Source organism: Lissotriton helveticus, chromosome 1_1 (genome assembly GCF_964261635.1).
Source record: "Lissotriton helveticus chromosome 1_1, aLisHel1.1, whole genome shotgun sequence".
In the NCBI taxonomy this organism is placed as follows: Eukaryota; Metazoa; Chordata; class Amphibia; order Caudata; family Salamandridae; genus Lissotriton; species Lissotriton helveticus.
In genome coordinates, this window is record NC_136057.1 from 1,829,127,598 (window position 1) to 1,829,271,776 (window position 144,179).

General features: G+C 44.9%; 1 long non-coding RNA gene across 1 annotated transcript; it reads left to right on the forward strand.

Annotated features, from left to right (window-relative positions):
* The first annotated feature begins 24,789 nt into the window (after nt 1-24,789).
* Nucleotides 24,790-95,409, forward strand: LOC144774927 (uncharacterized). Its single transcript, XR_013600538.1, has 3 exons — nt 24,790-24,972; nt 57,483-57,608; nt 93,189-95,409. It is a non-coding gene; the product is annotated as an uncharacterized LOC144774927 (long non-coding RNA).
* The last annotated feature ends 48,770 nt before the right edge of the window (nt 95,410-144,179 follow it).

Sequence of the window (144,179 nt, forward strand, 5' to 3'; positions counted from 1 at the left end):
CTGCGTACTCCAAAGATAGTAAGAGAGCACGAAGCTCCGCCAATTGTGCGGTGCAATCGCCCAGGGGCAACGTGTGCACCTCCCTGAAAATGAACTCATCATTCAACATAGCACCGACCACAATGGCGCATGCGGAAACGTAGGCATGTTTAGAGCCATGCGCAACCTGCGCCGACCCATCAGTGTAAATGATGCAATGGAAGTCCTCCAAAGGTCGCATAGCCAGAGGAGCAGGATGAACGAATTCATACTGCAAGTACTCTTGCGACCGTAAGGAGGCGTCAAAAATAAACATGACATCCGTGGATGACAATGACGCAGCCCACTGAATCCACCGAGGGTGCAAAGCTTTTGAATTCGGTACACTGGCTTTCGTGACTGCCTCCAAGTGAGGACAGGGTGTTACCACTAGCATGCGTTTCCCCTGAGATAGTGCTCGTTCTTTTAGAATTGCCATCTGTACAGCAGTTAAAACCTTTTCCACTGTGGGAAACCGCATCTCAGCCGAAGTGTACAAGTGTGACTTGTAAGCAATAGGTACTGTGTCACCTTCATTAAAAGTGAGGTATGTGAAACCCACCGTCCCAGGAATTATTCTTATTACCAGGTTGGTGTGGTTATCACGAGTCAGTAAATATTTAGAAGCGAGCAGATCAGCCTGCAAGGATTGCAAAATGGCTGAATGCTCAGGCAGCCAGCATGATTTTGAGAAAGTTGGTTGTATCAAAGCATACAAAGGCTTGATACGCTGGGCATATTCCGGAATGTAAGTTCTGCCGAAATTCAAAAAACCCAGCAAAGACTGTAATTTTTTCAGTGTTGTAGGAGCGCGCAATTGTGCGCATTTCTCCAAGAAGTGAGGAGCCAAACCTCTACCTTCATTGTTCAGCTCATAGCCGAGGAACAACACCGTGTGTTCTGCAATGTGCGATTTTGCAAAATTAAATTTGTAACCCATATCAGCAAAGGTACAAATTTTGGAATTCACTCGACACAGATGCATCCAAATCTCGTCGTCTGTGAGATAAATATCATCCACATAAGAACATGCATCTGGATCGATTCCCTCCAACAGAGTGACTATTCTGGAGGTGAAGACTCCAGGACTATTTTTGTAGCCCATTGGGAGTCGCCGGAAACGTTTTTGCACCCCAGCGGACGTAAAACTTGTCCACTGGGAGCTAAAGTCATCCAGTCTGTGGGCATAAAAACCATTGGAAATGTCAAGCGTTGTCTTGAAACGCTTACGCACTAGACTATCCACTAGGGCAGAGCCGTGAGTATTCTGTACTGCACAGTTACGGCAATGCGAGTTCAAATGCCGGTAATCCAATACCAAACGATATGATCCGTCAGGTTTGGTCACAGTAAAAAGGGGATTATTCATCGGTGACACACACGTTTCAATAACTCCCTGATATTCCAATTGTTCAAGGATTTCTGCGACGGCTGCTTTAGCTTCACGCCGTATGGGATATTGAGGCTGCGGCTGTGGCTCCGACCGCAAAGGAATTTCGTGGCATGGTGACAATTTATCCCATCCACATTGGTTGCGGTACAGAGCCGGCGCAAGAGCCCGAGCCCACTCTTCTGCAAAATGCTGCGCATGCTCAGTCGAGACTGTGTGCGCGAAACTGGGCAGGATTACCTCCTCCCCTCGCGGCGCTGCGAGCACAAAAGGCGGGGGCCAGTCAGCCTCCGAAAGCAAAATATCATATGTAGACGAAAGGTTCTCCCAAAACACCCCTCTGACAGTACGTTGTATGTCACCTTCAATTAACAGGACAATTTCAAAAAGTCTTTCAGGGGGAGCTAATCTCGTATCCGCTGTTTCTATCACAACGAACACATCAGTCGCTGTCACCCTCAGTAGTGGACGGAGCGCCTCTCTGACTATGGTAATCTCCGCCGCGCTGTCCAGCAAGGTCAGAGCCCACGTCAGATTCCGAAGCCGCGTTCTCACTATCTGTGGCATATCTATGCGCTGTTAAGGCTGCGACTTTCTTCTTCGCAAACTGCGGACGCTTAGGCGTAGAATCCTCCTGCTTCACTGCGCCGTCCGTCTGGCGGGACTGACCACGTCCTTGTTGGCCACCACGTCCACGTCCACCCCCTCCTCCTCCACCGGTCTTCGGGGCCGATGTCTCCTGAAAGGAACGAGGAGAGCGTTGATCAGAACCCTGAAATCGATCAGGTGATTTAATCATCGCGCGATCGCGCAAATCATAAACTTTGTCTGTCGGCGCAGGAGCTTGTACTGCAGGAAAAGAATCCTGAGTCTGTGTATTCTTCTTCCCCTGTGTTTGTTTCTTAGGCCAATTTTGCTTCTTGGACTTGGGCTGGACATCTGTCACTGCAGATTGTCCCTGAGGTTGTTTTTTCTCCTTTACTGGAAAATATTTCAGACCCCTACTTGTGCGGCCAATTGTCTTATAAGCGGCCACCACAATCTTTGCTAACTGGCGGGGTTTGTCGGCATCGGGCAGAGCAGCCAAAGCATTCGACACCTGAAAGTTAACTGCATCTCCTTTAACATTGGAGAGAATGAGATCACTTACAATCTCAAAAGAACCACACAGGCGCATACCCAATTCAACCGCTGCCTCTGGACCGTGATCATTCTGAACACGTCTAATGATTTCAGGCAGGGCAGTCATAGACGGGGTGCCGAAGCACCTCGTATAAACTGCCGCAAATGTTTTTCCCCAGCTTTCACAGTCAACAAGTTCAGGAGTGATATCCTTCGGTAGAGTAATCGTTAACATTCTATGTTTATCAGCAGGAGTAGAATTCGGAAAAACCGCCTCCAGTTGATCAAACTTCTCTGCTAGCCAAAATGGGAAGTCATCGTTGTCAACAGGACGCGCACCAAAAACCGAATTAACCATCACTGGATTGAGACGCATTCCGCCTCGATCCAAGGGAACGGCCGCACCCCCCTGGGGACCACCAGGCAGGTGGCGACCGATGTATTGCACTAAAGCACGAATCACGGATATGGAAACAACATGTAGCCTGCGAATTTCTGCAAGGGTACAAGCCCCGTGATTCGGGTGCGGGGTAAAGCCACCCAACGCAGGCCAATTTGTACCTGGAATTGAGAGTGGACCTAACCTCGCTGCGGACAAAGAGTGGGGGAGGGCGCCATCAAACCAAACTCGATGCTGCCAATGATCAATAAGTATTTCCAATGCCCTGTACGGCGTATACTCAGCCGGGACATCCGAGGCGGTGTAGGAGTGGAACAAACCAGAATTAGCGTCCACAGCCGGAAACGTAACCCAAGAGTAAAACAACTCGTAAGGAAACGCCGGATCTGCACATACCACGAAAATCACAGCCATCCCATCTACTGGGACCTGGTACGTCTGAAGATGGTTGCGTACCGCTACGCGACTATGCTGCGCAATAGCCACCGCCGCCATGACAGTACTGGAAACAAGAAAACACAAAGAATACTTTGTAGCACAACTGGGTAGTAATTCAAAGAAACCGTTTAAGAATGAATCAAGCTTGAATAAAGACCTATTTCAAAAAATAGGTAGGTTTCACCGACACCCCGTTTTTTCCGGAAACGGATGTGAAGGGGTTAAGGCATGAACGATAAACTACTCGAGTGTCATGAAATAAGACCACCGAAACCGTTGGGCGCCATGTTGCAGGGTTTCTGTACTCACACAGAACTGTGCACAGAGGAGTGGAACCTCGGCAAATTAGGGTGTCCCAAAACTTACCTTAGCAACCAACTCACCCCTTACCGAGCTAGCTACAGTGTCTCATTGGACATATCAAACTTCCAATGTTTAGACAAACCAGAACATGAACTTACAGTACCTCAGGGTACGTGGGACTCATGAACACTCTTTCGTTATATTATCATTACAAACCAGAACATGGAGTAAAGAAGACACATGTGCATTTGAAATGTTTATTTACTAATGCCGTCTTCTCAGGCGCAGTATCTTAGATAATACAAGTATACTTATTATCAGTAGCAAAATTATCAGCATAGTTACTAAGACATAAAAAGCGAATGGTGACAGCATGTTAACATGCTGTAATGAATAAGAATTAACAACACTTATATCTCACCCTCCCTAACACCTATATTATATTATTAGCTAAGAAGGTCTCTTTGGGTTGTTTTAGGGCGGGCCCATACCTTAGTGTCCTAGCATGAAAGGAATCACATCAGCATACACCAGCTCTCTCTGCATGTGCACCGCATCAAGTGTGTTAACAATTCTCGTGCAAAGCAATATCAATCCCGCCTCAAGCCCAAGTTGGCAAAGGCTGCACTTGTGTTATGACTATGAAGGCGTGGAGATCAGACCTCATAACAATTCCATATCGTGTTGCTCCTGAAACTTCAGCACTCACCGTGCAGACATGGTTTATTAAACAAAACTGATATCAGAGCAATAACATATTATTCTCACATACACCACGGCAAACAACTAGGTTGAAAGCTAAGTCAACAATTAAGGGTCGTGTGCAGAAGTTGCAAGAAAGGAAAAATGGCGTTTAAATCTCAAATGTACCTATGCTAACTTAACACGATATAAGGATATATAGGAGCTATATAACACCACAAAGCAATCTATGACCAGGCCCTGACCTACATTAAAGAGCATTTCCAAAACTATGTGCCAGGCCGTAAACTCCAGCCCGCCGAGAGCTACCTGCTGGCAGTTCCCCGGTTCAATACAAAATCCTGGGGAGGCAGAGCCCTCTCTGTTCTGCTCCCGCAACTCTGGAATAAACTACCCGATGACCTCCGTAAGGAATGCGCTCTCCTCCCCTTCAGGAAACGCCTCAAAACGCTCCTTTTCATGGAAGCATTAGATTCCATCTAATCATCTGTCACAAATGCTCCTGGGGACTGAAGTGGGTTTTGGGCATTAGCCCTCTCTCTCAAAGCGCTAAGAGACCTGATAGTGATTATGCACTATAGAAACAGCAGTTAACATTAACAGTAACATTAACATCTATTTTAATGCATTATAATATTTTTATTTCACAACAAATCACATGAGTCTTGCTTCAGGCACAGTATACATTCTAACAGGCAATTGTACAGTTGGATAGAAAGTTACCTACAACTGAAAACCCTAAGGGGGGGACAAAACGAATGCGATGAAGCTAATGAGTAGGGGGAAAGAGGGAGAGAGTCTGCAAAGAGGAGGCTACGTTGGGAGAATAGTTTGTGAAAGCCTCAGAGTTTGTCTCTTGCGCTAGAGAAGGTTTGGAGGGGTTGTGAAGATTTTAAAGGTAACCGGAATTCCTTGGTAAGATTGTACCAAAGTTTCAAGCATTTCACAACTGTATTTTATTGTAATCGCTACACCATAACCACTATAGTACACTACTGGAATTGTTATCAGGGACACCTCAATGATTTACTGCACAGTATTTGTTTGGCAATTGTAGTTTTTGACATATTGTTGTACTGGAATGTTAAAATACAAATGTCAATAAAGAGATTTAAACAAAAAAAGATTGTACCAAAGTTTCCCTTGCTACTGTCTATGTTGGAATGACCAGTTTGAGATTAGTGTTGGAGCATCACATGGTAGATGCGGTAGATGCTTAATAGCACGTGAAGAGGTCCGATAGTTATCTAAATACTTTTGGATTTATATTCTTTCAGATAAGACAGAGGACTGAGTGCTGGGTTTGTTTTCTATGGGTAAACAAGATAGTTGTGATCTGAAAATATAAATATGATTGAGTTTCTTCAGACTGAAGATGACTGTGTTAAAAAGATTCAGGTATTCTGCTCTGTAATACTACCGTCTAAATAAGGAGACCAACTGGGATTTTAGTTTTTAGTGTCAGATGCTTTAAAGATGGCTGATTTTAGATAGAGCATACTGGTGATAGTATACTGAATTCATTTGGCTTGAATTTGAGTGTTGAAAGAGAGTTGAGGGTCAAAAAGGACACCTACTTTATAAAAATACATAAATGTCAAGGATGAATTGTCTATAACTCAGCAAGGAGTTATCCTATGAGGGTCAAGAATTCTGATACCAGAGAGTCTGTGACAGAAAATAATTGAAGTGGCCCATCAAGGACATCATGGAATCATTGCCACAAAACGAGCTCTCCAAGACCGAGTCTGGTTTCCTTATCTTGATGACAAGATTGAAAAGGAATTTAAGGGCTGGTCATCTATGCAACTGCCTTTCTACAAAAAAAACTCTCCACACCATGAGCATGTCAGAACTCCCAAAGCATGGATGGGAGAGAATATCCTTTGACTTTTTCGGTCTACTCAACAATGGACATCACCTGCTGATAATTATGGACGAGTATTCATATTTTCCATTAATTGAATATCTTTCATCTACCACTCACAAACGAGTCATTGAAAGACTAGATGGCATCTTTGTGACATGGAGCACTCTAGCCATAGTAAAGTCTGACCATGGTCCGCCTTTCAATAGTCGAGAATTTAAAGCTTTCTTGGAGGATTTGAATATAAAGTATCAGAAGAGGACACCTTTGCGGCCGCAGGCAACAGACTTGTTGAGTGTTTATTGAGTACATTAAATAAAGTAGTGCAGTGTGCTACTCTCGAGAAGCTCGATTTAAAAACTGTGGGGCATATTATCAAGGGGCTTTATCTCCGCTTTTTTGGCTTTAAAAGCCAAGAAAGCGGAGATAAAATTATCTCCCTATTACCAAGCTGTCGCTAACACCAGTTAGCGACAGCTAATAGGAGATAGTGACCATCTTGGGCCCCGCTTTGCATGTCAGTGATATTTATCACTAATGACATGCAAAGTGGGCGTGCCAAGATGTTAGCGACTGAAAACAGTCGCTAACATCGCTATCTCCTATTACCAACTTTTGGAGATATTCGCGCTAAGTGCGAATATCTCCAAAAGCTAACACTTGCCCAGGAGCAGTTCTTAGCCATGTTATCCAATGGGAGGTGGATAACATGGCTAAGAGCATTTGCTCGATAATGCATGAATATCGCTGACTTTTCAGCGATATTCATGCATTGCGGCCGTTTTTTATCGCATTTGCGATAAACCTTGCTAATAGCAAGGTTTATCTGCGATAAAAATCGCCGATGTGCGGCGATAATTTTTGTCTCTAAATAAGTTAGAGACAAAAATTATCTCTATTGGTTGGTAATATGCCCCTGTGTTTAATACCACACTTGACCACAGGTGAAAGTCCTGAGACATTGATATTCGGGAGATCAATGAACACCAAGTTACCTCAATTGACCAATCAGAGACAGAGAGATGAGAAAGTAACTCATGAGACAAATTTGGTGAACAGAAAAAAGGCTGTGAAAGATGCTACAGTTAGCATGAGCAGGAAAACATGGTGATAGTGGTTAAAGTTACGCTAACGCAAATATATATTTTTCATGCACGCATGCATGCATTTTTCTGTCCTTCAATCCAGCCATCAACCCATCCCATCCATTCTCCGTCAATACAAGAGCCATCCATTCTTCCATCCACTGACCAAGGTCATCCATCCATCTTTCCTCCATCAATCCACCCAATTAACTGTCCACCCGTCCATCCATTCTTCCATCCACTGACCCAGCCCTTCATCTATCCTCAGTCGATCCACACATCTGTCTGTCCATTTCTCCATCCACTAGTACATCCACCATCAAGCCATGCAGTTATCTGTCCATATGTCTGTCCATTCGTTCTTCCATCCACTGCCCTAGCCCATTCACCCATCCTCTATCAATCCCACCACCAATCGTTCTGTCCCTCTATCTCTATTTCTTCCTCCACTGACCCAACCCAACCATCCACCATCAATCCACCAACCTATCTGTCTGTCATTCTTCCGCCTCTATCCCAGCCTATTTATCCCTTCGCCATCAGTTCCTCCGTCCGACCCTGTTTGTGCATGGGGCACATTTTTGTTTTCAGATACATTTGAAGAAGGGCAGGAGAGTTCCTAGCGAACAATTTAAGGCCTCTGGGAAGAGCTCTTACAAGCCTCGGCCTGTGCAAGATCCAGGCTGCATGCTGCACAATGATTTAGGAGGCCTCTCCTCACAAACACGTTACTTCCTTTTGCTGCAGGGAGAGAGGTGTGGAAAATATTCAGGAACTGGCTGGCCTTTCACTCTAGAACTAGAGCAGGGGAGATTTATCAGAGATCCGACAGGATGCCACAAATCAAGCTAAAGACAATGCCCGCTCATTGGTACCGCCTGCACCTCTTTCCTTCCTTCCTTTCGGCAATTCTCTGCAGACTTTTTGTCCCTTCATTCTCGCTTTCCTCTTGCCCGGCCCTTTCTTCTCGTTAGCTCTTTCTTTCTGTCTTAGTCTGTCGGTGTCCAAGGGCGTAGGAGACGCTAATTTCTGTGGGAGGTGTTTCAACATCCTTGGGAACAGCCAAGCCAGTGGGTCTTTCTTGGCTCTGAGAACCAAAGCACTAGCCGAGCCTTCGAAAGATTTAAACTAGGCATCAAGGGCCCGATGTAGGTAAATCTTTTTTACCACTTCTTAAATACCGATTCATACCGAATCGGTATTTAAGAAGTGGTAAAAAAGAGCAGGGCAGATGTAGGTAATTTTATTTTAATAATTACTGAATCGGAAGGAATCGGTATTTACCGATTCGGTAAATACCGAATCGGTAATGCCCATTGATTCCTATGGGCATTGAAGCCCATAGGAATCAATGGGCATTACCGAATCGGTATTTACCAAATCGGTAAATACCGAATTTTGCAAGGGTGCAGGGGGTGTCACTTTGACACCCTCTGGCAACCCAATTACAGGCATGTGTGCCATGTGGCACACATACATGCCCTAAGGGCATGTCTGAGTGTCACATGGCACAGGTGTGCATGCACAGATGTGCATGCACACCTGGATTCGGTATTTTACCACCCAATTGGATTGGGTGGTAAAATACCGACTCCTAAAGGCCTGTGGCACTGTTTGCAGTGCCACCTACATGTGAGATTTACCGAATCGGTAAATTTACCGATTCGGTATTTTACAGAATCGGTAAATTTACCGATTCGGTAAATTTACCAATTCTGTAAAAAAGCTCCCCTACATCTCAATGACCCATTTACCGGTCGGTAACGGCCGAATTCGGCCATTACCGACCGGTAATGGCCACCTACATCGGGGCCCAAATGTCTTGAAAATCATATGATAAAGACTTTAAAATGAACACTTTTCACTGGCTCTATTAACTTCATATTATATCACTGAATGAATGAACATTTCTTGAAAGTAATATTTTTTTTCAACACAAAGCTTTTAAGAACATCACATGCCCTAACGACGTTGCAGTAAGTTACAGAAGCCAGGTTAGCCTATATTGTTATTAAACATGTTGTAAGATTAGTATATATTAATAATATAATAGGTTTTTGTAGATCGTAGACCCTAAAATGAATTACTTTGATTTTGTCTCAAACTGAAATGTTAAGGAAGATGATCCATAATGAAATAAAGCGATAGGCTGTGAATCACACAATTTGGACAAATGGGGTAACTGAGTTTTGAGTCAAAACTGCCTATTGTGCAGGTCAGAGATGGTAGGGTTAGATCCTCTCTTCTGGTTAATACCAAAGGTCAGTGCTTTGTGTTCATCAATTTAATTATTGTTATGCAGCTGGTGTTACAATATGGAGACGATTTAATTCTTCTGTACTTAAAACATAATTTCTATATATGTGCTTTCCAAGTTAGTTTTCTACATTGGGCTCAGGTCGATATTTAAAAGAGTGTTATTGTGGATTGAATTATATTTTGTCATTTCAGCAATCCCTACTTGAGCTTTGTTGAGGATTCTGATTTGAAAGTTTGCAGACACGTTTATAAGATTCAAACCAATGGATTTGGCTGTTGTATTACTCCTCGTTAACAAAGCCTGTAGAACAATGTCAGAAGCATTAGCTGATCTCATTAGTATTCCAACAATGTTGTTATTTAAATATAATCAGTGATGTCATCAATTATGTCAGTTAACATGTCCTGAGTGGGTGACCAGAATTAACATTTCCAGTCGGTATCCTTGCACCTAAATCTGGCTATTACAAGTTATTCAGTCCGCAATGTGATATAACATGCCAACCCATAGACCACATGCAAATCCTTATTCTTGATTGGATAACGGGCCCTGTCCTGATCCCATTTCTCAACTCTTATGACCAGGTGGGAAATAGGAATGGGGAGGTAGCTGCCAGCCAGTGAGTGCTGGGGACATCCAGAGAAAGGAGAGGCTGTTACCTCCAGAGGGGGGCATTCCAGTGTTACCACCATGGAGCAGCAGAAGTCGGGTGGACTAGGGCTGTGCACTGCCTCTATCCCAACTTACACACCATTTTACCCTGTGTATTTCCACTCCCAACAAAATCAGGCCTGTTGTTTTCTCAGCAAACACAAATAGATGATTGATGGAGAGCTGAAACTTTTCAGGCACTCACCCCCAGCCACAGATCTGGTTTGAATCCATCATCGTTCTTTAGCTCACTTCACTACCCCAGTTCAGACCCAGCCATATCCAAATCAGTCTTGACCCTGCTCCTCACAGGAACAGTCCAGCCCGAACTGCCAAGCCAGGTCTTCCCTGGACCAGAAACAAACATCCTGGGACTGGTTTCGGGGTAACACCCTGTTAGAAATGGGATTTTTGGCAGGCTAGGGCATGTGCTGAAACTAGGCAAAAACCGCAACTGTAGTCAGGGTAAAGGGAGTTGCACTCCTAAAATAACCCCTGCTCAACCCCTTGCTCTACAAAAGGACACCACAGCCATTTAGAAAAATAGCCACTATTTCTATATGCAAGACCAAAAACAATAAGAATCCATAATACAATACGATAGAACAGGGAACCTGGCCCGCAACAGCAGTGTTTTCTTCCCGTTCTACGCCTCCCTGCACCTAGTTGGATCCCTCTATCCATACTCTAAATGCCCACTAAACTGACCCATGGGGGACCCTTCTCCTCACCTGTGGACCCCATCTGTGCAGCACCTAAACTAACTAGGCTCACAGATGTGTCCCAACAGGCAGACAGTATCCACATGGCCAACACAATAGTGTGGCCCAGTCCACCTCTGGGGAGTGACTCCTTTCCCCTCCCAGGGGCAACTATGTTCCTCCGGACAGCCAGCCACAGTGGCCCCGGACAACTGTCAGTGATGAGCGCCACGCCTCATGCCTTTCAGACCACTCCAACCATTGCGGCATCAGAGAGTGGAGGACGGTAGCCCCAGGTGCCTGGCAGCCTTTCTCTACTCTCCCCTCTGTCAAATCAGGTAAGGCATCCTGACACTGGCCCACAGGCTCTGGGGTGCTATCCTGCAACTAGTACACCAGCCCAGGGTCGGTAGCCTAAGGCTTAACAAGGGACTGGGGAGGGATTACCCACATCGAGTCCTCCTCCATGGGGCTCTGTACCCTCCCACCTGGAGCGGTTCCCCCTTCCAGAATTGTCAGGGCACCTGTGGCTGGTGTCCTACACAATTCACCAACCAGTTCAGGGGTGCTATCCTGCAACTGGTACACCAGCCCAGGGTCTGTACCCTGAGGCTGAACAATGGACTGGGGAGGGCTCTCCCATACCTGGTCCTCCTCCATGGGCCTCTGTACCCTCCCACCTGGAGCGGCACACTCAGAAGAGAAACTGGTAGGGGCACTGTTAGTAGTCGTCCCTTCCACCAGGTTGGAGGGGAAACCCGGAACCTGGTCCTCCAACCTAGGGTCTGTACCCTCAGGCTGACTGGAGGTCTCGGGTGAGGCTCTCCTCCCCTTACCTCTCTTTCCGGGGTTCTGAAATCTCCTCCCAGGAGAAGCAGCCCCAGAACCAAAAACTGCCAGGACGCTGGAACCGGACCTCCTACACACTTCTTCTACCAGTATAGGGCCTTGGTCCTGGAACTGATCCACCACCCTAGGATATAAACCCTTGGGTTGAACCGGGGTCGGAGGCGAGGCCTCCCTCCCTCTGCACCCCCTTCCAGAGATCTGCACCTTCCCACCTGGGTTGGTACCCCTAGAAGATAAACCGATCAGGACACTGCTTATAGTCGCCCTTCCCTTCTATCATGGGGGAACCCCTCCCCCTGCACCTCTCCTCTAGAGTCAGTAGAGTGTCCCTCCCACTACCATGAAAATGATCCCCTGTGCCAGTTTCCCAACCCACCTCAGCGACACTGCGCACCACTGGAGTAACCTCATAATCATGAACCCCCTGGTGTATGTCAGACCCGTCCTTGAAGCAGGGCCCCAAATCTGTGTGTGTGTGTGTGTGTGTACCTCATCCTCCGCGCTGGACCTCACACTTTTGCTGCCACCATCTGGGCTGGGCCTAGCCTTACTGGCTTCCCAGTTCAGCTCTCTCATTTTAATGTCATGTTCTAACATCATCTTCCTTTCCTCCATGGCTATTCTTTTGTCTTCCCTCTCCCTTTCTATCCTGAGTTTCTCCAATTCGAACTTCCCTGCTTCCCACCTGTCCTTCAGCTCCTCTGGGGACAAACTGCTGCTGCCTGATTTAGAGGGTGCCCCCCTCCCAAAAGCACATCCACCCTTGGAATTGGCTCTTCTGCCTCCATGCCAAGATCCCCAGACAGCTCACTTGCATGTCTGGCTGCTACCCGGGCCCTAAGCACCTTTTGTAGCTCCTCTTTTCTGGTGAGGCCCCTGATTTGTATTTTCAGGTTTTTGCAGATGGCCTTCAATTCCTTCACATTGTAGGTTTCTAACCTTTCCTCCTCAGAGGGCACTTCCAAGGATACAACAGGTGATGCAATTGATTCAGGCATGATGAAGTAGCAAGTTCAAACTGGCAAGATGAAAAAAAATAGGCCAAAAAGAAAAAACTGTATGTGGCACGTAATGGTCTGCGATATGGTAGTAGTACACTCCAATCACTGTAAGTAAAGTGCAAATGCATGTCCTATCCTCACCGCTGACAACCAATGTTAGAAATTGGATTTTTGGCAGGCTAGGGCATGTGCCAAAGTCAGGCAGAAACCACCACTCTAGTCAGGGTAAAGGAGTTACACTCCTAAAATACCCCTTCTCACCCCCTTGGTAGCTTGGCACGAGCAGTCAGGCTTATCTTAGAGGCAGTGTGTAAAGCATTTGCACATTACCCACAGTAATACAGTGTAAGCACTACAAAAGGACACCACACCAGTTTAGAAAACTATTTTTATATACAAGACCAAAAACAATAAGAATCCATAATACAGTACTTAAAAATAAACAGTTATGAAAATACGCTTTAAAAACAGTTCCTTGATGTATATACAAGACCAAAAACGATAATAATCCACAATACAGTACTTAAAAATCTACAGTTATGAAAATACGCTTTAAAAACAGTTCCTTGATGTTGATAGATCTGTCCGGGGCTATCACAGCGTCATAAGCAAACAAATCCAAACAGTTCAGGCTGGCCGCGGTGTCGCGTACCAGCTACGGTGGCGGGAAGACCCCTGCTCACCCCCTTGGTAGCTTGGCATGAGCAGTCAGACTTATCTTAGAGGCAGTGTGTAAAGCATTTGCTCATAACCCACAGTGATACAGTGTAAGCACTACAAAAGGACACCATACCCGTTTAGAAAAATAGCCACTATTTCTATATACAACACCAAAAACAATAAGAATCCATAATACATTACTTATAAATCTACAGTTATGAAAAGACGCTTTAAAAACAGTTCCTTGATGTCGATGGCTCCGTCCGGGGCTATCCCAGCATCATTAGCAAACAAATCCAAACAGTTCAGCCTGGTTGTGGCGTCGCAGACCAGCTACGGTGTTGGGAAGACCCGCAAACAGTACCTGTTAGAGATGCAGGGCGCCGAGGCCCTTGAAGTCACTTGCGTTGCAGGTCGAGCGCCTTTCTGTTGGGACCAAGAGCGCTGGCATTGGCAGGCGTCAGGTACTGCGGTGCGAAGTGCAGCGGTGCGGTGGGCGGTGCCCTCAGGTTGCGGTTCAAGCAGCGGCTTGGTGGCGCCATCAGATGGCGTCATCGGTGAGACCAGGGTCGCAGTGCGAGGGGAAGGCGGGGCTCGTCACGGTGCTGGCAGGTCACGGTGCAAGCAGCGGCGTTGTTGTTGCTGAAGAGCTGTCGTCGGCTGACGAACGGGAGTCAATGGTGCCAGCGTATGTAGGCCATGGCTGCGGTGCCGGATGAGGGCGGTGCATCGTGTAAATTTATGAGCTGTGCCCTCGAACCATGGTGCAAGCAGCGTGTCAATTTTGGCAAGGAGCGGCGGCGTCGGGGAGGCCAAGGCGTCATCGTGAAGCGAGGTGGTGCGGAGTGTGGTGCCCACAGGTTGCGGTGCGAGCAACGGCGCAGTGGTGGTGTCAGCAGGCATCCGTTGACCAGGGTCGCGTGCATTGCAGCTGTGCTTTCTGCGGTGTCCAGGCTTTGGCGTGAAGCGAGGCGAGGCGGAGTGCGGTGCCCACAGGTCACGGTGTGAGCAACGACTCGGTAGCGGTGTTAGCCGACATCGTCGGTGAGACTAGGGTCACGGTGCGGCATTGCGGCAGTACCCTCTGCGGTGCCCTCAGGACACAGAGTCGGCAGCTGTGTCGTAGACGTCGTCGAGTTGCTTTTCTTCTGTCGCAGCACAAACCCACAGTCCCCAGTGCTGAGGAAGAAGAGCTTGAAGTCTTTGCTGTTCCTGAGACTTCTTGAACAGGGGGCAAGCTCTACTTTAAGCCATTGGAGAAACTCACAAAAAGTAGATTGCAGAAAGTTCAGTTCAGTCCAGTCATTTCACTGCCCAAGCCCGAAGCAGCCACTGTAGGCTAACACAGCAAAGCACACAGCAAAGTGGTAGTCCCTCCTCACAGCTTCTCCAGTTCTTCTTCTTGGCAGTCTTCTTGATCCAAAAGAGTACTAAAGTTCAGGGGTCTGGGCCCCAGTATTTGTATCCAAAAATCCTTTGATCCTCTAGGTAGAGGGTGTCTGTGCCCAGACAGAACCAGTTCTGCTTTCTCTGGTGTGACTTCCAGGCAGGGGGTGGAGACGGCATTGTCAGAGGCAGAACAGGCCCTTTGAGGTGCAAGGAAATCTCCTCCCTCTTCCCCCATCACAACCCAGGCCTATTCAGCCCTTTCCTGAGCTACCTAAACTATCAGGAGCTACCCTTGCTTCCCAGCCATCTGTTGTCCAAAACCCAGACAGGCAATCCACATTCCAGCAGAGGCACACGGGATGACTGAGCAAGAAAATACCTACTTCCTAAAAGTGGTATTTTCAAACACAGAATGTAAAAATCACCTTTACTAAAAGATGCATTGTTAGATTCTGAGTTCAGGCATACAACATTTTCTTTTCCCACCTAGTTCCCAGGGCCAGTAGTGTTTATAAGATGTTATAAACAAATTTCCTATAATGTCCTATGGGGAACAGGTAGCCTTTCAATGGGGAAAAACAAAATGGGCTGTAATTCACTATCAGGACATGCCACACACACCAGGGCATGTCCTACCTTTCACATACCCTGCCCGTATGGGGTACTTTGGGCCTACCTTAGGGATGCCTGACATGTAATAAAAGGGAAGGTTAGAGACTGGCTAGTGTGTGCAGTGGCCAAGTCGACATGGCAGTTAAAAACTGCTTGCAGACTCTGCAATGGCATGTATGAGTTACCTTTTTAGGGCTACTCACGTGAGCAGCACAATCAGTGCTGCAGGCCTACTAGTAGCATTCGATTTACAGGCCCTGGCACACTCAGTGCACTTTACTAGGGATTAACAAGAAAATCAAAAATCATTTACACAGAGAGCATTTGCGGGTATAGAGAAGGAAGCAAAACTGCTCCCGAGTTGCTCCCCTCTTGCCCAAGTTTCCTGGAAGAAACAAACATCACTTGAGTCAATGAATGTGCCCCAGACTGGACAAGCCAATTTGCTATGAAGCCCTGCAATGTTCCAAGATATGATTTTTATAGGTAGTTTCCCGGCCATAGCCTTGGTAGATAACATAGTGGGGTCCACCTCACCGTTTATCAAGAGCACCAGATTGTTCGTACCGTCCCCCCTTTCTGAAGATGTAGGGGTCAGCCCGCTCAGTTCCACCTGTGATTCCCCCTGAGCAGTGTTCAGCCCATTCCTGTCTCCCCTGGTGGGCTGAGGGTTTTGTTGGCTTACTAGGGCGACTCGTCTTTCCAGACTTGTTCCCGAACTAAGTCAGTCCACCTGGTCCAGAGAGCTGAACCTGTTGGCATGGAAGTAGTTAGGGTACATGGGTGTAGGAAAGTGATTGGACCTATGCCCACCGGTGAAGCTCCTAGCGCCCACCCTGGTCCACCCCTCTTCCCCCCAACTTGAAACTGGGTTGCTCGGTGGTGGATAGAAGAAGGACAGTGGTCGGGCCTGAATTGTGGTATCGCCCACCCAGTTACAAATGTATGAGACTATACCTGGATGCCTAAAATTAACCAGGACACAGTCCCCCTGTATGTGTTTGTTTAATGGGTCCACCCATGGAACCCTTCTGACCATAACAATTTCAGTAGCCTGTTGTGGTGGGGCCGGTCTGTGAATATTCAGCCAGCTGGCCACCTTGTTTTTTAGGGATGAGAATGATTCGGGGATAGTGCCGCTAAGCTCAGGAACACCAGTTAGTACAACTACCAGGGGGGGCGCTTTCGGTGGCAGGTTAACTGCCTTACTCCACCTAACACGGCCACAGTCTGCTTTGGGGCGCTCAGCCTCCGCGTGACCCAGACCTGTAGAGCTAGGAAAGTTAGCGCTAGACGCGCCCGAGGGCGCCTGAGTAGTCACAGGATTTGCTGCTGGGGGCACGTTTAAGTTGGAAGGAGACACAGGGGCTGGAACTAGCCCTCTCCCACCTCCATCCTGGCCCTGCTCTACAGTTGGGACTTGTGTAAGATGGTTCATTATCTCCCCAGTGGCCAGTTCGATAGTTAGGAGTCTGCTCTCGATAGAATTTAATCTGTCCACTAGGGGGTTAAGCAAAGATTTCAAGGTGGAGCACAACGCAGGGATCAATTTATCAGTCCCTGCCTGCGCCTTATCCCTAAATATGAATGCAGAGGGAGCTGGGATGGGACCAGATCCTGGGGGAATACATTAGTGTCAGCAGTGGTTAAGGGGTGGACTTCCCTACTTCCAGGTGGAGTCAATGTGACGTTTAGTTCGGAACCCTTGACAAGTTTCGCCTTTTTCCCACCCCTCACCTGGGAGCCGCGTTTCCTCTTGGGGACGGCCCCTTCCCTCACTCCCCTTAACTGACTACATGTGGATGTCAGCCCGCCCTCTGAAATCCCCGTGTTGGTAATAGCTACAGATGGTGGTACAATTATCACTTCAGGGGAGATTGGTAAAGGTGCCCAGGCGGCTCCTGGGCTATTTCCAAGATCATGTAAGAAGCCGAAATGGTTTTATCAATACTGTCCAATAGGGGTGTGGGAGAAGCCCCCCCCTTTCAGGCATTTTAGCACTAGCTATTAGACCTAGAGAAGATCTCCTGAGACTGTCAATACCTTGTGACAGGCGGCTCTCAACTACAGCAATCTCTTTGGAAAGGACCGAGTTCGCTCTAGCCAAAAATCTATCCAATGTACATGCAATCAAAGTACTTGAGGCAGTGGTCTTGCTCCTTGTTTCTCGACCCGCCATGATTTATGGACACACCAATCCTCGTTTGCGAATCGATGGTAAATACCTTGTTCAAATCGTGGAAGTCAGGGCCAAGAGAGATGGCCCGGTCCGGTCCTGGACGGTCTCTAGCGGGCTACAACGGGCCCGCCCTTGGCCTGGGCTTAGCCCGGCTAGTCCCGCGCTGCGTAAATGGGGTGTGTTTAAAAAAAACAAAAACACACAAGTGGGCGGAGATAGCACGGGAAGAGGCACCAGCTGTAGGTCTTTCAGGAATGCTGGTCCTCGCAGTCCCGGCCTCCCGCAGTAGAGGTCCCACTGGTAGGGCTCCCAGAATCGCCACAGGTCCAACAAGTTCAGTGGGCGAAGAGTTAGCAGTCACCAAAGGAAAGGAGCGATTACGGCGATTTGCAGAAACTGCTACGAGCGGCACTTTAGAACTGATTAGCCTTGGTAAAGTGCCCAGAGTCCTAAAACCAACACAAACAGGTCAGGAAAAAATAGATGGAAGAAGCAAAAAGTTTGGGGATAACCCTGCAAAACGGGCCATTTCCAACACACCCCTTATCAGCCAGGCTAGCTGAAATCCAGTGGCAAAGTGAGAAAGGGACCCAAGTTTGGGCATACCCTGCCAACGTAGGGCAAACAAAGCAAACACAACTAGATGATAAACAGAGTTCTGAAACTTTTCTGACAGTCACACCCAGTCACAATCTGGGTTGATTCCATCATCGTTCTTTAGCTCATTTCATCACACGAGTTCAGACCCAGCCTTATGCAAATCAGTCTTGACCCTGTTCATCATGGGTACTGTCCAGCTAGAACTGCCAATCCATGTGTTCCCTGGACAAGTAACAAGCATCTGGGACCGGTTTCGGGGTAACACCCCTCATCAGCCAGACATAGGTCCCTTACTCACTTTGCCACTGGCTTCAATCTAGCCTGGCTGATGAGCGATGTTACCATGAAACCGGTCCCAGGATACTTTTTTCAAGTGAGGGAACACCAGGCCAGCTATGATTGACTCGCTGTGTATACTGGTGTCACACATGTGTCTAAGATTGCCAGATATGCAGCACATTTAACGGGATAAACACTAATGTAAATAATATGTGAGGTCATAAGCAGTACATGGTGGGGGCACACGTTATATAGTTGGTTCACTAAACTATAAGTGGTATATTTCAGTGTTTTTTAACACTATCTTGCATCTCATTACAACAGCCAACTAGAACATCCCTTTACCCATTGATTTTTTCAAGGAATATATATTTGTGTGTGTTTGTAGTGTCGCTTTGATTTAAGGTGTGATAACTGTATTTATTGAACTCCTCACAATAAAATGAATGTATTACCTGAACACAAAGCACTAACCTTTGGTGTTAAACCAAAGAAAGTATGATGTAACCTACAATCTCGGAACTACACAATATGCAATGCTGGGCTCAAATCCCACTTCCCCACTTGAGCAATGGTCCATCGCTTTACTTCACTATGTATCATGTTCCTAACCATCAGGTTTGAGAGCACATTGAAATAATTCAATACAGGATCTGTACTCTACAAAAACCTCACTTACATTGCAAAATATTATTGTTCCACATCAACAGTAATATAACCTATATAAATAGGGAACTTGACAAACAGACACATTTTCAGTAACTGGTCGCAAAGCCATCAGGGCATGGGGTATTCTTGAATGTTTCAAGGTTGAAAAAAATACTGTCAATGAATATGACTCAATTCAGTAATATAATCACATGTACTTCAAACACTGAGAAATGTAGAAAAATATATATTTCATGTTAATATGGAAGCCTTTATGATATTTTTAGTGACTGATTTACATCTTTTGATGGCTTTGCTCATGCGTTGGCTCTTAGAGCCAAGCCAGACCCCTGACTCAGCTCTTCCCAAGGGTGTCCATGTCCTCCCCAGTAATGTAGTGTCTTAAGCCTGAGCACTTCACAATCTGGAGTGGGGAAATGATGTCCATTGCCCCTCTTCCAATCGAAAATTTGGCACCTATACACCCATATTTGCATCCCTTTCAACAACTTGCTCCCTCTCCTTAACTCTCTCCAACCCTATTTCCATTCTTTCCAATTTTCCCCATTGTTTCGAGTTACTCTCACTGTACTGCTCTTGCTTGAAAATTATTTTGTATGTCATTGGTGTAAGCCGGCTTCCTCATCTCCACACTTGTGCTTTCTTGCCCAGACTAATGACCCTTCCTCTTTCTTGACATTCGAGCCTACTCCATGCACCCCACCTTTAATTATCCATTAGTCTTTTCCTAACAAACGTTCACATTTCTCCTTCTTATTTGTTTCTCCGTATGGCTTCAACACTCATTGGTCCCTTTTTGCTGAATATGTATTATTTTGCAACACTTTTCGGAGGCCCAGGCAAAATCACACTTTACCATTTGGACGCCCGCACTCTTCCTCTCTTCGCTTAATTTTGTTTTCCGTTTCTCTCATTCCTTGCACATAAGCGACCCCTTCATCTGTCTGCTCTGTTTCTTCTTTATGCTCCTTTACCTCCTTCTAACAACCCAGGACGTTGCTATCGCGGTGCCGAAAGCGTCTAGATTTTTAGATAAACATGGCACCCATGGTCTTTATATATTCTGTGTCAGCAATTACATTGTTTAAGGTAGGTCCAGGAAGGCCAGACTTAACTCAGATTTTCAGATTATCAACAAAACAAATATCCATACAATGAATCTAAATGGAATTTATTTACATAATGAGGGCCTCATTTACTATATTTTGACGCACAGCACCGCAGCAAGCCTTCCTGCTGTACTGCTGTGCGTCACTATAAAAGGACAGGAATGCACTGTATCTACAAGATACAGTGCATTCCTGTCCTTTTCACCTGCATCGGCGCACAAACAGCAGCCATGCTCCAACGCAGACACCCTTGTGTCATGGTGCAAAGGTGCCTGAGTTGCAGGGATAATTGTTGTTGTGCAGAAGGGGACACCTTCCTGAACAAAAACAATCATTAAAGGTGTTTCTCCTCGTTGCGCCACTCCTATGCCTCCCCTAGGGAGGCTTAGGACTCTTACACATTCCCAAGTTTATGAAACTTTGTAAATCTGTGAATGTGTCAGGTTCCATGGATGTTTCATGGGAAATACCCCTTTCATGCAGAGTAATGCGTAAAAGGGGCCCATATTTACAAGGTCATGAAAAGTCACGCAGGGTGACTTTAAGGGCCTTGTAAATATGGGCCAGTGCATTGCACCATTGGAGCGTAAAAAAAAGTGACGCACCAGCGGCGCAAGGGGCCTCGTAAATGAGGCCCAAAGTGTTTATCCCATTGAATGTGCTGTGCATCTGACAATCTTGGACACATGTACGACACCAGTATGCACAGAGAGTCGATCACAGCTGGCCTGGTGTTCCCGCACCTAAACTAACTGGGTGAAAAAACAAAAGGCCTGATTTTACCTGGAGTGGAAATGCACAGGGTAAAATGGTGTGTAAGTTTGGATAGGGGCAGTGCACAGCCCTGCTCCACCCGACATCTCCTGCTCCATGGTGGTAAAACTTAAATGCCCCCTCCGGAGGTAACAACCTCTCCTTTCTCTGGATGTCCCAGCGCTCACTGACCATTTCTGAGCCTGGTCACAACAGTTGAGAAATGGGAGCAGGAAAGGACCCGTTATCCATTCTAGAAGAGGGATTTGCATGTGGTCTGTGGGTTGGCATTTTATATCCCATTGAGGACTTAATACCTTGTAAATAGCCAGATTTAGGTGCAAGGATACCGATTGGAAATGTTAATTCCGACAATCCACTATCCTAAAAACTACACCTGGTCGATTTATAAGTGTGCAATTACTGGGGCAGATTTGCTAAAATCTTGAGCAGTGCATTAAGCAGAAAACCTGTGCTGTGTTGCGCGAGAAAAGAGCAGGAGAGCGCCATATTTACAGTTAGATGGCACTCTCCTCCCCTCGCCCTAGCGCCAGCACCGAAATTAGCTGCTGTGCACCCCGTACACACCTTTCCACCATAGTGCAAGGGTGTCTGCGTGATCCGGCATAGGTTTTATACTAGAAGGATAGCCTTCCAATACAAAATACTATACTCAGACTAACTTTAACCCCTTCAGCGCTCATGACAAAGCCAGCTCGTCATGGGCGTTACCTGCGCTACGAGCATGACGAGCTGGCTTTGTCACGTAACGCGGGTTTTTCAAATTTTCAGCGCGCAGCGGGAAAACCGCTAGCGCGCATGCGGTTAAAATGTTTCCCACTTTGTATATGTGCTGTACAATGCGCACACATATGTCGAAAAAGGAAGGAGAAATTAAAGCATTTTTTCTTCAGAGCACCTACTTGAAATGGGTGCTATTTTCTGATGCCAAACCCTGTCTACTTTTTTAAGCAAATAGGGCTTAGTGTCAGAAAGCTTTAGTGGTTACATGGGAACACCCATGCACCACCCATGGTATGCCCACTTGGCGCTAAGTAACACAAAGCAGCAGTAACGCAAAGCAGCGCACAATGCATTGCGCTACGTTCAATCGATTGTCCAGTGCTAAACAAGTTTAGCTCTGGAAAGTAAATAGGTAAAAAAGATTTTGCTTCGGCACGGTGTAAAATATTAGTAAATAGCCCCCACTGTGTGAAGTTATGACTATACAGCCTACTGAGTCCAGCCACCCATTCTGATATTACTTAGGTGAGAAAAGAGTCCTGAGTAGTAGATAACAGAGACAGGTAAGTCACATGATCAGCCAAAATTTGTACAAGCAAAGGCACTAGAACACAGTCCTGCTTATCTCCAGTAGCCATCTTTACCTTAAATGCCAGTTCAGTCTGTGTGCTATACTTACCAGTACCCTGGATTGGATGTATAAAATATAATTAAAGACTAGATGACCTTTAGGAGTTCGTGGGGACTTTTTCCCATGATTATTTGTTTTTTTTCTGGGTTTCTTCACTGCAGTGTCCGGGTACTAGAAGTCCAATGAAATAAGGTAACATTTAATCCTAGGCCCTTATGAGTTTCACGGAGAACGTTTTGTGCTATTTATCGCCCCTGAAAAAAACTGGTACCCTGTGAATTGGAATTTATCATGTATGATAAATAGAATTAATCACACTTTTTCAACAACAATAGGAAATAAGATTTGGATTTTGGTGCAGAAAGCACTAAAATCCCCATGTCCCAGTATTTACTGGGACTTTTTTAGATGTTAAATTTCAGCAAGTTTGACCTCTGATATTACAGACTTTATTGCACCACGTAATTAGTAGATTGCAGTAAACGTTGCCTCAATTGTGAGTTCTATCCCTACCCAAATCAATGTGCATGGATTGTAGTAACCAGCTACTCATAATGGAGGACGAAGAGAGCTACTTACCTCTTCAGCCATGTCAATGAATGGTGCAGAACCTGTAAGGCAGAAGTGCTCCCAGAGAACGCGATGCCCTTCCTTGTTGGTACCCAGAAGTATTCATTTCAGATCAGGAGAACAGGAGGGCTTCCTGAACAGCCCTGGCACGGTATACTGGATACCTTTACAAATGGGACTGGGGGGGGGGGGAAGGGAGGGGAGGGGAGGGGAAGGGAAGGGAAGTGAAGGGAAAGAAAGGAAGGAAGGAAGGAAGGAAGGAAAGAAAGAAAGAAAGAAACATCAGAGGGGGCACTGACAATCGAAGGAAGGGTATGGTACAGTTCGGGATAATGTTCAAAAGGTACTTTCAGCTACATTTGATTTGATAGGCCGCTGAAAATAAGTCATTACAGTCCCATGAAAAGGAAGAATAGGGAAAATCCGTCACCCTCCATGCCCTGCGCCTTCACAACCATAACAATATAATGACTCTCTACCGTGGCTCCTTCCTCTCCCTCAAAAGCCATTGGCACATTGCCTTACAGTGGCCTTGTCCCTCTCAGCTCACTTGCCCTCGTTGTTCACTTCCCATTGCCTAATTTCTGGCGTTAAAGGTTTTTCCTGGCACCACGCAAAGTGATATATTGAAACTTGAGTGCTCCTTATCCATTAGCAATAGAGACATTTTGATGCAATTTGATATAATCTGGCAGCTGTTATGGCCATTTGGCGTTATGCTATAAACCAGCAGCTTGCAATGGTCCAATGCATCACCAGATTTGTTTCCTGCATGCCTGCCCGACTACACGCCCCTCTCCTCATTCACCCTTGCTCATCATTATGATTTCCTGACTCTCGATTATCCCTCTGGCTATTTTTCAAAGTTGAGTGACCAGACCACCCTCCTTGCCTCTAGCTCAGCCATCACTTTTTGCTGTTAGTCCCACATTTTTTTGTCATTCTAACCTCCCAGGACCTCTGTGACACACCAACTTGCTTGTCATTGGCGCAGGACATAAGCCACGACTTGACGTCACAATCGCTTCTTCTGGTCATCCTGATGTATGCCCCAGCAGAGTAGCAGACACGTCACAATGCCCCCCATGGCAACGGGCTCCATGACAACAGTCACAAGCACTCTATCTACTTGACGTGTGGCACAGAGCTCGGGAGTCCAGACCAACCTCAACCGTGCGCGAGGCAGCAGGAACCAGGGCGGTGACCTCACATTGCCTCATGGGAGTCATACCGGAAACACACCAATGTACATGGGAGGGAAGGGAACAAGGAAGGCAGCCCCATTGTCAGGATAAAATCAGCCGAAAGTCGACGGCCAAGATCCAACGAAAAGCCCCCAGCTCCCCCCTCCGCCCTGGACTGCACTAAATATGCCAGGGGCCTCGAAACTAACAGATAAAGGCATAACTCAGACAGAAGCCTAACCTAGCACAATATGGAACAACCCCAAGATAGGAAAACGCACTGAGAAATCACTAAATCATGGAGCAGAGAAGTGGACAGGCCCTCAGGCAGGTAGCAACCATATTGATAACGTCTGGTGGTCTGTGCAGGCTTTAATTGTAATGTAGGTCCAGAAGGCAGCATAGGGCATGGAAAGAATAGAAAAGTAAGAGTTCACTGGCCAAACTGAAGATTCATTTAGACGTGCTTCACCCAGAATAATAAAGGCAGTAGGAACACCCAAGCAGGCTCTCCAGGGGGGTTCTGACACACCTTACACATTTTGTTTTGTTTTTTAGGAATCCCTCCTAAAGTCAACTCTGAAGTGAATAGGGGCTGATGGAGAAAACGACCATAAAGTACAGAGAGACTAATCAAAATCATATTGAAAACTCGATTTAATGTGGCATACCCAGTATGAAATACCTTTCTCACGAAACAATATCTTTTTAAATTCACCCGCCTCAACAGAGTGACTCACAAAAGCAGCAACTACCTTCCGAGCAATGGAAATCACAGAGGCTGAAGGCTGAAGGTAATCGTGTAGGTAAGTTTATGAAACATTTCAATCACTCAGATCTTTCATGTATCAAAAGTTTACATAGTATTAACAGCAGGAAAATTTGGGCCAGAAAACGTAGAAAAGTAGAAAACAGTACAACCATGCTAGCATTATCAACGTTAACCATGGCAGTTCGAGGCAATTTCAATCACTACAGCAGTGAAAATAATGGCAAGTTCCACAGGCATGTATCAATTCACCCTTCATACTGCCCTACTCACAGCATGGCTCTCTGTCCCCTCCCTCTTCCTGCCTAGGTCATTGGGCTAGTGCTGAAATTATCAAATTGAAATGGAAGCCGACTAGTAGGGGAGAGCAGCGATGCGTCCTTCTTAAAGGAACAATGGCCATATTTATGTGAGGGCTGGTCACCCTAGCTGCTCCTGGGTGGTCGCCAAAGCCTCTTCGTGCAATTGCATGGACTGGAAAGCAGGGCCTTCCAGTAGGTTGCTGCTCCACTGCTTCCGTGTAGTCGTCAGAGAATACTGGTGCCTTTAATGCATTATATCTAATTTTACCACCTTAGCACAGACTAAAATTCTATTCTCTACCCACCAAGCAGGCACCAGGATAGCTTCAGACACAATACCTGAAAATGGCAAGTAGGGAGTACACAATGCAATATATTTGGACATAATATCGAGTTATTAATATCATGATACATTAATATTGTGATGCTGAAACATCGTGGGCATAAATATCGAGTTTTCAGTAAGTTATATCGTTTGCAATAATATCACTTTTTAAATTATTTGTATGGATTTTATTTCATAATTTATTTGTACATGTTATATATTGTTTGTATAATTGTTGGTGATAATCTAAAATTATAGTTTTACATTTTAAGTTATTTATAATCTTTAATTTAATTGTTAATAGTAATTTATACTGTCATAGCAGGCTGTGACGTTTGCAGGGGTACATGGTGGGAAGGTAAGTATAAATAATGAATTATGTGTTGATTGATATTAATTATTTAATTGATAATTAATTGTGTAAATTGTGTGATTATTATATTTTCTACGTGATATTTTCCGATTGGGTTGTTTTGTTTGTAGTGGTATAGGGTGGGAAGTTAAGTTATAATTGATTAATTAATTATGCATTATTAATTTGTTTTTTTAATAATTATACAAAGTGTGTAAATATTTTATTTTTTAAGTGATATATTATGGGCCAGTTGTTTTGTTTGTAGGAGTATAGGGTGAGAAGTTAATTAAGTAATCATTTATTAATAATTCATTGTTTTATTATTAATTAGTTAATTGATGATTAATTAGGTAAATGGTGTTAATATCATTTTGTTCTGTTATATTTTAAGTGTGGTTGTTGGGTTTGCAGGGGTATAGGGTTGAAAGTTAATTAAGTAATAATCAATGACCAGTTAATTATTAATTCTTAATTAAATATTTAAATCATCAATAATTATGTACATTGTTTAAAAATGATATTTTGTGTTGTGTTTGTAGGGAAATAAGATTGGAAGTTATTGAATTATAATTAATTACCAACTAATCATGTATTAATAATGAGTTTATATACTACCTAATATTTTATTAGTGTTTTTTGTTTATTTTAATTATATTTAATTGTATGTTGCTATGTTTGTGGGAGTATAATGTTGTATTTTACTTAAATGATCAAATAATATTTTTTTTTAATTATGATTACTTTTTGTAATAATTATTTAAATTATTTAATTGTTTTACATATATATATATATATATATATATATATATATATATATATATATATATATTCACTGAAAAAACCATAGGTTATAGACCATATATAGTTAGGAATTAGCATTTACAAAACCTTGAAAATTCACTGAAAAAACCATAGGTTATAGACCATATATCGTTAGGAATTAGCATTTAAAAAACCTTATTTTACTCACACAAAACCATTGAAATTCCATATATAGTTAGTTGCACTAACTATATATCGCGCACCCGCAATCCACTGCTGATGATGTCACATATTACATCATTCATGACATGGTCAGTGACATCACTGATGACATCACTGATGACATCTCAAATGACATCACTGATGACATCACTGATGACATCTCCTTTGACATCAATGACCACATCACTGATGATATCATTCATGTGACAATACAATGCATCTCCTCACATTTTAATATAACCTCTGTTTCACCCAGTGTTAAATACAGAATATAATTTTTGAAACCATTGACACACCAATACTAGTTACTACATACGCACTCACTGATTCCTACGTCTACACACACCTTTACTCATTCACCCATACAATCATTCATACATACAATCACTCATCTTTACAACACTATCATATGCACTCATACACCTATACAGACACTCACAGTCTGCCACTCATCCATGGAGTTACTAACACACCTAGTCAGTCCTGTAAAGAATCAATGACACTTCCATTTTCTTGTCTATACAGTTAAACATGAAGCACCTTACATTTTCAAACATATACTAACACATACTTACCTTGTTATACAATCATTGATACAAGTACACATTGATCTGCACAGAGTCACACACCTCCCAGCCAGCCACACACACACTCAGTCTCCCATACAAATACTTGGACAATCAATCAGTAACCCATATAGTTAATCATATAGCTACTGATCAACACATGCAGCAGTTTACAGAACAACAGACATAATGATGCACAAATTAAGACACTTTAGTCACTAACCCATGCACTCAGTGAGACAAATTTAATCACTCACTCATACATTCAGTCATGCACCTTCTAAATCCTTTGTCCAGACACTTATTCTTCCACTCATTCTTCAATATGTAAGACACATTTTAACTTTACAGAAACATACAGTCACTGGATGTTGTCATCAGTGATGTCATTTGAGATGTCATCAGTGATGTCATCAGTGATGTCACTGACCATGTCATGAATGATGTAATATGTGACATCATCAGCAGTGGATTGCGGGTGCGCGATATATAGTTAGTGCAACTAACTATATATGGAATTTCAATGGTTTTGTGTGAGTAAAATAAGGTTTTTTAAATGCTAATTCCTAACGATATATGGTCTATAACCTATGTTTTTTTCAGTGAATTTTCAAGGTTTTGTAAATGCTAATTCCTAACTATATATGGTCTATAACCTATGGTTTTTTCAGTGAATTTTCAAGGTTTTGTAAATGCTAATTCCTAACTATATATGGTCTATAACCTATGGTTTTTTCAGTGAATTTCAATGGTTTTTTAATAGCAAATATCATAAGCTGTCGAATGTCAAGTACGTGGTAAGTAAAAACATTTTCGTGTTTATGCACACTGATCTGCTTTGAATGCTGCCCCCACCCCGCATTTCTATTAGGAGTACTCTCTCTTTGCAGATAGTGAAGGGTAGTTAACGCAGGCCTTTGCCCCCGTTGTAATCCGTCGTGCCTGCTTCTCTCTCCATTTGATTGATTGTTCTCTTTGGTTCATTCTCTATTTACAAACAAGCACAGAGTCGCAATACTCTGTTTAGTCTTTGCAGATAGCGAAAAATCGTGTAAAAAAACAAAAGGAATCGAGCAAAATCAGTAGGCCACTAATGGGATCTCTTTTTGACCTCGCTAAAATAGAAACATTAGGAACAACCTGTTGAAAATAGCAATGTGTATGTACATAAGCGGCGTTCATTTGTGTTCACAGTACCCCTTGTTGATTGTTTGAATCGAGCATTGAATTGTTCGAAGTTGGTTCTCTTAAGGATCTTCTCTGCCAGCAAACGAGGAAGAATAGGAATATTCTCTCTCCCTTTGCAGATAGTGAAGGGTAGGTAACGCAAGCCTTTAACACGTCGTACCTATTTCATTCCTCATTGATTGATTGATTGTCCGAACATTGACTGTTTGGGAATTAGTTCTTTTTGGAGGTATTCCCTGTTTGCAAATAAACGTAGGAAAATCTTTGCAAGTAGTGAAAGGGTACGTAATGCGGACCTTTCTCCCCCGTTGTAATCTGTCATGCCTATCTAGAGAAGTGTGGCTCACTGGTTAGAGCGGCAGACCCTGAAGCAGAGGTCGGCCCGGGACCAGGGTTCAATTCCCGTCACGGCAGGGTCTTGGGTCAATGTCCGCAGACTCGATAATTCTCGCCTAGGTGCCTAAACTAACCGTGGGTCCCACTCTGCAACTCTGGGCAATAGCTTGCTTAATCTCCACAACGGCCCCATCAGCGCCGGGGATGCCTGGCTTCACCTTGGGGGTGCCCAGGAGGGACCATCTCACAAGGAAAGCCAGGACGGGTTCCCCAGCGGTATACAGCGCCAGGACACTCCGAGATGGAGTAACAGTGCGCTTTACAAGTATACATTTACATTACATTTACATTTACTCCCCACTGATTGATGCACCTGTTTCACCCGGACCATTTACTAGAGATAGGTCATCTGGCCCAACCAGAGAGCACCCCTAGTGAAAAGGACATATGCAATAATAACGAAGTGATCACTGTATCCTGTTAACAGAAACTTTAGCATGAAACAACCTGGAAAGAAAAGAATAGGAAAACGAAAATCAGTAGGCCACTGATGAACTTTTTATTAAATAACAAACAAAGAAACGATAACAATACGTAATGATAAAACCTATTATTGTCCTAGAAACAAGAAACGTTAGAAGTAAGCCCGTAATAAGAAACCTGAAAACATCGCCCCTCACTGCCCCAAAACGTTGTCCCACCGCCTGCCATGGCCAAATAACGGCAAACTGGGAAAGATAGAAGTCAGCAGACATCTGCCCCATTCTAGAAACTTCCAAAGGGCAACAGGTTTTCGGCTACGCCCAGCCGGAAGCAACACATATAAGGTTGGTCCTGCTGCCACGCCTCGGCCAGGAGATCATCACGTAGGGTGTAGCCGGAGGAGAGGCCAAGGCCAGCGGGACCCGGCCAGGGGGATTGACAACACTGGAGAGTTTCAGGGGGGGGAATGTCCGTGTCCTCGACCCTCCCCTCTCTCTCCCAGTCCGGCCGCGGTGGCCCTTGAGAGTTGCAGGCTGTCCCTCCACAATCTCTCCTGGTCCGGCCACCAACGGCCGGGTGCTGGGGCCGACGGGATCCGGCTGCAGCCGATGAGCCAAGGAACCCGTTCATGGGGCCAGAGCAAAGGGCGTCCGGCCGCCATCCACCGGAGGTCCGGCCCAAAGACGGACGGGACATTTCTTCTTTCTTGAATAATTGCTGCAACAACCCTGGGGGGGGGGATGTCTTGCACATGCCTCCGACCCCCCCCCTCTCGTCCTCATCGCCTGGTCCGGCCATAACAAATCTCAAGCGAGACACCGTGGGGTGCACTGGGAGGGAGAGACGGTGCGAACAGGCCTCTCCCGCCTCCCCAGGTGGAGGCTTCCCAGCTGCACCCTCAGCGCTCCAGGCGCCCGGAAAAGGGTTCTTCCACTGTGGCGATGCTGCAACGTCTCGCCCGGCAGGGTGGAGCCCGTCCGCTCATTTGACCCCGCGATCGCCAGTAGCTACCGAACTCTCAAAATGGCGGTCGACCTGGCAAGAGCGGGCCCAGCATAAAGAAATGGCCCGGTCACTGGTTGACTCCACCACCGTAGTCCTCCACGACCTTGAAGATTCTAGAGGAGCCGGGGGAGTCCCCGACCCCCGCAGACACCCCCGATGGGGAATGACTGCCATGATCGCCCGTGGAGTGACGAAACTGTAGCCGCGGGACGTCGACGCTCCCATGCTGGCGCCAGCCTCAGTTTGAATGACTAGAATCCTGCAGACCTCAGTTCCGGTGAAAGCACAGTGTGACCCGGTAGGAAAAATTGTTGCACCCCCTCCCCTTTTTGACTGATGGTTCAAACCACCGATCCTTTCCTTTGCCCTTTTAACGGAACTTTGGACTGCCTCCCCCCCCCCGCGGCGCCCCACGCCGTTATTTGCTGGGCGGCAACTTACTAGACATCACCTTCGTGACATCCAGATTTCAGCGCGTTCTTCTGCCTTGGAACTATTCGCACAACAGACCGCTACTGACAACCCACCCCCCGGGACGCCCCACGCCGGATACCCAAATCAGTGCGGCACCCAGGCAACATCTTCTGAATTTTCATAATTTGAAAGAACTAGTAACATGTCCTCATCAGGAATTTCCTCTTCAATCATCTCATCAGGAATTTCCTCATGAAAAGTCTGCAATGATGATTCTTGTAACTCTATGGTCTCCAAACATTCGATAAATTCGCCATCAAGACATTGATCAAAAAAATCATTCAAGTCATCTCCTCCTTGTGAGAATATTTCATTATTGGTGCTGTCAATTTCAATAAATGTAGTGGATAATTCAAAAGAAATTGCCACGGTCTCTTCGTTGTTTAAATGTTTTTACTGTTTTTGTTTTGTTGTATATATTTATAAGTTATTAAAGTTTTATATTCCTACTACTTTGTTGGAGTGCTATATATTTTTAATGTGACACATAATTGTAAAAACTTTGATGTACAAAGAGTCATCCCTGGAATCTTCCGCTTCAGGCTCGGTCCCCTCCCCAATCACAATACAGGATGGTTTTCAGATAGTATGAACACGTGTGGTGTGACGGATCTCATCGGGTGTGGGCCTTGATCTACTATAACTCCTTTGAAGAGGGGTGATTCTTTACAGCTGGGGCCATAAACTACATCTGCAGGGCTAGCTGATAGCCTAGGACCGGCCTGGACAATCGGACACAGAGGAAGAGGAGTGTCAGAGGGTGCGGTAGTGAATAGGGCGAAAGGGAGGTGTCGGGCGGGCACAGAGTGTGATTCTCAGGGAAGAGCAGCGCAGATGGGGGGAGGTTTATTGCCCATGCATAAGACAGAGAGCGGGGGTGAGCAGTGCCTGGGGAAGATGCTTGCGAGGGTGGGGAGCCATGCTACGAATCGACAGCGTGCAGAGAGTGGGTCTGGTCAAGGCATCTATAATGGCTGCCGTGCACAACAAAAGTGTGGCATTTCAAAAAAGGCAAGATGGCGCAGACAATGTTTTTCAACACTTCCTCATTTCCTTCGAATCGAACGTTAACAGACGTTGGTGCATATTGCCAAAGTTAAGCGATATTTATCGCTAACGATGCTTAGCAACGAATTTTTTACAGCTAAGCATCGTCAGAAATTATCGAAGATAAACCTTGCTATTATCAAGGTTTATCGCAAATGCGATAAAAAACGGCCGCAATGCATGAATATCGCTAAAAAGTCAGCGATATTCATGCATTACCGAGCTAATGCTCTTAGCCATGTTATCCACCTCCCATTGGATAACATGGCTAAGAACTGCTCAGGGCAGGTGTTAGTTTTTGGAGATATTCGCGCTTAGCGCGAATATCTCCAAAAGTTGGTAATAGGAGATAGATATCTTGCATGTTGTAATGCAAGTTATTGTGGTATATGGAACTCATACCATAATCTCTCAGGAAAGCAGAAACTGATCCTTTTGGGACCGCCTGAGAAGGCATAGGGGGTGAGGGGTACTCTACTTTGCCCCCTTTTCACGTTCCGAACTATTTTATTTTACTCTCTTCTGTAATTACACAAAATGGCAGCGATAAGATGCATCAGAGACAGACAGTGAGAGAAAGGAGGCCGGAGATGAAGAAGAGATGTCAAATACACATTGGAGATAATATAGTGGGAGAAGGGAAGTAAATATGAGTAAACTTACCATGTAACATAAAAATGTTCCACTCTATACTATAAGTCTCATTTTATACTACAATCACTTCGCTACAACCTCATAAATTAAAAATAAAAATGAATAATGTCTCAAACAATTTTTGTATTTCTAAATATAAATTTATTCTTCTGAATTTTCAAAATTTGAAAGAACTAGTAACATGTCCTCATCAGGAATTTCCTCTTCAATCATCTCATCTGGAATCTCCTCATGAAAAGTCTGCAATGATGATTCTTGTAACTCTATGGTCTCCAAAGATTCGATAAATTCGCCATCAAGAGATTGATCAAAAAAATCATTCAAGTCATCTCCTCCTTGTGAGAATATTTCATTATTGGTGCTGTCAATTTCAATAAATGTAGTGGATAATTCAAAAGAAATTGCCACGGTCTCTTCATTGTGAGCCATTTTATTTTGAAATTGCTTGCTGTAAATTGCAGAAAAAAATAATCACTTTCATTTATCGTTTTTAGTAATACATAATATAAAACTAACTTTATCAAGTATTTAGTATAACAGAAGGACTGTAAATAAATAACAGAAAACATTTTTCAAATTATCTTAAAGTGTACAACATAGTTCCCCTTACAAATTAACAACTCACCTTTTTAAAAGTAGGAGAAGTGTTAGTACTGTGTAAACCAAACACCAGAAATTGAGCACCAAAAATTCCTCACAAATGTACCTCAGACAGTAGTATCACAAAATGGCTGTGGTTTCCTCTCATTTTAGATATATACATAACCAATTAACTTTCATCACACACAAATACAAAACCAAAGTAACATTTTAATTGGTTCTAAATTTCAACACTTTCAAATGTGTTTTCCCCATGCAATTTTCCATAGGACATTTAGATACGTCTACAGCCTGAATGGCTGAACGGAATTACACCAAACTTGGCAAAATGGTACATCAAACCTAGGAGGTCAGGGAGGATCTACTATGCCCCCTTATGGTCATTTGCCCCTTCGCTTTGGCCTCCTCTTGTCTCTCGATCCTACCGAGAGACAAGATGGCGGCCGCTACGGACTGTTTGGAATGTTTACAGACGCCGGAGAACCAATCACCTTCGCAAAGCTCCATAACGCGAAAAGTATGCGAAGCGGAGCGCTGTTACAGATATATATCTTTTTTTGAACGTTAATTTCTCAAAATCCACTGGAGCACATATATTGAAACCTAGCAAAGGCACATCGGGCTACCAGTCCCTAATATTTTGCCAAGTTTCGTGCAAATCCATTCAGCCGTTCGATTATTATTATTATTATTTTTTTTTGCCCCGCGGGGCCCTTTTAAAACCTCCACATCAAACCTAGGGGGTCAGCGAGGATCTACTATGCCCCCTTATGGTCATTTGCCCCTTCGCTTTGGCCTCCTCTTGTCTCTCGATCCTACCAAGAGACAAGATGGCGGCCGCTACGGACTGTTTGGAATGTTTACAGACGCCGGAGAACCAATCAGCTTCGCTTCACAAAGCTCCGTACCGCGAAAAGTACGCGAACTGGAACCCTGCCCGGTCCGCTGTTACAGATATATATCTTTTTTTGAACGTTAATTTCTCAAAATCCACTGGAGCACATATATTGAGACCTAGCAAAGGCACATCGGGCTACCAGTCCCTACAATTTTGCCAAGTTTCGTGCAAATCCATTCAGCCGTTCGGGCTAAAAGTGAGGCCAACCGCCCTATGGAAAACTCAATGTTAAAAACACGTTTTGGGACCCCCCTTTTTTCTCGGCCCCCCCTTGACGAACCCCCCCCCAAATTTTCAGGGGCTGCTCAGAAACAAAATGTTCCATTTTCCTGAAAATTTCAGCCAATTCCGTCCACAAACGCCAAAGTTATTAGACATAGAATTTTCAAAAATCCCATAGAGAAAAAATCCTAACTATATATATATATATATATATATATATATATATATATATATATATATATATATGTATACATATATATATATATATATATATATATATATATATATATATATATATATATATATATATATATATATTCCACAAACAAAAGGTATCCATTTGAGAACGCCGCACACAGGAAAGCTTTTTCTCCGTCTTCATTCAAGGGTTTACAGGTACGAGTCCAATGCGCCTCACATTCAAGTAGAGCCTGACGCGTTTCGAATGAATGTCATTCTTGTTCACAGGCATATCACACCGCACCCAGCAGCGGCGTTGTTTTAAAGGTCTGCACAGGTACATAAGTCCCGCCCCTGTGGGCGTCAGCAACACAGAGTGCTTCTGGTATTTGCAGTTTGTCAAAACAACGATCTTTATCAAGTGAACGCCATTGGTGTTTGGCAGATAGAAGTATTACCCCAGTGGGTTTGAGGTGGGGTGCAGAAGATAACTCCCTGTTTTTTTCAAGACCTTGATTGCGGTCTCTCCTGTTCCCGATGCGTGACCTGGGTAGGTCTCAACAGGATCCGCAGCTGCAGAGGGGCGTTCTCGCTACCGGGCCGGCCGCCATTAATTCCACAAACAAAAGGTACCCATTTGAGAACGCCGCACACAGGAAAGCTTTTTCTCCGTCTTTATTCAAGGGTTTACAGGTAAGAGTCCAATGCGCCTCACATTCAAGTAGAGCCTGACGCGTTTCGAATGAAATATATATATATATATATATATTCAAAACTCAACCTCGACACAGGATATGCATAGGAGACGACGCCAATGTGGTGAAAGATATATTTCCTTTATTGCCGCTTTCAACGTGTTTCGCCTGACCCAGCAGGCTTGATCACGAATATATATATATATGTATGTATGTATATTAATAGTTGGTGTCCAACACTTTCCCTACTGTTGCATAGACTGGAGTGGGAATAGTAAATGTTACCCCTCCGGTGTCAAACGCTTTCCCTACTGTTGCACAGACTGGAGTGGGAATAGTAAATTATACCCCTCCTGGGTCCAACGCTTTCCCTACTGTTGCGTACACTGGAGTGAGAATTGTACTTTTTAGCCCTCTGGCGTCCAATGCTTTCCTTACTGTTGCACAGACTGGAGTGGGAATAGTAAATTATACCCCTCCTGGGTCCAACGCTTTCCCTACTGTTGCGTACACTGGAGTGAGAATTGTACTTTTTAGCCCTCTGGCGTCCAATGCTTTCCTTACTGTTGCACAGACTGGAGTGGGAATAGTAAATGTTACCCCACAGGTGTCCAACGTTTTTCCTACTGTTGTACTGTTGCACAGACTCCACAGAATCTTCAGATGGATCCCAGTCAACAGCAGAAATACCATCGCACAGGCCCTCATCACCAGCTGCCTCGACCATGGAAATGCAATCTACGCCGGCATCTCCATCGAGCTTTTCAGAAGACTCCAGACCATACAGAATTCTGCAGCCAGACTCATCCTGGACTTACCCAAACTGACCCATATCACCCCACACTTCAGAAGCCTCCACTGGCTCCCCATCCTGAAAAGATGTCAAGCCAAGATCCTAAGGCATCCTTAAAAAGCTCTACATAATTTAGGACCATCCTCCATAAACCATCAACTGAGCTTCCTTCTACCCATAAGACACCTGCGCTCCTCCTTCCTTGCCTAAATGTTTGACATACAGACAATTAAAGAGGACGAGCAGGAGTGAGTGTTAAATTTAGTTTCTCCCAGGATGTTCTCTGAGCAGAGGTCACTTCTGGGTGGTGAGCTGACAGGGAGAGCCTGGTGCCCATCACACATTGCATGATAATTTTGGAATGCTTAGGGCTGTTGTGGGGTTTAAGTGAAGAAGCAAGAAGTCCACTCCCCAGACCAGCTATTACTCATAATTGAGCGGGGGATTTGTAGATGCAAGGGGAAGTGGGAACATTAGTGTGTAGGAGGCAAGTCCTCAGCAGGGGCATAACACAGGCCCCCGCAGCCCACGCGGTGTGGGGGGGGCCCGAAGCTCCAGGGGGCCCCCTCGACACTGCACTCTGTCCGGAGAGATCCTTATTGAGCTCAGAGGGGGCCCCTCTACATACCTTGCAGGGAGGCCCCCTCAATTTTCGTTACGCCAGTGGTCCTCAGTGCACTTGGCTTGCTAGTGTTGTGTCTTGTTCAAGCCGTGGTCGATTGGGATGCACTAGGCAGAGGGGTTTAGGAAGTCATGTCTCCAATCGTACACAAGGTGGTGTTGTGGTGCAAGTGCATCTCTCAGAAGATACGTAGAATTATGTTAGCTCACTTGTGTAAACTCTTATCTCGGATATTCTCTAAAAATAGTCTTTTGCAGTTTGATTTCCACCGGCAATGACTCAGTCCTTAGATAAGTGGTGATGGTGCCATGGTACGCAGGGGCGGTTTCTCTTCTTGGGCAGTAGAGCGTCGCCCCACTTGCTGCGAGCACAGTGGTAAACAGAGAATTATTATTCTGTGTGCCGCCAGCCGTAGCGAGTGGATGGTGGAGGCAGGGCAGATTCCTGCAGATTGCAGGGCGACGTTTAAGCAGTTCAAGTACGCTTGTCAGATTGTCCGGCTACCTACAGCCAGCTAATCTGACATGTGCTCTTTAAAGCCAGCAATCCCATCGCGTAATACAGTTGAGGGATTGCAGGCACAGGCTCCCACCTCAAATTGTGCGCTGGGTTAGCCAGCTCCATGATTGGTTGGATTTGTGTGGCACAAGGGAGGAAGTCCCTCTCTTTTCTCCTCGTCACCCCCAGGATCAGCAGGAAGAGGAGCATCTGTTTTGAGTTTCCGGAGGCGGCAGTATTTATGGTGAGTGCCGCACCATTCATTAATGTTGCCAGCCGCCACTGGTGGTACACCATTAAGATGAAAAACATGCAAGAATTTTAGGAAAAATATATTGTTTCATTGTATTATATCGCTACATTAAAACATGGTTGAAATGAGGCATAGTGGTGATGCCCCTCCTAAAAACACCCCTCCCCCAAATTGGGTAGCCTTTTCTGGTCAGATCGATGCCTTTGACGATGAATTGCTCAGCTACTGCAACATGGACAGGGCCAGCCAGCATACGGCCGATTACAAGTTCAGTGCTAAATTTTTATTGCCATACACCACTGCTTAAATAATAAAAATAAATACATTTCATGCTACAAAAACTTAATTAGGAGGTTGCTGCCTGCACCAACTTTAACGTTTGTGGCACCTGGTATGACAGTCTTTAGCGGCGGACCCAATTACCGCCTTCTTCACAGATTTCCGGAACTCGCCAATGGTGACCCTCATCTCTCCTTAGCCCCTTTCCCATATTTATTTATTTTATAGTGCTACTTATCCCAATGTTGGATGACAGAATCAATGAACCTGTAAATCAATGCATAGGAAATGTTACTTAAGACAATGAGGTGTAAGAGTCACATGTCAATCCATACTGGTGTGCATTTATGTTAAGAGTGCTTGCTCTGGAGAAACTAATGGGCAGATTAACTACGTTTTTATCATGCACAGTAAACAAAGTTTCTGCGCTATCCTGCGTGAAAAGGAGATAGCAAAACAGTACCACATCTACTTAGGTTTGGAGCTGTTGCTCTCTTCACTTATGTTGATATGCCCAATAGTGTTGTGCACCAATACACATACCCTTGCACCTTTGTGCAAGGGTGTTCACATGAGATTAGATAGGTTTTCTACTGGATGGGTACCCTTGCAGCACAATATTCTATTCTTTGACAATGTTTAAAGCTTTGCCATTTTCCTATGAGTGCTGTACAGTGCAGCACAGATGCAAAGTGAAAAGATTTGAAGAAAATAAATATTTTCTCTAACTTTACACCTGCCTCAAGGAAGCATTTTTTTGGATGCCAACCCCTTTCTACCAACGTTAGTAGATAGGGATTAGCGTCAAAACCCATGGGTAAGTGCAAGTCAATGGTATGCCTCCTTGACGTAAAGTAGCACATAGTGCTACTTTGTATTACTTTATGGGTACTGTCCATTGCATTTCAGCATTTGCGCTGTACATTACGGCTCTAAACCGCACTTTGCACCAGGTTTCATCACTTTTGAGATGCAAACCAGGCCCAAATTGTTAAACAGCCCTATAAACGTAGCAGAATGATTGTCGTGCCATACTAATAAAACTGTATTACTACCCAAAGGCACCCTTTTTAGCAACCTTCGACTAACGAAATATTGAGGGGGAAAACAATGGGGTTCTAACCCTATGCCTTTCAATTAGCATGCAGCTCTTTGTTATCAGTCCATAGCTCAATGTGCTATATTAAAAGGATTGTTACTTACAAACTCCAAGTAACAAAAGTTTCTCTGTGACAAAAAACAATAACCCATCAAGCTATCTACACGAAATACTATTCCCTGGTATGTATGTCACACATTGTGCTTTACAGCAAGAACATTAACCCTCTATGCTGCTTTATCACAAGTCACAACTGTGACTAGGCAAATCAATGATCTCTCCATTAAGTGCATGAACCACCGTAGTGATCGTGCCACCACACAAAGATCTCTTCAGGCTGTTCTTATCTTGGCTCAGCCTGTCATGCAGAGAGCAAGAGTCCCCTTGACCTTGGTGGCCATGTGAAGGCACCACTCACACCTCCCTAAAGCTGACACTGGCCAGAGCTGATCACTGATACTTCTGGTACCATCCAATGCCTCCGGAACTCCACTGCCAAAGGTGTTGACCCTTGAGTGTAGGACCATATGTCTGACCCCCTTATCATATCCTGTCCTAAGAACTGTATCAATTCTTACAGGGGGTCCTTGTTGTTCACATAATATTGACCTCCTTATCATGGCAGCTGTGACCCAAACTTCCCAGTTGCGAGCGGCACCAACCACGGCAGAGAGCCCCATTTTCCTCATCCTGCCCGGTCCCTCTTTTCCTAAACCAAAATTTTATCGCCTTTCCCTGAGCCTGTGGTGGGGAATTTGAAAGACGGTCCCCCACCTTAGATGAAGTCTATACAGCGTGTTGCTGAGGTGTGATGAGCCATACTCCCTTCAACAACAAAGGGGTCCATTAGGATCATGGGCGGATCGCCATTTCCACATGGAGGTGGCGATCCGCCCGTGATCCGAACCCACCCGCCACCCATTTCCCCACCCGCCATATTACTATGGCGGGGGGGACCGTGGCGGAAGGAAAGACCGTCCACCACTTTTCAGCCCGTTCAACGAGTTGACCAGGTGGAAAAGGGTTTAATATGGTACCGTGTCTGTTAGACACCGCCAGCCATATTAAGATGGGTGCGGAAAGATGCCTTGATTGACCGCGGGGGCCAGTTGCGGGTCCCCAGGTACTCTGGAGGGTGCACATAGGGGGTACCTATGGTACCCCCCAGCAGTTCCATGCACAACATGCCTTCCTGGCATTGTGGCGGGCGGTGCGCCCGCCACAATGCCAGGAATGCAGGATGCGCCCACCACTGTGGTGGGCGCATCCTAATTGCCCCCACGGGACCCCTGCCCTTAAGGCGGGTGGTCCCTTTTACCATGAGGATGGCGGGCGGCGATGTGTAAGAGAGTATAAATGCTGGCTGCCTACCTCGGATGGCGTTTGTACAGCGTGATGCTGAGGTACGACCGGCTATGAGACGTACAAGCTTTCTTCATCAACTAACTGAGTAAGGTATGTGACTGTGAATGTTACATGCAGAATCTAACAGTGCATTTTGGCTGTAGTCTTTCAGGACCAGATTTACTATGATTTAGTGTCGAGGTTGAATCACTTTTGTGGCGTAGCCCCAACACAAAATCATATTTGGCATTCAGTAAGCCACGCAAAGCCACTTAGCGTGGTGTTAAGTGGTTTAATAAATAATACATAGTAACTCAAGGCATTACATAGCACTGCCTTGAATTAAGTACTTTGTGGTGGGTAGTCGTTACATCGGTGGACCATGAGCATTCCTATGCATCTACTCATATATTTTGAGGCAAACTCAGATTTACTTGTAGACCTGGGTTTGCGCCAAAATGGTGCACCTACCCAACAGAGGCGTAACAAGGAGAAATAGTGTTATTTCTCCTCATTACTTCCTCTTTCCATGTGTGCTACATTCTGCAGCACACAGAGAAGGAAGAATAAGCCACTAAGGATAGTTTTTGTGCAGGAAGGTGCCCTCCCATCTGCACCATGTTAGTATAATACGGGATTGCACTCTCTTTGTTAGGAGGGCAACAAAATCTCTTGTTCATATATTTGCAATCCTTGTATATAGCTGTAATTGCTTTGGATAACAAGTTCAACAGTGTAGTCTTTCCATCTGCTGGGAATTATTCTTCAAAACTCTGGAATTTGTTCTAAAAAATATTCTTTAATTTAATCAATTCATAATAATTTTTTCGAAGACCCAGACAACATGTTTCATCCCCTGTAGGTACTTCATTAGACCCTAAAACAATTATATATACATACAATCAATACTAAAATCTAGTTAAAACAATTTACAATTTTGCTCTATCAATTTAGTTTTTAATTTGCATTTTTTTATATTTTAATTTTTTATGACTTTTTTCTGGAGTGATTTGAGAGGGTGCATGTCTGGGCTTCATCAGCAAAGCAATGGACCCCCGCCCCCATGTATTTTTTTGGGGGTGCTTCACAGATGGTATTTTACTTATCTGGACGGGTTCTCTGACGGAGTGGAAAGATTACTTTGCATATTTAAACAGCAACCCTTACAATGTACAATTTAAAATGACCTACAGCAAGGAGTTGAGAACCTTCCTAGATGTAGAACTATTTGTAGAGAAACAAAAAATCTGTAGCAAACTCTTGCGGAAAGCCACTGCGACAAACAGTATACTAAGTGCAGACAGTGCTCATCCGAAACATGTCAAAGAATTCCCTATGGGGAAATGATAAGAATAATGCAGAATTGCTGTGAGGATGAAGATTTCAAAAAAGAAATCCATGGTCTGAAAAACCAGACTATGTAATACAATGACAGGGTTCTTGAATGTGTAGAGAGAGTAGAATTCTACAGAAAATTAGAAGCAACAGTAGAAGCAACACACTCAGAAAAAAGACTGAAGAGGTGAAGGCATTGGTGTCTACTTACAGTACAGTACACAGTGTACAGTGATATATATAAAATACTGCTTAAACATTGTGGACTATTGCAAGGAGTGCCAGGATTGCATACTGGCTCACAGAGAAACCAAGGGTCACATATAGATGAAGTGCCTCAGTGAGAAGCCTGGTTACATGCAGCTACACACCCCCATCCACACATAGAACTAGAAATAGGATGCCTGAACTACCTAAAGGGAATTGTGTCTGTTCTGATTGTAACATGTGCCAAATGGGGAGCAATACATTGAAAACCTTTTCTCATAATTTGGCTAAACAGTACCATGTAAATGAATGTATTAATTGCCACAGCACGCATGTGATCTATGCAATAGCGTGTAATTGTCAATTGATTTATGTGCGCATTACAATCAGCATGCTTAGAAAAAGCATACAAGAACATCAGAGACCCACCAAGAACAAAGACAGTAAGAGCCCCATCAACCAACATATGAAGTAAATGCACCCTAATAACAGTAGTTTCACTTTTCATGGCATCCAGATATTGGACCCAAAACCAAGGACGGGGTGACTGGAAGCTGATACTTTGGCAGCATGAGGACAAATGGATAGCAAGACTAAGTACAGTAGAGAGAGGACTCAATATGGAAAATGAGCTATATTACCTTTTGTAGATAGGATGAGTAACATAATTACATCAGGTTGGACTCCGTAAGAGGTTTATAGCTGAGGACATGGAAGTATGTTGGTATGATGAGCAATCGGTGAGCATGGATAGGAAAAGTCAAACACACTTGCATGAGAAGAACAACAAAATGGTATTGGGAGAAGGTATAGAAGTAATTTCAGGAAGACAAAGAGTGGGCACTTCAGTAAGGTAAAGGAAGGAAATGCGGGGAACAGCTGGCTATGGAAGATACCAGACACAATAGTACATTGCACACACATAAGGACACCCTTGGGGGTGTCTCCCACATGCATGGTTAAAAAATTGAGGTCAGACCAGGAAGATCAGGATGGTGTTGACATCCAAAGGGAACACACATGCCCTAGATAGCACAGAATGTTAGAAAATCTGGTGGGTTTATTGAAGATCAGAGGATTGAGAGCAAGAAAACTACGATGGCACCTGGAATACAGAACAGCACAACAGGCTAATGGGTGATTTAGTGCCGCGACCGTATACGGCCCGAAGGTTTTATGGTGAGAATGCACACAAAAGGGATCTTAGAGCTAGTTCCTAACAGAATATACAACCTCATGGGTGATGATCTAACTTCCAAAAGTACAGAAGATTAAAACCATACCCTCTAATGGCGAATAAGGATAACAATTTGCTGGAAGGATAATTGGTGTACCACGGATGCAGGTTTGACTTTCGTCAGGTGATGAGCTTCGTGAGACACGGAGAAGTGAGCCCCTGGGAGACGTGTACACCGATCCGGCACGCCTTTGATTTTTACAAGGATTGGAATGCACAATCAAGAAGGAGTCAGCTATTAAACAAGAAAACACTCTTTCCTCGCTTGACCTGTTAAAAGAATAACAAACCACCACAGAGGAGTCAGCCACGATATAAGCAGTCATTACCGCCCTTTTCTTAAACGTTTTAAAGCCCCTGCGTACAAAAGACACAGAGTCCACACAGGACAGTTCAAAGACTCGGACACATAAATCCTTACTACTTGCCCTTAAAAGACACAGAGAGCAGTAGGCTTTTTTCTATGAGCAAAGCTATTTTGGTCCTGAAGAGAACCCTTGAAAGGAAGTGGGTTCAAAACGTGTCCTACCTTGCGTTTTTTTGCCACACAAACTTTTGTAATAATTTCTCTTTTGTGCACTGTAAATATTTTGTCACTTTGAAAATTTATTGTAAATTTTGTTCTAGAGTGCACTAGAAAGATCGGTGTAAAACTCTTTCCGTTGTTTGGTTATTCCCCTGGTTTCAAAATATCAAACAGGTTTGCTGAACCAGAAAGGGAGTTTTGTGTATGGCTGGAAGATAGTATGGGTTATAAATGGGGTTGAATGGAAGTTACTGAATGTGAGAAGATGATGAAGTGAGAGTATGGTGTCTGTGGAAAGTTGATTGAGTTTTTGTGCTGATTGTATTTTTCTACAAGTTTGTCCTAATTGGAAAAAAAAATGCACCAAGTCAAAAAAAAGAAAAAAAGAATTCTAAAATAAATTGCAGAGTTCAAACCATTATTTCAGGCTGACATAGATTCATTTCTATGGACTGACTAGAATAATAACTAATTGATTATCAGTATTGGCATCGTTGTTTGGTTTGGGTATAAGGGCTCAGCCTTACTGATTGGAGCCAAGACCCATTGTTGTTTTATTATTAGAAGGAATAAGGATAAGAGAGCACCAATGAAAATCGGATGGTAATGGAGCGCCCTTACGTATAAAGTACAATATTTATGATATGCTAGTCCACATATTTATAATATATAATATAAAATACACAAGTCTGCATGTACTATTAAGGGTGAAAAACAGACAGTGCGTTATAATGGAGCATGGGTGTTCCCATCACCAAGATGGTGCACATGATATGGCACGGAAAGAGAGAGTTTAAGATAATATATAGAGAGATGAGTGATTCACACATAACCAGGGCTAGAGTCGGGGTACCACGCGGGTGGACGGCGTCCCCCCACTTATTTTACCAGGTGGACACCGTCCGCCCTACCAAACAGCTGGACTTCACTCTTTGGCCTCTCTGGGACGAGATCAGAGCCACCGTTCGTTACGTCACTTCCTGTCGTGACGTCACTTCCGGTGACAGCGTCCCCCCACTTCTTTTTTTAGGACTAGGACATAGGTCGTTGGAGGAATGCATGAGCTTTCCACACATGTTAGAGACAGTGCCTGGAGGAAGCCCAAGGCTTAACCAAAAAAAACACAAGTAAAAATTCACAGGGTTCACTACTTGCACCTGACAGGGTGACGGGACGCCTTTACTTTTGTGAAAGCCCAAAAACGTATCTACTTGCCTCAGAGGTTCCACGCTAAGCTCTTAAAACGTGCACAGGCGGGTTTGTACTGGCATAGCCTGGTGAAATCTGTGGTTCAAGTGGGGGGAAAAAAGTAGGGGAACTGTTGGCCGAAAATCAGAGGGCGGGAATAACCCAAGGATTGGATCCGTGTGCGGAGTCAGAAGTTGGCTAGAATGCGAAAAACATCTCAATTTTCAGTATTTCTTTGGCATTTCACTGCCCAGTTACAGTTTATTATGTTATTTAATTCAACCAATGCATACACATGATTATTTAAGGTTATTATGAGTTATGGACATTAAAATACATTCACAAAGTGGTATATGTTTCCGATCACAGAATGTCCTAAATACTCTTAAAAGTGGAAGCTCAAGCCATTTGTCTCCTAGCCATGGAGTTTCTATCATCAGCACTTCTCCTCCCTTTTTCCATAATAGCAGTTCAAACATGAGTGGCAAAATATCCTATTTTGCAAATGTTATCTATATAATTGTGGCTCTGCCATATTTGTCACATAATACAAGTTCTGCTGCATAATCTGACAATTGTAACTAATAAATTGTTTGTAGCTCAGACGGATCAAAAGTCAACAAGCATTTGCAATGCAATAGATCTCGCATTAGGAAATTTTGAGCTTTTGGTATTGTAAATGACAATGTTTTTATTTATGTGTTTGTTTTGAAAATAGCTAAATTAATACCTTTGTTATTTACAATGCCAATAGTTTCAACTTTCGCAAATGTGACACCTATAGCATTTGTAATGCGATATGTGTTGTATTTACGTGACTTAAATGTATTGATATTACAAATAACAATGGCTTTTCATTTTTTTAATAATTAATACTTAAATAAAAGTTTTGGTAATTTATAATAGCAATAGTTTAAACTTTTGTAAATAACTTTTGTGAACATTATGTTCATTGCATTTTATTGTGACGAAAATCCAAGAACAGAAGTGAAATATTAACATCTTTTTCTGACATTTGTAATAAAGCTTGAAACATTGAGAGAATATATTTGAACCAGTTGTTGTTAAATGGTTGCAAAGATTGATGCCCAAATAACACTGGGTATGTAGGTTCACATTTATATAACAGTTATTGTTGATTTAAATATATTTATGGATGAAGCAACTAGCACTAAATTGTACCAGCGAAGGGCATGGTTGTCTGTGATTACTTTGTTTGTATACTAGCCTGGGCAAACACAGGTAAAAGATCTGACGTGAAAACTAGATATCAAAGAGTTACAGCTGGTTTAAGCAGCCGTTCATGAAATTGTGTTTGGATGTAGCTCCTATAAAGACAACTATAATGTCAGGCGGGAGGAAGTTGATCTGAGAATCACACTGGTTACTACCTCATAGGTTGCAAGACGACTTTACACAGGAAAACACATTTTAACAATGGTCTTTGTAACACACTGCAAAGTGAAATAGTCGGTTTGCTTTTTCTCCCGGAAAGGCCAACTACTGAATTTATTTTGCAAATTATTTTTTTAATCTAATTTTTTGCTCACAACAACCCGCGATTATACTAAATTCAGCCGATAAAAGTTATTCACTATTTGGGGTCGCACCAGGTAACCAGATATTTTTACCTTTCCCAGGGTTCCAATCCTTGCCTGACACTGCAGCAGTCTAGGTGAGAATGACAAACACGTGAGAGGAGCAGGGTCCGACGGCCTTACTACCTCACCAGGAGAAAGGACGCACGCGGTGCATTCTTACAGCTATCGCTCACCTCTAATGTCAAGAAGGCCAGGTCACAACATGCATCTGGACGTCTTACCCTGTTTCGCGCCCAGTGCTGCTAGTTTAAACAGGCCTGTGTTGTTCTGTGACTCTCAGCACTTCCACTTGTTATACCCCTACATCCCGGGTGCCGTGTCTCACAAGTCTAACAGACTAAGCTGTACTCTTAGCTTTCTCCGCAACGGACCGTGCGGTGAGCTACTGGCGTTATGAAAGCAGTGCAATGGTGCTATGGTTAGGTAAACGTTAAATTAATCACTAACTTACTTGGTTTTGCAGCCTCCGTGTGGCCGCGGCAACTACTCCAGCAATCGTCGGCTTGGCACGATTCTGGGCCTGGCTCGGTAACTCTCCTTGCACTGCGGTGTCTGTGTACTTATGCTTTGACACCGGCCTTCTCGGACACCAGCACCTTGGACGGCTCCAAGACTTCGTTCACGTTGCATGCTGGGTCAGATTATTTTAACGGAATGCATGCGATATGCAAGGAACAGAGCTGCCATAGCATAGCCAGTGTGTTTATGGAGATGACGAGACACGGACAGGTGATGAGCTTCGTGAGACACGGAGAAGTGAGCCCCTGGGAGACGTGTACACCGATCCTAGAGTTCCCGCTTCCTGAATCCCCGACCTCACTTCCTCCCAGAACCAGTATGTGAGGTCACGTCTCCCGCCCCTCCTGCTGGCGGCGCCAGCCGTGCAACAGCCAGTAAGCACTTTCCCTTTCTCTAGACGTAAGTGATTCAGCCGCGGCGCTGCGAAATCAAGACTATTAAGATACTCCAGTCCTGCGCTGCCATCAGCTCTTTGCCGGCCTGTGAGGAGTGGGAGGGCGGGGGCTGCCTGCGCATGCGTGCCACTCTTCAGTTTCGTTTTGATGAGCGCGAGCCCGGAGAAGAGAAGTGCCGCATGAAGTCCCGGGTCCCTGGAGGGGGCCCGGGTGAAGACCAGAGGGGAGACTGCGGGCCCCCATGCCTATGGGGAGAGCTCCGCTTCTTGATAGAGTGGCAGAGGAGCTCGAGTGCTCTGCGGCGGTCCCTTGGCAGATGGTGCGAGCCCGAGTCCGACTCCGGTGAGGTAGGGGGGGGTCGGGGGGTCGGGGGGCAGGGGGGGCGGGGGGGGCCTATGTGCCTGCATGTGTGTCTGCATGTGTGTGCCGACGTGTGCATGCGCGCGCGTGCGCGCGTGTGTGTGTGTGTGTGTGTGTGTGCGTGCCTTCCTGCGTGCTTCTAACAGAAAGCGAAACCGCGCACAGACTGCAAGCAGCCAGAGGCTCGCTCACGCGGTCAAAACTGACTAGGAAAAAGCGCGCGTCTGACTGTTGTCCACATTCCCAAATACGGCTCACAATAGGTCTGAAGCAGACACAATCAATGCTTACGCATTGAATGTAGGTCTGCTCGACCTAATAAAAAATGTGACTGGGGTTGCTGCGAAGTGGGCAGCCTTTTGCAAAGGTTGATTGATCACCTTTCTCACTGCTTCATTTGAATGCAAGAATGGTACTAATAAGGCAAACTCTTTCCAGAGACTGCTAGCATGTGTACAAATGTCAAAATAATAAAACATCAGAAAAGATATTGCATTCCCTGCAGCCTTTTTTTTGCTGCCTAATTTAGTCAACAATGGGGCATCATGTTGTCCTCCTTTGCTGCATAATTCCATTGCCCACAAAGCAGGCAGCAAATGTTAAAAGGGCTTGTGAATGAAGCAGAGAGACTTTGAAGTTTGGAAAAGAAAAAGAATGGCACGTTATCATCTGAAAGGTATTTTATACAGAAACAGTGGCTGTGGTGCTCGTTTTCAGTTGTCATGTTCATGAAGTCTGACTGACTCCACTCCTCCGGGCAGATTGCAGTTACATCCAGGGCACGAGACGGGGCACCACGCGGGTGGACGTCGTCCCCCCACTTATTTTACAGGGTGGATGCCGTCCCCCCTGCTCAAAATCTGAACCATCTAAGATGGCAAGTTACTTGCCCACACGGCCACCCCTAAGCTTCTAAGATACTTACCCATCCATCTCCCACAGGGCTGGCTGTCAATCTTGTGTTGCACGCGAATGCGCTACCGATAAAAGTTCTGCTTTGTCATCTGCAGTGTCCATGACTGGGAGGCCGGGACAGTGCGGGTATAATTTGCTATTGGCAGGCCAGGTCAGGCGCACAATGCCCATTGAGTTCAAAGGGCTTCAGCCCCCTCCCCCGTCATGTGTGTCAGCCCGGCTGAGACAGCTCCCGGGCACACACAGCCACCCTCGAGTACTTCACAGGTCTTTAAAAGACCATCTGCCTGTGAATGAGGCTATGTTGTTTTGCACCCCTTCTGGCGTAAATTTAGGGAAGCAGGCTAAGCAATATACCTGAAAATGTAATCTGAGAAAGATTGTTGCTTTAGTTTTCCATAGTTAACCAGTGGGTGATGCAAAGATTTTTACATTTGGTGTGTGGCGATATCAAAAGCTACTGAAGACTTGTAATTGCTGACAGAATTCTCTCATAAGTTTTTAAGATTCTGTGTATATAAGTTCTTCTTGTCAGAGGCCTAATTTCTGCTGGGCAAAAATTGGGTCTGTCTAGATTTTAAGGACTTGGCTGATGTAGCATAGATCAATACAGAAATCTTCAGCAGAGTAGAAAGCCTGGAGATTGCAAAACAGTGATTTTTTCCTGGTCCACGTTGAAGGTAAACCATCTGAACAGATGTGAAATGACTCTCTAGGCAGGAATTTAATAAACCATTGGTATCTATCTTCTAGACTGTCAGGGTGTCAATTCCATAATCTGGAAGTAAAGTGATAATGTTGGCCATTCCTAGCAAGCATGCCTTTTTAACGGGGTCTCTTCAGAGTGCGCATCATGCTGCAGTATGTATAAAACCATGTCTCCATGCAAGCCATCCAGTAAATTACCTCTGGCTTTAACTGGAAAGTACAAAGTCTCAATGCTGTGATCAGAGTACCCTTGTCTGATGTGTTACCAATGTTTCGATTCTACGAATCTCGGTGTCTGCTTCTGTCAATATGATCTTATGTTTGTGGTACACGGTACATATCCCCATAAATAATTCAGCAAACCAGCAAATGTATTATGGTGAGCAGCTGCTTGGATCGGAAATGTGTGCCAGGCTTTAAAAAACTCCGTTAACTTCTGAGCTTTTGCATCTTTTACTGGTTGGTGAGATGTATTTATTTTTGGTTGTTTGGTCCTAAAACTTTACGTTTTATGTCCAGCTTCTTATCAGGGTTGAATTATTTATTATTTATATAACTTTCATGTCCCCTTTGGAATTTACCATTGCAAACACCCAACGCCCATTTTTCACCCAAAAAAGTTTGTTGAATGAGTAAATAATTTATAAAGCATGCGGCTGTCATAAAGACATCCTGGAGCTGCCTAAACTGTGCATTGGGGAATAGGAGACTAATTACCATGGCTGGGGCCAGGTTTATAGTGGTTTTAAAAGATCTCTTAATTGGGGGGATGCTTGAATTTTAAGTGGGAGGCCATTCCTTAATTTAAGGCACCAGTAGGAAAAGAACTGGCCACCCAGACTGGCCACCCAGACTGGCCACCCAAGCGAACAAATCATACTATATGCATTACAAGCAACAATTGATTAGAGGATCTGAGAGACCTTGCAGGGTGATGAGCTGAGATTATGGGCCAGATGTAGGTGTCTAAATACCGGTCGGAAACGGCCGAAAATACCGATTTTCGGCCGTTTCCAACCGGTATTTGGACATTGGTATGTAGGGCTTTGAAAAACATACAGATTCGGTAATTTTACCGAATCAGTAATTTTACAGATTCGGTAAAATTACCGATCGGTAAAATTACAGAATCTGTATTTTCTTATGTAGGTAGCACTTTAAACAGTGCTACAGGACCTTTAGAATTCGTTATTTACCATGGAATACTATTCCATGGTAAATAACGAATTCCAGTGTACATGCACATCTGTGCATGTACACCTGTGCCATGTGGCACACAGACATGCCCTAAGGGCATGTCTGTGTGTCACATGGCACACAAGCCAGGAACAGGGGTGCAACAGGGTGTCAAAGTGACACCCTGTCACCCTTGCAAATTCGGTAATTTTACCGATTCTGTAATTACGGAATTGGTATTTCCCATTGATTCCTATGGGCTTCAAAGCTCATAGGAATCAATGGGCAATACCGATTCGGTATTTACAGAATCGGTAAATACCGAATCTTAACGATTCGGTATTTACAGATTCTGAAATACCTACATCTCCCCCTTCATATTTACCACTTCTTAAATACCGAATCGGTAAAATTCGGTATTTAACCCCTTCGACGCTCATGACGAGCTCAGCTCGTCATGGAGTTTCCATTGACTTCAATGGAAATTACATTGAAGCACAAGCACAGGCTCAGCATCCAAGTGGTTAAGAAGTGGTAAATAAGAATTACCTACATCGGGCCCTATATCTCTCCAGTGCAGAAGGCCCCCTGAAAGTGTTAGCAGCCCCTGAAATTTTTCTCTAGTTGCGCCTCTGTGGCAGGCCTACTGGCAAAGAGGGCGCATGTACACATGCACGGAGGCCACTGGAATGGTCAACAAAGAGTTCTCCCTGGCGGCAAATGTTACACCTCTTAGCAAAACACAGTGTAACAACAGCTAGCATAACACAACACATGGCACAAAATGCAGAGTAAAGAGAAGCAAACTCAACTCGGGGTGGAGGATGTGAAGGTTGGTGACTGAAAGTGGCAAGCCACGTGCGTGTGAAAATATCTGAAGGAGTCCCGGGAGTGTTAGTCTGCGAAACATGCATTTCTGAATAAAGCCATTTATGACAGGAAAAGTGGAACTGGAATGTTATGATGATATTCATTGTGTGCACTCCTGGCGCATTAAATTCGGAGCACAAGCCAGCATGAAGGTGAGGTTATGAAAGCATAGCACACTGAGTAAGTGGCATGGCATTCATAAAGAGACCAAGCTTGGTTTATGCATACCAAGTAGTTACCCCTAAACCCCATGATCCTTTATTGATCCTGTAGTTTTAAAAATAAGAATACAAAAAATGTTCTCTTTTAATCTGTTTTATATTGCAATGGCTTTCAGTAACTATGCTAAATAAAAATTACTTACTTATTACCATGATCCTTTATAGTTTTCTTAAAATTATTACAGACAATAAAAGTGAGATATAGGGGAAATACAGATGTGTCAGGAAGGAAAACCACAAAAAAATTCAGCACACATCAGAGGGCACAGAAAAGGAAACAGAATTTTAAGACATGGTCCAGGGTGGTGTCCAGCTGCAGCAGTTCTTGTGCTAGGTCCTCTTTTCTGTCAGATTGTGTGTTACTCAGTTAAACTCACACTGTTATCCCTGTGCCACTCCAGTTGTTCAAAAGCACACTGCACCCTGAACAGCTGCTTCCAGTGGCGCCAATGTGTGTGTGCAATATCCATGTATTCAGTCCTTGTTTTGGGTACCTTGTGACATGTCTTTAACGTTATCATTTTGTTGACATTTGGGAAGCATCAGGTGTACCTCTTTTGGCCAGCTTGATCCTCTGTTGTCTTAGGTTGCATTGATTTTCTTGTTTGTGTTATCTCTGTCACTCTCCTGGAATCTTCATGTGTGTTTTCCCATGGTGTGTAGTTGCTGTACTTCAGATTAATGTTACTTACATGCCAAGCTTCTCTAAACTTTCTCGCGTCTTCGTCATGTGTTAGTTCCAGTATTTGTAAGCCGCCCGACACTTCCTTGTGCAAAACTAAGAAACCCCCAACAAGATGGGCTACTGGTTTTGCCAATGCTGTTTCGGGTGGTTAGGTGGTTAGAGGAGGGAGGCACATGAGGGAGAGACCAACACGGAGCAGGGGAGGTGTTTTCCAAGTTTTGGGGGACCACAAAAGGTAGAGAGAGACAAGGAGTGAGTGGCAGGGGGTGTTTTCAGGGTAGACCAGCACACAGAGGGGGAGAGAGTAACACAAAGCATGGAGGGAGTTTTCAAGGGGAAGTGCACGAGGAAGAGAGCAACACAGAGCAGACGGAGCATCTTCCTAGGGGAGAAGTACAGAACAGATAGGGAGGAACAGAGATCATGGGGCAAGGGAGGTTTGAAGGTGAAAGAAGCACATTAGAGGGAGAGAAATACAATAATAGGGCAGGGGAGAAATGGGCAAAACAGGGATTTGCAAGGAAAAGCACACAGGAAATAGAGCAACACAGAGTGCAGGGGTGTTCAGAAGGGGAAGAAAGCATCACATAATGGAGAAAGCAACACAAATCTGAAGAGTAAGATGTGTGGTGAGCACTGTTCCCTCTAGGGCGCGCGTGCACGCACCTAACCTGACGTCAGCGCGCACCACCTCGCGTGGAGTGCGCACACAGGACGTCGCTAGAGAGAGTTGCGCCGCCGGCCGCTTTAAAGAGGCGAGCGGCGCAAACATGAGGCACTTTTCCTGGCGTTGGCGGCGGAGCGGGCGTGAGGAGTGCAGGTAAGGAGGCGGGGGGTTTGGTGGGGCTTGTGGCGCTTGCTGCTATATGGGGGTGCGGGGCAGACTGTGGCCTTTTGTTTAAGTATTGCTGTTAATCAGAGCCCCTTCACGGGCTCCGATTAACAGCAATACTTAAACAAAAGGCCACAGTCTGCCCCGCGCATTAATAACAAAAGCGTAGAGACAGTTTCCAAACACAGCGTGTGCTAAAGTACGCGCTGTGTTTGGAAACTGACTACGCTTTTGTTAGTAAAGCACGGGGCAGACTGTAGCCTTTTGTTTAAGTATTGCTGTTAATCGGAGCCCGTGAAGGGGCTCTGATTAACAGCAATACCTAAACAAAAGGCCACAGTGGGCAGTTAGGGGGGTGGGCCGCAGGGGGCAGAGCGGCTGGGGAAACGAGCGGAACTGAAGGCAAAAGGGGCCCAAAACAAGGAAAAAACCGAGTGGCACAGAGGGCAGAAAGGCACAAAAAAACGAGTGGAACAGAGGGCAGAAGGGCACAGAAAACGAGGGGAAAACAAAGTGGAACAGAGGGCAGAAAGGCACAAAAAACGAGTGGAACAGAGGGCAGAAGGGCACAAAAAACAAGTGGAACAGAGGGTAGAAGGGCACAAAAAACGAGTGGCACAGAGGGCAGAAAGGCACAAAAAACGAGGGGAACTCGAAGTGGAACAGAGGGCAGAAAAGCACAGAAAACGAGTGGAACAGAGGGCAGAAAGGCACAAAAATCGAGTGGAACAGAGGGCAGAAAGGCACAAAAATAGAGTGGAACAGAGGGCAGAAGGGAACAAAAAACAAGGGGAAAACCAAGTGGAACAGAGGGCAGAAAGGCACAAAAATCGAGTGGAACAGAGAGCAGAACAGCACACAAAAAACTAGGGGAAAACAAAGTGGAACAGAGGGCAGAAAGACACAAAAAATGAGTGGAACAGAGGGCAGAAGGGCACAAAAAACAAGGGGAAAACGAAGTGGAACAGAGGGCAGAAAGGCACAAAAAACTAGTGGAACAGAGGGCAGAAAGGCACAAAAATCGAGTGGAACAGAGAGCAGAAGGGCACAAAAAACGAGGGGAAAACGAAGTGGAACAGAGGGCAGAAAGGCACAAAAAACGGACAGAGGGCAGAAGGGCACAAAAAATGAGGGGAAAACGAAGTGGAACAGAGGGCAGAAAGGCACAAAAATCGAGTGGAGAGCAGAAGGGCACAAAAAAACGAGGGGAAAACGAAGTGGAACAGAGGGCAGAAAGGCACAAAAAACTAGTGGAACAGAGGGCAGAAGGGCACAAAAAATGAGGGGAAAACGAAGTGGAACAGAGGGCAGAAAGGCACAAAAAAACGAGTGGGACTGAGGGCAGAAAGGCACAAAAAACGATTAAAACAGAGGGCAGAAAGGCACAAAAACTAGGTAAATACGAGTGGAATAGAAGGCAAAAGGGGCACAAAAACAAGTTGCACAGAGGACAGACGGGCACAAAAAACTAATGGCACAGAGGCAAAATACAGAATACAGAAATATAGGGGCAGCTAAGAACAGAAGGCAGAACGGGCAGAGAGGCACGGGGGCAGCGAGGGGAACAGAAGGGAAAACTGGGCAGAGACCAGCCGCGTCCGGTAGTGGGAGTACCGGCCGGGCGGTGACGTCGGGAGGGGGAGGGGCAGGGTGGGGGGTAGTAATGTATGGATTCCGGACCTTAACAGGTAAGTAAACATAAAAATAAATAAAACGAATTTCGTTGTGCGCACTGCATCGCATTTGGTGATGCAGTATGTGCAACGAAATTCGTTTTACTTATTTTTATGTTTACTTATCTGTTAAGGTCTGGAATCCATACATTACTACCCCCCACCCTGCCCCTCCCCCTCCCCACGTCACTGCCCGGCCGGTACTCCCACTACCGGCCGCGGCTGGCAGAGACACGGGCAGCGAGGGATACAGAAGGAAAGACCGGGCAGAGAGAGCATGGGGACAGCGAGGGGAACAGAGGGAAGAAAAAGGGGCACGGACCATGTACAGGCAGCGGGGAAGACAGACAACAGCAGTCAGAGACAAAACAATGACAATACAGGCAATACAATAAATTTGCAAACTGCCCTTAAGACCCTTATTGTGGCTCTGTATGTGTGAAAATGCACCATATTTTCACTTTTTAAAGTAAACATTTTGAGTGCCATTTGGCGCAGCAGACACGCGCGGTTTGGTTCCTGGCGCACATAGCCACGGTTGCAGCACACAGAGACCCTCCACTGCCGCACACAGAGGAAACAAATTAGAGGGAACATTGGTGGTGAGTACTTGTGTCTCGACTTACCAATCTTGTTCAACCCTCCCATGAAGCATAGGTACTTTACCATCACTTTTAATTGGCTGGCTTTTAGAAAGTTAAATTTTCCTTGCTTGAAGCAGCATGTGTATGCTAATCAGTATTTGCTCTCCAATTTCTCACAACTATAGATTGTATTTGAATATGTGAACATGGTATGAAACACAACTTTTTATTTCAGGTGTTTTGCAGCAGTTTCAAAATATTGTGGAGCTTCTCATTGCTGAATACGGTGCAATGACTGATAGCTATTACTTTGCATTTTTTAGCTTGGTTTTCACTGAGTGGAAAGTGTCACTCTAAGTGTCACACATACACACTGAAACCATGAAATGTCACACATAAGTAGGGCTCCCGGTTTTATGGTATTTTTTTTTTTTTTAACATTTGCATCTGTATTCATTCATATTTATCGTTTGGCCATTTTATCTGTATTTATCCATATTTATTTTGTATGCTTTGCATATAAATGAAGTTGTCAAACTGTACATTACCATATTTATTTAACTGATAGACGCGCACTCATACTTTGCTGTCTGTCAAGTTTTAGCTATTTAAGCAGGCAAATGTTACATAACAATACATCCACTTTAAATACTATCATTATGCAATAAATGTATGTTGACATATCCCATTATTTAAAGAAATGTCATCCTGTTTTTTAAATTCCATGCTGTCCTGCTGCTGGCCTATAATTCATTAAAGGCAGCATGGAGAGTCACTTAACAGTAGGACAATTTTCTGTATTTATCCACTTTTAAAAATAAATGCAGACAGAAAACACATTGTTTTCTGTCTGTATTTATCTGTAAAAAATCAGTGAAAACGGGAAGCCTTACACATAAGCATCCTGAAAAATTGACATGCCATGTTTTAGTACGTCTCGCTTAGAGCACTTAATGGCTTGACTAATGTAGTTGTATGCCAAACTTCATCCACCTTTGGACTGTTAATTCCTCCATACAAGGACCTTTTAGTCACAGGCTTAAGTACTGAGCAGCTTCAATTGTTAAATCTTTCAATACGTGCAAATGATAGATCTGCTGCACATGTGATGTCACTTCCTGTTGTGATATTGCTTCCTGTTGTGATGTCACTTCCGGCCATGATGTCACTTCCGGTTGTGATGTCACTTCCTGTGACACCACCTAACTTGGAGAGTCCCCCCACTTCTTTTTTTAGGACTTGTGCCCTGCACATAACTATACAAGTTAGCCGAAAGAAAGGGGATATTGTCCCTTGGGGAGGTATTGAGGAATATGCAGCAATAAAAAGGTTGTAATATGGCATTTAAAATGAGAATGCCTTTTTGAAAAAGGAAGAAGCTATACCAAATAGGTCCATGAATAGGGTAAATATGGTGCCCAAACACGCTGAGGAGCAACAGAGGAGAGAGGGTTACCAGTTGTGCAACAGGTGTGGGAGGTTAAGCCAGTACTGCAGGATATTTAAACAGTGTTGTGGCTGAAGGCACAATTGATTTTAAGCCAGGAACGTTCGTTTGCCCGGCTTAGCAACAGGGTGATGGTAAGCTGATAATTATGGAGGGGGCCATGACCTGTCAATGGGACTATTGTAGTGGCAAAAAGCATATAATGGAGGAACGTGGAAACGTAAATATAATGAATATAAAACTTGTGTTATGTTAATATAAGTAAAGGTATGCAAAGGTGGACACTGAGGATTAAGACCACAATTTGGGAATGGGACTATTTTAGTGGCAAAATACAACGAATGCAGGAATGTGGGGATGTGAATATAACAAATAAAAAGCGGTATGAGAATACAAGTAAGGGTATGTAAATTTGAAATTGTGGGTAACAATGTGCAGTTTCAGGACTGAGATATACGTTTGCCTGACATGCCTATCAACATAACTGCTGGATATTCAAACAGTGAAAGTCACAGGAGTGATTACGGTAGATGGGGAACAGGAACCCATGTATGACTGAAAGGTGTCCCCACAACCAGATAGGAAGTGAGTGTGGTGTGTGTTCGAAATATGCTAACCTGGTAAAAAATATATTGAATGGTCATACAGACAGTCAAATGATGACAATAATAACTGACAATCTTAGAAAAAAAAGACGGGGGGGAGACTATAGAATCTATCTCCTGAACTGTGGTAACAACTGGGGATATCAGGAATATAATCTGTCCAGGCATTAATAATGGTATGAATAGAAAAGGTTAACAAACTTGACCAGCATTGATGATATATGATTGAAACAACATGTTTGTTTATATTCTTATTAACAGTGTTTGGAATGGATTGAAAAAGTTGAGAATTGTATTGATGACACTACTGAAAAGTTTTATAAGAAAATGTTCGTAAGTAATGACTTGGACCTCCTCTTCACTATATTTATTGGATATACAGCACGGGTAAGGAATATAAGGATTACAATAAGCATGAAGTATACAGCTGTATTAACTATGATCACAAGGGAAACATTGGGATAGTGTATGCATGTAACAGGATTGCTATACTAAATACATTAGTAGCACTGTTGGGAACATGTAAAACAAAGCAAGTTCGGTGAAGGTCTAGACATGTGTTTAAGACGCATGCCAGAGTCAAGGTTTTTATTTGCAGTTGCATAAAAACATGTATTTTAAATGTAAAAAGTTATAACGAATTAAAATAAATATTAAAAAATGTAAATTAAAAACTAAATAAAATAGAACAAAATTGTAAAGTGTTTTGAACTGAATTTTAGTATTCATTGTATGTATATATGATTGTTTTAGGCCCTGATGAAGTCCCTAAAAGGGTATGAAACGCGTTGGCTGGGTCTGCCAAAAAATGGTTATGAATTGATTATAATTAAGAATATTTTTGGGAACAAATTCCAGCATTTTGGAGAATAATTCCCAACAGATGGAAATACTACATGGTTGAATGTGTGATCCAAAGCAATTACAGCTATATACAAGGATTGCAAATATATAAACAAGAGATTTTGTTGCCCTCCTAAGAAAAGAGAGTGTGGATTTAATATAGAGTTTTGTGGGCAGTCGAAACTCTAGGAGTAGGTACAAGGTACATGGAAATTTGGGGACTTTGAACAAGTGCAGTTTGGAAATCATCATTATTGCTATTGCTGTGTTTTTTTCTAATACGGAATTGCGTCATATTCCATGGGTGGCAATAAAGGAACGTTATGCTCCACCACAAAATGTAAAGCAATGCAACACAAGCCACTGTGTTGCATTATATTTCTTTACAAAGCCACGCAAGATGGCGTAAATCGCTTTTCGCATGGCTTAGTAAGTATCATTTAAGAAAGTGTGTTGCCTTGCTTTATAAATGTGGGCTTTAGTGCCTACATCAGCCCATTTCCTGTGTACTTCCTAGCTACTTTCAACAGCGCTGTAGAGATAACAATACTTTGCATTTTGCCTTTTGTTTCATTAAGGTAGCTTCCCACTTTCATGCAAAGATGAATTAATCTCAAGTTGTTAAACTTTCTGCTTGAGTAACTTGTTTAGGACTGTTTTCCTCTGACCTCTGGAATGTGCATTGCTGAATTTATAAGTGAAAACAAACAGAGTTCCAGAATCTAACGAAAAAAGCAGGATTAGAAAAGTTACTTGCCTGTCATCAGACAACTTGATACTTTCTATTTATTTTGGCTGCGGTTCTACATCTAAATCTTGATCTGGTCCAACACATTATATACCCAAGTAGCAGGGTGATTTCTGGAAACTTGAGCCCATATTTATCATAGTGTTGCATCGCCCTTGCACCACTCAAGGGGGCACAAGGGTGACATAACACTAAAGTCAGATCTATCAAAACATGCAAGGACACCTTTGGTAGCTCTGCATGGCCTGATAAATCTGGAGTAATGCATGGCAGGGCAAATCATTGCCTTGCGTTACTCTGCCCCAGGGAGGCGTTCTACGGGTGCAGCGTGGGTGTTACAACGCATTCACGCAAGGATTTTGGTGCATTCCCAGAATATCATTAATGGTAAACCTGGAATTGTGTCAAAATGCTACAGCTAAAAAGAGTTATCCAAAAAGAGTTATGGTCGTGCACTGCGGGACTTTAGTGAAGTTGGCTGGTTGGCCGTGCTACTGCTCCCAGGGGAGGCGTAACAAGGAGAAATATTTGTATTTCTCCTTGCTTTTTCCTCTTTTTACATGTGCTGCATTCTGCCACTCACAAAAAAGGAGGAAAATTACTCTGAGGATTGTTTTTGAGCAGGAAGGTGCCCCTCCCTCCCGAAAACATTCCTGCCAACAACGCAGGCACCCTTGCACCATGGTACAAGGACGCCTGCGTTAGTGCAAGGCAGCACATTGTGCACAAGGTAAGGACAGGAATGCGCTGTATAATGTTAAATATGAAACATTCCTTCCCTTTCACGCAGGGCAACAAAGTTGCTTGCTGCGCTGCATGAAAGCATGCTAAATCTGGGTCTATTTTTATGTCATTCACTATTAACAATGCTGCAAGATGTAAAATTGACTAGACACTAAGGAGTCAGTTCAGTTATGATGCAAGCAGGTTACTTACTTTTCTTTGCTTTGAAATGAGTTTAAGTGTTGAGCTCTGGCAAACCCCTGTTCAAATTTAGTTTTAGATGGAACAGATACTCAATTCGTTACTGGGAACTGGCATGTGCAAAGTTTGATGGAAAATAACCGGAGGGTCGACGGTCCTTAGAGCTATGTTCTTGCTGCATCAAGTGCCCTATTTTCGCTCTCATATCTACCCATTATGTTTTCTGGTGCAGGAAATTTGTTTCATGATGTACTGTTCATTATTTTGTTTGTTACTGGTTCATGTAGCGCAACACGTGATATGGTCCACCGAAAGTGGTACATCTTTTAACATGGTGACTACCATCTCCTTAACTAAGCCTTGGCATGACTAATGGTTGGTGTAACCCAATTACAGAGGCTGCTTAATTTTTCTCCCAATGAAATGATTGCAGCTTTTAATAACTGACCATTGATTCTCCCAGAATGCATCTGGTGTGTGTCAGGTTTCTTGAGCAAATGAGAGGTGGGAAACTATGTTAGGCCCCCCTTTAAGTATGTAGCTCATACGGTTGTAGGGTGCTGTACAGGGTTTAGTAGTAGTCAGTGCTGCTTTCTCTGCTTCCTTGTTTTACCCCCTACACTGCTTTGTCTTCACCCCTTCCCTCCCTTGCAGATAGAGGCCAAGTGCATGCAACTGAATAGAAATCCCATCCACTAAATGGATCAAGCAGATGCTTTTCTGTTAGCCTTCTCTGATCAGTACCAGCAGATCTCCCTGTGGCTCGAGAGGAACAACACTTAACAAAGATCATGGCCATGGGTATGCACAATGCCGCACACCATCTACCAAGAGAGGGGCTATCTTACTATCACCTCATTCGTAAGTCCTGTTCGGTTAGAGAAGCCAGGACTCAGTAAATGCACCTGACTGGACAGCGGTCATCTGGTTTATAATCCACAACTTGAAAGTGACAGTTCCCCTGCTGGGTGCTTGGCATAGGCCTGGCGCACACCTGAAATAAATACACCTTCTATTGATCGGCTTAGCTAGAAAGCCTGGGCAGATTTGAAACTGAGGGGCATATTTACAAGGCCCCTGCGCCACAGAGTCTTCACTTTTTTACGCTCTGGAGGTGCACACCGCTGAGCCATATTTTCAGGCCCACGCAAAGCCACCCTGTGTGGCTTTTCATGGCCTTGTAAATATGGCCTCCTTACACGCATTACTCTGTGTAAAAGGGGCGTTCCATGAGTGTTGCTGTGGGTGTTCCCACACAATACCCATGGATTCAGATGCATTTGCAGATCTTCAAGCTTCCGTAAACCGGAATGTATCAGATTCATTAAAGTGGCGCAACAAGGAGAAATACCTTTATTTCTCCTCATTCTATGTGTGCTGCATTCTGCAGCACTCACAGAAGAAGGAAAATGTCTTCAATTATTGTTTTCGTGAAGGAAGGTGTCCCTTCCTTAACAAAAACACTCACCGCTGCAATATGCAAGGGTGCCTTCGTTGGCAGTACGATTCAGAAAAGGGGGTGGTGATGAACAGAGTGTCTGAATTAAGCAGACCACTCTTACCCAGTCCAAAGATCAGGGCTTGATCCATCACCGTTATTTATCTCACTGCCCCATCCCAGCTCAGAACCTGGCTATATGCAAATTAGTCTGTCCCTGGCCCAGTGCATCATGGGAACAGGGCAGACCAAACTACCAAGCCAATTCTTCACCAGAAAGGAGACAAGCTACAGTAGGCAGCCAATTGTGTGCCAACGCAGGGGAAAGCACAGGGATGTGTCACTTTGCTGTAAACACCACACCTCTGTGCACTTTTCTAATGATGCATCTCGGTGCAGCAAGATGGCTTGCAGTGCCGCTCTGCGTCATTTTCTAGTAAACATGCCCCTCAGTGTCCAGTTGGTTTCAGACTGAAGCCCAAGTCCAGTATACCCGTGTGTTGCTGTGAGTAAGTTCACTGAGATGGCGACTGCTAAGACTGAAGGCCTTAGAGGCTGCCCACCCTAACTGAAGATCATAGAATCAGTAGGTGCTGACAAAAGAGTTAGAGTTCATTTGCCTTTGCAATCCCTGGTACAACGGTGTTTCTCTGAACTTACTGACAAGAGTGTGAGAGCCTCAAGGCCTCCGTCAACATTGGCGCATCCACATATGTGTTCTGAGTGGCACCAAAAAGAACATGAGGGCTTGTATGCCTCTGAGGTAGCACCTCAACTGTGCTCTCTCTGAAAAGCAATGCTAAAAAGTGCATGAGGACTCAGTGCGTCAGCACCCCTCATTGTTTATGCTACTCTTGGAGGGATGCCCATGTGTCTGTGTCCCTCATCACAGTAGCTATGACTCCAGCTCTCCATTATGGGTAGCAATCATGACAAGGGGTGCATGTTCCTTGGTCCAGCTGCTGCCTGTTTTCCACAATCTGGATGGCAGCCATCTTTTCTTGAGTCTGTGTAGAAGAACCAAAGCGACTGCTGACAAAATGAGGTGGATTCTGAGCAAAACAGTCCTGAGATGTGATCTGCAAGGAATGGTATGCACACCCTTTATCAGCGAACTGAGTAGGATATCATACTGTTTGACTGCCACCCGCAGAATCTGGCACTGCACTTTGGCTGCAATCTTTCATTTATATGTGCAATCTGGCTCAGAACTATGTACATAATAACTGCAAAATTACCCTAAAGATTAATGTCGCAAGACTTCCTGAAGTTACTAAGCATATTTCCTTAATTAAAATAAAGTATTGGAGAAAGTCAAATAATAATCTACGTGAGTGAACGCATGCAAAGGACAAAAGCATAAATGTAAATTATATGTAAACACAAAGGCAGGGTTATAACTGGAGGGATGGGAATTGACAGCGTATGACAGAAGTCCACTTTGAGATTCATGCAAGTATGTTCAAGGTCGAAACTGCACATGGTATGTTTTGGCTCGTACTCAGGAATGCGAGGACATTGTTTTATCTGCATCCAATTAGAATGTGGTCTGTTTGTTGATCACAGTCAAGGATACAGAACCTCAAAAAAACGTTGGGTCATGAGAACAATTAAGACTTAGGCTTACTTTGGATTTCATGCAAGCCAAACATTTATTTACAAGAGCTTCCTGAGGCTCTCATTTGGCGGTTCAAGGCACATTTGCAACAGACAGGGCGGTGGGCATATTTACTAGAAACTGGCACAGATGGTGTTACGCCAAAATTGGTAACACCACCACGCTCCGTTTGTTTAAAAAGGCAGGGAATGCGCCACACGTACAATAATGCAGTGCCCCCCTGCATTTCCCCTATTGCTGGTGCTAAAGAAGCTGCTTAGCGCAGGTACCCTTGCACCATGTTGCAAGGGTGCCTGAGCTACAGGGGTGAATATTTATGTGGTTCATGATTTAGTCACCTGGTCATGAGGTTGTCCATTGTCAATTTTCAGAACTCAGTCACGTGACCTCTGAGACTTGATTGTGGCCATTTATTCTGCTTGGGGGGTTGCTGTACAGCTCCCCCAACAATTTATTGAGGTCTCATAGTATTATTTGCTAAGTCCCCCCTGGTTGTGTGCCCACTTGTGCTCCTGTGACCTCACGATAACATAACATGTTTATTTGTAAGGCGCACGTTCACCCGAAAAGGGGCATCTTGGTGCTTAATAACGATGATAGGGGCCTTGAACTTTTCCTGTCTATGTCCACCCTTAAGATACCCGTGAGCCGTTAAGACCCCCAAAGAGCATTGGGTGGAAAATGTAGTATCAATGGTTAGGGCGTCATGGCCTAAAGACAGCAGCTGTCCAACACGAAGTCAGAGGTTGGAAGAGGACTTGATAATAATCCTATTGCCCCTCTTCTTGGACCTCGAGGCTACTGCATTCCTCCGCTCAAACTCTTTGCTGGATGCCATGTTTTCTCATTTGGTTTCTTTGCCATCTTCTTTTTCATCAGCCTCCTTGTCTAAAGAACGCTCCATCTCCAGCGTCTTTGTTCTCCTCTCATCTCCTGTCCCAATCTGCTTGGATTGGGTTTGAATGGGATGGAGTGTGCACCTCAAACCCCAGTTCGGCATCTGCCCTGGGGCAGTGTATTGTCGATTTGTGGTCCCACTCGCCCTGACCACCGTCCCATGGATTCTGAAGACCAGAACTGGAGGAAGATCCTTCTCCCAACTCGCAGCCAAGCCCTGGAATACCCTGCCCCTCCACCTCAGGTAATCCCCATTGCTGACCCAATTCAGAAAGGATCTCAAAACCTGGCTCTTCGACAGAACGCCACGCCCAGGTGGATCAGCAGCACACCCCACCCCCCAGTGCCTTGAGACCCTTACGGGTGAGTAGCCGCACTATACAAACTCATGGTTGATTGATTGATTGATGTAAATTTTCTGCATAAATCATACGCCATTTGCATGATTTTGGAACATAGCCAAAAGATCTTTTGGGGCTCTTCTCACAAGAGTTGCTAGTTACCCTGAAGTCACACAGAGCTCGGGGACTTGCCTTAAAATATTTCTGCGGGGTCATTTTCATGTGCAAGAAACAGTGCATGGTGGTGGCTGTGGTGATAGGGGGTGGGTGGGAGTGCATCTTTTCATCCTGTTCTATGTACCTTCATTTGTTTGCATTCATTCACTTATGGGCAGCATGGTACTTCTCATTTGTGCTGCCATGTTTCACTAATGAGGGCCCATTTTGTAAAGTAGACTTGCGTTTATGATCTATTACATGCAGATGCCTGCCACTCAGCATGTAACTAAGCATGGGCGGATTTTGCGGATCCACGATCCGCGGATTTTGCGGATTTGCGGATCGTGGATCCGCATAATCCGCGGATTTTGAGGATTTGCGGATTTGCGGATTTGGGCTGATGAATGAGTCACTGAATTTGAGCTTCAACTAGTTCCAGCGACCATGTGTGTGTTACTATGCAATCGCCCCGAAGGGCGCAGGGGTCCCTTGGGTGAGCTGTCCATCATAGTGGGTCAATGGCGGGAAGACGGTGCACACCGCGAGTGGGCGGGGCTTCCATGCGAGTGCACATGCCTCTTGTGTGTATAAAAGGTCTGAGACCGATCAGAGCAGTAGATGGAGAGACAGAAGCTCCTGGTCACAGGAACAGCAAAGGGATTGCGCTCGTGAAATTCAAGGATACAAAGGCCTCTATCCAGCATCACAGCTGATTTTCGACGGTAGATTTGGGAAGAAGGCACACCTGCCCAGCCTCGACGACGCTCACGATTGTTTTTGGGCTGATGAATGAGTCACTGAATTTGAGCTTCAGCTAGTTCCAGCGACCATGTGTGTGTTACTATGCAATAGCCCCGAAGGGCGCAGGGGTCCCTTCAGCTCCTGGCCACATGAACAGCACGAGGATTGCGCTCGTGAAAGTCAAGGATGCAAAGGCCTCTATCCGGCTTCCATGCGAGTCCAAGCCTCTTGTGTGTATCAAAGGGCAGAGACCGATCAGGAAGCACTAATAGATAAAATAAAGCAGGTGCTCGAGCACCTGCTTTATTTTATTCATTAGTGCTTCCTGTTGAAGCTAACTTATCTGACTTTGTAACAATTTTAGGATGGCGCTGGCAGCTTGCCGGCGCCATCTTAAAATAGTTACAACTTCAAGCTTGAAGGCTTGAACTTTTGCCCCCCGAATCCGCCGTTCGCGGATTCGCGGATTTTCAGTAAATTCGCGGGAGTTCGCGGATTGCGGATTTACCGAAAATCCGCGAAATCCGCAAGCGGAACGGATTTGACGCTCATGCTTACATGTAACCTCAAACGCCAAGAATTAAACACCCTTTGTTGAAAAATAGGAAGTAACAAGAGCTGTCCATCTAGTGACTGAATTGCACAATTTGACATTAAAAAACCTGGGATCAATGCTGGCTTCCCTGTTTTGCCAAACTGTGAGATCCTAGGCAAATATCTCCGGTGTGTTTGATCTAATAGACTAATGTTGCTCCATGTATAATAAGAATCTAGGCCACAGATAGAATGTACATGACAGCTGGCCTGCCTTTAAGTAAGGACTCTTAATGCATTGATATAATATGATATGTTAAGGTGAAAAATTAAATAAATACACTTATCTTTACACAATGTTTGTAGTACGATTTACATGTCAAATACATTCAGGGCTCCACTCTGACACATGCTCTTATTTCCAAGCTAGACGCTTGGTGCGGCTATGGCTCGGTTCTCCCAGTTCATTGTTGGCTGGTACTAGGTGTCATTAAGACATGAACTTGCGCCAAATGTAGGCAGCCCCATTTCTTCATCCTTTGTGTTAGGTCTGTCATCCTTGAGGTGGCCCTCCCCCAAACTTTTTGCCTGCTTACCTCCTGTTTTTACTGATTTTTGTTATTGGCCTTAGGTCTCTGAATACTTTACTACGACTGACCAGTGGTAAATTGCACGTTCTTCTTCCAAAAACATGGTAACATAGGTGTACACACAATTAATTGGCATACTTAGTTTACTTTTCAGTCCCTTGTAAAGTGGTATACCATATACCCAGGGCCTGTAACCTAAATGCTACTGGTGGGCTTGCAGATCTGATTGTGCCACCCACACAAGTAGCTGTTCAAACCTGTCTCAGGCCTGCCATTGCAAGACCTGTGTGTGCAGTTTACAGCCACTTGGAGGTAGTAAGGGAAGGGTGCTGTGTAAGTAAAATAGTAGGACATGTACTTTTATGTTCCACATGTCCTGGTAGTGAAACCCCCCCACAATCATTTTTCACTACTGTGAGGCCAACTCCTCTCATAGCCTAGTATTGGGATTCCTCAATACACTTCTAACCTATAATTCCTGATGAGAAAGGAATGGTTGTATCATGTTTCATATCTTTGAAATTATATTGATAAATCCTCTTTACTGGTAAAGTTGTATTTAACATTGCTATTTTAGAAATGCCATTTTTAGAAAGTGAACATTTCTCTGTTCTTACTGCTCTGTGTGCCTTGATGTCTCTCTTAAATACACGTCTGGGGTGGGTGACAGCTACACTTTGTGCATTGCCTCTAGATAGCCACAAACACAGGAAGGGTAGGTGTTACAGAAATCTCATCTGCATTCATTAGGATTCTGATAGGTCTACCTGGGCAGGAAGAGAGGGGGAGGTCTGAATAGGCAGTGTCTTATTTCCCACACAAAGGGCTGATTACCCCCTACTAATAGTCTCTAGCCAGGGCTGGGAAGAAAGGACCGTGTGCACTTCAAAGACCCTTCTTTGAAGTTACCCCCCCACCGCACCCCCCCAAAGGCATAGTTGGGAATAAGTACTAGGGCTCTGGCCCCACCAAGAAAGTGCACTACTGGACCTGTGAAGAACTCTGCCAGGAGTAAAGACTGCTGTGCTACAAGGTTTGCCACTGTTCTTGACTGCTGCTTTAGAAGAACTGCTTTTCTGATTTGCTCTGCTGCCCTGCTGCCTGCTGATCTCTGCCGTCCTGAGGACAAGGACTGGACCCTTCTCACTTGAACCCAGAGTGACTCCAAGGGCTTGCTGTCTTGCCTCCTTTTCTAAAGCTTTAGGGTCATAAAAGACTTTCTTCAACCCTGCAACAGCACCTGGACTCTGCCATCTGTGAATCCTGCCCTGCCAAATGGTGCCAATCCAGTCCTGGGCCCTTGGAAATGAGCTTTTGCACTGACCGTACCAATGCATTGCCCTTCGACGCCAATGCAGGAGCTAATTGACATCATCGCTTCGATGGACTGCGCGGCTTGATGACGCTGGACTGCGCACATTGACGAGGACACTTCACCTGCAACGTAAAGGGGTTCTTCAACTAAGCTTTGTTGCCTGTGCGAATCAGAACCAACGCATCGGGACTTCGATGTTGACGCTTTCTCCATACAATGTACTTTTTCAGGGAAGCCGCATGAGTCCTGCAGCCGACCTCCTCTCCATCGCAGTCGGCCTAAACTTTGAATCTACCCCGCTCCTGCATGACCTCAAGGAACCCTTAACCGCTATTTGCTTCTAAACACTACTTTTTGATGTATTCTTCAAAAATTAAACTCCGGTTCTACTTATTGGATTTTTGTCGTCTTATTCCTAAAAAGATAATCTATTGTTCTAAATCTGTGTATTTTCAGTGTGTTGCTGTGTGTATGTGTTGCACAAATATTGCATACAGTGCCTCTTTAGATAAACCTGACTGCTCTGTGCCAAGCTACTAGAGGATGAGCCCAGGTTATCTTTTAGTGTGTATCTAGCTTACCCTGACTAGGGTGGCGGTTCTTCTTGTACAGGGTGCACACTCTGACAACTAGAAACCTCAGTTGTAACATTTCACATGCACAGATATTAGATATATACTTTTGAATGTACTTCACATTTTTGCTTCAAGTGAGACCTTCACCTTCAGCCAACAAAGAGACACAGAGAAATTAACTTTAAGTCCTCTTTACGAACTGTCCCAAAAATCTGAAAGTACAAACTTTGAAATGCAGCAAAAAACTTCTATCATATGGATAAAATAGACCTCACATGTGATCCCTCCTGCTTAACTAGAGCTAAAAGCTAAAGCCAGGTACAGTAACACAGCAATCTGAAGTTACTAAGTAGCCCAAGGTACAAAAAGTGCAGGACATTTTAAAAACATTTCGCTTTGCAGACCTCTTCGGTGCTTAAATGTTGCTGTGAAAATATCCATTTCCATCTGCTACCCAAAAATGTCAATAATACTACCATTTAACAGCTTCTGCACAGCAAATGATAGTATTAGCATTTTCCAACTCATTCCAGAACATCCCACACCAAAGAAACAAGGAAGACAGCAGCGGTTCGCTGATGAAAATGAAACTGTAGAGATGCAATATTCCTTGAGGCACGGTTTGAAAAGAAAGAAAAGGTTATGGCAAATGAGCAACATATCCTTTTTTTTTTTTTTTTAAATATATTTTTATTGCAAAATTAGAAACCACAGGATACAAACAATCAACCAGTGCACTCGTGACATCCCCCCGTCCACTAAGAAGTCCAAACCATACACAGCCATTCAGCCCGCATCCCGGGGGCCGGGCGGCATGTCATTACATTTAATAGGAAAAGCACGGTGCACGTCCCACGGGGACCATGGTCGAAAAGTCGTTGTACGTATCTGCTTTTATCCCCCCCCCCCACAACAACATCTCCGTCAGCCATCCCAGAGGTAAACAGTGACACCGCTCATATCGGGGCCTGCCCTAGGTGCTATCGTTCTTTCCCGCCTGGCTACTCCCTCCAGCCCTTTCATACTCCACCCTGTACCAACCATCCTAGTAGAGTCAAAGCACCCAGGCGGCTACCATCCAGTGGCTTCCGTCCCACCCCGAACCCTCATGAACCAGTCCCCCCCAAGGCCCCCCCCCCCTGGCAACTGCTGGGCGTACGCCTCGTCCTGTCGAGTCAGATGGAACCACCACAGTGCGGAAGATAGCACTTCTGTGTTCGCCCCGTGGTGTCCACCGGTTTAGTTCTCCCCATCCTCGTCGTCCACAAAAGAATCACGCAAGGCCTGCACCACTAGCTCCCATGCACGCGCCGCTTCCAAAACTTTCTCATTCCCCATCTTAACAGCCTGCCGCATCCGGAGCACACTCTCACAGGCAGACCACCGCAGCAATTCATTCTTCCATCTACGCAGCGAGGGCCCCCCCCTGGACTTCCAATGCCACGATATCTCCCTCTGCGCCAATATCAGACCCAGATCAAGGAACTTGCTCGTCACCTTGGTGCGTTTAGTGTGCGGGAACCAGAGCAGCAGGCACGCCGCCATGTCGAATTCCACCTCCCTATCTGTCACTGCATTCAGGAGTCCCCCTACCTCCGCCCAATAGGTCCCCAATTGCGGGCACTTCCAAAACAAATGATCCATGTCCGCTCCCAGAGACGAACACCGTGGGCATCGAGCATCCGGCACCTGGAAGTAACGCTGTAATTTCTCTGGAGTTAAATAGGCCCTATGAAGCACATAGAAATGCACTTGCTGAAAGCGCGCATTTCTCGTGCCCTTCCACGTGCGCCGCAGGATGTGTCCCCAAGCCGTATCCGGTATGTGCCGGCCCACACTCTCCTCCCATTTAGCCTTGAGCCCCAGGAGTGGCTCCAGTCCCTCATTCAACATCCTATTATGGAGGCATGTCACAGCTTTGACCGTGCCCGCTGCCATCACCACATATTGGCACGCCATAGTCGTCGTGGGTTCTACGAGCCCCCCCTTCCAGTGCTTCTGCATGGCAGCCACCACCGCCGCGTGCAGGAGGAACCCCCCGTCGGGCAGCCCGAACTGGTCCCGGAGCGCCTCGAACGGTGCCAAAGCCCCATCTATGTACAAGTCGCCTACCACCTGTAGTCCCGCCTCCTCCCAATCCAGCAACGGGGACCAATCTCCTCCGTGCGGCAAGGCCGTCAGCATGCCGATCGGGATCTCCGGCGCATAAGGTCGCGAAGCCCTCGCTCTCCGAAGGCTCCTCTGCCAACACAGCCGGAGCGTCCTTTCCTCTATAGTGAGGGCCCGCAGCTCAAGCCTCTGCTGCATGACAATATAGGACAGCACGTGGCGTCGTATCCCTCGGTCCCGGTCCTCCTCTGGACCCCGGAACACCCTAGCTACGTTCTGTGTAAGAACCTGCAGCTGCGCCGCTAGATAATACAGCTCGAAGTCAGGCACAGCCATGCCCCCTTCAACCTTAGGGCGGAGGAGCGTGTTCAGGGCCACTCTACGGCGGCCGTGCCCCCATAAGAAGCCAATAATCATCGATCTCAGGTCTCTGAAGACCCCTTGGGGAATCCAGACAGGCAGCGTTCGGAAATAATAGAGGAAGCGGGGGAGCGCCACCATCTTCAAAAGGGCAATCCTACCCAGAACCGTCAGCGGGAGGGTCGACCAGAAAGACAAGCTGCCCCTCAGTGCCCGAACACAGCGTCCAATGTTGCCCTCCAAGAGGTCCGCAGTCGCGTGGTAGATGCGAACACCCAGATAGGTAAAACAAGATGGCTCCCACACCACGCCCAAGTCGCCGCCAGGAACGGGCGAGTCCGCTCGCAGCGGGAACACACAAGTCTTCGCCCAATTGACCTTAAGGCCCGACAGCCGGCCGAACTCCGACAATAGCTCCATCGCACCTGTCAATGCCCGCGAGGTATCAGCCAGGTATAGGAGCAAGTCATCCGCATACAGCGATATATAATGCCACTGCCCGCCTCTCGCTATCCCCGCGTACCTGACACCCGACCTCGCCTGGACCGCCAAAGGTTCCATCGCCAGAGCAAACAACAGGGGGGACAGAGAGCTTCCCTGCCGCGTGCCCCTGCCCACCGGGTACGCCGCAGACACCAGGCCGCCCAAACGCACCCTCGCCGCCGCCGAAGCATACAAGACCCTCGTCCACCTGCGGAACCCCTCGCCCATGCCAAACCTCTCCAAAACTCCGTCCAGGAACGGCCATTCCAAGCTATCAAAGGCTTTCTCGATGTCCACGGATAGGACCGCCGGGGCTCCCTCCTCGTCCAAGATGGCGTCCATTATCCCCACCAGGCGGCGAATATTCAGCGCCGTGCTCCTCGTGGGTATGAACCCGGCCTGGTCCCTATGTACCAGGCCCGTCATATATGGGGCCAGTCTGGTGGCCAGTATGCGGCTCAGAATTTTATAATCCACCGTCAGCATGGATAGCGGGCGGTAAGACCTCACATCCGCAGCATCCCGGCCAGGCTTTAGGAGCGGCACTATCAAGGCCTCCCGCATGGACCCAGGCAATACCCCAGCCTCGAAGGCTTCAGCGTACACCACCAACAGCCTGGGCGCCAAACTGTCCGCATATCGCTGATAAAATTCAATCGGTAATCCGTCCACCCCGGGCGTTTTGTTGCGAGCCATATGCTTAATGGCCGCCCGTATTTCTGAGAGCGTGATCGGGCCGCCCAGTTCCTTCGCGTCCTCCTCATCTAGGACCGGAAGCTGCCTTGCCCCCAAGTATTCCGCAATGTCCTGGGCCCCCACTCCCAGCTGGCCCTGATACAGTTCCTCATAGTACCCCCTAAAACATTCCAATACCGCTGCTTGGGTGTATACCATCTCTCCCTGCGCAGTACGAATGCCGAGGATCGGGGAGCCCCTAAGTTCCGGATTAGCCAGTCTGGCCAAGAGGGTACCCACCTTGTCTCTTTCCGCATGCGCCCTGACGATATATTGCCTGTGATCATAGCTACGTAAACGTTCCGTCTCAGTGGCGACCACTTCTTTCGCTTCTAAGAGCTGGGCCTGTAAGTCCGGCCTAGCTGGCCTGCGGCGCTCCAAATCCCTCAACCTTTCTTCCGCTTTCATGAGGTCAGTCAACACAGCCGTGCGAGCATTTGAAAACCTACCCAAACACACTCCTCTCACCACCACTTTCATTGCATCCCATTCAGTGGACCTACTCGTGGCCGAGCCCTCATTCACTCCGAAATAGCTATCAATGCCTTGTCGAACCGCATCAGAGAACACAGGATCTTCAAGCGTTTCCGGCCGAAGCCGCCACGTTGGAATTACTGAGCGCTCTCTCTGCCACTGAATGTGCACCAATAGGGGGTTATGATCTGAGATCGTTCTAGCCAAGTACTCCGCATGGGAGATCAGCGGGGCCAGGGATCCACTGCAGAGCACCGAATCAATCCTGACATGCAGGTCATGAAGAGCAGAGTAAAAGGAATAATCCCTGGTTTCCCTGTGCCGTTCCCTCCAGACATCCAGCAACCCCCACCTATCCTGCCAGTCCTTCCTGTGCGCGGCCAACCTGCGCACCGGGGAGTCCACCAGGGGGGGATGGGACCTATCCAGAACCACATCCGTGATCGAGTTAAAGTCCCCCCCTAGCACTATTGGGGCCGCCAGGAAAGAGGCCAAAGACCCCGAGAGGCTATCAAAATATCGAGCTTGATCAGCGTTCGGCGCATACACACAGCAGAAAACCACATCCCGTCCATATAACCTCCCCTCCACCGCCACAAACCTGCCATCCGGATCCACAGCTTGATTCAGTAATTGAAAGGGTATCCCCGCCCTCACCCAGATCAGCACCCCCCTGGCATACGCTGAGTAAGTGGTGCCAAACACCTGGCCCCTCCATCGTTTCTGCAAGGCAGTACACTCTTTCTTAGTAAGATGAGTCTCCTGGAGCATGGCAATCTGAACCCCCCTGCGTACTAGATATGCATGGACCTTATGACGTTTCACCATAGTTCGCAGCCCCCGGACATTCCACGTCAGGCATTTCAGATTAGGTAACGTCCCCATTCCAACTTCGTACAGTCCAAAGCAAATAACGAATGTTCACAGCCCCCCCAATGCAGTTGCCCCCCCCCAAACACCCCCAAAACAGAAAAACTCCCCAAACCCCACTCCCCAGGACAGAGCTCACGAACCCAATGGCCGCCCCCATCCAAACCTTGAACCAACGTCCCACACTCCTACCCTGTGGTCTCCACCACAGTCGGCCTTAAGGGCCCAAGGGGGTTGAGTCGCCGCCGACCCCAGCAAGCGGAGCTCGCACCCCGCGCCTCCATCCCTCCCGAAGCACTCAGCCTCCCCTCCCGGCATCCCGTCCTCCAACAGCAGGATACCACCCTACCATGAAGTCTCGAGCTAGCCCAGTCCAAACTCAGCCGCAAAAGATACCATCCGAAGTCTGTGGGGTCACCGTCGGCCCCTTCAAGCTTTCCGCCTCCGAGAGTTCCTCGCCCGTCTTGCTGCCTTCCCCTCCCGAGTCCGTTTCAGCCCGTTCACTGTTCTGTTGCGACCCTGTAATGGCCGCCGTCGCTGCGAGTGCATCCCTCTTCTCCGCCGCCATTTGAGCCTCCCGTTTCTCCCGCTGGCGCCTGTTGCGGGATCTGATTCGTTGCGATTGCCTCACCCGGGGCCGCTTGGGTTCATCTCGTCTGCTTTTATGTGATCTGTCCGTCCCCGCTCTATACGACTCCAGCCAAAGCCAAACCTCGTCCGGAGTCTGAAAAAAGTGCGTAGCCCCATCCATGATGATCCGCAACTTAGCCGGGTAGAGCAAGGAATACTGAACGCCTTCCTCCCTGAGTTCTTTCTTCACCGCCAAGAATGATGCCCGGTTTTTCTGGACCGCTTGGGTGTAGTCCGGGAAGATCGTAACCCTACTGTTCTCCACCTCATAAGGGCCCGACATCCTGGCCCGCTGAATGAGGAAATCTCGGTCCTTGTAGTGGAGGAGCCTCACCACCATCGGTCGGGGGGGGGCGGCCAATCCCCGGCGGGCGAGCAGGAACCCGGTGGGCCCGCTCCAGCGTGAAAAAAGGAGTGAGCCCCTCCGGCGCCACCACAGTGCGGAACCAGGTCTCCATATAGGCCACCGCATCCTCCCCCTCAATCCGTTCCGGAAGGCCGACGACCCGCACGTTGTTCCGCCTATTGCGGCCTTCGGCATCCTCCGCCCTCCGTTCCAGCGAGTCCAGCCGGGCCAACATGTCCGCAATCCCATGCTCCGCGGCCACCACCGATGGTTTCAGGTCCAGCAGCAGTTGGTCATGGTCCTTAACTCTGTCCGCTAGCTTCGCATGATCCGCGCGGAGCAGCCCTAGGCCCGTGGCCACTTGGGCGATGTCCTGGTGCAACGCGTCCTTAGTCGAGGCGATCGCATCAAGTATGGTATCCAATCGCTGGTTCAGCCGCTGTTCTCGGTCAAGCTCCGGGGAGGGACCCTCGCCCAGCCGAGTCGATGTCGCCGAGCCCTCCTCAGTGCATCTCACGGCCACCGGCCCTCCAGTCGCCGCCATTCCAGGGTGCTGCGTCACAGGTCCTGGAGCCCGCTGTCGTCAGCGCCCGTAGGCTAGTGCCAGGTAGTCGGGCACCGGGCAGAGCAATGTCTCCACAGAAACTCACAGGAGCAACAACCAGCTAGGTACACTCCGCTCCGCCGCCCCCCTCGGGAGCCTGAGGGGGAAAGTATGAGTCTCCAGGCGGCAGCCAGCCAGGGTCCCCAAGCTCCTGGCGAGTCAAGGCAGCGTCACTCGACCCCAAGGCACAGCACCGCCGACCCCAGTGCCTCGATCAGCCGAACGCAGGGTCTCCTGCCAGTATCCCTCGCCAGACGGCGACAACTCGGCTCAGAGCTGGAGTTCGGGGCCCGCCGAACTCCAACACCTCAGCCGCCTCTTCGACTCGGTCTCCTCGGGGCCTGCAGTCCCCCAGCGGCTCACCAATAGTGTCCAGCTGTCCCCTCACACTTCAGAGGGCAGGAGCGTCGTCTCCGGGCCGCCTAGGGTTCCGAAAACAGGAGAATTAACGGGATTCTGCGCGGAGCTACGAGCTCACGCCGCCATCCCGATCGGCGTCCAAGCCACGCCCCTCCATGAGCAACGTATCCTGTCGTGTTTTTATTAACTACTCAAGGTTTGCTCTGAAACTATTGGTCCAGTGAAAATGCTATGGGGAAGGAATGCTCCCAGCCCTTCCTGCTTGAATTGTAGTTAGTTCAGGTGCGGCTACTCCGCTAAGGCGGAGGAGCGGTGCCCCACTGCATTCAGAATAGGAAAAATATAAAGGTAATAATATTGTAATTATAATTTTATTTTTCGTAGGTTCGGGTCTGGGTTGGTGGCAGGTCTGGTGGCACAGGGGGAGGAGTGGTTTGCACAATCCAATTGCGCATGGCGGTTTGGCCGGCCGTCTTGGGCCCGCCAAGCAGTCATGCGCACTTTGCATGTTCCCCATCTGAGCGCCGAACCATGGCGAACCATGGTGCTCAGGCAAATTACAATGCTGCATTGCATTGCAGCTTTGTGATATAGTTAGGGGAGCCTGGATGCTTCCGGGACTCTCTGGAGAAGCGGAGACACGTAGGTGGAGACAGTTGCTGTGAAGATGTAAGTGGTATTATTTTTATGTATTTTGTCCCCCTCCACCTCCCTGCCCCTCCAACCCGTTCCCTGCCAGCCGCTACTGAGTTAGTCAGTGCAGCTCAAGCTTCTGGAAGTGGAAATGGGCATTGGAGGAGGACCATCAGGGACAGACACGCTTCAGAGAGACAGCTTTGCGGCTAAACCAAGCATCCCTCACATTCTTAGATTCCAAGCTAAGCAAAGTTTCAGTCACTCTCCAGGCCCACCAAATTATATTTTTTTATCTTGTGACACTGCGCACAAGTATTCTCAAACAGCCTTGCAATGTTCCATCAGGGTGAAATAAAACACTGGGAGAGGTGGGACAACACACAGAAAGTAAATTTGTACATCTAAATTGAAAAACAATGTGAGGTCGTCAATATACCATTGCGTGGCCCTGGTAAAAACATTTCCTGTTTCACTGCAAAACATTGTTTTATCGACATGTTGTGAAATAGTACCTCAATCACATCGCGAGCAGCGGACGGGCACTCATTAAGTGAGATCCATCAGTGCTTGGCCCATGAGCCAAACAGAAGAATGGTAGTGACTTTTGGGCAGCACTGGCAAATTAGGATGCACTAAGGAAAAGTGACATTGAAGTCAATAAATGGATAGAAATGGGCAGGCTCCAAGCCCTTTATTGTAAACAATACCTCTCGGAAACTAGAGTGCATGCGGTGTCGCAACCTAAAAACGATTAAAATGAAAAAGCACTATAACGCGGCCATCTCTAATGTATTTTTTTTATTAAAAAGAAACAAACAAGGAGTTGGTTGAGGGCCAAAGTAACACGAAGCGGAGGAGGTCTGTAGAGAAGAATGTAGGTTGTGCAGAGGTCATGCAAGGAACAGTGGGGAAGTACCCAGAGAATGGCGGCTGGTCAAAAGGGGCTGGAGAGGCAAAGAGACAACGGATAGTTGGCAGAATCGGCTAGGGAAACAAACGCAGTGAAGGGGTGGTGGGGGATAGGGCAGCAAGCTGACAATGTAACATGAGCAGAAAGGGTTGGAAAGTAAGCTAACAGTGGAGGGTGGGCAGATGGGGCTAAGGGAGCAAGCTGACAATGTAGAGTGGGCTAGAAAGGCTAGGACAGCAAGTTGACAACAGAGGGTGGGTGGAGGGTTGGTGGACCATATTATGGACAACAGCTATAGCGGCCAAAGTTCCTAGTGATATGGGTGATGCGTTGGACTAGTTCAGGTTTTTTCTTTGAATTCTTGGACTTGTAGTCTTGTTTTTTAATGGAATAAACAAGACTACAAGTACAAGACTTCCAAGGACAAACCTGAACTGGAGTAGCACATCACACCTGGACCTGGGAAACTTGGCATGGTTGTACAGAGGGTGGGTGAGAGGGGCTAGGGAACAAGCTGACAATGGAGGTGGGCTGAACGGCCTGGTAGAAGAGACTGGCATTGGAGGGTTGGCAGGAGGGGGTGAAGAAGCAAGCTCACAACGGGGGTTGGCAAGAGTCACTGAGAAAGGAAGTTGACAATAGAGGGTGGGTGGGCGACACTGGGGAGCAATTGGAGAAGGGGTGGTGGGGAAGCAAGAATGGCAATGGAAGGAAACAGCTGGAAAATACAGGCACACCTGCAGAGTGCTTAAACAAAAAGAGAAAAGTATCACATGAAAAATTATTTGAAGAAGGGCACAAGTAAGGCATCCATGCTCCAGTGGACGGACAAACACAAGAAGAGGATGGAAAGCCAAAACAAGCTGATGAATAAGAAGCAAGCAAATGAGAGTTACAATGAAACAAGTCAATGGCTAGCAACGGGCAGACTCTAAGCGCCCAATATAAGCTAACAATATCTTTTGCAACAGACAGCGCTTGTGCTATCATAGGCAAGACCTGAAATTGCTGAAAGTCAAGAACTAATTTTATTTTGCATTTCATAAGTCTGCCGAGTGGCTCTGTGACATATGGCATGATCAGCCATGCCTGGTGTTTTAGCCAGCAGCTTGTTATATTGTGGGGCTCATAGGCTTGCTTTTAATACTTTCGTTATGAATCCAAAGCTCCATATGGCAAAGCGAAGTTGGCTGAGATGTCAGAACTGCTGAAGGTGTTATACATGTCATGGAGTGTCCTGGCAGCAATAATAAACAAGCATTGGCATAGCCAATAGGTCTCACCTTTGGGACCTTATAAGTGTTTAGCCATGCAACAGTTAATGTTGTTGCAGTAAGGATATTGTGCTGCATAACTAAATACTTACAAGGTCCCAAAGGCGAGACCTATTGGCTATGCCAATGCTTGTTCTTTAATGTGGCAGTGCCTTAGTCAGGATGAATCCTCCTTGTAAATGCATTTCAAGTGGATGACCTAAAGATCAGTATCAAAAATACTCTCCTGTTCTTGTATCTTGTAGACTAAATGCTATCCTTTAAACGTGACTCTGTCCAAGCTTGAGTCTTAAGAAAGGTTGATTGTTGAATTGTCTCTATAGAGAAGGGGTTGCAGTCGCTTATTTCACAATTATTTTTCAAAAGTCTTTTCAGGCTATAGATATAGCAAGCAATGTTTTTGTTTGCTAAAAGATGGGCAATGAGGTTTCTGATTTCCTGTTTTTATTTGGGTACGAGTGTGTGTGTGTTTATCCTCAGCCCTAGGCATTACTTAACCAGCAGAAGTTATATAGCACAAGATTCCAGCATCATGCCAATGCCATGTTGCTTCTTATAGTTTTTTAAATATTTGAATATGCCCCTATGTGTTTCTCATTTTATAATTCTTTGCTGGAAATTGTGAAATAGGAGACATTAAAATAAAATCTTTAGTACACTGAAAAGATTTCTAAGTTTGAATAGGACATGTTTTCTAAGTTTGTTAGTTTAGGCAAACTTAAAATGTAAGAGCTCATCCCCCACTAACTTTAAATTTTCATTTATTTATTTTAGTATTACGGAAAGAAACGTGAAGTAAAAGGGGTGTGGCAAGCACGGGGTTCTCATCATTTGCACTTCCTTTGTCCTTTCTATTAATCATATTTTTATCCATGCTTCAGTGTTACTGACCACACATGATCTTTCCATGTGTAAAGCTCATTATTTATTGTTAATTTTTTTAATTTGTTTCTGAAGCTTCTCGTTGTTCTGACATGATCCCAAAATGCAGAGCCACTCTATCATCCCCCCTGCACCCCTCCAAAAAAAACCTGGCTGTATTTCTTAAACGCTTTTCCGGAGGGGGAATTGTAATTCTTCAACACACAGCTGTTTAAGTTGGGGAAGCTAAAAGACTATGGTCTGTCAACCGGACCTAATGCTTAGTCATGTAAACTAGCAAACCATTTGCAAGCTAGATCGCCTAGCTCTTGATGTTAAAGCTTAATAATTCACTCTGCCTTCTGAGTGAGAGGAAGCAAATAAGCCCTGCATTTGCCAGTTGGTTCTGCATGGAAGATGCAGCTCCTGGTTCACAGTCGCTGTGCCTCTGTTGGTTGCTCAAGTTAAGTTATTAACAGTGGGGAGGGGAATTAGAGCCTCAGTAATGCAGTCATATATGCCAGGACAGACTTACCGAGTGAAACAGCTTGCAGACACTCTTTACATATGAAGGACATTTCTCACCAAGCGGAACCAAAGGAATTAAAAAAATCATTGTTGGGTTTAAAATCCGTTGGTTTATTCCTGTAGTTTTAAGAAATGTTTTTTCTAGTTTTTTATTTTTATTGTTTTGTTCTAGTGGAGCGGGCAAGATAAAAAACAGTCCTGGGTAATGCAGTAGTGCTTGACTATGTCAGGCTGGTCTGGGCTAGTTGTCTGAGCATAACGAAGAGTGCAGAAGCCATCGCCACATTCTGTTGTGTAATCTCTGCCTTTAACAAAACAAGCAATGGCCATGCGGCCGTGAAACTGACACAGCCGCGCGGCGCGAAAGTCAAATGGCAGCTGTGCATGTCGCGCGGGCTTGACAGCAAGCAGGTGGCCGGCAAAAGGAGCACTTTTAAAAGCCAGCTACTAAATGTCTCGCCAGAATAGCGCATGCGCTGGATCTAGCAAGACTTAAAAATTGTACAAACGTATTCTAGACAATTTAAATCTGTTTGCTTCACATGTAAAATCAAATGTTTTATATGTGAAACTCTGCTCGCATATTTTGCAAGGGTTCCAACTTTCATTCACATCATGCCTTAAAACAAGCATTGGCAATGCAAATCATTTTGTCTCTTGTGTAGTGTAAACGTTTATGCTAAGCTTCACAACACAACAAATGGACAAAATGGACAGCTGCAGTGAAAACATACCTAAAATAAAGAATAAGTAAAGGACAGGTGGTAGTAGAAGGAAGAGCATCACACTATCCTCTCCTCTAGACGAGACAGGTACATCATAGGTAGCTAACACACTAAAGAAGAAGCGAGAGAAGTTAAAGGACTGTTGTATGCACTCTGTTAACAGAAATAAAGGACAAGAAGTACAAAACCCCTTGAATAAACATCCAGAACCTCTAATGGAATTACCAAACGTTCATGTACTCATACAGGATGATGAGCCCTCACTTGTTTATCGTGGTATGCTTCATCAATGGTTTCCACATCTGGCACTGGAAAACATCCAGAGCACTACTGTTCACTGGCTGTATAGTCTACTACTTTTGGCTTCTCTCGTATGAGTGAGGTTGTGTCACTTATGTAAACATTTATATTTTCAAAAAATAATTCAAGTGGGGCACTCCGTTACTCAATTTAACCTGTATTTTTTGTTTAAGCTACAAAGTTGTGTGCATCACTGAGTTTGGGAGCTGCTGAAACTCCCTTGTATGAACACCAAAAATATTCAGGACCAAATTGTACCTGAAAATCTGTGACCACTTCCTAGTGTATTTAACATACAATGTCAACAATTTCAACAAAATATACCATCTTCAACCACAATTTGTAAAAACAAAATTTCAATGAAGACTTGAAACAACTAATCAATTTATATTTTTCCTTTTTTTAAATCTGTTAGGCATGCATTAAAATTGCACAGGAGAAATAAAAATGTTTTTACTGGCGTCTTCCCACCAGAAGATTAAAAAGGGGTGATGAGGGGCATTCAAGTTATCTTGTGTTTTTGCCTATGATGGGTCAACAGCAATGGAGCCCTCGCTTCTTCATTGAACGTGTACATCTTGGGCAGAAACAGTGCAAACTTCTCTATTTCATATAGGCTCGGTATAGGTAGAGCAGCATCAATACAAACTTTTCTCATCACAGGACATTCAAAATTGGGCAGCTACAGTGAAAGCTTTGCTTCCTCACAATAAAGGTACAGTGTTGCAGTAGGAATGCAAGCAACCCTCTCTCTCACAGAAGGCAACAATTGCCATCTTACATTCGTAAATGATTTACAGACGAAAGGGTCTAGGATATGACACCGCACTTATTCGAATAATGGGAAGTTTTCTAACAATGTGGTGCGTTAACCAAAGGAAACCGGACCCTTTTTGTTCCCTATTTTGCTAAAGACTTCCTCCACAGAAAATGACAAAATTATTATGGTACACACACAACAAACAAGGAGTCCGTTCAACAAAGAAGTTAGTTCACACAGTTCTTTGTTCCTTGAATCTTTATTTTCTTTTTAATTCTTCTCAGTAGCCAACGTGTTTTGTCCTATTGAAGGACTTCTTCAGGGCTCATTAATCTACAAGCTTGTTCCAATGTATGTTCCCTCTTCTTCAAATCAGATACAATATTCTGTCATTCTTCTGTATTACTATACGATTAGGATCTTCCAATTTAAGGACGCATTAATCTTTTGGCTCCCTATGAGATACAATTCTGTTTAACACAGCTCCTGTCGCTTGAAGTCCTCAGTCTAGAATCTTCCTCAGTTTGAAGTCTTAACGCAGGGAGGTAATGTAGGAGAGATTCCTCAAGCAGTATACGGTCAGTGTTGACCCATTCCTTAAACAGTACGACGTCCTTCTGTCAATTCTGCTCACCACCATCTTACATTCCTTGCTGAACGAATCCAGCTGGGCAGACTAGTGCAAGCTTTCATTGCAAATAGAACATGTACACTTAAGGCATGCTAGACATGTAGGTTACAGACATATCTCAGGAGCGGGTGCTTAACTCACTGAGAGGAATGTATTGGTGGAGAAGTGAATTGCGAGGTCTGACACCATTCTCACTTAGGTAATATTCTACATCCGGATCCTGAAAGCCCTGCTGCAGCTGCTTGTGCTTATTGTTAAGTTTTCCACATATTGAGAAGTAGCCATTACCTAGTAGGTCTTTGCAATTTGTAGCATCTTAGCCACAGCCTAAGTCACTACGACCGAGATAGGAATTCAGGTGCCAACCACTTTGAAATGGTTTTGAATCGACATTTTCATGAGGTGCTGTGCAGTCCCATGCTTGGTGTCACCCTGATCAAAATGTTGAGAGACGCCACTGCTTTTAAACATTGTAAAACTTCTTTAAAGAGTGGTAACTGTGGCCTGACCTCCCGCTTGTAGAGACAACTGAAGAAAGATTATATGAAGGATGGGACAAGCCTGCGTGTTCGTCTCTCCAACCCGACCCCCACATAAGGAACTAGATCAAGGCATGATAGGGGGTCATCAGAAAGGTGTACACACATGGCTCCCTCTGAAGAAATGCCTGATGACCTATTAACTCCTGAAGACAGAGCAAGCCAATTTGAAATGTGCTACCCCCAGTGGTGTAACAATAATTGAGGGGGCCCCCCTGCAAGGTACTCTCCGGATTTTATCAGGAGCTCACCGGATGAAGTGCTGTGCAGAGGGCGCCCCCTGTAGCTTGGGGCCACCCCGCACTGCGGGGGCTGCGGGGGCCTGTGCTACTCCCCTGGCTACCCCTCCCGTAGAAAATTAACCATTAACCAACAACCAAATTCATTAAAATTCCTGGGCGAGTTTTCACTTTTCCAAAATGACTTGATCCTTTAAGCCACATCTCGATGTGCTTTACATCCCCAGAGCAGTAAACCATTTTCTCTTCAGCCTGTTTTATTGCAGTGCACTAACACCACCAAACTACGAATTCATTTTATATAAGGGTATCCATTTTCATGCTGATTTAGATTAGACTTCTATTGACTGGCTTTGACTTGTATTACATGATACTTTTATTTTTAAAGCAGAGGTCATCTATGTTTTGCACTGTAATTAAACTAAGCACAAAGACTCAAATACATGCATTCATATGCCCTTCATTTACTGCAGAGCTCTAAAATATTTCACATGCTTGATGCCCCCCAAAAGTGAAATTGCCTTTGAACATCCTTAAACATTTTAGTGTGGACAAAAACTATATTGATGAGAAGATGGGTGAATAGATGGCTGCATTATTTGGGAAAAGGGATGGCTGGAGGATGGAGAGAGTGGGGATGAGTGGAGAAGGTGTAAATAAATGGATTGAAGAGTGTGAGGATGAATGAAGAGGGTGTAGATGGTGGATGAGGGGATAGTTACTAAAAGACAGGCTTCAAGGTCTATTTAGTGAAATTCAAAGCCAGATTTCACTGAACACCCAATCAGGCTTGTGATTACTTTTTTTAGATAAGTTTACTTTCTCATTAAGTCTTCCTCTTCCAAAACACAAAAGGCCAATACGTGTTTCGAGACTCATACTCTTATGAAAGTCGCTTCATCGGAACAAGAGAATATAGTTATTGCAAAACCAAAGAGAGGGCAATAACTTTGATGATGATGAGACTGGAGATTTTTGAAGACTAGCAATTTTAATGAGTAATAAGTTTCTGGCCCTGATGAAGGACTTACATAAGTGTAAAAGACACGAAACAGGCGTTGGCCATTAGTGTTTTGGAAGAAGACTTAAAAAAATAACAAACATATCTTACAAAAGGTAATCACAAGTCTGATTGGAAGTTCAATGAACTCTGGCTTTGGAGTACACTAAATATACCTTGAAACAACTTGTCAATTAGTAATTGCTGAAAATAGTGCTAGGAGATTTAAACAATTTATCTCGTTCTGTAGGTCTGATACTCTTTTTAAATAGAGCTCCTATCCCCCTCTTTTTTTTGTTTATTTTTGGTTCGGGTGATAGTGTTTGGAATGAACTAAGAGGGTGTAGATAAATGGGTGGCGAGTGTGGTGGTGAATGCATGGTGTCAGGATGAATGAACAGCACATGGATGGATGGAGCGTTTGGGGATAAATGAAGAAGGTGTAGATGGTTAAATGGGTGAATGGATAAATGAAGTTGATATGGATGGACAAATTGATAGATGGGTGGATCTTGGTAGGCCCATGAATAGACTAATTGTTGCCTAGATGAATCAATGGCTTTTGTTGGGTGCTTGGATGAATTTATGGATGGATCTGTGGATATGTGTATCTTAGGATGGATATATATATCTTGTTACGCACTGTTCACATTCTGTTCAATGCAGTATTCACCTCTCTGCAGAGCATCAGTATTACATGAGCTGCAGCCTGCTGATTTGCCAGAGGTAAAGGGGTTCAGACGTTGATATAAAGAAAGTGTTGCTAACCAAACAGATCCCAGGAAGATAAGTGAGAAATACTAGATCTAGTTTGAGGTTTTATACACTCACTGTGCTCTCTAAGTGTCTCCTGTTACAAACAAAGTGAGCATCTAACAAGCCTTGGAGCCTTGGATCCTGTCAGTGATAAAGTCATGCTGTGCTATCGCACTGCAGTAGGGGTTATTTGCCTAGTGATACACAAGCAGTATAGACCACTTCCCTTCCCAAAAAAGGCTCCTGTACTCCGCTCAGCGGCCTGCTCAGCTGCATCGGATAAGAAGGGAGACTTTATCTAAGACCCTGTCAGCATTTTAAGGTTAGGAAATATGTTTAGAAAAAATCTGAACTCATCAAAGAGGAAGTGAAAGACTACCACAGACTGCATTGTGCTGAAAACATTACTTACTGTACCTGCTGACAGAATCATAGTCTAGCTCGCTTGAATGTCTTCCTTAGGAAGTGTGAACCACCTGACCACTAATTACACAGACTATGGGTAAATGGAGCTAATGTTCACTGTTTCGTGGTAGTCGTGCACTGTACTTTTTATGTTGGTGCACTATGTCATTTGCAGGATTAGATTGCTCAGTGGGTGATGGTGAACTTTGCCACAGGTGGTGGTGCATGGTTCTGAGGGTGATGCAGCAGTGTGCTTCAGTATATAGTTGAATGTGCTGTGAATAATGGGGCACTGTTGTGTGAGTGAGAGTGCTTTGTGCTATATGTCGTGTTGAACTATGCCATTGGTGGAGGTCCACCATGGAGTGACTTGGGCCAATGGTGAACTCTCCAGAGTATATGGTGGTGCACTGTTTAGACATATCTCTGGTAGAATGATTGAGAATTGTATGTGTAGGATTTATCAAATTGTTGTCTGTGCTCCTTTTCTACCTCTCATTCATGTTTTAAGGTTTGACTGTAATTGTTCCTAAAAGTGCTGTAACTAGGAATGGGCAGAACTTGTGGATTTTACTCTGTGGAATTCTGCAGAGTTACAGGAAAACTCAGCGAGATTCCGTGGAGTTCTGAAAACAGGTGACACTAGGCACTTCGCGCTGCCTGCGTTGTTTTTTAGTGCAGGGAACTCGTTTCGACTTAAGTGGCAGCTTTCTGCCCGCAAATGGTTGCAACTACATGCTTTGGGGAAATCTCGCTGGGTTCCCTCATGCCGACCAAAAATCATGCTAGGGGATGCCAAATCTCGCTCGCAAACTCCACCACGTGGCAGTTGGCAAAATTTGACCAGAGCTCTGCATTACATGCGAAATGCAGAGTGGTCAAAGCTCAGCCAACTCCACCGGAGCCGCGCATAATTTATCACCCACTCCTAGCTGTAACCACTTACTCTACCTGTCTCTCTATCTCTATTTCTGGACTATTACTAGCTATGATCTGGAAATCCACGTTTATCAAAAGAACACAGCTTCTGCTACTTTATTCAGCACAAAATGGGAGATTTTTGTGGTAACTGTCCCTTACCCCAGATGTCAAATTTTGCAAGTATTTGCTAATTTCTTTTTCAGTTTAGAAAACTTTATTGAAAATGATAAACATAGTAAAACATCAGTACATAAAAATATGGCATTGAAAAGAAAGTGGAATAATATTCCAATACACATATATGCAATTCAATCCCAAAAAGGGATATAGAAACTATACCACGGAAAAAAGTTTTTAAAGTTTTTTTGGGGGGAAAGAGGGGAAAGAAAGAGAGAATGGGAAAGAAGGGGGGAAGGAGAAAGAAAGTGCAACATGAAATATAAAGTTGATAATTAATATTTCATAAACAATTAAAAGTAAAGTGATAATTATAATTAACAATAACAATGGGATATTGAAGGGGGAGAAAAGGGGAGAATTTAGGGAACATGTTTAGAAAGAAAATCAGTTAGAGGTAACCATAACAAGTCCTTTTTGCTTAATAGAGGTACTGAAATGGTAAAGGCACGGTCAAGCCTATGGTGATGACATAACAGGTTCCACCAGGCACTGTACGAAATTTTTGATGTATCCTTCCTGTTGGTTGTGATGATCTGAAAAGAAATGGCTACATACAGATCTATAAATTTGCGTACGTTACACTGAACCTTCCATATAGGCGAGGAGCCACCTAAGAAAATATGTACAATCGCAAAAGTAAAGTTTGTGGCTAAAATGTTGTTTAGTTTTGACCAGATGCAAGACCAAAGGGATTTGACCAACGGGCAATAAAAAAACACATGAAGAAAATTACTATCACCACATGAGCAGGACCAACATTTCTTGGAGTCAAGTAGTCTGAATGTATGGAGATCAGAAGGGGTGAAAAAGAGTCCATTATAAAAAAAAGTATAAAGTCTGTGTGGTGCTGGCAGAGCAGGAAGCAGTGTGTATTTTGGACCATATAGAGTCCCAAACCTGGAAGGAGAATTCCTGAGCTAAATCTTTTTCCCATAAGAGTTCTAGTTTAGATTTGGACCTATCGACGGATGGATGGGAAAGTAATTTATAAATGGCAGCAGCTTTGAGGGGAATAGAAAAGTCTGATGAAGGGGAGAGGGTCTGAACGGTAGTGGTCAGGGGGCTGTTTTGAGAAAGAATAGAGGCTAGGGCATTTTTCAGCAACGGGTATTGGGAAGAATGTGTATTGAAAATATCAAATGAGTCACAAATGTCTGAGAAATCCCTTAGGGATTTATCTTTAAGTAAATTATCATAAGTAATAATACCTTTATCAATCCATTCCTTCCAGAATAGCGCTCTATCATTAATCTTTAAGAATTTATTATACCAAATCCGAGTTTGAGAGTGAGAATCATCTTAAGAGAGAAAGGAACGCGACAATAAGAGAGCAAGTGCTTTGGAATGTTTAAATATGGGGGTGACAAAACGCTTCGAAGGCTGGGATAAGCGAGTAACTGTAAGAAATGAAAAGGGTGAGCGTTGTACAAGCTCGATTGAACTGCAAGCTGTTAAAGGAGGACAAAAAGAGTCTGTTAAAAAAGGTCAGATTTGTTTCAACGTGAAAGCAGAGTGATATTGGTTGAGATTAGGAAAGTTGACTCCACCCAAAACTTTGGGTTGTTGAAGACGGGAAGAGAAATCCTAGCTTCGCGATTATTCCATTAAAATATTGTTAGGACATGGTTAATTGTTATAAAGAAAGAAAGTGGGAGAGAGATAGGGAGCATCGAGAGATAAAAATTAACGATGGGGAGAAGCATCATTTTAATAGTTGCTAGCCTCCCCCACCAGGATAGGAAAAGAGGGACCAACTTTCAATGAGTATCAAAAGCTTTCTAAGTATTTCTGCGTGATTGATTATAATAGTTTCCCTAATAGTGTTAGCGTAAAGGGCGCCTAAACACTTAATATTCCTGGGATTCCATTCTAAGCCAGAGCCATGAAACATATGGGAAAGGCAAAATTTCTTCAGAGGTAAAACTTCAGATTTGTCAATATTTAATTTGTAGCCAGAGACTAAGGAATATTCTTGTAATAAAGAGAAAAGAGAGGGTAAAAAGTTGGACGGATTAGAGATGTAGAGTAGAATATTATCAGCATAAGCAGTACATTTAATATCAATATTCTGACATTTGAAGCCTGTATTGGATGGTGAAGGCCTAATTTTTTCTAGGAAAGGTTCTAAAGCGAGAATAAAAAGAAGAGGAGAAAGGGGACAACCTTGTATAGTGCCTCTATGGAGAGAAAAATATTTAGATTGAGAACCATTAATCCAAATAGAAGTAGAGGGGGCAGAATATAGCAATTGAATATATTGAATAATAGGGGGGCTAAAACCATGCCATCTCAATGCTCCGAACACAAAGTCCCAGTTTACCCTATCAAATGCTTTCTCAGCATCCAATGTGATAGCTGCAACTGGTAAATCGATTTTTGAGGCAAGGTGGATGATGTTGAGGAGGGTTCTCAAATTGTCAGTAATTGATCTACCTTTGACAAATCCAGATTGATAGATATTGATGAGGTCAGGGATAACTTTGTTAATACGAATGGCTAAAATGTTGGTATAAATTTTACAGTCTGTATTGATTAAGGAGATAGGCCTATAGTTTTTGCAAAGGGAGGGGTCCTTATCTTTTTTTAGGGATTAAGCATAGCATTGCCTAAGTAAAAGATCATCTGGACTCTCCTTTGATAAGAAAATGGTTGATCAATGAGAGTAAGTGAGGTACTGATTTTTTTTTTAAGTTGAGATAAAATCGAACAGTGAAGCCTTCCGGACCGGGTGTTTTAACTTTGGGTAGAAGAGTAATGGCATTATTTTTTTTTCTATGAGATAGAAATGTCTAGGGGTGAAAGATCTGTAGAATTGTCGGAGATTTAGGAATAGTTTGAAAGAAGGAGTCAATTTGTGCGGAAGAAGGACTAGACTCTGGAGTATATAGGGAAGTATAGTGTTTGACGAAACAGTCAAGAATTTTATCATCAGTGGATTTGCGAACTCCATGGTTATCAGTAATAGCAATTATTTTGGATTTTTGCTTTTGATTTTAAGATAATTTGCAAGGGATTTGCTTGCTTTGTTCCGTCCACCATACATTTTACATTGAATTTGAGGAGATTATTACACGCGGAATCCCAAGAGTGTTTATTATATTGCATTTTCGCTTTGATAAGAGAAGATAATGTATCAGTGGAATTTGTGGTAAAATATTGATGTTCAAGATCTTTATTTTGTTTAAGGATGAGAGAGGACTTTGAAAGAGCTTTTTTTCTTCCTCCGAGATACAAAGTCAATAATAAAGCTTCTGGCAGCAGCCTTGATGGCATCCCAAATAAAGTGAAATTGAGAAGTGGAGCGAAGATTATTATGAAAGAATTCCTCCATAAAAGGCGTAAATTGCTCTACAAAATGGGAATACAAGAGGAGAAAGTTATTAAAGCGCAGCGACGAGAGGTGGGAGAAGGTGAAGGGTAATCAATCAATCAATCAATCAATCAATCAATCAATCAGCATACTTGTAAAGCGCGCTACTTACCCGTGAGGGTCCCAAGGCGCTGGGGGGAGGTGTGGGGGATGCTGCTACTGCTCGAAGAGCCAGGTCTTGAGGAGCCTTCTGAAGGCGAGAAGGTCTTGGGTTTGCCGTATGTGGATAGGGAGGGTGTTCCAGGTGTTGGCGGCGAGGTAGGAGAAGGATCTGCCCCTGGAGGTCGTTTGTTGGATGCGGGGGACAGCTGCGAGGGCGAGGCTGGCAGAGCGGAGCTGGCGGGTGGGGGTGTGGAAGCTGAGTCCGCTGTCCAGGTAGGCTGGTCCGTCGTTGTGGAGTGCTTTGTGTGCATGGGTGAGGAGCTTGAAGGTTATCCTCTTGTCGATGGGGAGCCAGTGTAGATCTCTCAGGTGGGGGGTGATGTGGCTGCAGCGGGGGGCGTTGACGATCAGTCAGACGGAGGCGTTTTGGATGCGTTGTAGTCGTCATAGGTGTTTGGCTGGGATTCCTGCATAGAGTGCATTGCCGTAGTCCAGTCTGCTGCTGACGAGGGCCTGTGTCACTGTTCTTCTTGTATCGGTGAGGATCCACTTGTAGATCCTGCGGAGTATGCGGAGGGTGTTGTAGCAGGAGGAGGAGACTGCGTTAACCTGCTTCGACATGGAGAGGGAGGAGTCGAGGATGAATCCTAGATTGCGTGCATGGTCGGTGGGTGTTGGTGCTGCTCCCAGTGTGGTCGGCCACCAGGAGTCGTCCCAGGCTGAGGGGGGGGTCCGAGGATGAGGACCTCTGTCTTGTCCGAGTTCAGCTTCAGGCAGCTGCTCCTTCTCCAGTCGGCGATGGCCTTCATTCCCTTGTGGAGGTTGGATTTAGCGGTGTGTGGGTCCTTGGTGAGGGAGAGGATGAGCTGGGTGTTGTCGGCGTAGGAGATGCTGTTGAGGTCGTGATGGCGGGCCACTTGTGCGAGGGGGGCCATGTAGACGTTGAACAGCGTCGGGCTGATGGATGATCCCTGGGGGACGCCACAGATGATGTCGGTGGCTTCGGAATGGAAGGGTGGGAGGCAGACGCTCTGGGTTCTTCCGGAGAGGAAGGACGTGGTCCAGTCAAGAGCCTTCTCTTGGATTCAGGCTTCTAGGAGGCGTGTCTTTAGAGTGTGATGGCAGACCGTGTCGAAGGCGGCTGACAGGTCCAGGAGGATGAGGGCTGATGTTTCGCCGTTGTCTAGCTGGCGCCTGATGTCGTCTGTGGCAGCGATGAGGGCTGTTTCGGTGCTGTGGTTTCATCTGAATCCAGACTGGGATGGGTCCAAGATGTTGTTGTCTTCCAGGTGGCGGGCCAGTTGCATGTTGACTATTTTCTCGATGACCTTTGCCGGGAACGGGAGCATGGAGATGGGCCGGATGTTCTTGAGGTCCTTGGGGTCCGCTTTGGGCTTCTTGAGGGGGGCGTTGATTTTGGCGTGCTTCCAGCTTTCTGGGAATGTCGCTGTTTTGAAGGAGATGTTGATGACCTTCCGTAGTTGGGGTGTGATGGCAGTGTCTGCTTTGTTGAATACGTGGTGTGGGTATGGGTCGGACGGAGATCCTGAGTGGATGGAGTTCATGACCTTGCGTGTCTCGTTGTCGTTGACGTTAGACCAGGAGGTCAGGCGGTTGGCGTTGGTGGTGTTCATAGGGGGAGTGGAGTCTGGCGTAGTCGGGGCGGTCATGGTGTTGAAGCTGTTGTGGATGTCAGAGATCTTGCGGTGGAAGAAGATGGCTAGTGAGTCACACAGTTCTTGTAAGGGCGGGATGGCGTTGGTGTTGGCACTGGGGTTGGAGAGTTCCTTCACGATACTGAAGAGCTCTTTGCTGTCGTGTGCGTTGTGATCCAAGTGGTCTCTGTAAGAGGATCTTTTGGCAAATCTGATGAGGTGGTGGTGTTTGCGGGTGGCGTCCTTGTGGGCTGCGTGGTTGTCCGGTGTGCATTCGTGGAGCCATGTCATCTCCAGTTTCCGGCATGCGCATTTGGAGGCCTGGAGCTCGTTGGTGAACCAGGTGGCTCTCTTGTTGGCTTAGCTGTTGGAGGGTTTCTTGAGCAGGGCGAGGGTGTTGGCGCAGTAGTCGATCCACTGTCTGAGGTTGCGGGCTGCGGCGTCTGGGTTGGTGGGTGTGGTGGGTGGGTTCTTGGTGAGGGAGGTGATCAGCTGGTCTTCGGTGACTTTGCTCCAGCAGCGGTGAGGCAGCTGTTGGGTGCAGTGGTGTGTGGTTGATTTCTTGAAGGTGAAATGGATGCAGCGGTGGTCGGTCCAGTGGAGTTAGGTGGTGTGGTCGAAGGAGACGTGGCAGCCTGTGGAGAAGATGGGGTCAAGCGTGTGGCCAGCGGCGTGGGTTGGTGCGGTGACGAGTTGTCTGAGGCCGAGGTTGGCGAGGTTGGCGATCAGGGTGGCTGAGTTGGCATCGTTGTTGTTCTTGAGGTGGAAGTTCAGATCCCCGAGGAGGATGTAGTCCGTGGAAGCGAGTGCGTGGGTGCTGGTGAGGTCGGCGATGGAGTCGCTGAACTGAGCCTGGGGTCCGGGGGGTCTGTAGACGGGGGTTCCTCTGAGGGTGGTGTTGGGGTCGGTGTGAATCCGGAAGTGCAGGTGTTCGGCAGTGTTAAGGGTGTCGTCAGCGTGGGTGGCGACCTTGAGGGTGGATCTGTGGACGATGGCTATTCCTCCTCCGATTCCGTTGGCGCGGTCCCTGCGGGGGATCTTGTAGCCATCCATGATGGCTATGGCGATGTCGGGCGCCAAGGAGACGTTCCACCAGGTCTCGGTCAGGAAGGCCACGTCTGGGGCGGAGGTATCGAGTAGATCCCAGAGCTCGACGGCATGTTTGCGTGCAGAGCGGGTGTTGAGGAGTATGCAGCGGAGGTGGTTGGGTCCAGTCTTTGGTGGTTTGGTGGTTCTGTCGCAGGTGAAGCTGCAGGTGTGGCAGAAGAAGGGTCTGTGGGTCCGTTTCGGGGCAGCTTGGAAGCAGGTGTGGTTTCGGCCGGTGTTGAGTGCGCGGAGGGTGCTGGCGTCATAGTGGATTCTGGTGTCGTGGCGTTCGTGGAGACCAGGTGTTCTGGCGCTGGGCATGGGCCTGGCATGGACGTGCACAGACGGGTTTGCCTTCGGTGCGCCTTTGGCCCGCCAGCGGCGCGCCCGCCAGCGGTTGCTTCTCGGCCTGCATATGAGATGGCTTGGGAGGGAGAAGCAGCTGGGAAGCGGGAGCGGGGAGGCCAATGGGTGTGCGGGGGCGGGGCCGCAGGGTAGCAGTGGCAGAAAGGAACAGAACAGGAGCGTTGTGGGGCAGGGGGAGCTGGCGCACGGGCAGGGGAGGCGAGGAGCAGCTCAGGACACAGAGGCAGCAAGGCAAAAGGTGACGAGCAGCGGCGTGGGGGCGACCTGCATGCAAGCAGGATCAGAGGTCGCTCCTGCTACCGTTGTTCATCCTGCCTATGAGGTGGCTTGGGAGGGAGGAGCAGCTGGGAGGCGGGAGCAGGGAGGCCAATGGGTGTGCGGGGGGTGGGGCCGCAGGGGAGTAGCGGCGGGAAGGAACGGAACGGGAGTGGTGTGGGGTGGGGGGAGCTGGCTCATGGGCAGGGGGAGGCGAGGAGCAGATCAGGGACACAGAGGCAGCAAGGCAAAAAGTCCCTCATGTCCAAAATGACGGGGCGGGATCTGAAATAAGGATAGAGACTATTTCTGAGTTAGTCATGAATTGTAAGGCGTGTTGAGTGAGAAAAATTTAATCAATACTGGAGTGGGATCTATGGACGAGGGAAAAGAAGGAAAATTCCAGTGTGCTAGGGTGAGATATTCTCCAGATGTCTATTAGACCTCTAGAAGAAATGGCTTTATAAAAAGCTTTCTGCATTTTATTGGGAACATATCTGGTTTGTGATTTCTGATCCAAAAAGGGCTCCATGAGTTTGTTACAATAACCACCCACAATTAAATCATCAGTTGCATGCGAAGAAAGAAGAGTGGAAAATGCATTCCAAAAGGTTAAATCAATACCATTTGGGCCATAAACATTACAAAAGGAAAGGTGTGCGTTAACAGTAGTATTTAAAAACAACCATCTACCATTATTACTGTGAAACTCATTTTGTAATTGAACATTTAACGACTTATGAAATAAAATAACGCCATTTTTGTTATTCACAGCTGGGGAGCAGAAACTTCTCCTACCCATTGTTTACGCAGTGAAGACAGATCTTGCAATTTGAGGTGCGTTTCTTGCAACAATGTAACTTGACATTTCAATCTAGCTAAATGCGATAAGACACTTGTTTTTTCACAGGATTGCAAATACCTTTAACATTCCATGCGATAACGCGAAGACCACTCATCCATGGAGTTTGAATAAGGGTAGGCTTGAAAGTGAAGAAAAGTCAAAAAAGGTAATGAGAAGAGAATAAAAAAGTAAAGAGAGGATGAAAAGATGAAGATAGCAAAGGACATCAAAAAGAGAAGAAATTGTACCGTATGGCCACTACAGGAGCAGGCTGAGAGAACAATAAAGAACCATAAGCTGAAAAGGAAGAGAAGAAGATTTAGACGGAAATAGAAAAGGAGAATATTGCCAGAAAGGGGAAGGAAAAAGAGGGAGGAAAGGAGAGAGTAGTGAAGAGGGGGAACACAGTCGCCCTAAAAAAGAAGGTAGGAAAGAAGAGATGGCAAAAAGCCAGAAAGCTTTAGCTATGCCGAACGAAAAAACAAAAAACGTTAATGAGGGAGGTGGAACAGCAAAAGTCAGGAGAGCCACTCCACAGAGAGGAACACAGAGAGGAAACATAACAACTTTACATGACAATATAAAGGAAAGGGAGAAAATACTCCAGTGGAAAAATAATAAATAAGTGAGACAAGAAAGGAAGGGAACTTACCAGACATTAGGGTAAACAGCAACAAGATGGTTCCGACATTATTGACAAACAGGTGGTGTGAACAGGGATCTTCAACAACAGCACAGGGAGGACCTCTTGGTTTGGCGGAGGAGGAAGCGCTTTGAGGCCCAAGTCTGTGTGCTCTTTGGATATTAAAACGCGTTGACTTTGGAAGGCCATCGATCTGCAAAACTTGAGTCTTCATGAAGGAGATCATGTCTGAACCTTCAGAACCTTCTGGAATACTATAGATGCGTAAATTATTACGCCGGCTGCGATTTTCTAAGTCTTCTGTAGTTTTCTTAACTTGGGTGACTTCTTTAGTGAGACTGTCAACTTTGGCAATAACATCCTGAGCGTCACCTACCTTCTGTTCAACATCAGAAAGTCTCAAGTCAAGGCCTGACTATTTCTCTTCAATTCTTTGGAGAGTAGCAGAGGTGTCCGACATAAAGGGGTGAATAAGGCACAATTCGTCCATGATGTCCTCCAACGTGAAGGGGAGAGGTAATTTAGATGGAGAAGAAGGATCCTTCTTAATTCGCTTACTGGTGTTTGCTACAGAGTCCTTACAACCTTTAGAAGAAGTTCCTGTGGCCCCATGCTGTTTATTAGACTGCAAATGATCCATGATGAAAAGGTGAATAAGGCAGTCTCAAAAATTCACTTGTAAGGACAAGGAAGAGACCACCAAAACACAATTAAAAATGGTCAATGAGATGCAAAAGCAAATAGTGCACCGAACCCACCGCCCTGACAATGCTGTTAAGAAAAAGGACCACTGGTTGGAAATAATTACCACTGTGTAACAGGTACTTGAGAATAAAGCAGTCAGCAGATGTGCTGAGATCCTTAACTGGGCAGATCTGTGTACTTCATTAGTGCACAATATAGAGCAGAGCAGACATGTCCTTTGACAGGAGGCTTTGGTGCGGGAGATATTAAAATAATCCAACAGGTGACTGTAAAGAGCACAGAGAGGATAATGACGCTGGCATTATGACAAAAAGAAGAGGTTTCAGATATAAAACCAAGCACAAACTCTATAAAACAGTGATAAGCAATCCTTTTTTAAGAACATGCTGAATGCTGGGATTAAAACAAAGTCAAATACATCAGCACATACATGTTGAGGAAAGCTACACACCGCACTTCTGCGCGCTGCTTCAGAAATGCACAAAATGGCGGCCGCTATACGTGGAGGTGCTAAGGCGATGGAGATAAGTGGAGAAAAGGGGTCTAATCCGGCATAATTTACTTCGGAAACTAGCCTGCACAGTCCTGGCAGCTTACGATGTTCACATACCCCTTTGTGAGCGTTAGAGTTGCGGGAAAGAGGTCCCTTCAAAATTAAACATAGCTCGGTGCTACGGAGCTCCTCAGGGTGTGGCCATCTTGCCACCGCACACTCCCGTCGTATTTGCTCATTTCTAATCTGCAAAAAAGTCAAGTTTCATATAATGCTCAATACAGCTTTATATTATATAAACCAAAGAACATAAAACTACCTTGACTTGCACTTGTGTCAGTAGTCTATTTGATTAATGTTATATTATTGCTTGATTTAAACCTATTTGTCCGTAAAATTGACTTTTGTCCTGAATTTTTGTCCTGAATGTTGACCCGCTGTTTGGAATTTTAACATTGCCTGCCCAGAATTTGCCTCTATGGCAGGCGGTCACGATAGAACAGATTGCATAGGGTTTGGTGCACACAGCACGAAGGAAGGGAATAATGTGACTACCGGGAGGGGTGGAACGGCGAAAGACCCTGGTGGATGAGTCATTCTGTCAGATAGGGGTGGGTAGGATGTGAATTTGTTCTAGTGAGATTTGTTAGAACAACCTTTTAGGACTGTCTGTAAGGTGCTGCAGCGTAGTCCGGCAGATCATTTGAAGCACAGATTGTTCTCCTTAACCTATCCTTTTCCACACTATGGGGTCTCCTTGATAAAGATTTTGAAACTCTTCTTCCTGTTTGGCCACCTATCTTATAGCACCAACCTTCATACCCCCACAAAAGATCCAAGGACACATTAGATACTGCTCCAATAAACTCGAAGGGACAATAGGAGTCTTATTGAACTACTCCAGATCATTGGGACACTCCAAAGCACAGTTTCTGCTTCTACATATAATTGTGATCGAGAACTTTAGTCTAATTGCTTCAAGGGGATACAACTCCCAGATTGCACTGTCTATAGTGATATTGAGTAATCTTGTAAGCAGGGGTGTTTTTGAGCTAAGAGATGAAAGTGACAGTTTCTCATCCCACATACAGTTAATGCACTGCGTTGCTTGAAAGAGAACAGAGCTGTTCCATATTTCAAAGTAATGGCAGAGTTGTGCTCTCTCCCTGCACTGGCACACTTCGGGTTGCCAATGCCAGCGCAGGCACACTTTGGGTTGCCAAGCGCCAGCGCAGGCACCCTTGTGCCACAGTGCAACGATGCCTGGGTTATGGTCAGGATCATTTATATTCAGAAAACTGTGGCTTTTTCCTCTTTGCATGTGTTCATTAGAATGCATCACACATACAAAGAGGAAATAACAAGGATGTTTTTTAAAATATTTCTTCTCATTATGCCAGCCTCAGGCAGGAAAAGCATTTTGGCGCAAACCCATTTCTACTACTCTTTGGAAGTATGGGTTTGGTCAAAATCCATGGGTGGATGTCTGGAAAAGTCTACGCAACACCTATGGAATGCTCTGTGACGCCCAGTACAGCTGCCTTGTTCTACTTATTTTTTCTTTTTTTTTAAAACCCAGCGCAAAGCAATATTTTTTTTAAAAACACATTTTATTTGTCAAGTGCCACATGTATAGCAGGGCCCTGTAACCCAGAGGCATATGCACAATCAAGGCATGAATTATTGACTTTGACATTTTGAAATCAATACCCAAATAAAAACATGAAAGGTGATACAATAAAAATCTAACTCCCCACCCCCCCTCCCCCCGATTGCACAACACATCCACTCCAGGCCGATCCATTCGAATTTTACATATAAACTACCCACTAGAATTCCACCCCCCACCCCGCTCCCGCGATCCCCTCAACAAGCCCAGGGTCTATAATCGCTGATCCAGATCTACAGGAACCAGGTCTAAGAGCAATCCCCCATAGTCTGCCCACCTTTTCCATATTTTGTAATGTTTCATAGGGCACCCCCTGACAATGAAAATAGGTTTCTCCAGGCCCATACAATGGTCCATGCCATTTTTCCACGCAGCCACCGCAGGGGGCCCCGGATTATTCCATGCCCTTGCTAGGTCCCTTTTTGCTAATGTGAGACCCAACAATAATAAATGGCATTTATAAACTTTGCCGCCTATCCCCTCCAGGACGTGCAATAGAGCGAGTTTCTGCGAACGAGGAAGGTCCCGCCCCAAAACTTCCGACAAGCAAGTGTAGACCCCCCTCCAAAAACGTTCTAGGGAGAGACACTGCCAGACCGTGTGCATCAACGTACCATCTTCCTTGTTACATCTGAGGCACACAGGGGAGGCAACCAAGCCCGCCCTCCACAGCCGCATTCGTGTGTAATAGACCCTATGCATGTCTTTAAAATGGACCAGGCGCAGAGCGCAAAGCAATATTTGTGTTGCTTTGTGAATACGAAAATTGATTTTGCGTCAGATCTACATCATAAAAGTGACATAAACCTGATGCACAACTTTTAAACCTGGGCTCAGGTTGTGGCTGTTAGCCAAAGAAATGAGAAAGTAGGAAATAAGAGGATTAGCGCATGGTAACACAATTTAGCCACATGTTAAACTGAAATTTACACCAAGGTTTGTGGATCTGAAGCCCACATTCTTACCACCAGAAAACACCTGTTTCCATGGATTAATTTAGGAAAGCAGCTTTCCCGTGGCTTTCAAAGCTTGGCAGCTGTGGACACAAGCAGCACATCGTTGTGTTAGAACCAAGGCATGGACTGTAAACAAACATGAAACGTTTCCTGACCGTACCCCACCCAGTGGGGGTTGTTCCATATGAGAACAAGTTGTTAGAATTACATTGTGTTGCTGGAGACTGTCGCCACACCTACCCACTCACAAACATGCACACACCACCCAGGCACCAAAGCTGACAACACCGCCTGCCCATCCCTTCAGCACAGCGTCCTAGGCCGAGGGTTATGCTTCTGTGCACAGCTGTGCTTCTCAATTCAAAGGCTGCCCAAGACCCTCCGTCCTGGAAGGCAAAGCTTTAAGCGGGACGGGCCCCTCCGGTCTCTGCCCCTGCAGTAATTTAATAATAAAAATGGCAGCAGGTCACATTTGGGCCCTATCTTGATGTCCTTAACAGGGAAAACGCTGATCCATTTCTCAATCAATGATGCCTCAAAAATTGCTGTAAAACCATTAGGGTAATCCATGTGATTTCGGTCGCTCCTGTTTTACATTTCACATATTGTATTTTATTTATTCCCCTGAGGGTATCTACTTTTTCCGGGATACTATTTTAATGTACTTTTTTCATGCAGTATATTAATCTTGTGTTGTGCCTCCTGTGAAGTGGGTCGCTGGTAGGTGTCTGTGTAAGTTCAGGTCATGGGTCGGTGTTTCTAACAGCCACGGGTGAGAGCCCTGGGTTTGAGTCTGAAGGCAACAGTGCTAGGCTCTCACATTTCGAATCTGTGAGTCATAAAGGTCATAAATATACGCTCATCAAATCCATGGCCCCTCTGCAGAGCGCACAGAGCAATTGCGACATAGTCAAAATATAATTGTGAGTGTGTGTGTGAAAGTGTGTAAAGGAGGTAGAAAGTTGCTGAATTATTGACAGGGTGAAAGAGAAAGAAATGCTTACAGGTGAATGTGTGTGATGCTGAAGTGAAAGATGCAAGGATGTATGTGCGGTAAGAGAGAGTAACAAGCATTGAAAATGCAATAGGTCTCGCAATAGAAGAGTTTAACTTTTTTCGTTTTGCAAATGGATGAGTGGCGTTGCGTGGATGAGTGGCGTTGCGTGGATGAGTGGCGTTGCGTGGATGAGTGGCGTGTGAGAGTGGCGTTGCGTGTGAGAGTGGCGTTGCATGTGAGAGTGGCGTTGCGTGTGAGAGTGGCGTTGCGTGTGTGAGTGACGTTGCGTGGGTGAGTGGGGTTGGAATGCAATAGGTTTCGCATTAGAAAAGTTGTAGTTATTGGTCTTGTAAATGACAATTTATTTATTTTTTCGTTGTTAAAATTGCTAAATTGATGGCTTTGTCATTTACAATGCCAATAGTTATAACTTTTGCGAATGTGACACCTATAGCATTTGGAATGCAACATGTTTTGTATTTATGTGACTTATATGGCAGCTCTGGTCGTTAAAAATTGCTAAATTGATGGCTTTGTCATTTACAATGCCAATAGTTATAACTTTTGCGAATGTGACACCTATAGCATTTGGAATGCAACATGTTTTGTATTTATGTGACTTATATGGCAGCTCTGGTCGTTATGCTACATCTCTAGATAGTTTTATCTTTCGCAAATGTGACACCTATTGTAACACAATATGTGTTGTGAGTGAGGGTGAGGGGTTGAGGGTGAGTGAGGGTGAGGGGTTGAGGGTGAGTGAGGGTGAGGGGTTGAGGGTGAGTGAGGGTGAGGGTGAGTGAGGGTGAGGGTGGGTGAGGGTGGGTGAGGGTGAGTGAGGGTGAGTGAGGGTGAGGGGTTGAGGGTGAGTGAGGGTGAGGGGTTGAGGGTGAGGGGTTGAGGGTGAGTGAGGGTGAGTGAGGGTGAGTGAGGGTGAGGGTGAGTGTGGGTGAGGGTTTGAGGGTGAGTGAGGGTGAGTGAGGGTGAGTGAGGGTGAGTGTTATTAATTGTACATATGGGAACTATTTGGGGGAAAGTGCAGACGCCAACCTGCAGCAACCCAGCTCGGGTCACAAAGAAATATGCCAGGCTAAGAGAACATATTACAGTAAGCAAGCGGATACTTGCGCCCAATATGGAATGGCAGCTGTCAGTGAACGTGTAGTGTTGTTAGTGCCCATTATTAGTGTGTTATCACTGCGGTAGACACAGCTGTGCGGTTACAGTAGCACGCCACTCCTAGTTAGTGCTGTGATGGTACTGTTCACTGTTTATGTATTAATGGCAGCTGTTAGAGTGTTGGCAGTGTCCACTGTTGACCCCTGAGATAGAACGTAGAGCAGATAGGTAGGAGGCAGCAGGGCCAAGTGAGGTAGGTAAAAGTAGCTGCTGGCAGCATTACTTCCCTGGCTGTCCTGCTCTATGAATCGATCTACACTGGATCCCAGACTTGAAGCGCAAACTGGAGAGCTGCGGGGGGGCAGGCACCTCCTGGATTAGCAGTTGGAGCAGGACATTATATTTGGAAACGGGTGTGGAGCGACAGAAAGTGGGGGGGATGGGAGAGAAAACAGCCAGAGGAAAAAATTTGAAAAAGGCCTATGGAAACGCAGTGAAATGAAAGGGGGAAGCCACCTAGGAAGAGCCTGGGTAAGCGGAGTAGGAAAGCCCGTATTTTGCTTTGCGGTTTATTTTCGTATTATGTTTCGCTCTGGATTGTATATCTGTTGACAGCTTAATGTCCTTTTGGGCGTGTAATCAGTGTAATCAGTTATTTCCTGCAGCGCAGCATTTTGTTCTTTATGTAAGGGAGTGAGTTTTTTTTTCACAAAATGGGTGTAGTGGCACAATTACGAACAATCTTACTCTTAAATAACAAGCCGTGAGGGGCGGTAGGTGTTTGGGGAAGATATACGGGAGAGTAACTTAACTGCAAGCAGCGCCGTGTGCCAGTGAGTCGCTGTAAAGCCTTGAATACATAAACACCAAGACTAACCTTCCAAACACTTTTAGTTTGCTAAAACTGAATTTATTTTCACATAAAAAAGGAATTTTTGTTCTAAATAGGAACATAAAGCAGGTAATAATTTGCTAAAGCTATATTTTGCATATTTACAATACCATCACACATTTACATGGACGCACGGGAACACACACTTAGGGTGCCTGTTGATTTTAGAAACTATAGCAACTTTTGTTTTGCAGGAATGTGGGATATGCACCTGGGGGAGGGGAAAGGAGCCGAGAAAAGCTAACACTGCTCACTGCATTTGTATTAATGCAGCGCATTATTTCCGGATCGTGGCGCTGAAGCAGATTAACGACGGAATTACTAGGATTTGCCCAAATGCATCCATGTGACACTGCCTTCTAGTCTCAGCAACGCACAAGCATTGTGGGACATGTAGTTTCAGGTTTTACATTAATCAGGACCTACAAGTCAGGCCGGTCTAGAATATAAATTACAGTTTGAAACAAAATATAGTTAAGGCGGGCTGAGGCGGTTATATACGACGCGGGTCATCTGTCTGTGACTGGATGAACTACGATGCTTAAATCCGCCCAGCTTTCTCTCGTTATTCAGTTACCCCCAATAGTGAAGTCGGCTCAATAACTACTAAGTGGAGCCCTGCAACGTGCTATTGTTATTTAGTACTTTTAACTGTGCAATGGCACCATCACCATGCTTTAAGAACAGGAGATTGCCTAGCGAGATGTATATGGCCTTATTTGTAATGGTAAAACCTGAAACTACTAGTCCCAGACTGCAAAGCGTCCTCTCCTAAAACATTAGAATCATTTTAAAGGTGGAAAACAAAACTGCATGGTCCAGTATGCACATTAGTTCCCCGGACTCATCACAGCTTTCCCCACCATGCATACAAGAAGCTAGGGCAAGATCTTTAATCCCAAAATCTTTTTTATTAAAACAAGCTCAAGTTGAATACATACTTTTCATTGTTAATCATGCATGCAATACAGTTGTCAATTTGTGTAACATTTGTTGGATGTCAAGTACATTCATCGACCCCCAAGAGCGACCCTAGGGTCGGCTACAAGAGTTTATGGCCAGAGCGGCAACTTTAGATGTATATGAAACAGGCAAGATCGATTATACATCCATACATTTAATACACACTTTTAGGCACCTCAACTCCCTCTGTATTTGCGCCACTGAGACCAGACCTTCTCCCACTTCTACTTGACGATTTCTGACTATTTAGGACAGTAAAGATTATGGGTGTGGTGCTGTTAAACAATCAAACAGAAAAAGGACTGGATCAGCTAAATCAATAATTGCTCAAGTTTACCATATTGAGGGCCAATATGTTCTGACTCATCCAAGTGAATGTTGATGAGGAATCATAATACGCCCACAATGCAAAAGTAAATGACAAGCTGCGAACAAAGCATCCGAAAGCAGCCTAAAGGGGAGAAAGGAGGGGTGAGTGTAAGCCGAGGTCACACGGCGGGCAGGGGAGGGGGCGGAGCGGGGAGAGCGAGAGCGGCATGTGGGTGTAAAGAAGCCGGGCCGGGCAGGGGAGGGGGCGGAGCGGGGAGAGCGAGAGCGGCATGTGGGTGTGAAGAAGCCGGGCCGGGCAGGGGAGGGGGCGGAGCGGAGCGGGGAGAGCGAGAGCGGCATGTGGGTGTGAAGAAGCCGGGCCTTTGAAGTGAAGCTAAGCTTCACTTCAAAGGTGTCGGAGGAATGCGGGCGGCTGTGCACGCGCTTTTAAGCTCAATGCACATGCGCATTGAGCTTAAAAGTCACGGGCACTGCAAGGAATCGCCACGATTCCTTGCTTCGTAGTTAAACGTTGTTTGAGCCGCAATAGGCTCGCAAGCTCGATGCGCATGCGCATCGACAGGCGAGACCTAAAAAAAGGGTGCAGAACAGGAAAGAGATAAGATGGGGCGAAAAAAGCCTCAAAGAAAAAGTGATGTGAAGGGGGGAAAGGAGTGACACTCTGAAGACTACAGCCCCTTCCACAGACCGCCGCAATATTTATTTCCCAGTGTCACATTTTCAGAACTGAAACATTTTCATTTCTGTTTTTCCATAACAATATCTTTGTTGCTAATTTATCTTATACTGCTAAAGAACATTGGCAAAGCCAAAAGGTCTGGTTTGTTTCAGGCACATGTCCGTTATTGTATGATGTGACTGGATGGAATAACCGAAAGCTCACAGAGACGCACGCACATGCCAGTCAGACGACACGCATTGTGAACTACAGGGTTTTAGGGGCTTATTTACAAGTCTTTTGTGAAACCGATGCATCACTTCTTTTGACCCACCGGTGGCGCCGTGTTCCTGCCCATATTTACAAGACTATGTAAAGCCACCATCCTGCGTGGCTTTTCATGACCGTGTAAATATGACCCCTTTCACGCATTACTCTGCGTGTAAGGGGTGTTTCATGGGTGTTGCTGTAGGTGTTCCCACGCAGCATCCATGGAACCTGACGCATTCCCATATTTACAAAGTTTTATAAACTTGGGAATGCCCAGATTCCTACACCTCCCCAGGAGAGGCGTAAGGGAGGCGTAACGAGGAGAAATACCTTTATTTCTCCTCATTTTTCCTTTTTCTATGTTTGTTGCATCTGCAGCACACATAGAATAAGCAAAACACCACTTGTGATTGTTTTTGTGCAGGAAGGTATCCTTTCCTGCACAAAAAACAATCACCCCCTACAACAGAGACACCCTTGCACCATGGCGCAAGGGTACCTGCATTGGCACACGGCAGTCCATTGTGCCCCAGCCCGGGGGAAAAAGCAGGAATGTGCCCCCCTTTAAAGACCCCACCTTTTTATTTATCCCACTTAAAACCCTTCTGGGAATTCCATTTAGCCAGTTACATATGGTTCGTGATTGATCCAGATACAGCCCACATTTCGCTTTTGCAGAGTGGTCGATAATGTGTGCAGCGAAAAGACGGAGAAATTCTAATAGTAACATTTAAAAAATACCAGCTGAAACCACTATACACCATTACAAACTATTAGAAAGTGCCAATATACAACTATGGAAGTGGAAAATACTCACAGCCCATTCTGTTAACTCTCTGAGCCCAGCTATAGTTTGTCAAACCAGACCCCCTGCACTGAACTGCCACATGCTCTGCTGTGGGGCAGAGTGTCAACTAGGCATCGGAGCACCTGTGAAACCCTTTTCGGTGATTAAGTCCAGGAAGTGTGGCCAAAGGGAAGCACAGACACGTGCAGCCCTTCCTGTGACCTACACTCCCCAGGAGCCACTCTGCGTGTCTCGTCAATGGTTTAACATCTGTATCCCGCCTCCTGTCAGCCTAACATCTCAGAAGCTTCCTGCCTCAGGGTCGCAATCAACAACAGGGTCGAATCCCCCGTGGGTTACTACGTTTTTCCATAATCACAATTCTTTATTACATTTTTTGCTCAAAAGCACATAAACATTGAATAACTTACACAAAGCAGTCCAAAAACAGAAAAACATTTTGCTCATGAAAAAAGCAGTAATGAAAAAAGCAACAAAAAAAGCAAATATCCAATACCAGAATCACAATTTTGCATAATCACAAGAAATGCTCTATTACTTACCGGTAATCTTCATTACTCCGGGTCCCGTTGTCCTTGTCCCATTCATTGCAAAGTGGAGATGACCATCTCCCGACAGAAAAAACAAGAGGAATGCTGGGACACTAATACTGCCCCTCCCCCCGGGAGTACATAAGCAGTACTTACCCAGCAGCCCTCCTGTTCTAACAAGCCCAGACAGGAAGGCCGGCCGTCCGGGAGGGAGGGAGGGGCGTATGAATAGGACGAGGACAACGGGACCCTGTGTAATGAAGGTTACCAGTATGTAATAGAGCATTTCTCCCAGTTCCCTTATGTCCTTGTCCCATTCATTACAAAGTGCAGAAACCCGGCCTTCCTCGCGCACAAGCACACCCAGGAAACAACAACAAAGCAGCAACTCAAGGGTGCACGAGAAGGAGGAAAGGAAGACCGCAGGAAACAACCGGCCCGCAACCCAGCACAGGACAGCAGGGAAAGCACCGGAGACAAAGAAAAAGGCCAGGGCTCCAAAAGAAAAGGAGGCCGCCAACCCGAGAAACCGGCCACCGGGACGGGGACCAGGACCAGGACACAAAGGACCCGTCAAACAACCCACCGGAGAAGGCCGCCAAGCCCAGAACCAGCAGGAAGGCACATAGGACCCGGGAGACCCACAAGGAAAACGAGTCACCCCGGAAGAAAGCCAAAGAAAAAAACGGCCAACAGAGTGCAGGCACAAGCACCCAGGCCAAAGAAAGGAGAAAGCACAGGCCAGAAACTGGCCTACCTACCCCAGAAACCAGCCGAAAACCCACGAAGCAATGAGAGGCCAACAAGACCGGAACCAACTCAAGAAACCAGGAAGGTCACAGAGACAACGACCACAACCCCAGAAAAAACCCAACCCCAAACCCAAAGGGAGGGAACACAAGGCAGGAGGGGAGCACAGAGCAACCGGGAAACACCAGCAGCCGCCCAATGAGCAAAGAGGGCAGCACAAAGAAGGTGCCCACACGGCACAGGACCGCCCAGGAACCCCACACCCAGGCCAGACAAGTAGCAAGGGCAGGAGCAGCGGAAAAAGAAAAGCCCAGGAGCATAGCACCCAGACCACAACCACAAGGCCCGAACCCAGCAACACCCGAGAGGAGCCAAGCAAACAGCAAAAAAACAGGGCAACAGAACCAGGAAGCCAGGACCGGAGCCAAGCAACCGATCACACAGGCGGAAACAGCAGGCCAAAGCAAACCCCAGAAGAAGCCCATACAGTGCCCAGACAAAAACAAAGGGCAGGCGGAAACGGGAACCCCCAGCTAAAAAACCGCCAGACCACACAGATGGCCAAAGCGGAAGAAGGAGAAAAGCAGAGGACCAGCAGCAGGAAACCACAGACAACCCGCAGCCAGGAGGGAGGGACCCGCATATGCCAGAGCACCACAGAACCGCACCTCAACCAGAGAGGGAGGGGGGCGTGGTACAAAACCCAGGGAAGCAAGGGAGGAAGAAGCGAGCCAGGACTCCAGAACCAGGAAGAAACAGGAGACTTCCGGCAACAAACTCACAGAGCAGGCCGAAAGGACAGCACAGCCCGAAAACCCAGGAGGCAGAGCCCGAGGCCACACAGAACCAGCAAGAACCCCACAGAGCCAGAGCCACAGAAACCCACACAGGCCCACAACCCCGGGGAAACAAGCCCGGGAAGAGAACCCACAGCAGGAGAAGGCCCAGAAGGAACCCCCAGGAAGCGGCCCCAACTGCAGAACACCCCGCCAGGACTCAAAGAGAGACCAGCAAGGAAGCAGAGCACAAAAGGGAGCCCAACATGCAGGAGCGGCAAGCCCCAGCCAAAACCCCAGAGCGGCACCCACCAAGGGAACCAGACGAGACCAGAACAACCCAGGGAGCAAACACCCCCGACAGCAGATGGACCAGGAAGCCAACAGCACCCAGCAGCCCCAGGAGGCCAGGCAGGTACAAACCCGGCCCGACCAAGCACAACCACCGAGCAGACAGCGGAGCAAAGGGACAGCACACCAACCCGGAGAATAGGAGGCACGACAGGAACCAGCAGCAGCCAGGAGGCCCCAGACAGGAACAAACCAGGCAGGCACCACGGCAGAAACAGGAGGGGCGGACAGGAAACATCAGAAGCAAGCCAAAGGCAAGCACAGGGGGAGCCAGTGCAGAAGCAACCAGGCCAAGCACACAGAAAATCCCCCCGGACAACACTAGAAGTCCCAGGCCAGAGCAAAGGGAAGCCCCCGGCAAGACACCGGCAAGCATCCATGAGAGGAACCAGGCGCAGCCCAAGGGACAGGAGGAACAGGGCCAGGAACCAGGAGCCCCAAACGTCGACCAACCACACAGAAGCCAGGAAGAGAAGAACCAGGACACCCAAGCGGAGCAGAGGCCACAACAGCCAGCCTGCAGCAGAGGCAAGGCCACCGAGGATGAACAGCACGGCAGGCCAACCGGAACCAGGGGAGCCCACAGGACCCCCCCTTCCCCCGCAGTGGACCGATGAGCAGGAACACCGAAACCACCACCAGGTGGGGCAGGGAGCCCAAAGCAGAGGGGGAACAGAACGCACCCCCAACAGGCCGTCGCCGAAGAAGAGAGAAGCGACACAGACACAAGAGCAGCAGAGGGCAAGGCGCAAGAAAGCAGGCAGGAAAACTCCAACAACACAGGGAACCCCAGGAGCAAGCAAAGGCAGAGCCAGCGAAAAAAGGAACCAGCCACCACAGAGGCAACTGGAACCCATGCCAACCCGAGGCAGGCCAGAAACAGAAAAAGCGAACGCTCACAGAGCCGCCAAGAGCAAGGACACCCCCTGAAGAAGAGAACCAAAGGGAGCAGACCCTCGGAACGCCCACCACTCGAGAACAGCAAGACCCGGGGCGGGCCGGTGGCAAGGCCGCAGACCAGGAACTATCCACACAGAAGGCAAGCAGCGTGGACTCCTGAGTCATCAGCAGGAGACCCCAAAAAACAATAGGGGACGTAGCCCAGCGCTGAATGCAAGAAGGTACGCCTGCCATCACCCCAGGACCTTTGTAAAAAAGAAGAAAGGAACCCACACTTCACATTTCACACCATTCAATTTCGGATGAAAAAAGATAAACAAAACTTAATATGTTTATCTTGGCAATGAATTGTGCCGTTTTATTCAATAAAAAGCAACCTTTGCTGAATATTCTTTAAGTCAAGAGAAATACCATTGCCTTTCATGTACTAACCATGAATGTCGCGATGTCTAATTTTTGCAACACAACACAGAAACATGAATCAAATTACATATACAATGTGGAAACATATAACTAATAAATAATGTGCAAAAAAGTGATACCATATCACACAAAAGGGAAGAAAATGTCAAAGTATTTTTCAATCACAACATAATGAGCACTTAATCACAATATTTGACCGATAAGCGGACTTCCAATGAGTCTGCTGAAAACACAACCACCGCTCGGTAGAAGTGTTAGTAGGCTTCAAATTCCTAAGCAGTTTATCTATATTTCAAGACTTAGGACTTGATCCTGTTCAAGTCCTAAGTCTTGAAATATAGATAAACTGCTTAGGAATTTGAAGCCTACTAACACTTCTACCGAGCGGTGGTTGTGTTTTCAGCAGACTCATTGGAAGTCCGCTTATCGGTCAAATATTGTGATTAAGTGCTCATTATGTTGTGATTGAAAAATACTTTGACATTTTCTTCCCTTTTGTGTGATATGGTATCACTTTTTTGCACATTATTTATTAGTTATATGTTTCCACATTGTATATGTAATTTGATTCATGTTTCTGTGTTGTGTTGCAAAAATTAGACATCGCGACATTCATGGTTAGTACATGAAAGGCAATGGTATTTCTCTTGACTTAAAGAACATTCAGCAAAGGTTGCTTTTTATTGAATAAAACGGCACAATTAATTGCCAAGATAAACATATTAAGTTTTGTTTATCTTTTTTCATCCGAAATTGAATGGTGTGAAATGTGAAGTGTGGGTTCCTTTCTTCTTTTTTACAAAGTATTTGGGCCCTTACCCCACTTCTGTCCACATGGGCCAAACTCTTTTTTTTGAAAATCACCCCAGGACCGGCACCAGCAGACCAACAGAGGACCTACTAACTCCGGACATCAGGACAGCTGCGGCCGGACTCGAACCCGCGGTCCATGAGTGCCAGCGACACCAGAGGCACAAAAATTACCATGGAGCCCAGCACCTCGCAACACCTAGAAGAAAAAAAGGGGGGGCAAAAATAGCCAGAGTGGGGGCCAACAACACAACAAGGCCCCCACCGCAAATTTGACAAAAACATATACACATGCAGCAAAAGAACAAGACACCCCAGCGCCCCATGCCACAGAAGCACGCCACATAAGCACGCCAGAAAACGGAAGGCATCCCAGTGTCGCAAATCCCCGAATACCCTCCTCCCCGGCCGAGCGCAGAAAGCCCAGGGCACATACAAACGCTGCACAGGCCACCTGTCAGAGAGAAAGTGACAAAACAGCCTTTCACAGCAAAAAGGACGTGCCTGGCAAAGGCAGAGGCACTGCGCCCAAGACACCAATCTGAGCGAACAGAAACGGGTAGCACACACATAAACCCTCTGAGCCACAGTACAGTGCAAAACACGAGCAACATAAAATCGTAACTGACATGTCTGTGGCAAAATACCCAGAACTACCAACGCCGTAGACAGCTCGATTATACAGAGACTTGAATGGCGTAGAACTCGCTCGCTTTCCAACACGATGAGCCACTTCCAGACGTCCACTGACAGGTAAAGCACGGCGGGGCAATGTGCAGCAGTAATCGCCAGTGAGTGGCCCATAACACAGGAAGAATGGCGCCAACACGGAACCGCAGCGGAACAGAGGGCAGGGAACCATATCCTCACATGTACGGGAGAAAACACAGCCATCGGACACCCCGGCACAAACCCCTGCGCTGGTAGCCACGCTCCGTAAGGCAAACTGAAAGAAAACGGGCAATAACCACGCACAGGCCAACAGCAGCATCAAATCAGCCCTCCACGTGCGCAAGTCAGAAGAAAAAAGATCCCGAAATCGGGACTCACCCGGAGTGGGGGCCAACCCCAGGAACAAGGCCCCCACACCACCATCGTTCCAGAATCCAGCAGGAGCCCATCCAGCGAGGCACGGCTCCCTGGCCAGGCTCGGGAAGCCGACCCCGCGACCCGGAAGCAACCGGGAACTCCAGCCCCAGCCACAAAGGGCCTGGAGGTGCATGCAGCACACAGCAAAGCCAGGAACTCCGCATTCACAACACCGGTTCCAATAGAGACTGACTCCCAGCAAGCCCGGCAGGCCAGGAGGCAGTCCAGGATACCCCGCGCCCTCACAGCCAGGCATCCGGGCGAAGGGAAGAAGAGAAGCACTGCCACTCCAGCCCAGCAGGAGCAGCACCAGCACACCATCCATTCTGTCGACAGACAGAAAAAAAGAACAGGAGGGCTGCTGGGTAAGTACTGCTTATGTACTCCCAGGGGGAGGGGCAGTATTAGTGTCCCAGCATTCCTCTTGTTTTTTTGTCGGGAGATGGTCATCTCCACTTTGTAATGAATGGAACGAGGACATAAGGGACCTGGGGGTAATATATACATTCAAGAATAACATCCCTAGTGTAAGCCCAAGGACATCGAAAGTAAAAAACTTAATTGAAATCAGTGTAAGCCACACTTAGCGCGCGTGGGTACTTACAGGGCCCTACCTGGCATTAAATAACATAACTCCCTCAGCATCATCAGGATTGTTGGGCTCCTTGAAGGAGGGAATCAAAGAGCTGTACAACTTCAAATGCAATGAAAAAGGCAAACGCGGTATCATGCAACTAGGCCATATATCGTCAATTAAGCTCTGCAGACTTTCCTCAGCTCCCATTGTAGCCCTGCACGTGCCAACCCAGCCTTATACATCCCAGCTAAATCCTTCACAGGACAGGGTCGGACTGGCCTACAGGGCAATCAAAAAGCAAAGGGAGGTGAACAATCAGTCTATCATGGGAGGGGCAAGATCATTTTTTACAGGGAAAGGACACGTTCTCCCAACACTATCAAGCATATACACAAAAGGTATCCTCACCCGCAGTTTATTCATCGGGCATACCTAGTTAGTTAAATATGATGATTTCTTTCATAGGACCCTCACCCACTCTAGTAGTGGCATGTTTAAAAACCAGGATGGGCTCGGCCATATTGCAAGGAGCAATTTGAATAATTAGTAGCAGCCAGGGTAGTAGAGAATAAAAATATCTTGGGCAACCCAGATTTCCCCTTTATTAGTGGTTGCTCAGGTACAGTTCAGTTCAAAACTGGGTACAGAATGGGGATAATGGCCCAATTACCCTTTTAAGCTGTCAACATTTTTCAGCCCGTAGAGAGTGGCTACTAAGGTTCCTTGAGCTTTTAACAGGACAAATTCCTGCCCCCGGATGTTATAAACAGGAAACATCCTTTACAACCTGGTTGTTACTACTCAATACCATTACCATGCATCCCTAACAATGTATAAGTCTTTACAAAGTATGTCTTTACCATGCAAAATTTTATTACGCATATACCTTTACCACACATGCCTTTACAATTCAAATGTCAGTATTTCACAGGTAAGTACAGGCCAGCAAAACTGTGGTGGAGGATCATTAGCTCCACCACCGTCCCCCAAGCCTGGGCAGACCCTGTCAGCCAATTGGCCCTATGCCTGCCATCCTTCCACGGCCCCCAGCTCTCATACACCTCCTGCACATCCAGAATTTGTAATTCTACTCAAGAAATGGCAGCTCTCTGTATCGTGATGGAATGAGGCGTTTCATTCTTCCAAGTTTGTCCACAGGGCATCCAGCCCCATCAACTGCTACTTTAATCCCTTGTAGCCTTTCTGCCTTCACCTGGCCACCTTCAGATGGCTTTTACCACCAAACTGTGCTAGCTATTACAGATTCTCTGCTGACTCTTGGAGGCCCTTAGTTGGCCCTAACTTTTCCCAAATTAATACAAAACACAGGGAGAGGGAAGTGTACCTGAAGGACAGTTGTCTGGTTTTCCCCAAACATCAGTTAAACAACACTAAAGGAGAACCAGCAGTTCCCTACTAACACTGATCTTCTCATAAGGAAATTGCTTGATGTTCACAAAGGACTCACACAAACTTTGGGACATATGTACAAGGAAATGGCATAGCGCGGTAAACATCGTTTAGAACGCGGTGTTTATACCGCAGTACCTTTTTAACGCTGCCATTACAACGCAAGTTGTTACTACGACTTGCGCTGGGTGACGCTGTTGGGCAAGGAATGTTGTAATTTTATATTCCAACACCTTCCCTACTGTTACGTGGACTGGTGTTGGAATATAAAATTATAAGATTCCAAAATCCGCGCCCTCCAACGCAAGTCGTTGTAACGACTTGCGTTGTAATGCCTGCGTTGTCAAGTACCGCGATCTTTTAGATCGCGTTGTACTGACATACATCCCATAGCGCAGTCCTGCAGCAAATTTTGCAATGTCGCACTGTGCTGTTTAAAAAAAAAGCAGGGATGTGTCATATTTACAAGAATATGGCGCACCCCTGTTTTTTCCCTTGCGCTGGCACTAAAAATAGCTGCCTAGTGCCAACACAAACACCCTTGTGCCATAGTGCAAGCGTGCCTGTGTTGCAGGGATTATTGTTTATGTGCAGGAAGGAGTCCTTTCCTACACATAAACAATAATGATGTTTTGCTTTTTCTATGAGTGCAGCAGAATGCATAAAATAAAAGTATTTCTCCTCGTTGGTCCAATCGAACGCCTGCTTCTGCATGGGGTAAATTTTTGGAGTTGCCTCAGATTTACACATCCTTATAAATCTGGAGCAGCGTCAAAAAGCAATGGGTGTTGCGGTGGAATGCCAACAACACCCATTGCAAACCCCTTTCACACAGATACCTGTGTGAAAGGGTACCATATTTGCAAAGTGGTGTTAAGACATGCAAAGTGATTTAACGCCGCTTTGTAAATAATGGTTCAGGGCATTGGCCACTGGAATGTCAAGAAAAGTGACATTCTGGTGGTGCAATCCACTTGTACAAATGCCCCTTTGTGTGGCATGCTTTAACATTGGGTCAACTAACATTACCTAGCCACTTCTCAAAGACCCTCATCTGGTCCTCTGACACCCTCCTCCACTTCAAGGGAATCTGCACTAAACTGAGGCCAGTGATGAGCCAGTCCTTAGCCTCCCTTAGAGACACGTTGTCACTCCTGAGACACCCTCGGCAGTTCTCTGAGGCCAACGACTGGCCATCAGAAACCATCAGTAGACACTTAGGGGCATACTTATGTGATTGTGGCTCAGGGCAGCAAGTTACCTTGCTGCGCTGCCCTGCATCACAGGGAAAGGACAGGAACGACCCATAGCTATCTAATTTGGTGCATTCCTCTCCGTTCCCCCTGCCATGGCGCCAATTCTGCATCATAGCGCCAACAGGGACACCCTAACACCATTGTGCAAGGATGCTTGTGTTGTAGGCAGGATTGTTTGTGTGCAGTAAGGTCACCTCCCTGCACAAAACAATCCATATAGGTGTGTTCCTCTTTCTTTGTGTGCTGCTATTCAAAAGAGGAGTTAAAAGCAATGTATTTGTTCCTCCAACTACGCTCCCGAACCATTCGCCTATTTTAGCAAATCCCCTTCCAATAGATCCAAATACTGAACCTATTCCTTCCCAGGCACCTGTCTCTTCCAATTCAGTTAGCTAATGCATGATATTTGTGATGTTAGTGACATAGCTATTAAGCAGGTTATCTATTTTCGGAATGTATGCACAACGAGCCCTTGCATGAATTACCTTGCAGACTTCGCCTTCCTTCATGAGCAGCAGATCTAACGCAAGGCTATTCTGTATGATCTTAGCTCTCATAGAAAGCAATTCCCCTTACTAATAAATGTTAAAACACCTGTGCTATTAGTGGATTCCGGGTTGGTGGCAGCACCCCGGCGCCATTTGAAGAGAGACACTGCACAAGGCAGACCTGAGAGAATCGCTTTTAAAAATTTATGTCTTGTTTGTATTTGTATTATTTGATGCTTTTACTAAATTACTGTGGGTAAAGCGGTAACTTTGATACTGATTTTCTTAAAAACGCTGGCGAGCGTTCATGCATCTAAACGCATGCAGGGCAGCTGATTACTAGCGCCACTTGTCTTCTTACCTCGGTCAGCGGCCCCTCTGCCCCGTTCCATCGCGGCTCCTTGCCGATTGAGGGGAGGGCGGCTCACCTACCGCGGCTCCTGGTGCCGGCCTGGTGGTGAGAACGGGCGCCATATTGGGAGGAGTCAGAGAGCACTGGGACCTGAGGCAGCGGTCCAGTCGCTCGAGGCTCCCTCACATAAAACGTGATGTGCTGGAGGGAGCGCAGCGGACGAGCGCAGCGGGCACGACGGAGGCACGCCGGAGTCGCGCTAGAGTCAAGCTCGTCTGCGCTCGTCCGCGAGTGTCCGGGGCTAGGGGCTAAGGACTTTGCTGGTCCCTACAGGTACACATCTGCTGAGCTACAAGAGTTAAGACCTATCTCTACTATGTGTCCCCCCGTACCTCTTAATACGACGAAACGAACATCTCGTCTTGGCATTAGTAACCCCGCTAACTTAATTGTTGATCCTGCCCCCAAGTACGCGGTGTTTAAAACTACACCAAGCACAACTTGCAACTTTAGGTGCATTTATTTAAATACCCGCTCTTTGATCAGACACCAGATGGATATATTTCTGCTACTAACTGATACAAAACCGGATATGTTGTTATTAACCGAGACATGGCTCACCCCGGATTCTCTCCCAGATATTTTAGCTGCTTTACCTGCAGACTATTACATTCTGTCAGCAATTCGTCCGACAGGTAAAGCGGGGGGAGGAGTAGCCATTATTGTTAATAAAAAACATCAACTTAGACAATTATCCTCTTTACCTTTACCCAATGTAGAAAATATAGTGGCTAAATTAGACACTGCTAATGGAACACTTGTAGTGGTCTTATTATACCGTCCACCTCAAACAATGGCCACATTTCCCTCCACTTTAGCTGAGCAACTGGCTATGCTGGCTATAAACAATTCTAAACTACTTTTGGTAGGGGATTTGAACTTTTGGTTTGACAACATATCATTAGACCCTCAAGCAGCCGAGATGAAGGACCTTCTGAATGATATTAATCTGATACAACACATTGATACTAAAACTCATCAGAAGGTACACAGCCTCGACCAAATCTGGTCTTTGAATTTACCAGTATATTCTATCGATATTAAACCTTGCAGCTGGTCTGACCATTTTAGCATTAGTTTCTCTTTTTGTGTCAATAAAATTACTCAATTTAAGCTGCAAACCAGTAATACCACTCGAAAATGGACCTCTATGGATATTTCAGCTTTTTAAAAAATTTTAATGACCTCTCTACCCTTACAGAGTTCTAATGTGGAGATAGCCGACCACAGGCTTAAAGAATGGCTAACCACTGCCATTAATATTTACGCTCCTCTCACTCGCTTTTGCAACTCGCATGGCGTGGACGCACATAAATGGTTTACGCCGGAGCTAAAAAAATTAAAACTGGAAGTGAGGCAACAAGAGAGAATTTGGCGAACTAACTACTGCCCTCAAGCAAGGGCTGCTTACTGTTTAATTAGGAAAGCTTATCAAAAAACTCTACATAATCACAAGACTGCCTATTTCTCTACAAAAATTATAAATTCTACTAACAAGTCGAAAGAAATTTTCAGGATTGTGACTGAATTATGTAATGATGATAGAACCTCTCCCCCAGTAGTCCCTTCACAAACACTCTGTAACTCTTTGAATGATTTTTTTAGTGAAAAGATATTACTGATTAAACACAATATATCCAAACTTCCAGCTTGCGCCCCTTTGGATGATATTTTCTTCAATCCTTCAACATTACATTCTTTTCCTTTAATTGATAAAAACATTTTTTTAGATTTATTGACTAGAGTCAAATCAGGATCTCCTGAGGACGTTTGCCCACCTCAAATAATGAGAGAAATTGGCCGGGCAATTCCGGACAGCATGATTCCACTGCTTAACAATTCTCTTACATCTGGGATAGTCCCAAACAGTTTCAAGCAAGCCCTATTGATTCCCCTCACAAAAAAATCAGGTATCGATCCTTCAGACCTCACTAATTATCGGCCTATATCACTTTTGCCCTATTTATCTAAGATCCTGGAGGCTCATGTCACCAATAGCCTCTCAAATTTTGTTGAAGACTCTGGTTATTTACAACCTAACCAGGCAGGTTTTCGGCCTGGTCATTCCACTGAGGCAGTAATATTGGCCATTCAGAACACCTTAAGGTCTAATGCCGACAAAAATTTACATCAAGCCTTGGTGCTTTTGGATCTGTCTGCAGCGTTCGACACGGTTGACTATACCATTCTGGTCAACCGTGTCGAACAGGCCGGCCTCCGAGACTCGGCTTTGGCCTGGCTTAAATCCTTCATATCTGAACGCACCCAGTCTGTTCAGGTAGGATCTTTTACAGCCCCTAAAAATAACTCCCGCTGTGGGGTTCCCCAAGGATCCTCCTTGTCCCCTTTACTATTTAATTTATATATGCGGCCTCTTTTGTTCTCTTTAAGAGAGCATAAAGTTACTGTATATAATTATGCAGACGACCTGCAGTTGGTTTTTGTATTAAACTCAACCAATGCTGCAGAGAATTTTCAGGCAACCATGACCTTTATTCAGAGTTGGATGTCCTCAAACCATCTTAAATTAAATCCGGGGAAAACTGAACTGATCTTGCCTGGGAAGAGCGAGATTAGTTGGAGCCCACACTTTTGGCCTTCTGACATGGGTCTTCCCCCCAAAAAATCCCAAACAGTAAAGAGTTTGGGAGTGACCATCAATGAGGACCTTGCCCTAAAATCTCAGATTGGAACCGTAGTTTCTTCTGGTTTTTTTCAATTAAGGAAAATAAGAAAAATTGCACATCTCCTTACTGATCCGGCTTTAATTCAGGTAGTCAATGCCCTAGTTCTTTCCCATATCGATTTTTCAAACAGTCTTTATCTGGGTTTACCGATTGGTCAACTTAGAAGACTGCAATACCTGCAGAATCAAGCTGCCAGACTGATCTGCAAGGTACCTAAATGGGAATCAATTAAATCAGGACTAGAGAATTTACACTGGCTGCCTGTGGCGCAGAGAGCCACATTTAAAGCTGGTTGTATTATTTTTAAGGCCTTGCAGGGCAAGGGCCCAATGTTTATCAGACAACTGATCGGGAGATATAGTCCCTCACGTACTTTGAGATCAGCTCATAAAGATCTACTTGAGGTTCCCCGATTCAAGAAAAAACGACAGGGAGGTAGCTGTTTTCACTTTCTAGCTGCCTCTTTGTGGAACTCCCTCCCTTTGACTTTGAGACAGAGTAGGGACCTCCTTGCCTTCAGAAAGGCATTCAAGACTTTTCTTTTTACACAGGCCTATTTGAAATAGCGACTCTTTTTGGTATCCCTCTGTTATGTTTTTTGATCTCCTCTTCAGCGCCAAGAAGCTTTTGGGCGTATGTGCGCTTTATAAATTTTAAATAACATAACATAACATATTAGTGGCGAGTCTATCTACCAAAATCGACAGTTTTCTAATCTTAATGTCATTTAATGCAACCTCTCCTGAGGGTATGAAAGCTTCAAAGATATTGCTACGGATCTGCTTAAAGTCTCACTTACTTCGGTTTATATAACGGTCTAGGGGTGAATCTAACTCGATATTGTGATAGATTCTGGGAAAGACCAAAGCTGCATAACAACTACCTATCGAATTATGTGGTAACTAGATATGAGCTGATTTACCACATACATAATGGATATGTTTGATACCTCTAATTGGGCAAAGATTTTACCCTTCACTAGATAACAATGCTCACATTCACTCCAACCCACTGTCTCGTCATTCTCATTCACGTCCTGTTTCCTTATCATGCACGGAGGGGCCAATTCACAGAACTAACTTAAGACAAAATCCTAAACTTGCTACTTTTGGTATTCACAGAAATTAGGATTTTATCTTAAGTTTGTCTTAAGACAGACTTAAGACAGACTTAAGACAGAATCCTAACTTAAGTCTGTCTTAAGTCTGTCTTAAGACAAACTTAAGACAAAATCCTAACTTCTGTGAATACCGAAAGTAGTAAGTTTAGGAGTCTGTCTTAAGTTAGTTCTGTGAATCGGGCCCAAAGTTTTCTTCTTGGCAATGTCAATGCTTAATGTTGTGGAAGGCTCCTTCAAAATTTCCTTTCCCCTTCCAAAAACATGCCAATTATTAACCTTCTTGCTCCCTTTCTCTTCATCTAGTCTTATCCTTTTATTTAGTTTATCTACAAAGACTCTCTCATCCTTGCTAATTTTGCAAGTTAAATCATGAATGCTATGGTTAGCAGCGCTTGAGTTAGTTATGGGGGAAAATTATTTCAATCATATACTCACGCTGATCCCTTGCTTTAAAAGCCTTAAATGGATGATAAGCATGATTAGTAGTCCACAAATACATATTTGCATCAGTTACTATCAGTAAATTTTCTAAGGATTTGTCCTAGACAGTATGGAGCAGTATAGAGCAGCTTAATGGAGTTTTGCTGATAGAATAGATTAAGGAAAACAGCACATGAGAAGGAATATGAAAAAGATATATGTAAATACCCACAATCCTCTACCTTCATGATTTTCACATATTCAGCTAATGTTCAAAAATATACATTATAGCTATATACACTTTTGGCTTGAGGAACTTCACAACTTCTTTCTTTCATGTCAAATCAAATCCACATTTGTCTGCCACTCTCTCCATCTTTGCATATGTCTCTTGTGCCACCCTCGCAACTTCCTTGCTCATGTAAAGTAACTCACTCTCATAATAGTGCCCCAGGAGGTCCATCCTACATAACGCTTTATCAATTTTATAAAATTCAGCTTTCGATTGGGTGACATTTAATTTTTACGTGGTCTGTCCCTTCCTTTGTGGGTTGACTGGTAGAGTGACAGTGATCGAGTGACCTCCCCACAGGGGTTGTCACAGCCTCTCCCTGGGGTGGACCATACGCTATCACACTGGACACTTCTGTGAGGTCCTGAGGAATGCTCAGAAGGGTTTGACTCTGGGTTGTGCTAACAGTAGTCACAATAGGGGACACATTCAGGGTTACTGATGAGTGTGAAATACCCTTTACTATGGGGGTTGAGGTCTCAGCAGGAGATGAAGCAGTCTTTGAATAACCTGGGGGTGTGCTAAGTTCTGGACTGGCCAAAGTGTTTATTTATGTTTCATCTGCTTGAGCTGAAGCACTTAGTGCAGTTACCACATTTCATGGTGGAGGTATTAATCAAAGGAGATCTCCTATGAAGGAATCTTCCTCCTCGCTCTCTACTTCTGCCTCGTCCAGAGATTTCTTTTTCTCATTAGGTTTTTCCTTTCCTTTCTCCTCGCCCTTTATTAGTGGGTAAGTTCTAATTGTCACAATCACTTGCTCCCTGCACTTCTTTTGTCTCTCATCTTCTTGGGCATTTATCCTCAAATAAGCCTTATTGCAGATGTTTGAGGCTAACTTATTCCTAGTTTCTCATTCATGATTTGTTCGCAAAGATTCAGGGCCTCAAACGGTGTGGTTCAAGGCTGAGGTCTTATGTCATACATTCTCTATCTTAAATCTTTGATTCTGGGAATGCGAAAAGTCCCACTCAAAGGGAATTGTAATTCTCCATCTTTGGACGTGTATTCAATACGAAAAAGGATTTCCCATTCTCTCCTTAGCCCAATTTCACACACACTCTGCACAACTACATTCGCAATCAGCCTACCAATACAAGCACATCTCCGTAAGAGGTCACCCTATCGCAGCGCAGCTTCAGAGTTCTCCAGCCAGTCTGTGCACAGCATCAAATGACGTAAACACCTGAATACTGCCAAGTTCTCTGGAACTCTTTTCATCACATTTAACGTTCTGTCTGCTTCACCTAATCAGAAACCTCTACAGTACCAAGAAGAGTACTTACTTCCACACTCCAGGAGGCTCTTGACCTGTGGGAGTCACTGTACTAAGCGTGCTCACTCCTGTGCACCAAGGAATTAATTGCCACTGTGCTCAATGAATGCACTCACACACAATGGAAATGTTACGTCCCTATTTAAGCTGATAGTGCCTCACAGAACATCTCACCTTAGCAGACAGTTCAGCAATTCAACAGATGTAACTGAGGTACCTCTCTTCAACTTTATCCCGAACACATCAATTAAATCAGAAACCAAAATATATTATCAAAAACACAATAACTGCCATCCTCACAAGTCCAAGTACTAGTGCCATATGGTAATTAAATTCAAAGTCAGTCCACTGGATTCCACCACAAAGCACCTACTACAACTCCCAACATATACTGTCTTAAGGCTTGCTTCTCATTCACTGACCACATGAGCATAGGTCCCTATTGATACTCACGCCGTCCTCCTCCGGGTTACCGCTTCCTTGTGCTCAGGAACCAGGATTGGGTTGGGGCAGGGTCAATTTGAATCTCGGGGAGAAACCGCCAAAACCACGAAAGTACAGTAATCAGTTCTATAGCTAATGGATTCATTTAATTCTGACTGGGTCCAATTGGAACATTCCTCTTCTACCAGATCTGTCAGCATACAAATACATTTTCACTTTCTTACCCTGAGTGCACCAAGGCTCGGACCAGGAGCTGTGTAGTTCCTATACAGACTTTGGTGCTCCTTGTTTGGACCCATCGCTATCTCCTATAAAACCCACTAATGAAATAAGTCTGTGACATTCTCAATAAGAATGACACACAATGACACACAAGGACAAAGTCTCAAGACTTCATATTAAGAATGATTTAGCAAATACATGAAATATATCATCAGCAAGGATAGCAGCAAAGAATACAGATCATAAGAACAAAGAACTCATTAAAGTTCAATAGTAAATCCAACACAGATTTACCTTTTAAGAGTGGGAAATTGGGGGTGCCGTCAATGAGGTTAATGCAGTTCCTTTTATAATACTTTGAACAAAGGATTTCTCACATTACTACACGAGCACATGGTTCTCAGTATATGCACCAATGAGGAATGGGCAAAAAGAAACATTTTACTACAAAATACATTTGCAGATTCTCTCATAATACTATTACATTGGATTCAGAGGTTCCCAGAGTCAATTTAGGTGATGAGAATTGTAACACTGTTTACAGAGTGGTCTGGGACATCTAGGTTGTCCTTGGTTAAGTACATCTTAACCCTAAAACTGGAAGGCTCTCAATTCTCCTTTAGAGAATAGGCAACAACAATGTACACATGGTGTACTGCAACATCATTCCAAATGGTAGACAGTACACTTTTGGGTGTTAGCATAAGCTTGATTTAAAAAAATCTTAGATGCTAAAGAAAAGGTAAAACAACATTCACACGAGCATCTGGTGGTTTCCAAAAGAGGGGTTGGTATTCGCCATGCCAGCATTTAGTACTGGCAGTGGGCTTCAGAGCAAAATGTTGGGCCCATCACTTATTTTTTGTTTTTACAAATCAAGCACTGGATCTTCGCCTTTATTTAATTTAATCTTAATTGACTGGCTCTTGGTGGGTTAGAATGGTGGGGGGTGGGATGCAGTTGGGGTATGGCAGGAGTAGCCCACTGAAGGAGGGATGTGTGCTCCCAGCGCACGCAAAGTGCCCTGTGCATTGTGTATTTGGAACGAGAGGCAACTGTGGAGGCGCACAGACGGTTTGTGGTGTGCTTGCAGCTGAACTCCCCTTTCAGTCCAGAGAACCTTCCTTATTTTGGCCATGATCTATTGCAGTCTTTAGGGGGATCAGTTTGCCGGATTTTTACAAGAACAATCGAGTGGAAGTAGTCAGTTCCTCCTTTAGGAGACACCTCTTCTCTCTCACATGAGCAGGTGATAGACTACACCCTACCAGATGAAGATATTGACTCTTTAAAGTATTTACCATGTTCCAAAACTGACACAGAGATACCACAGAGAATCCATGTCACTCCCCCTCCTAGGGCGACACTTGCTCTTTTAGAAAGTAGTCCACTTCCACTTGGAGACCTGTTGCATACCCCGGAGCTCCAATTAAACTCTAGTGTTCAATTTCCAGGTGATTATGAGGTTATATCTGAAGCCCCTTTTGTCCTACAGGACATATTGGACTCAATATGAAAATTCTTGTAGAAAACCACCATAAACCTCAACCGTATCTTGGAATCCCTGTCAGCTATACTCTTAGCATTAACTCAGAAAGACGACGGGGCTTCTGATCTAAAACCATCCTCGCATGAAATAATATCTGTAGTAGAGTTTTCTGTATGCCCTAAAATTTAAAGTGGCAAGACAACGGGGCCAGCAGCCCCACACCCTTCCCCCTGCGCCTTGAGACCCTCACAGGTGAGTAGCCGTGCTATAGAAGCCCCTGATTGATTGATTGAAAGACACAGCAGTACAGTTGGGGATTCCTTTGCGGAGGAACGAAGAGAAGGAGGTGAAAAACAACATGAAGTTATCTACTCACAAAGGCACAGCTTCAAATTAAGCCAAAGGGAACAATCTGAAGATCATGGAAATTACCATGGTTTGTCAACTCTTCCATATGAGAAGGGTCCTAGCATAGTATACTCCATATTTGAGAAAAAATTGGCTAAGTCTATAAAAATGGCACTTACTCAGGCAGAAAGTACAACTGGATTTACAAAAATATAAAATGAGGAATTCGCTCTCGTGATTAGAGAAAAGGTGAAAAAGCTGAGAAGAAAGAAATGACTAAAAAGAAGCAGGAGGGAAATAACTTTCATTGAACAGGCTGCAAGACGGTCCATTACAGATAACATTGCGGTATTGTCGACTTCATTAGACATATATGTTATAAGAAACAAGTCATTATCGCATGCAGCTTTAATTGGCTTTTGCACTGCATTTGATACTGTGGATTGATCGGCCTTATGGCTGAAGCTGTGAGCACTGGGTATTCCAAACAGCTTATTGCCGGAATTCGTTTCTCGGCACTCCTCAACATGGTGTAAAGTTTTCTAAGGGAGCACACAGGTCTTTCTTACCCTATACCTACTCAAAATGGTCTAAGACAGGATTGCGTGCAGGCTCCAATGTTATTCTTGCAAAATTTTCAAGCAATTCCTGGATGTACAAAAACTGTCCACTGAAACCACGATCGAAGCAGCTGCACATCATCCATACATGAGAATTATATAATGTTGTTTGACCAGACACCTACAGGTCTTCAAAGAAACCTGAGAGTGTTATGCAACTACACTTTAGGCACTGTTTTAAAGATTAATATAACTAAGACAAAAAATCCAGGGGCATATTACCAACAAATAGCGATATTTGTCACAAAGTAGGCTTAGCGGCAATATTTTGATCACCGCGCATCACCGTTTTTTATCGCTGATATAACTTGCTATTAGCAAGGTTTATCTCAAAAGCGATAAAAATCCAGGCGATAGCAGCGAAATGCGTGAATATCGCTGAGAATAAAGCGGTATTCATGCATTAGCGATGAAATGCTCTTAGCCATGTTATCCACCTTCCATTGGATAACATGGCTAAGAACTGGTCTGCCAGAAAAAAACAGGGATTATGCCCAAACTACCCTCCTATACATGAGCAAGGTACATCAAACGATGTGTATAAACAAGAAAAAGTACAGAGGATCGATTCAAAACTTATTTACATACAAGGATAAACTAAATACCAAAATGATATTTTTTAGATCAAATATATTCACAAATCACAACAACATATATACGTATCAAGTGACAAGGTGGGGCGCAGGAAAAAATTATACAAAAATTAATACATATATACTAAGGACTATACAACAATGAAACACCCTAGTTTGCATTCATCTCTATATACAATACAATGTACAAAATATATAAATCACATGTACAATATATACAATACATATACAAAACATATATACCATAAAAAAACACAAGAGATTCTCACAGTGTAGAGTCTTAAATCAAAGTTATACACTTCTAGGAAGTCCTAAACAGTGCCAGAGGTATAACACCCCTAACTAATTATTTATAATGGTGCTTATATTGGAATATGAACCAACTTAAACTTTATAGAGGACTCCTTCTTAAAGTGTCGACGCAGTCGTGGTCGCGTTTCAGCCACACGTTTCCATTGGCTTCATCAGGACAAGGGCATAAATACACTAAAACAATAATAATAATATATATTTACAACACAACAATTAGATCTGCCATTAAAACACTATCCCGTGTGTTACTTTGCAGTGCCAAAGAACTGGTCTGGGCAGGTGTTAGCATTTGGAGATATTCACGCTTAGCGCAAATATTTCCATCCCTACGCCTGCCTTGCTAATAGGCGATAGCGTCATTATCGACTGCTTTCAGTCGGTAACGAGTTGGGTACGCCCACTTTGCATGTCATTAGCGATAAATATCGCTGAGATGCAAAGCGGGCCCCAAACCGCTCGTTATCGCCTACAAGCTGTCGCTAACCGCTGTTAGCGACAGCTTGTGAATAGGGCGATAGAATTATCGCCGCTTAGCGGCCGAAAACGGCCGCTAACGCAGCGATATTCGCCTATCGCCCTCTTTGGTAATATGCCCCTCAGTTTTTAGTGGAAAGAAAAGAGTTTAGAAATATAACTGGTATCCTGGCTATTAAAGGGTGAAAATAGTAAACAAATTCTCCTACTTAGGTAGAACATTTTCTAGTAACTTAAAGGATGCATGGCACTTTATGAATCTGAGCAACAATACCACAGCCCAGCAAGCGCACACATGCATTTTTATAATTCCATGGGGAGAAGGCATTTTGATCATTTAATCCAAATTTGTAAGATTAAAATTCACCCCCACATACATTTACACCTGAGAGTATAACCCAAATGGATCCTGGTTATACGTAAATGTTTGTTTGGAAAATATTGGTTTAAAAAAAAATGCACTTTAAGCTCCGCGGTTCCTGTACAATTAGATTGATATTAACTTAGTTTAACTGTAGCCTTTGTTCTGGCCCTCGACAATGTGATTTGATGGAGTACAAATTGCTCCATGCTTCTAGCTCCTATTTGAGGTTTTTCATTAAGTAAGAGATTACTCAAGATTCTCGCAAATTATATAATCTTCAAGAGAACTTTTAACAGAGCATTGGATTACTTGGATTGTAAATTAGTGTACGGACCCCTAAACACCTCCGATTATTTCCTAGATCCTAGGCTGTGCAATTAAGCCCCTTACTGGATATGGGTCACTGTACATCTCTGAAATTGTATAAATCAATATGTTCTGATAACTATTTTGGCTTAGTACAAGTTTATCTTTCCTTTCTAATGTCTCACAATGTCAGAGGATTTATTATATCCCTTCGTGTAGGGAATGTTCCTTTAAATATTGTAACAGTGAGATGGAGAAATAATCCCTTAAAATCTCTCCGTGATCTTTGTCAAAAAAGGATCCAAAATATGTTTCAGGGGCTGCACTTATGCCCTGCATTAAGAGAGTCTAGTTCAAGATATTTAACTCCAATAATAAATAGATATCATACAGACACCCATCAAGCTCTGATGCACTTGATTAGGAACCCACCTTACGAACAAATCAGTTATAAATTATAAAGATTTTTTAATGCTTCTCATATATATTTTGAAGGAAATAGAATTATTTGTCAAATAGACTTTTCTTAATCATGTACTGTTCTTAACATTTGCTACTTTGACGATTTTAGCTTGTTGTGTTGATGAAGGCTGTTGACCTCAAAGAAGGTCAAAAACAGTTTGAAAAATAAACTGAAACTTGCCAGCTTTTGTCAAGCCTCAGGACCCAACTTGGTGTAGGCCCAGTGAGCACATAAGGTGCTGTATGCTCCATTCATCAGAAAAAGCCAAACAGGTGCACTTAGCTTTACAAATTGTTCTACATGGGAATCAAGAGTGCAGTGCAGGATGAATATGCAGGGACAAGGGGGCTCAGTGGAGACTACTGCTAAAGTCTAGGGTGCACCCTACAATCTTAGAACTAAATACATCCCTTTTTTTTTTTTTTTTAAAGATTTTTATTAATGTTGACAGGATGACGGAAAAAGCAAATTAAAGCAAAACATTCATAAAACATTCATGTGATGATTACAGGAAGAAAACTAGCGAAATTAGATATGTAAAAAAACAAGTTAGTTATAGTGTGCAATCATCTTAGTTAAAGTTACAGTTACATTTTTAATACATGAGGGTTTAACATTTAAACGATATGGGAATAATAATTTCCTGATTTTAATCCATAAAACTCCCCCAAATTCTATCAAATTTATTCAATGATCGTATTCCCCTGATATTGGTTAGAGCCAGCTCCATAGCATGTACCTCTGTTACCAATGTCCACCACTTCCAAACCGTCGGGGTGTCTAAATCGATCCAAGCCCTAGCTAAAGTTAGTTTGGCACATGAGAGCAGTATAGTCGTTAGAGGGGATAGTGGGGATGAGAATATATTAAGGTCTATCAAAACCGAAGCGGCCGTGATGGTGGGCAATGGAATATTTTTTAATCTAAAAACCCTCAATATATCATCCCAAAAGTTCTTAAGTTTGGGGCATGAATACAAAATATGAACTAGATTAGCTGCATCAGCCGAGCATTTGGGACATTTAGTGCGACTACTAAACGTGGGGTTCGGAGACCAACTAGCGATCCTTTGAGGAGTATAGTAGAGCATACAAGTCGTGCGATATTGTTGTAGCCTAAGACTAGATGAACGTACCAATTTGTTAATGTTAGTAAAAGAATTCTCTATCTGCTTAGGTGTGACGTTTAAATTTAATTGTATGCTCCATTTCAAAGCAAGTTTGTCATTGTCATTTGTTTTAAACGTGCTGAATATTCGATAAGCTTCACTAATAATTGATTTATTCTTATTTGTATAAAGGCATGCCCATATATCGCATTCCGACAAAGTTAGTACCTTTTTCTTATTAATCAGATAATCATGAATTTGCATATGTTTGAATCTTGCAGTTTCAGGAAGATCATATATTTGTTTGAGCGTGCTAAAATCCAAGAACCCCTGTACGCCATACAGGTCCGCTAGGGTATTAATCCCAAAAGATGCCCAACTGTTAGTGGTCGAGTCTGTAAATATAGCCGGAAGACCTGGATTGCCCCACAATGGTAAATTTGGGTGGAAAAAGGTTGTTTTACAGAATTTTAATATGTTTTCCCATATTTTAATAATATCTCTAGCAGTCTTGAATCTTACCCTTTTGTAGTAATTCGGGTCGTTAATTCTGAACAAAAAAAGTTGTGAATCTTGTTTTAGCATAAAATAATGAAAAAAAAGAGTTCTACCCCCGTGCAGTAAAGAACGTATGCGTGTAATAAATGAAGACCAAAAATATAATTTGAAGTCTGGGGCATTCAGCCCTCCCTTATTTGTATTGTTTTTCAGCATTTTTAGTGACCTTCTGGCTTTTTTGTACCCCCAAATAAAGCTGCTAAAGATCCCATCTAAATGTTGGAAGAATTTATTATTTAACGCCAGTGGAATTGATCGGAATAAATATACATATTTTGGAAGTATTTTCATTTTAATAAGGTTTATCCTGCTAATCATATTCAATGGCAATTTATTCCATTTTTTCAAAATAAGAATAGTCTTTGTAGTCAGATCATTGTAATTTATCTTATTGATGTCTTGTATTGTTGCTGTCAGTTTTACCCCTAGATAAGTGGCCTCTTTACATATCTCAGGGATAGGTGCAATAGGAGAGTAATTGGCTATGACTTGCGTCTTCTGCTGGTTGAGCTTATAGCCTGACACCTTCCCAAATTTCTCGGCTTCAAAATATATTCCCTTCAATGCCTTGGCTACATCTGTAGTGTATACTGCGATGTCGTCAGCATAGGCTGTCAATTTCAGTTCCTGTAAGCTGGGACTAAAGGGAGCAATCAATGTTTGGGAGTGAAGGGCAAGTAAAAAAGGTTCCAGTGAAAGAGCGAATAGGAGGGGAGAAAGAGGGCATCCCTGCCGGGTCCCCCGCTTAATTGGGAATTCTGGTGAAGTCAAGCCCCCATAACTGATACAGGCGGTAGGTTTGTCATAAAGCGCTTTTATACCCTTCAAGAAACTGCCCCCAAACCCCATTTCAGACAGTACGCACCAGAGATAGGTCCACCCCACCCGGTCAAAAGCCTTTTCCGCATCTAATAGTATCATACCGAGTGGGGTGGATTCAATCTCCGCAATATCAAATGCCGTTATTGCCATGTTTACGTGTACTGTTGTGTCTCTCCCTGAGATAAAGCCGTGTTGTTGCGGGTTTACAATTCTGGGCATGTATGGGGCATGTATGGGGCAAGTCTAAGTGCGATGATCTTGGCGAATATTTTGGCATCCGTATTTATTAGAGAGATGGGTCGATATGACCCTCTTTCCTCTTTAGGTTTCCCTTTTTAAATTTTTTTTTTATTTTAGTCCGATTCCAGGATTTAGGGGTTGTTCCATTTATTCCGATTGATTGGATTACTTCTAAAAGAAGCTGTTCTAGTTCTAATCTACAGATTTTGTACAGCTCTAGAGGTATCGAGTCTTCCCCTGCCGCCTTCCCTGTTGGTAATATGTTGATAGCCTGATGGAGTTCACTCAATTGTATTTCGTTGGAGAGTACATCTAGGCCTAATATATTCCCTAAATTTACTGTGTAGTCGTTCACATATTCCTGAATGTTGTCTATGTTTACAGGGTTGTCCGGGGTATATAAATTTTCATAATATACCGCAAATTGATCTAGTATATCTTGTGGTCGGCTATATACCTTGTTCCCCGATCCTCGGATGTTAGAAATCAATGTGTCAGCTCTTTTTTCCGCTACCTTATAAGCTAAAATTCTACCAATCTTGTCTCCACCCTCATATTGAACAACTTTAAATTTGTGAATCCTTGCACTGTTTTTCCGAATAAGATTAGCTTTTATGTCATTTTTCAATGCACTAAGTTTTATAATAATTTCCATTGCCGATGGAGAATTAATCTGTAAGGCTTTAGCTAATAAGTCTTCTTGGTTAGTTATGTTCTCTAATAATGTAACCTTATGTTGTTTCTGTTCTGCATTTTGCCTAAAAACATACGCCTGGGTAAAGCCCCTAATGCTTGCCTTGCATGCATCCCATACCGTGCAGCACCCGGTTGAGTTCCTATTGATGTTAATAAATTCGTTTATATGGGTTTTAAGTTGTGTCACGTAGGTGGTGTCTGAAATTAGATATCTGGGGAAAGAAAATGGCCTAGGTGGTGTCCTGGTACTTTGTGTATCAAATGTCATTATTAGCGCATTATGATCGGATGTTATCCGAGGACAAAGGGTCATACGACCGGTCCGTAATAGATTATCGCTCACTAGAGCCATGTCTAATCTGCTACACATCCTATGGGGAGCAGAGTAATACGTATATCCTGGTAGAGTTGGATATAAATACCTCCAGGCGTCTTTGATGTTATGTATCTGGCATAAATCTAATATTGATGATCTGGTCCTTTGCATCCTTTGACGTACATGGGGTTTAGTTGTATCAATTTTATAATCTAGAATACAGTTAAAATCTCCCATTACAATTATCTCCCCCTCCCAATCCAGCAGTTTCACGTTTAGTTGGTCAAAGTGTTTTGGTTCATCTATATTTGAGCCATAAACTGCACACAGGACATATTTAGCGTTTGCATAACTAATTTGTACTATAGCCCATCTGCCGTCCTTGTCATGAGCAGTTTGAAGTACTTGTGCCCTAAAACGCTTATCCTTAAGTATAACCACTCCTCTCGTAGGGTTCACAAAAGTAGAACAAACCAAAACATCATACCCTAGTTGGTTTAGGGTTTTCCTATCTTTCCACATAATATGGGTTTCTGTTAATAAACAAAAATGGGGGTTATGTAATTTCAATTCTTCTGCTACTAGGGATCTTTTATTTTTACTATTCAGCCCTGACACGTTCCAAGCTAAACATTTTATAAAATGCATTTTAATGTCAATAGAAATGCTATGCCCCTCTTCAGAAATCCATATAAGATAGCTAGTTCTCTAAAGCATCTACAATACAAAATAATACCATCAATAGCCAAAAAAGCCAAAAAAAGCTACGAGCTTTATCAAGTTGGTTCCCCCTGACATCCTGCCAACAATTTTTGCTATACCCCCCCCTTTCCCTCCCCTAGCCCCCAACCTGCGGAGAAGGGGCCCCACCCCCCTCCCGTCCCCCAGGCTCTCTCCCCAGCCGGGGAAGAACCACCCTCCAGTTACTGCCGCCGTTGGTGAGGCAGCACGTGTGGTGACACCCCCCTGAGTCGCTCCCGCCCCCTCCATAAACAAACTTCATAGTACAGGCCTGTAAGAGTTACGTGTATCTTTTCCCTCTTATTATTTTTATTTTATTCCAGCAGCCAAGGTGGATACGTGGATCCAAGATGGCGGAGTGAGGATCCGCGTTGGTTGACACACCCGTGAGCTCCGTTCCCCTTCACAAAATCCTGCAAAGAGAGCGACTCCATGGATAACTTTGGTTGTTTCTGAGCTTTTGAGCTTATGAGCTTATGAGATTCCCCTCGAAGGTGACCCCCTTTGGAAAACGACAGCGGCTCTGATACCTTTTTCACAAGCTGATGCCGGCGCTTTCTTTCCCGGTTACCACCCGACTGCTGCAGCGGCTGCTGCGAGGACGGATCGGCAGCTCTGGGATCAGCTGGCTGGGTCCCGTGGTCAGTCAGCGCTTGAGTGCCGGCGTTCTCTGGCTGTGGAGGATGTCTCCTAAAAACCCTACCCCGTTGCCGCCACGACAGACCCGGAACAGCAAGCAGGCGGTGGCCACTGTGGCGGCCGCGATGACAGCGGCAGCGGCAGCACCAGTTCCTCCGGCAACCCTCTTTCCCGCTTCAGCCCCCACCTCTGCTACCTCCGCTACCACTGCTGATGTACCCCAAGCAACTATAGCGACGGCAGCAGATACCTCCTTACAGATTTTGGAGGGGCTTGAGAACAGCGAGGCTAACGAGACGGTTGTGCGCACCACTACCCATGCGTCTGCTTCTGCTCTGACGGGGGAGAGGAAAACTACCAGCACCAGCACCAACGCTTCTAAACAGGTACTGAGACCTTCTGTTTTTCTAGCTGGGCCACTGACTAAGGCGGACAGAAAGGGGGTGAAAGCACAAGCTACACCAGGGGGGGTGACGGGAGAGATAACCCCACAACCCCTACTAGCCCTAAAGAATACTTCTACACTTTCTAATCCAACCCAGCAGAGGGGAGGTGCAACAGAAATAATAACGCTTCGAAGCGGCCAGGGCGCGGAGACATTTCCAAGCCCTGAGATAAGTAGGGATGTAGACTCCAGCGACCCTCCGAGTGTACAGAATCTGACTTTGGAACCCGGTAGTAGTCAAATAGACAAAATTTGTCCCAAGTCACCTTCGAAGCCGGTACCGAAGACACTTTCAAATGGCATTAAACCAAGTAACTTGGAGAATATAACAGAAGTCCAGGGGGACGCACTTGAGGCGTCAGAGGTGAACCCAGCACGCACTCTGCTTCCTATAGATAAGGAGCTTGACTCTTATGAGGACTGTGAAGCAGAATCCGAAATTGAAGAAGACAAGACCCCAAAGAGTAAGGGAAAGGGCAAACAGAAGCTTAAGAAAAGCAACAGGGCTGGTGCTATCTCCAAGCGACCAAAATTAAAAACTAGTAGCAATCTGCCCTTGAAAAAACACGTATTGGAAAAAAGCCCACTAAGAAGCTGGATGGTTACAAAGGGTCTGGTTAAGACTATGACATTGAGGCTATCTGGCGGGAGCCCTACAGAAACTCTCTCAGCAACGATCTCTCCGGAGAATAATTTTCCAATTGATCTTGATCTTGATAATTCACCTTTGGCAGAACAGATCGAAGGGCAACAACTTCAAGGGCAAACGCAAGTCCAAGGCCAAGATCGGGAACTGGCGAAGGAGTCTCATAATGGTTTGGAACTAAGCGTATCGGATGAGGTGAGCATTAACTACTCTAGCACCGGCTCCACTGTTCCTCACTCAACTACTACTCTTCCCTCTACTCAATTGCACGATCATGCAGCTGGTAGCTCCTCCCTTACAACTGAGATATGTGTGGGTTCTTCCTCAACCCCCCAAACAATTGACCCAATCAGAGAAAGAGATGGGGCCGGTACCTCTTCTCTAGACGAAATACTTATCACTCTGAGCAAACAACTGAGCAATCAGCGGGCAGAAGCACAGGAATACTACCTACAACTCAGGGAAGATAATAACAAGATGCAATCCTCTCTACAGGACCTTACTATCAAAATCGGGGGGGTCTCCCAAGAAACTATAGAACTACAGGAACGAGTGGTTCAGGTGGAGGAGATAAGTATCAAACTCGAAGGAGCAGTGGGAAAACATGATGACCAGCTGAAGGCTCTGCAGCTAAAGGTCGAAGATCTGGAGAATAGACATAGACAATCTAATTTACGACTTTTTGGTATCCCGGAGAGATCAGAGGGCTCGGATCCTAGAGCCTACATAGTAGGGGTACTTCAGAAGGCCTTCCCAGACCTAGCAGACTGGGACTGGGATTCACAAATCCAGAGGGCCCACCGCTTGCCTCTGATTCAGAGGAATAAAGGAAATCAATTTCCTCGCCCTCTCCTTATATATTTTGGCAATTTCCTTTTACGGCAAGCAGTTTGGCAGAGAGCTCGCCCCAACTCCCCGATTGCTGTAGGAGAGTTCTCGTTTTTTGCACGCTCAGACCTCAGCAGGGACACTATGGATAGGAGGTGGCAACTCCGAAAACTGATGGACCCAATTAAGGCTCACGGCGGGCAGGTGTTTCTTCAAGAGCCCGCACGCCTCAAGGTTATAAGAAATGGACATACGTATTTCTTTAATGATGTAAAAGAGGCAGAGAGTTATCTCTCCAGTATTAGCTCTAGCTAGAGCCAAAATGCAATTTAATAGTATAGTCACTACTGATGAATTGGCTACACGAGGCTATACGAGTGGATGTTTAGGGGGAATAATACATAATACAAAAAAAAAAAGCAGTGAGGGTGATGGTGAGGGAGGGGGATCACAAAAAAAAATAATAATAAGAGGGAAAAGATACACGTAACTCTTACAGGCCTGTACTATGAAGAACTAAATACATCCCTTGGGCTCAAAACCCAGTACCTGCTTCCATGAACCAAAAACTCTGATGTCCAAACGATACAATCAATGGGAAATGAAGACCAGTTCTGACATAATACACGTATAGACCAGTGAAAGTTAGTAGGCAACGCCCGATGCATTGTTAAAAATGCCTAGACCCCGTTATTATAATCAGGTATCACCAACATTTTGTAGCCTCATGGCCTGGTCATAGGAAGGCACCAACGCATGTTATAAGGCTACTGGAGTAGGGCACGTTTTACCCTACGTCCATCCACACAGAAAGCCACCCACACAAACAATCTGCAGTTGTGTTATTTTTGCTAACATCATGTTGCCAAAGTCTTTCCCTTTAGTTATATTGCTAATGTCGCTTCTGCACAGATCTGCCTGTAAACCTGCCAGATTAAAATCTTAGTAAACACCTCATTCATTTTTCACAGATGTTGCAAACATCTGTGTGCATCTTCAGGGTCGCTGGGTATGATTATGCAGCTGCTGCAGCCATCTCCCTATGTGATGAAGAGCTAGGCCGCTTGCTCCATGGATATTGATTGAGTGCTCTTGAGTTGGTTAGCACACCTGCCAACTCACACAGGGCGACCGTGTGTCACCTGATATCAGCTCCCTTCACACGGCCCCCCAGGGAATAGGTGATAGATGGCAGAGAAAAATAGTTCACAAAGAGGGCTTCCAGGTCATCTTTGAAGGCTCTGAACAGCTGATGTCCATTAGGGGCTGTGAAAACATCCCAGCACATGCACAATGGTGACAGTCTCAGCAATTTTTTTTTTTTTTTTGGAGGGGGTGGTTGGTGGGGAGAGGTGACAGAAGAGCTTTTTAGGTCCCCCACCTGCCAAGGCCCAAACCACTCCTCACACAATAAAATATAATATTTTTTTAAGGTAACGGATCTGGGGTAGTAATATTAATAAATGCAAGAGAATGTGTTTTCCATTTTACGTTTGGTTTTTTTGTCAACAAAACGTACGTTTTATTGTGCATTTGGCCTAGTAGGTCTTTGCTCACAAAAAGGATGGCAAAGGAGAAGAAAGAGGCAAATGATGATAGAATGGACTGGTGACAGGTTTCATAATAAGGTATGATATTCAAATTCACCGTTATAAATATTCCGTACGAAACCTCTCATGGCATCCATCCCCTTGGAAAGGCTGCAGCCAGTGAAACATACAGGGAGATGCACACAAAACAGAATCAAGTCAGAGTCTTTGAGTACCAGAGGGGAGCAACTGAGGGCCCAAGCTGGGAAAACAGGAATGCCACTCACTGGTACACAGATTAGATTATGTGTCTGAGTTATGTGAAGAGCTCTCTACAGCTATGGTTCCCTGAGACGACTTTAATCTTGATGGGTTACCTCTGACCACCACCTCCTCCCAGGCCTTCAAAACTGACCTCAAAGTTCTCCTCCTTCAAAGACACTACCAAATTTAATCCACGCCCTCTCTATTATCTGAAGGAAGACCTTCCATCATAGAAAATTCTATTCTCCATGACTATGGAAGTGCCTTCCCAGTGTGTTCTTGTGGTTTGAGTGTCTGCCAAGTATTGCAGCATTATCCTTCTACCTGTGTTTGGTACTCTCTTGTAACATGCACACGTCACTTTTCTCTTGTAACACACTGTTTGCTACCTCTTACATTTTGTTTGTTTTAGATACTTGCACGAGCGCCATCATTGCCCACGCAACGTTTGTTCTTGTGTTTGATTGCATACCATTTACTGCAGTATTATACCTCTACTTGTACTTTGTGTATGCCTTTGTAACTTGCACACATGTCACTTTTTCCTCCTGTAATGTACCGTTTGCTACCTCTTGTATTTTGTCTGCTCACATTTGTCACTTTTATCTCATGTAACTTAACGTTTGCTTTTGTAATTTGTTCACTTGTAATTTTCTCCTCATGTATCATTACTGTTCCTATTGTGAAGCACTCTGACACCTTCGGGTAAAGTCCACGCTATATATAAAAACCGCATAAATAAATAAATAATAAATAAATAAACAGCAGCTGGGACTTTGCGGGAACATCCCTCCACACCTTTCCAGTCGACCGTGCATACTGCTTGGAAGAGACGTTTTAAGGCATGGGAAAATTGGGCAAATGCCCACGGCTTCCGTCTTCCAAGGTGTCACATGGGAAAGTGAACTCTCTATGTCACCTGCATTTCTCAATCTCGTCATATTTATCTGTCTGCCTACCTCTACATATGACTCTGTCTCTGCCTACTCAGTGGCATTTTAAGGATTATTGAGCCCTTCGGCAAGACATAGTTCAACTGTTTTGAGTGACCCTGTTCCTGAAAGTTTAACTATATTTCAGTATTGTCACCCGCTTAATCAGACTACTCTATATGAATCCAACGATCAGTGTAGGGTAAAGGAAACAACTCTCGGACCCCATCCTAGTTGGTAGGGGTGTGAGACAGAGATGCCCCTGTCCCCCTCCTCTTCACTCTGGTGATGGAAACCCTGGCTGCCTGGGCTCTGCAGAGTTCAGGGATTGGGGACTACCCCTAACGGACACTCCACACATCAATTCGCTTTATACTGAATACGTTTTATTTTACCTTAAAGATGTCTCTACTGACCACTGTCCAAATGTTCGGCTTTTAACCAAATTTATCGATTAATTGGACTCCGGTTATGCTGGCACAAATCCTGCATATTTCCCCTATCCCTAGTGGTGCGACCAGTGCACTTTGACCTACTTTGATCCAGTTTTTCACCTACTTCTCCAGACCATATATGACGTATGGGATGACCGCAGCTGGTCAGCTGGCTGGCCGAAGCATTCATAGACTAGTCCCAGGTCTCACAGCAAACTCTAAGGGATATGTAGTTTGACAGGGCCCTCCATGTGAAGAAGTGGGCCAGGGCTCTGGCCTACCCGAGGAGGGTCTCCAGTAACGCCCTCCACCAACTGATTGAGCTGTATGTGCTCCACAGAGCTTAATTCTCCCCACAACATATCTCTAGGATTTCCCCAGAAGCCTGCGCCAGTTACTCTACCCCAGCTGCAGATTCCCCCATGCTGGGACAGAGTATTGCACCGTCTCGAGGCAGTCACAGGTATAACGGAGGCCAATTTCTAGGAGGTCTACGCCTCAAGGGCCATCTTATGGAAAGTGCCCCGGGGTGTAACTGGTATGTGTGCCCACTTTTTGCACCACACGGGCACTTTGATAATGCAGAAAGGACTGCAGATGCGTTGCCCCTGAGGGAATCTCTGTGCCACTGAGCCAGCGCCGTATTAGAGGTGCGGCGGAATGATAAAGAAGCTGTCAGGAGGCGCACTGACAGTGAGCCACCTAAAAGGTGGTGCACTGTCAGTGCGACCCCTGATAGCAGCCCTCCAGAGGGAGGAAATGCGGTCCTATGAGCCCACCAGACTTTCCCTTACAGGCAGGTGCACTCACTCACTGCACCCACCTGTAAGGGGATCTCTAATCCCTATTAAAAATGCAGGCGGGTTGCCACCTGCACAGTGAAACATGGAGCGACTTCTTCAAAGCTGCTCTGTATTTCACTTGACTGCGCTGCCCCAGGACAGGATGAGTTCACGACTGCCCTGGGGGCAGTGCTTTCAATGCAATAGGTGGACTTTCATTGTTAGCACCGGGCTCACCTTTTATATTAAAATTTTTTATTAAAAGATTTTTAGATGAAGATACAGAAATACATACATATGTAAATAGATAATAAAATAAAATATGAAAATGATATAATTATACATAGGGTATTTTAAATGTGGAAAAGCAAAAATATCAATTATTCTATAAGCTATAAAGCGAAAAAAAATAGCAGAAAAGAAGAAAGCGAAAGAATGAAAGGAAAAGAGAAAAGAAAAGAAAAGAAAAAGGAACAAAGAATCCCAGAGTAACAAGAGAAAGAAGAGAAGAAGAGGAGACCGAGACAAATGAAAAGGATTAAGGAGCAGGATAAAACCAGGAAGAGTACACAAACGTAAAATAAAAAGGAAAATAATTAAGAAGGGATAGCAGACGTTGGGGAGGAAGGAATGGAAACAGAGTCACTATCCACCGTGGCTTCTATGAATGGGGACCATGTTTGAAGGAAAACAGAAGCCTGATCTTGCAAATTAGAGGCTGTTTGTATCATGGCCACCAGCCATTCTTCCTGAGAAGGAGATGAGGAAGACTTCCAATGGCGTAATATATAGATTTTGGCCGTAGCCAAAGCAGTATGAAGAAGACGAGTCTGTGGTTTTGACAATGACGGGAGACCTCGGAAATCATGTAAAATAATATTTGCAGAAGTAAAGGGTAAAAGTAATGACATGATAGATGCCAGAGTCTTTCTAATAAAAAGCCAGAATGATCTAGTACGGGGGCATTCACAAATAATGTGTGTAATATCACAGCCAGAAGCAGAACATCTCCAGCACAAAGAGTGTGTTATCAATTTAGCATGATGTAGTTTAAGATGGAGACCAGTGCCATTCGTGGATGATTTTGAAAATGCAAAATTTGAGACGAGGCTCACGGACACCTTTATGTAAACCTTCCAGAATTTGATCCCATTGAGCAATGGAATATGTAACTGATAAGCGAGATTGCCACTTTAATTGAAGAGCTTTCGCGAGGGGTTGTGAAAAGAGAGGATACAGGAAACTTTTGTAAAGACCAGAAGTCACACCTTTAAGATTTCCCCACAAATGTAAATAAGATAAAATAGGAGATACAGACAACAAATCGGGTGGAGAACCTAAAAGTTTTGTGATGGCTTGTTGAAGTTGAGTATATTGACGGGATTGTGTGGATGGTAAATGGAATCCCTCACTGATTTGAGAAAAAGATTTAAAGTTATTGTCATGGAACAATTGTTCCAAAGAGTGAACACCAGCCTCCTGCCACAGAGGCCATGATATCATGCGACCATGAACACGAATAGCCGAATTGGACCATAAAGGAGCTTTGACGTGAAGCCGCGGGTTAGATTTAAGTAAGCGATGGCTTCTTTGCCAAGATTTATGCATAGCAGATTAGATAGGATATTTTGGGTCGGAAGAACTGGAACCTTTACCGTACAAAAGGGACAAGCAAAGACTAGAAGATAATAAGTGACGTTCGAGTGGGACCCATTGAGGTATGTCTTTAGACTTGGGCAAAAAGAAGGAAAGTTGTGAAAGATGGAGGGCGAGTGAGTAATGCTCAATAGAGGGAAGACCCAAGCCACCATGTAATTGGTGGGATTTGAGTTTGACTAAGGTAATACGCGGCTTAGCCGTACCCCAGATAAAAGATTTTATTTTGGAGTCAATGGACCTTAGAATAGTCAGGGGAATGTTTAAAGGGAGCATACTTAAAACATAAAGAAATCGCGGTAGGGTGTCCATCTTAACCGCCTGAACCCGTCCCTAAAGAGATGAGCCGAGGACTTTCCATTTATCGAAATCTCATTGCATTTGTGCAATCAGCAGTGTTAAATTGTCCATAACTATATTATCCAATCCGCGGCTAATGAATACTCCTAAATATTTAAGGCGGGAAGATTGCCAGTGAAATGGAAAACCGGAAATTGCAGCTTTTGTAGTACCAATGGACATAGGCAATGCTTCACTCTTATCCCAGTTAATCTTATAACCGGAAAAAGAAGAGAAATTATTTATGATGCGATGAAGAGCAGGGAGAGAGCGGGGAAGATCGGTAAGTGTGAGAAGTATATCATCCGTGTTTAAAAACATTTTTGAATGACCAATTGGAAGAGGAACTCCAACCACTGCGGGTGATTGACGTATTGCAGCAGCCAAAGGTTCCATTGCTAGAAGGAAAAGAAGATGGGAAAGAGGACAACCTTGACGAGTACCCCGTCTGATTGGAAATGGAGTAGAAAGGAAACCACCACAGTTGACTTGAGCTGAAGGACTATCATATAGCAGACACATTTTAGCTATAAATTGGTCGCCTAAACCAAATCGTTGCATTATGGTAAAAAGATACTCCCATTCAATACGATCGAATGCTTTTTCGGCATCTAAAGAAAGGAGTATGGTATCACTGGAAAGATTTTTAGCTGACCATAAGGCATGGGAGAGAGTACGTAAATGATTTCGAGATGAACGACCAGGAACAAAGCCTACCTGTGAATTGTGGATTAAAGAAGGTAAAACCTTATGAAGACGTGATGCGAGGATACTTGCAAGAATCTTAACATCAGAGTTTAAAAGAGAGATAGGGCGGTAACTACCACAAAGCAGAGGATCCTTACCAGGTTTCGGTAAAACAGCTATGATGGCCTTATTGGAAATAGAACCAAGAGAGGAGTCCTCTGTGGCTTCTGCAAATGCGGCATGTAGAGTATCAACCATACTCTGACCAGTCCACTTGAAAAATTCAGGGGGGAAACCATCCTCACCTGGTGCTTTATGGTACGGTAAAGTAGCAATAGCTGAGGAAATTTCCTCCTTCGTAATAGGTCCGTCAAGTAGAGCTCTACCATCATCAGAGAGTAGTGGAAGATGTACCGTATCCAAAAAATTGGACATCTCTGACGTGTCAATGTGAGTGTTTGGTGAATAGAGAGATCTGTAAAATGAAGCAAATTCATCAACGATTTCTTGCTGTCGAGTAAGCATATCGCCAGAACTGGGTGTAATAGCGGGAATTGCCATAGCAGCCTCCCTCTGACGCAATTGCGTAGCCAGTAGCCGGCCAGCCTTTTCACCTTGCTCGTAGTGACGCCCTTTCATCCTTTGTAAGGCATATTCGGCCTTGGAAGTAAAAAGACTGTTGAGAGACATGCGTGCCTGTTCCAACAATTTACGATTTTGAAGGGTTGGTTTTGAAATATATAATTGGGAAAGTCGTCCAATGTCGTTTTCCAAATCAGCCTGTTTGGCAGCATTCTTCTTGTTATATAGAGCTGCGTCCCTCATAAGTTGGCCTCTGATAGTTGCCTTAGCAGCTGCCCATACCGTTCTTTTAGAGGGGATTGAGTCCCCATTATTCAAAAGGTAGTCCCCTAGGTGCGACTGTAAGAGAAGTTTACCAGATGGTGTCTTATATTTATTAATGTTTAAACGCCATGATTTGCGCCCCGGACTGGAAAGACCCAAATCAAGAGACAAGAAAACAAGGGAGTGATCAGAAATGGCTGCTTCTAGGATTTTCGATTCTGTAACTAGCCGGACTGTAGGTTGCGAAAGAAGAAAGTAGTCGAGACGGGAGAATGTACCGTGAGTAGAAGAAAAGAATGTGTATTCTTTATCCTGAGGGTGACTGAGTCTCCAGTGATCAACCAGACCAGTATCAGTAAGAATGTCATGCAAAATGGCTCTATCGGATGCATTGACGGTATCAAGGCAACCTGTTCTGTCAAGGGCAGGATCTGGAGCCAAGTTCCAATCACCTCCAATGAGAAATTGGGTAGCATTTATTTCTTTGAGGAGGCGATTGAGTCAAAGGAAAAATTGCTTTTTGGAACCTAATGGAGCGTAGACAGAACCAAGACAAATGAAAGAATTTCCAAGTTTCAACTTAACAAATACATACCGACCATCCGGGTCAGTCGTAAAAGGAAGTGACTTTAGAAAAAGAATGGCAACGCCACATTTACGAACGAGGTTGGGATTAGTGGGGTCCGGTTTAGAAACACTACTATGAATGACTTTACCCACCCAATCCCTGCTAAGTTTACTAGATTCAATATCGTCCAAATGGGTTTCCTGCAGTAAGGCAACGTCTACATGTTTAGAATGCAAGTAAGAAAGAACCTTCTTTAGTTTAATATAGTGGGTAAGGCCATGAACATTCCAAGAAATCACTGACAACGGATGGGTAGAAGACATGACAGTAAAATTGAACAAGAAGATGAAAGAGGAAAGAGAAAATAAAGAAAGAGAAGAGGTGTGTTACTCTGGGCAAGGAAGAAGAAGAAAGAAGAAAAAGAAAAGGAAAAGGGAAAGTAGTTTATAAAGGCAGAGTGAAGAGTGGAACAGACAAATCAAATATGAATAGAGAAAGAGAAAGTATTAAAGATGCGAAGAAGAAAATGAAAAAGAGAGAAAAGAAAAGAAAGAGAAGAAAAAAGAAACCTAGACTGTTAACTACGGGTCTGGGTGCACCTACAGCAGCACCAAGGGAGGCCGGACCCCCTCCGAGCAAAGAAGAATGGGGATTCGGGGAACAAGTAATAGAACTGAATATGTAAAACGCAGTTAGAATATGATTACAACAAGAAAAATATGGAAAACCATATAACATTATCATGAAATATAGGCAGTAAAATGGAAAAAATCATGATATAAGAACCATACAATAAGAGAATAACAGGAGGAGAAAAAATAAAAGCAAGGGAAATGGAATAAAATGAGACATATTACATAATAAAGGAGGTGCGAAAGATAGAATGAAAGAAATATGAACGTTAAATGAGAGAAATAGAAAAGTCCAGCACCATCATAAAGAGGGGGAGAAAAGGGAATAGAAAATACAGATAATAAAGCATGGGAATAAAAGCATAGGAAAATACCAGAACCTATTTTAAGAAATATATGAAAGTATCCAAAGCGAAGTGAGTACTGAAGGAAATGTATAAGGTCACGTTAAGTAACGAGTACAATATCATAGGGAAGAAATACATTGGAAAAAGAACCACCATAGTAAAGATAACAGTTTTGAGGCAAGCCTACAAACAGAAATATACCTTGAGAAGGTCAAACGCATAGTATAAAACCATGAAAGAACATGGAGGTAAAAACACAATATGAAACAGAGAACAAAAGTTATCATACCCCTAAAAGAAAGACAGCGTCAGAATAGTACCTATACGAGAACATTAAAATAAGGAAAAAAAGAAGAAAAACACGAAAAGGATACAAACCAATAATGGTACCTAAAAAGAGGGAAAGAGATAACATGTAAAGACAAGGAGGGAAAACCATAAAATCATGCAATGGAAGGGAAACAGAAAGAAAATGATCAGAAACAGTCTAAAGATAGAAAACAGTGAAACAAATAGACAACATTCAGAAGCGAGATAATCAATAAATGGAATATTGAGTGATTACCCGAACAACAATAACATCACTATAACAAGGAGAATGGATATGAAGAAAGAAAACTACCTGTGGAAAGGTAACAGCCTTATAGTATACAAGAAGCAAAACCTGAAAAATGATTGAATGACTGTAAAACTGAAAATCACAAGTTAATAGTAAATATAGAATAACAGTAAGGCATAAGGCATTATATAGAACACTAAGTATACGGAGCCAGGTTATACCATGCATGAAAAGCTCAGGAGACTAAACAAACAGCAAAAGCATTATAAACAACAAATACTGCTTATAAACTTATAGAATTAGAAAACTAGAACATAAAAGAAAATTCAGTCAGCATCAGAAGGCGTCTTAAGAGGTGACCTAGACTTGTCTCTCTGCTGTGTGTTAGTGAGAGAGGAGACAGAATGTAGAGCTGAATCTCTGTCCTCCTGAGTACGAGGCAGACGGGTGAGATCCCTGCCACATTGTCTAGATTCATAGAGGAGGACGTGGACTTAGGAGGTTGGGCAGAGGAAGAAGACTGAGTGTCCATATCATTGGATTTGATATCGTCCAGGAACTGTTGTAGAAGTGCAGGATCATAAAAGTCTTTGGATTCTCCATTCCTGGTAATACGGAAACGTGCAGGTTCAAATAAACCATATTTGATGTCCATTTGACGTAACTGGGGCTGCATAGAAAGAAACGCTTTCCGCCGCTCATTCGTTTCTTTAGAAAAATCTGCAGCCATATGGATGGTATGACCTTGAAATAGGAAGGAGCCATGAGTGCGAGCCAATGATAAAATCTGTCTGGTCTGCTCATGCCGAAGAAAACAAGCAATAATTGGCCTGGGCCTTGCCGAAGGACCAGAACCGGTGGGCCTACTCTATGAGCACGTTGAAGCTCAAGAGGAGGGGCAAAAGAAATTCCAGTCAAAGTGGGAAGGGCATTACAAAGAAAGGACTTCATACCTTGTTTTTCGATATTTTTTGGAAAACCAAAAAAGCGGATATTGTCTCTACGACTGCGATCTTCCGAATCGATGATCTTACTATGTAAAAAAAGTAGATCTTGATCTGAACCCTGAACAGAATCCAGTCGGCTTTCTATATCCACTATTTTAGAGTCAATGACGTCAATCCTTGTGTGGAAAGTAGTGAGTTCTGCCCTGATAGACTTAGTCTCTGCGGTTAATGAAGTCATGGCAATATCTAGACCTTCCAGTCGTCGGTTAACCCCAGAAAGTTCTTGCAAAATGCGTTGCATAGTATCAGATAAGGATTTGTCGCTCTGAGGCAAAGCAGCTTGTGGTGTAGGAGGTGGGGCAGATCCATTACCTTTAGCTGTCGAAGTAGAGGATTGTTTAACCAGATCAGTAATAAGTGTTTGTTTAGGCCCACGACCACCATTCCTATTATTAGACATTTCCGTGCACCGTCGTAGTGGTGGTCTACAATAGCGAATAGTGGAAATATGGGAATATGAGGCAATGATGAAATATATCAAAGAACAGGAAAATAGTAAAATATGAGCAACAAGTGAATGTCCAAAACGAGCAGCATACAGTCAATGCCTGAAATTTGAAAAAATCATTACAACATTGCCACAAAATAACAAATAGTATGCCACTAAACCAAGGTAATACTGAAGTGACAAGTCACACATACCAAAAGTACTTCAGAAACAAAGCATGAAAATACAGTTTGATAATCCTGTCTGTGAAATTGCAGTAGCATAAGCATAGCAATAGCCCATGTATCCTTGTCATCAACACATTAATGTATGCAAAATACAGTTTAAAGGGTTCCAAAAGTATCAAATGCAAAGAGGCAGGACAGAAAATCCAGGAGAAAGTACTTTAAACAGCCTCCAATTGGTGAAATTCGTCGTGAGGAAACATTTCTGAGAGGATTCTCTTACTAAACTTCAAAGAAATCCATTGAAAAGCAGTTTGAAATGAAGGCGCCGTGTAGTAAGAAGCTACACAATGTAGGCATAAGATAGTACATGAAAGAGCAGAGTCATGGAGAGGAACAAAAAATAATGTGACAGAATCCGATGGAATGAATTGTCATTAACTGTCAAGTAAAGGTAGCATAGTGAGGTATGCAAATCATCTTTGAAAATTCAGAAGCAAGTTGAGGTAAATAGAAATTCCTGTGAAAGGTATTGTAGAGTCTCCCAAACATAAAGGGCTCAGTTAAGAATCAATGCTCAAAGTGTATTATCACAGAACGTCGAAGAAATCCTCTCATAAGTGCATTGAGAGAGGGCGCTGTGTGTTAAGAACCCACACAATGTGAGTCGCAGCATGTGAAGAGTTAAAGGAGCGCGGCCTCGTCGTCAGAGGGGGTGCGGCCTATGGCAGGAGAAAGCCCGGCCCTGGAGTTGTGGGAGGTGCGGCTTACCCTGACAGGAAGCGTGGCGACATCAGCACACAAGTCTCGGTGTGCGCACCGGAGCAGACAGTCACGTCATGGGCTCACCGGAGATCAAAGGAGACCAGCGCTGCCTCATAAAAAGATCACCGATGTGTTCCTCGCAGAGTCCGCCGGCAGATACACATGGAGAGCAGGATCCCAGCTACCAGGTATGAGAGGGAAGCTCGTTAGGGGTCCGT